This window comes from Myotis myotis, unplaced genomic scaffold, assembly GCF_014108235.1.
Source record: "Myotis myotis isolate mMyoMyo1 unplaced genomic scaffold, mMyoMyo1.p scaffold_m19_p_12, whole genome shotgun sequence".
NCBI lineage: Eukaryota > Metazoa > Chordata > Mammalia > Chiroptera > Vespertilionidae > Myotis > Myotis myotis.
In genome coordinates, this window is record NW_023416316.1 from 67,860,196 (window position 1) to 68,003,647 (window position 143,452).

At 41.0% G+C, this 143,452-nt stretch overlaps 1 protein-coding gene across 1 annotated transcript; it reads right to left on the reverse strand.

Annotated features, from left to right (window-relative positions):
* Positions 1-43,055: 43,055 nt before the first annotated feature.
* On the reverse strand, positions 43,056-87,211 carry LOC118666854 (39S ribosomal protein L16, mitochondrial-like). Its single transcript, XM_036329140.1, has 2 exons — positions 87,176-87,211; positions 43,056-43,818 (listed from the first exon to the last, which is right to left on the reverse strand). The coding sequence occupies exons 1-2, from the start codon at positions 87,209-87,211 to the stop codon at positions 43,225-43,227; spliced, it is 630 nt and encodes a 209-aa protein (XP_036185033.1). The 3' UTR covers positions 43,056-43,224.
* Between the last annotated feature and the right edge of the window lie 56,241 nt (positions 87,212-143,452).

The window sequence follows — 143,452 nt, forward strand, 5'->3', positions numbered from 1 at the left end:
CTAGAAGATGTTCCAGTGATGTCAATGGGATATTAAAGTCCCCTAGTATGATTGTATTGCTGTCAATCTCCTCCTTGAAATCCTCCATAAGTTTTTTTTTTTTTTAAATTGTATTTGGGTGTTCCTTGTATTGGGTGCATATATGTTTAATAGAGTTATATCCTCTTGTTCTATCTATCCCTTTAGTATTATGAAGTGGTCTTCCTTATCTCTCATTAGGCTTCATTTTTCACTTAAGGTCTACTTTGTCAGATATAAGTGTTGCTACCGTCAACTTTTTTTTTTTTTTTTTTTTTTTTTTTTTCATTTCCATTTGCCTGAAGAATATTTTTCCCATTACGTCACTTTCAGTCTTTATGAGTCCTTTCTTCTGAGATGGGTCTCTTGTAGACAACATATATATGGGTCATGTTTTCGTATCGATTTAGTTACCCTGCCTTTTGATTGGAGCATTTACATTTAAGGTTATTATTGATAGTTACTTGTTTGTTGCATTTTTTTAATTATAGTTTTGGTATTTTTTTTTTGTCTTAGGGTATTACAAATTAGAGTATTTACATAGGTCCTCCTTTTTTTTTGTTTTTTCCCCTGTGAACTTCCCCTGCCTCCCTTACCCCCCAGTGTCTTGTGTCGATTGGTTTATGCTTATATGCATGCATACAAGTCCTTTGGTTGATCTATTACACGCCACCCTCCCCAACCCTCCCTGGGCTGCCCACTATAGTTTGACAGTCCTGTTCGATGCTGCTCTGCCTCTGTATCTATTTTTGTCATCAGTTTATAATGGTCTTTATTATCCATAATGAGTGAGATCATGTGGTATTTATCATTCTCTGACTGGCTTATTTCGCTTACCATAATGCTTTCCAGTTCCATCCATGCTATTGGAAATAGTAGAATTCTTCTTTTTTACAGCAGCATAGTATTCCATTGTGTAGATATACCACAATTTTCTAATTCCACTCATCTGCTGATTGGGCACGTAGGCTGTTTCCAAATCTTCACTATGGTAAATGTGCTGCTATGAACATAGGGATGCATGTATCCTTTCTGATTGGTGTTTCTGGTTTCTTGGGATATATTCCTAGAAGTAGGATCACTGGGTCAAATGGGAGTTCCATTTTAACTTTTGAAGAAAATCCATACTGTCTTCCATAGTGGCTGCACCAGTCTGCATTCCCACCAGCAGTGCACGAGTGTTCCTTTTTCTCCACATCCTCTCCAGCACTTGTAGTCTGTTGATTTCATGATGATAGCCATTCTGACAGGTGTGAGATGGTACCTCATTGTTGTTTTGATTTGCATCTCTCAGATGATTAGTGACTTTGAGCATGTTTTCATATGTCTGTTGGCTTTCTGAATGTCCTTGTTAGAAAAGTGTCTCTTTAGGTCCTTGGCCCATTTTTTGATTGGATTGTTTATCTTCCTTTTGTTAAGTTGTATGAGCTCTTTATAAATTTTGGAGATTAGGCCCTTATCAAATATGACATTGGCAAATATGTTTTCCCACACAGTGGGTTTTCTTGTTGTTTTGTTGATGGTTTCTTTTGCTGTGCAGAAGCTTTTTATTTTGATGAAGTCCCATTTGTTCATTTTCTCTTTAGTTTCAAGTGCCCTAGGAGCTGTATCAGTGAAGAAATTGCTTCGGCATAGGTCTGAGATTTTGTTGCCTTTGGATTCTTCTAGAATTTTTATGGTTTCCCGTCGTACATTTTAGTCCTTTATCCATTTGGAGTTTATTTTTGTGTATGGTGTAAGTTGGTGGTCTAGTTTCATTTTCTTCCATGTACCTGTCCAATTATCCCAACACCATTTATTGAAGAGACTACCTTGACTCCATTGTATGTTCTTGCCTCCTTTGTCAAATATTAATTGAGCATATTGGTTCAGGCTGATTTCCGGGCTCTCTATTCTATTGCATTGATCCATATGTCTGTTCTTGTGCCAATATCAGGCAATTTTGAGAACAGTGGCTTTGTAATACATCTTGATATATGGTATTGAGATCCCACCTACTTTGTTCTTTCTCAGGATCGCTGCAGCTATTTGGGGTCTTTTTTTATTCCAGATGAGTATTTAGAGAGTTCGTTCTAGATCTGTGAAATATGCCATTGGTATTTTAATCGGAAGTGCATTGAATTTATAGATTGCTTTGGGTAGTATGGACATTTTGATGATGTTGATTCTACCAATCTATGAACATGGTATGTTCTTCCATCTGTTTTTATCTTCCTCCATCTCTTTTTTCAACGTCCTGTGGTTTTCTGAGTAGAGGTCTTTTACCTCTTTAGTTAAGTTTATTTCTAGGTAGCTTAACTTTTTTGGTGCGATAGTAAATGGGATTGTTTTGTTAGTCTCTCTTTCTGAAAGTTCACTATTGGTGTATAGAAATGCCTTAGATTTCTTGGGGTTAATTTTGTATCCTGCTACATTGCCAAATTCATGTATTAAGTCTAGTAGTTTTTTGATGGAGACTTTAGGGTTTGTATGTATACTATGTTGTCTGCAAATAAGGACAGTTTTACTTCCTCTTTTCCAATTTGGATGCCTTTTATTTCTTCTTCTTGTCTAATTGCAATGGCTAATACTTCCAGTACTATGTTGAACAGGAGTGGTGAGAATGGGCATCCCTGTCTTGTTCCTGTTCTTAGGGTAAATGTTGGTAGTTTTCGTCCATTGAGTATGATGTTGGCTGTGGGCCTGTCATATATGGCTTTTATTATGTTGAGGTATGATCCTTCTATTCTCACCTTGCTGAGAGTTTTTATCAAAAATGGGTGTTGGAATTTGTCAAATTCTTTTTCTGCATCAATTGATATGACTATGTGGTTTTTTTTTTCAATTTGTTTATGTGATATATCACATTTATTGTTTTTCAGATATTGTACCATCCTTGATCCCTGGGATAAATCCTACTTGGTCGTGGTGTATGATCTTTCTGATGTACTGCTGGATCCGATTTGCTAAGATTTTGTTGAGGATTTTGGCATCTATGCTCATGAGGGATATTAGCCTGTAATTCTCTTTCATTGTGTTGTCTTTATCTGGTTTTGGTATTAGGGTGATGCTGGCTTCATAGAATGAGCTTGGAAGTGTTCCTTCCTCTTGAATTTTTTGGAATAGTCTGAGGAGGATAGGTTTTAGTTCTTCCTTGAATGTTTGGTAAAACTCCCCTGTGAAGCTGTCTGGTCCCGGGCTTTTGTTTGCTGGGAGCTTTTTGGTGACTGCTTCAATTTCTTCCATAGTTATTGGACTATTGAGATTTTTAGATTCTTCCTGATTGACTTTTGGAATGTTGTATTTTTCTAGGAATTTGTCCATTTCCTCCAGGTTGTCTAGTTTGTTGGAGTAGAGTTGTCCATAGTAATTTTTAACAATCATTTGTATTTCTGTGGGGTCTGTTGTTATTTCGCCTCTATCATTTCTGATTTTGTTTATTTGGGTCCTCTCTCTTTGCTTCTTGGTGAGCCTGGCTAGAGGTTTGTAGATCTTGTTTATCCTTTCAAAGAACCAGCTCTTGGTTTCATTGATTTTCTGTATTGTTTTTTTGGTCTCTATGTCATTTATTTCTGCTCTAATCTTTATTATCTCCTTCCTTCTGCTCACTCTGGGGTTTTCTTGTTGCTCTCTTTGTAATTCTTTGAGATGTAGAGTTAGATGATTTACTACCATTTTTTCTTGTTTTTTGAGATAGGCCTGTAGAGCTATAAACTTCCCTCTCAGGACTGCTTTCATTGTGTCCCATAGGTTTTTGGATTGTTGTGTTTTCATTGTCATTAGTTTCCAGGATGTTTTTAATTTTTTCTTTGATCTCATTGGTAACCCAATCAATATTTAATAACATGCTATTCAGCTTCCAAGTGTTTGAGTATTTTGGGTTGTTTTTATTATAGTTTATTTCTAATATTATGCCATTGTGGTCTGAGAAGATGCTTGGTATGAATTCAATCTTCTTGAATTTGGGGAGACTTTGTTTGTGACCCAATATGTGGTCTATTTTTGAAGATGTCCAATGAGCACTTGAGAAGAATGTATATTCCCTGGCTTTGGGGTGAAGTGTTCTGAAGATGTCAATTAAGTCCATCTGAACTAGTGAGCCATTTAGGATTGCTGTTTCTTTGCTGATTATTTGTCTAGAGCAGCCGTGGGCAAACTATGGCCTGGGGGCCGGATCCGGCCTGTTTGAAATGAATAAAACTAAAAAAAAAAAAAAAGACCGTACCCTTTTATGTAATGATGTTTACTTTGAATTTATATTAGTTCAGACAAACACTCCATCCATGCTTTTGTTCTGGCCCTCTGGTCCAGTTTAAGAACCCATTGTGGCCCTCGAGTCAAAAAGTTTGCCCACCCCTGGTCTAGAGTATCTATCCAGTGATGTCAGTGGTGTATTAAAGTCCCCTACTATGATTGTATTGTTGTCAATATCTCCTTTGATATCTTCCAGGAGTTTTTTTATGTATTTGGGTGCTCCTGCATTGGGTGCATATATGATTACCAGGGTTATATCTTCTTGTTGTATTGATCCCTTTAGTATTATGAAGTGGCCTTCCTTATCGCTTGTTATGGCCTTCACTTTGAGGTCTATTTTGTCCGATATAAGTATTGCTACCCCAGCTTTCTTTTCATTTCCATTTGCCTGAAAGATATTTTTCCATCCCTTCACTTTCAGTCTGTGTGAGTCCCTTCTACTGAGGTGGGTCTCTTGTAGACAGCAGATGTATGGGTCATGTTTTTTTATCCATTCAGCCACTCGATGTCTTTGGTTGGAGCATTTAGTCCATTTACGTTTAAAGTTATTATTGAAAGGTATTTGTTCGTAGCCATTTCTTTTTTTGTGTGGCTGTTTTCTTTCTGAGCTTTTCATTTCTTCTTTTTACACCAGTCTCTTTAGCATTTCTTGCATTGCTGGCTTGGTGGTGATAAACCCCCTTAGTCATTTTTTGTCTGTGAAGCTTCTTATTTCGTTTATCAGTGTCCTGTAGTTTTCCACATTTAGGTTTTTTACCTCCTTAGTTAAGTTTATACCTAGATATCTTAATTTTTTTGGTGCGATGGTAAATGTGATTGCTTTTTTAGTCTCTCTTTCTGTAAGTTCTCTATTGATGTATAGAAATGCCATAGATTTCTTGGCGTTAATTTTGTATCCTGCTACATTGCCGGGCGGTCCCTTCCCCTCTCCATGGACCTCAGTACTTTTTCAAATTTCTGCCTGTTTCATCAATGTTCTGACAAGGAGTCTCAACAATACATCTCTGAACAATTGTGCAACAATTTCTGTGGGGGAACCTCGCAGGGGGAGCCCTGCCAGTGCAGGTGTGCCCTGGGGGGCTTTGGCAGGTCCTGCACACTGTTCTCCCAGAGGAGGGGCTTTCCCCTTCCTCCCCAGGGCACCTGCTGGGGTCTCTGCTGCCTCACTTTGTCCCCAGGACTGGTCCCCACCAACCCAGAAGCCTGATCTGGGTGGTGGGGCATCTCTGGCATGTAGAGGCCTGTGCACTGCCTCTCATGTTGGAAGTGCATGTGTTTGCCCTTTATCCCTTTAGAAAACACCAATCTTTGAGAGTTTTCTGCACCACAGGGCTGACACCTGGGCCTAGCGTTGTGTGGAATGCTTTCCAGCTTGTGGTTTTTCTTTCCAGATTTCTGCATTTTTCTAGTTATTTTGGGCACAGGAAGAGACAGCCATTGCCTGACTGGCTTCTGGCGCTGGGATCACACTTAGCACAGTGGTCTCTACCCTGAGACTATGCGCATGCTTACTGAAAGGGCTTTCTTTCCTCCATCTAATCTCTAACCCATCTACAAATTTTCTTTGTAATAGCAAAAATGTTATTTCAGATACGAACAGATAAACATGTGGGCTGACACAAAAAGCACTTATTGTGAGATTCCTTTTCTAGGGAACAGGTAAGGGGCAGAGACAGGAATCAGATCAGGGGCAGGAGGAGTGGGGAGTGAGTTCTGTTGCTGCAGGGTCTCCTTTTGGGATGATGGGACATCCTGCAACTAGGCAGTGGTGATGTACACAGAGCATCATGACTGTCCTGCCTGCCCAGGAATTTAAAATATTAACAATAACAATTAAAATATGAACAGTAACCATTTAAAGTATCTTTATTTATTACTTACAATGGATTATACAATGGAAAAATGAAGACTACAGAGAGAAATAAGAAATTAAGAAGACCGCAAATAAGAAAAATAAAAACATAACCCAAATCACACGATGGAGAACATATAAACTAAATAAATAAAAAATAAAAAGGAAATTATTAAGAAACCGTGAGGGTGAAACACGGTTTTCCCTTGGGACAGGGTGAGCACATTTAAAAAGCGGCCCTTGACCTGGGCCTCCACAGGCAGCTGCGCCTCCGAGGCTGCAACCAGCATGGGCTCCAGGGAGGCTTCTTCACCCCCGGGTGGTGGGTTCTCGGTTTCTTCTGGGGCCGACCCTGACTTGCCTGACTGGGCCGGTGCTGGAGTGCGGAGAGGAGAGAAGATCACCCACGTGCCTGTATTTCCATCTGTCGCCCAAAGACAGACACTGGGCACATTTCAGGACCCACCACAGGATGTGCTCCCACCCGCAGTCCAACAGACATGTGGTCTGAGGCCGGTCTTTGCTACTGGCCAGGCTCTGGGGGTGCTCTGGAAACAGTCCCTCCCCAGAAACTCGCCTGCACTCCCCCACCCATTTCTTCCCTACCCCCCCGCCCCCACCTCCTCACCCTTGGGCTCTGCCTCGATGGGCTCCAGCTCTCCCCTCCTGGTGTTGAGTATTGTCACCCTGGTTTGGAGACTGAGCGGCTTCGAGGTTAGAGGTTTGTGCAGCCTGGGCGGCTTCGGTGGAGGAAGCCTCCTCGATCCACCTACGGGCCCTGGGTCCCCAGGCCCCCCGGTGGCCACACTCTCTTCAGGCCTCTCCTGGCCCTCGGCGGTGTGGCCCACCGTCCAGTCAAGGGGCCAGGGGTCTTCCTCCACCACCAGATGCTGCACATCGACCTGGGTGGAGCTCTGCAATGACAGTGACCAGCAGCTGGTCAGGAGGCCTCAAGCCTGGCCCCAGTCCCTGCTGCTGCTTCTGCCCCCTGGACCTTCTGCTCCCGCATCAGGCCCAGCCCTGTGTCTGCACAGACCTCCACCCAGGGGAAATGAGAGTCACCTCCAGGGCTCAGGATAGACCTCGGCAGAGGGCGCCGCTCACACTCCACGTCCACCCAGCCAGCCTTGACCTGGGCTGCAAACATGACTTGTCCTGACCCCCAACCCAACCTGTTCCTATTCCAGGCAGGCCCTCCCCACGTGAACCGCCCTTCTACTGCCATCCACCAACACACACACATACACACACACACACACACACACACACACACACACACACGGAGGGGACAGGGCTGCTCAGGTGGGATCAGAGTGGTATCCTGGCCTGAAAAATGCCCTAAGCCTCCCGATGTTACCACCGCATCCCGCCGGGCAAAGGGCCACAGGCGTCGTCTGGGCTGGGCCCGGATCCAGCGGCGGGCACGTCTAAACACACTCTCATCGCTTCCTCCTTTGAGGGCTCGGCCTCGGCACACTGGGAGACAACACGAAAACATGGTGTCCTCTCCACTGTCTCTGTCCGAGTGAGAGGGGAAGGGGCAGTTATAGAATGTGGTGTGTGGTTACCATTGTTCTGTTTGGCCCCATCGTCAGGAAGTGAGGTCACTGCTCATGTCTGAGGAGATGCTCAGTGTAGGGGGCCCACAGGTGACCTCACTTCCTGGCGATGGGGCCAAACAGAACAATGGTAACCACGCACCACATTCTATAACTGCCCCTTCCCGCCTCACTCGGACAGAGACAGTGGAGAGGACACCATGTTTTCGTGTTGTCTCCCAGTGTGCCGAGGCCGAGCCCTCAAAGGAGGAAGCGATGAGAGTGTGTTTAGACGTGCCCGCCGCTGGATCTGGGCCCAGCCCAGACAACGCCTGTGGCCCTTTGCCCGGCGGGATGCGGTGGTAACATCGGGAGGCTTAGGGCATTTTTCAGGCCAGGCCACCACTCTGATCCCACCTGAGCAGCCCTGTCCCCTCCGGGGGTGTGTATGTGTGTGTGTGTGTGTGTGTGTGTGTGTTGGTGGATGGCAGTAGAAGGGCGGTTCACGTGGGGAGGGCCTGCCTGGAATAGGAACAGGTTGGGCTGGGGGGTCAGGACCAGTCATGTTTGCAGCCCAGGTCAAGGCTGGCTGTGTGGACGTGGAGTGTGAGCAGCGCCCTCTGCCGAGGTCTATCCTGAGCCCTGGAGGTGACTCTCATTTCCCCTGGGTGGAGGTCTGTGCAGACACAGGGCTGGGCCTGATGCGGGAGCAGAAGGTCCAGGGGGCAGAAGCAGCAGCAGGGACTGGGGCCAGGCTTGAGGCCTCCTGACCAGCTGCTGGTCACTGTCATTGCAGAGCTCCACCCAGGTCGATGTGCAGCATCTGGTGGTGGAGGAAGACCCCTGGCCCCTTGACTGGACGGTGGGCCACACCGCCGAGGGCCAGGAGAGGCCTGAAGAGAGTGTGGCCACTGGGGGGCCTGGGGACCCAGGGCCCGTAGGTGGATCGAGGAGGCTTCCTCCACCGAAGCCGCCCAGGCTGCACAAACCTCTAACCTCGAAGCCGCTCAGTCTCCAAACCAGGGTGGCAATACTCAACACCAGGAGGGGAGAGCTGGAGCCCATCGAGGCAGAGCCCAAGGGTGAGGAGGTGGGGGTGGGTGGTGTAGGGAAGAAATGGGTGGGGGAGTGCAGGCGAGTTTCTGGGGAGGGACTGTTTCCAGAGCACCCCCAGAGCCTGGCCAGTAGCAAAGACCGGCCTCAGACCACATGTCTGTTGGACTGCGGGTGGGAGCACATCCTGTGGTGGGTCCTGAAATGTGCCCAGTGTCTGTCTTTGGGCGACAGATGGAAATACAGGCACGTGGGTGATCTTCTCTCCTCTCCGCACTCCAGCACCGGCCCAGTCAGGCAAGTCAGGGTCGGCCCCAGAAGAAACCGAGAACCCACCACCCGGGGGTGAAGAAGCCTCCCTGGAGCCCATGCTGGTTGCAGCCTCGGAGGCGCAGCTGCCTGTGGAGGCCCAGGTCAAGGGCCGCTTTTTAAATGTGCTCACCCTGTCCCAAGGGAAAACCGTGTTTCACCCTCACGGTTTCTTAATAATTTCCTTTTTATTTTTTATTTATTTAGTTTATATGTTCTCCATCGTGTGATTTGGGTTATGTTTTTATTTTTCTTATTTGCGGTCTTCTTAATTTCTTATTTCTCTCTGTAGTCTTCATTTTTCCATTGTATAATCCATTGTAAGTAATAAATAAAGATACTTTAAATGGTTACTGTTCATATTTTAATTGTTATTGTTAATATTTTAAATTCCTGGGCAGGCAGGACAGTCATGATGCTCTGTGTACATCACCACTGCCTAGTTGCAGGATGTCCCATCATCCCAAAAGGAGACCCTGCAGCAACAGAACTCACTCCCCACTCCTCCTGCCCCTGATCTGATTCCTGTCTCTGCCCCTTACCTGTTCCCTAGAAAAGGAATCTCACAATAAGTGCTTTTTGTGTCAGCCCACATGTTTATCTGTTCGTATCTGAAATAACATTTTTGCTATTACAAGGAAAATTTGTAGATGGGTTAGAGATTAGATGGAGGAAAGAAAGCCCTTTCAGTAAGCATGCGCATAGTCTCAGGGTAGAGACCACTGTGCTAAGTGTGATCCCAGCGCCAGAAGCCAGTCAGGCAATGGCTGTCTCTTCCTGTGCCCAAAATAACTAGAAAAATGCAGAAATCTGGAAAGAAAAACCACAAGCTGGAAAGCATTCCACACAACGCTAGGCCCAGGTGTCAGCCCTGTGGTGCAGAAAACTCTCAAAGATTGGTGTTTTCTAAAGGGATAAAGGGCAAACACATGCACTTCCAACATGAGAGGCAGTGCACAGGCCTCTACATGCCAGAGATGCCCCACCACCCAGATCAGGCTTCTGGGTTGGTGGGGACCAGTCCTGGGGACAAAGTGAGGCAGCAGAGACCCCAGCAGATGCCCTGGGGAGGAAGGGGAAAGCCCCTCCTCTGGGAGAACAGTGTGCAGGACCTGCCAAAGCCCCACAGTGCACAGCTGCACTGGCTGGGCTCCCCCTAGGAGGTCCCCCCACAGACACAATTGTTCAGAGGTGTATTTTTGAGACTCCCTGTCAGAGCACTGATGAAATAGGTGGGAACTAGAAAAAGCACTGAGGTCCATGGAGAGGGGATGGGACCACCAATCTTGGTCCACGTGGACAAGGGAAGCTGAGCAGGTGCTCAATTCAGTGCAGGGGTCTCTACGTGTCAACATATGAAGACTTCAGGGGTCCTCTCACATGAGACACATGGACCAACCATCTGCATTGAGATCCCACTCACTAAACCATTTATATCTAACTAGAGGCCCGGTGCACAAAAATTTGTGCACTCAGGGGGGAGGAGAGGGTCCCTCAGCCCGGCCTGTGCCCTCTCACAGTCTGGGACCCCTCTGGAGATAACGACCTGCTGGTTTAGGCCTGCTCCCAGGTGGCAGAGGGCAGGCCCAATCCCTAGGTGCAGCCCCTGTTCAGGCTCAGAGCAGGGCTGATTGGGGAGTTGGGGCACCGCCCCCTGTTATGCACAGAGCAGGGTGGATCAGGAGATTGCAATGCCACCCTCAGTCATGCTCAGGGTAGGGCTGATTGGGGGGTTGGGGCACCGCCCCCTGTCACACTCAAGGCAGGTTCAATGGGGAGGTTGCGGCACCACCCCCTGTCACGCACAGAGCAGGGCCAATCAGGGGGTTGGGCGCTGACCCCTGTCACTCACAGAGCAGGGCCCATCAGGGGGGTTGGGGCTCTGTACCCCGTCACGTACAGAGCAGGGCCCATCAGGGGATTGGGGAGCTCCCCCCTATCATGCAGAGAGCAGGGCCGATCAGGGGGTTGAGGATCTCCCCCTGTCACTCACAGAGTAGGGCAGATAGGGGAGTTGGGGCACTGCCCCCTGTCACACACAGAGCAGGGCGGATCAGGGGCTTGGGGCCCTGCACCCTGTCACACTCAGGGCAGGGCCGATGGGGAGGTTATGGCTCTACCCCGTCACACACAGATCAGGGCCCATGTGGGGTGGGGCGGTTGGGGCGCTGCCCTCTATCACCCACAAATCAGGGCAGATCAGGGGGTTGAGGCGCCGCCACTGTCACACTCAGGGCAGGGCCGATAGGGAGGTTATGGCTCTACCCTGTCACACACAGACCAGGGCCCGTGGGGGGGGGGGGGGTTGGGGCACCGCACCCTGTCACACACAGAGCCGCAGGGCGATCAGGGGGTTTGGGCGCTGCCCCCTGTCACGCTGATCCCGGTGCCTGGAGGCCTCGTGGCTCCACTGATCCCGGTGCTGGAAGGCATATTACTCTTTTACTCTATAGGATAGAGGCCTGGTGCATGGGTGGGGGCCGGCAGGGTTACCCTGAAGGGTGTCCTGGATTAGGGTGGGGTCCCCACTGGGGTGCCTGGCCAGCCTGGGTGAGGGGATGATGGCTGTTTGCAGCTGGTCACACACCCTTCAGGGTGGGGGTCCCCACTGGGGTGCCTTGCCAGTCTGGGTGAGTGGCTGATGGGTGTTTTCAGGCTGGCGGGTGACTGAAGCTCCCAAATGCTCCTTTTTTTCTTTTCTTTTTTTTTTTCTGGGCCAGCTTTAGCTCTGGCTCCAGCTCTGAGGCCTCCGCTGCTGAAAGCAGGTATCTGGTTTGTTTGGGTTCTATAATGGAAACACTGTATCAACTCCAGCTCTGAGTTCCTGGCTGGCTAAAGGCAGGTTTCTGGGGTTTTGTTTAGCTTCTATATTTGTAACATGTTTCAAACTGCAAGCTCAGCGGCCGGCAGCAGCAGGCGGGGAACGTTGGAGTCCTCCATCACTGAAGCAAACAAGCCTCATGTTAACTTCAAGCTGCCTGGCTGCCAGCCGCCATCTTGGCTGGAAGTTAATTTGCATATCGCCCTGATTAGCCAATGGGAAGGGTAGCGGACCTACGGCTAATTACCATGTTTCTCTTTTATTAGATAGGATTTCAACAGACAGACATGCATATGTGTATATGACTCTGCCTCTGACAGACATGAGAGAGGCAGAAGTGAGAGGTACCCACCAGGCCACAAGTGATTGTCAAGTTACCTCTGGGGTGGGACTTCCAAATCTATCTACTTCTTGAGTAGATTGTTTTGTGTAATGCATGTATGAGATTGATAGTTATAATATCACTGTCATATGTTCAATGTCGTCCATGTATCACTCATCAATGGAATAAAGTAGACTATTTAGTTTTTAAAATTTTAAAGTCTCTGATGATGGGGAAACAGTAGAAAGTTCAGAGGAGGACATTTTCATGGTCATCAGTCTTCTCACCGATTTGCACATGATCCACAGATTCTGGGAAAGTGTTCTCAAGACAGGAAATGGCAAAGAACTGGTATCCAAATATATTTTTTAAAAAAACAACTCTTAATTCTCAACAATTAGGAAATAAAAAAATTTTAAATGGGCATAAAATCTGGACAGTCACCTCACGACAGAAGATACACAGATGGTAGGGGATGCATGATGGCTAGGAGTAGATGGAAGGTATACTCATCTCCTCCCAGGACCAAAGGTGAATTACAGTTAAATGATAGAACAAGCAACATGAACAATCAAATGAAGACTAGTTGGACATAAGCCTTATAACCAAGGGTTAAGACAAAGCCAAACCGAGGGTGGTAGGAAAGAGACCTGAAATGGACTGGCCTCACACCCTTGTGTGGCAGTAGAGGACCTTCAGGAATATTTCAGTTGCAAAGGTAGCCCCTGAGGAATGAGGTGTCTCAATCCCTCACTGGGCTCCTCATTCCAGAGCACCAGACCTGGGAAGAGGCAGCGGCATAACAACTGCCTGTAAGAATCAGTGGTGATTTCTTATTTGTATCTTCTTCCATTTCTTACTTGTTTTTCTTATAATTACCCAAGTATGGGTCTTTTTTTTAAAAAAAAATTATTTTATTTCTTAAAGTATTACAAAGAGTATTACATATGTCTCCTCCCTCGATCCCTGATATTCCCCCAGCCTCCCCTACCCCCCAGTGTCTTGTGTCCATTGGTTATGCTTATATGCATGCATACAAATCCTTTGGTTGATCTCTTACCCCCCACCCCCCTTACCCTCCCTGGCCTTCTGCTGTAGTTTGACAGTCTGTTTGATGCTGTTCTGCCTCTGTATCTATTTTTGTTCATCAGTTTATAATGGTCTTTATTATCCATAAATAACTGAGATCATGTGGTATTTATCTTTCTCTGACTGGCTTACTTCACTTACCATAATGCTCTCTAGTTCCATCCCAGCTGTTGCAAATGGTAAGAATTCCTTCTTTTTTACCGCAGCATAGTATTCCATTGTGTAGATATACCACAATTTTCTAATCCACTCATCTGCTGATGGGCACGTAGGCTATTTCCAAATCTTTGCTAAGATAAATTGTGCTGCTATGAATGTAGGGATGCACATATCCTTTCTGATTGGTGTTTCTGGTTTCTTGGGATATAGTCCTATAAGTGGGATCACTGGGTCAAATGGGAGTTCCATTTTTAACTTTTTGAGGAAACTCCATACTGTCTTCCATAGTGGCAGCATCTGTCTGCTTTCCCACCAGCAGTGCACGAATGTTCCGTTTTCTACACATCCTCTCCAGCACTTGTCGTTTGTTGATTTCATGATGATAGACATTCTGACAGGTGTGAGATGGTACTTCATTGTTTTGATTTGTTTCTCTTGGATGATTAGTGACTTTGAGCATGTTTTCATATGTCTCTTGGCTATCTGAATGTCCTCATTTGAAAAGTGTCTCTTTAGGTTCTTTGCCCATTTTTTGATTGGATTGTTTATCTTCCATTTATTAAGTTGTATGAGTTCCCTATAAATGTTGGAGATTAAACTCTTATTGGTGATAACATTGGAAAATAGGTTCTCCCATGTAGTGGGATTTCTTGTTGTTTTGTTGATGGTTTCTTTTGCTGTGCAGAAGCTTTTTATTTTGATGAAGTGCCATTGGTTTATTTTCTCTTTAGTTTACAATGCCCTAGGACAGGGGTCCTCAAACTACGGCCCGTGGGCCACATGCAAATACAAATATTGTATTTGTTACCATTTTGTTTTTTTACTTGAAAATATGATATTTGCAGTGTGCATAGGAATTTATTCATAGTTTTTTTTAAACTATAGTCTGGCCCGCCAATGGTCTGAGGGACAGTGAACTGGCCCCCTGTTTAAAAAGTTTGAGGACCCCTGTACTAGGAGCTGTATTGGTGATGAAACTGCTCTGGCATATGTCTGAGATTTTGTTGACTTTGGATTCCTCTAGTATTTCTATGGTTTCCAGTCTTACATTTAAGTCATTTATCCATTTTGAGTTTATATTGTGTTTGGTGTAAGTTGGTGGTCTAGTTACATTTTTCTTGCATGTACCTGTCCAATTTTCCCAACACCATTTATTGAAGAGACTGTCTTGACTCCATTGTAGGCTCTTGCCTCCTTTGTCAAATATTAATTGAGCATATTGGTTCGGGTTGATTTCTGTGTTCTCTATTCTATTCCATTGATCTATATGTCTGTTCTAGTGCCAGTGCCAGGCAGTTTTGAGAACAGTGGCTTTGTAATACAACTTGACATCTGGTATTGAGATCCCACCTACTTTGTTCTTCTTTCTCAGGATCACTGCAGTTATTCGGGGTCGATTTTTATTCCAGATGAATTTTTGGAGAGTTCATTCTAGGTCTGTGAAATATGCCATTGGTATTTTAATGGGAAGTGCATTGAATTTATAGATTGCTTTGGGTAGTATGGACATTTTAATGATGTTGATTCAACCAATCCATGAACATAGTATGTTCTTCCATCTGTTTATGCCTTCCTTTATTTCTTTTTTCAGTGTCCTCTAGTTTTCTGAGTAGAAGTCTTTTACCTCTTTAGTTAAGTTTATTCCTAGTTATCTTAATTTTTTTGTGTGTGATAGAAAATGTGATTATTTTTTAGTCTCTCTTTCAGTAAGTTCTCTATTGGTGTATAGAAATGCCATAGATATCTTCGAATTAATTTTGTATCCTGCTGCATTGCCAAATTCATTTATTAAGTCTAATAGTTTTTTGATGGAGTCTCTAGGGTTTTTTTTTTACGTATAATATCATGTCATCTGCGAATAAGGATAGTTTACTTCTTCTTTTCCAATTTGGATGCTTTTTATTTCTTCTTCTTGTCTAATCACAATGGCCAATACTTCCAGTACTATATCGAACAGCAGTGGTGAGAGTGGGCATCCCTGTCTTGTTCCTTTTCTTAAGGGAAATGGTTTTAGTTTTTGCCCATTGAGTGTGATGTTGGCTGTGGCTTTGTCATATATGGCTTTTTATTATGTTGAGTTATGATCCTTCTATTACCACCTTGCTGAGTGTTTTTATCAAAAATGGGTGTTGGAATTTGTCAAATGCTTTTTCTGCATCAATTGATATGACTATGTGGTGTTTTTTTTTTCAATTTGTTTATGTGATATATCACATTTATTGTTTTTCAGATATTGTACCATCCTTGATCCCTGGGATAAATCCTACTTGGTCGTGGTGTATGATCTTTCTGATGTACTACTGGATCCAATTTGCTAAGATTTTGTTGAGGATTTTGGCATCTATGCTCATGAGGGATATTGGCCTGTAATTCTCTTTCATTGTGTTGTCTTTATCTGGTTTTGGTATTAGGGTGATGCTGGCTTCATAGAATGAGCTTGGAAGTGTTCCTTCCTCTTGAATTTTTTGGAATAGTCTGAGGAGGATAGGTTTTAGTTCTTCCTTGAATGTTTGGTAAAACTCCCCTGTGAAGCCGTATGGTCCCGGGCTTTTGTTTGCTGGGAGCTTTTTGGTGACTGCTTCAATTTCTTCCATAGTTATTGGACTATTGAGATTTTTAGATTCTTCCTGATTGACTTTTTGAATGTTGTATTTTTCTAGGAATTTGTCCATTTCCTCCAGGTTGTCCAGTTTGTTGGAGTAATGTTGTCCATAGTAATTTTTAACAATCATTTGTATTTCTGTGGGGTCGGTTGTTATTTCGCCTCTATCATTTCTGATTTTGTTTTTTTGGGTCCTCTCTCTTTGCTTCTTGGTGAGCCTGGCTAGAGGTTTGTCGATCTTGTTTATCCTTTCAAAGAACCAGCTCTTGGTTTCATTGATCTTTTGTATTTTTTTTTTATCTCTATGTCATTTATTTCTGCTCTAATCTTTATTATCTCCTTCCTTCTGCTCACTCTGGGGTTTTCTTGTTGCTCTTTTTCTAATACTTTAAGTTGTAGAGTTAGCTGATTTACTTCCATTTTTTCTTGTTTTTTGAGGTAGTCCTGTAGAGCTATAAACTTCCCCCTCAGGACTGCTTTCATTGTGTCCCATAGGTTTTTGGATTGTTGTGTTTTCATTGTCATTAGTTTCCAGGATGTTTTTAATTTCTTCTTTGATCTCATTGGTAACCCAATCAATATTTAATAACATGCTATTCAGCTTCCAAGTGTTTGAGTATTTTGGGTTGTTTTTATTGTAGTTTATTTCTAATATTATGCCATTGTGGTCTGAGAAGATGCTTGGTATGAATTCAATCTTCTTGAATTTGGGGAGACTTTGTTTGTGACCCAATATGTGGTCTATTTTTGAAAATGTCCCATGTGCACTTGAGAAGAACATATGTTCCACAGCGTTGGGGTGAAATGTTCTGAAGATGTCAATTAACACATTGTATACGGGAATCGTATTTATGTGTTTTATGTATTTATACGTTCTACCAGTGTAGTAGAACGCGGGACATGTATTAATACATTTTTTATAGACTAGCAGTAGAATGCGGGTAACGTATAAATACGTAAACTAAAGTTATCATAATTTTATTGAACGTTGCCATTTGCCCAAAAAATTAGCAAAAATGGCCCATGCCACCTGTTAGCGTGTGATAAAAACTACCCACAAACAATATGTTAAGTCCATCTGATTTAGTGAGTCAGTTAGGATTGCTATTTCTTTGTTGATTTTTTGTCTAGTGGATTTATCCAGTGATGTCAGTGGTGTATTAAAGTCCCCTATTATGATTGTATTGTTGTCAATCTCTCCCTTAATATTTTCCAGAAGTTTTTTTTTATGTATTTGGGTGCTCCTGCATTGGGTGCATATATGTTTATCAGGGTTATATCCTCTTATTGTATCGATCCCTTTATTATTATGAAGTGGTCTTCCTTATCTCTTGTTATGGCCTTCATTTTGATGTCTATTTTGTCTGATATAAGTATTGCTACTCCAGCCGTTTTTTTTTTGTTGTTGTTGTTTTTTTCATTTCCTTTTGCCTGAAAGATATTTTTCCATCCCTTCACTTTCAGTCTGTGTGAGTCCCTTGTTCTGAGGTGGCTCTCTTGTAGACAGCATATATATGGATCATGTTTTTTATCCATTCAGCCACTTGATACTTTTGATTGAGCATTTAGTCCATTTACGTTTAAAGTTATTATTGAAAGGTACTTGTTTGTAGCCATTTTTATTTTATTGTGCCTGTTTTCCTTCTTACCTTTTTATTTCATTTTTTTACAGCATTCCCTTTAGCATTTCTTGCATTGCTGGATTGGTAGTGATAAACTCCCTTAGCCTTTTTTTGGTCTGCGAATCTCCTGTTTTCCCCTTCAATTTTGATTGATAGTCCTGCTGTATAGAGTATTCTTGGATTCAGTCCCTTGATTTGCAATCACTTTGTATATCTCCTTCCATTCCCTTCTAGCTTGATGTGTTTTTGTTGAGAAATCATTTGATAAACTGATGGGGGATCCTTTGTAGGTAACTCTCTGTCTCTCTCTTGCAGCCTTTAAGATTCTCTCCTTGTCGTTAACATTTGCCATTGTAATTATGGCATGTCTTGGTGTGGGTCTTTTGGGATTCACCTTGCTTGGGACTCTCTGTACTTGTATAACTTTTTTCTTCCCCATATCAGGGAAGTTTGCTGTCATTATTTCTTCAAATAAATTTTCTAATCCTTGCTTCTCTTCTTGTCCTTCTGGCAGCCCTATTATACATATTTTATTTTGTTTTTCATTGTCCCAAAGCTCCCTTAGGCTCTCCTCCTTATTTTTAATTTTTTTTTCTCTAGTTGCTGTTCAGATTGGGCTTGTTTCTGTACTTTACCTTCTAACTCACTAATTCGGTCCTCTGCTTCTTCTAGTCTACTGTTGAAGTTCCCATGGTGTTTTTGATTTTAGCTATATCATTTTTCATTTCTTTCTGATTTTTGCATAGGTTGTTGATTTTCTCGTCCATCCGTTGTATGAACTGTATGACCATTACTCTGAATTCTTTTTCTGTCATATTGCGTGCTTCTATTTCACTTATTTCCTTTCTTGGTGATTCCTCCTTTTCTTTCCTCTTGGGATTGTTTCATTGTCTCCCCATTCTGACTATCACCAGAAAGTTCAAATGTCAAGTTGCAGGAGCCTGGGCCATATGCAATGGGAGTTTTTCACCCCCAAGTGTCACTGAAGAACTCTGACATCAAGATGTGCAGCTTCTGTGGGTTGGTAGGAGCCATGCTCACCCCGGGTCAGAGTCTCAGGCACTTAGTGTGGCCACGTGTGCTCACCTAGAATCAGGGACCCTGCCTGCACCACGCTGAAACAGAGAACATGGTGGGGTGTGCCACCAATCAAAGTTTCCTAGTGCATGTCAGGAGTCAGAGGCTCCCTATGTCCACGCCAAGAATCGAGTATCAGAATCTCGGTTGATTGGTGTTATCTCACACAGAGAATCAGGTTCCCTATGTGTGCATGCGCCAAGAATTGGAGTCGCTGGCTCCTAGTGTGAATGTATTAGAATCAGGGATCCCAGGTGCATGCAGTGAGAAACAGAGTCTAGTCACTGGTGCTCATTGCTGCCTCTTGTGTGGAGATTCAGGGTCCCTGATCTACTTTGGAGACCAGGTTGCACAGTTGCACTGTGTTGGCAGGAGGTCCACTCCTGCCCTGTGGAAAACAGCCTTCTGTGTGTGCTTGCCCTGAATCAAAGTCAGGTCGCACTGCCGCTCAGTGTGGATGTGGGGACTGTTCACTCGGGAGTGCACTGCAGGAAGCAGACTCCCCGTGTCCATGCACCCAGGTCAAATTCAGTGCTTCCCCCCTGCGTGGGCACAGTGTCTGGTTGCAGGGAACACACTCCCTGAGTTCACACGTTCAGGTTCAAATTCAGTACAGTCTCCCTGTTTGGGTTCCAGGTCTGGTCCTGAGAAGCAAACTCACTGCGTTCGTGCCCCCAGGCTCAAATTCAGCACACTCTCCCTGCCTGGGCGTGGAGTCTGGGTGAGGGCAACAAACTCCCTGGGTTCGCACGTCCAAGTTCAAATTCAGCGCAGCTTCTCTGCTAGGGTGCAGGGTCTGGTCATGGGAAACAAACTCCCTGGGTCTGCACCCCCAGGCCCAAAATTAGCACTGTTTCCACACGTGGGCACAGGACCCAGTCGTAGAAATCAGCCTCCCCACAAATGCACAGCCCAGGCCCAAACTCAGCACAGTCTCCCCACCTGGGCACAGAGCCCAGTTGCAGGAAATAAATTCCCCGAGTTCACACATCCAGACTCAAACTCAGCACTGTCTCCCTGCCCTGCATGGGCGCAGGTTCTGGTCCCAGAAAACAGTCTCCCCAAGGCTGCCCACCCAGGCTCAAGTTCAGAACAGTCTCCCCACCCGTGAAGCCTGGTCGTGGGAAACAAACTTCCTGTGTCGAACACCAAGACTCAAAATCAGGCAGAGCTGTTGTTGCTGAATGTGTGCAGAAAACCCTATTTGCAGCCTGGGTCTGGCAGTTCCTATGCTACTGCTGCTGGGGCGGTGGGGGAGGGGGATTGGCTTTGTGACTCACAGAAATCTGCAGCCAGGTTGCCTGGAGTCTTGGTGTTCCTGGGTCTGCAGCTGTGGTCACAGGTCTTCTACCAGAGCAGCTGGTAGGGTTCAGGTTTGTTACCAAGACTAGACTGGGTGGTGGTGAGGTTGAGACGGCCCCGGTGAGCTTGCAACGGCCCTGGTGAGGTTGAAACGGTCCCTGTGAGGTTGAGGCAGCTCCTATGAGGCTGAGGGGGTCCCTGTGAGGCTGGAACAGCTCCTGTGATGCTGAGATGGCCCCTGTGAAACTTAGACGGCCCCTGGGAAGCTGAGAAAAATACCACACAAACTCACTCATTTATGGATAATAAGGATCATTATAGACTGATGAACAGAAATGGATACAGAGGCAGAGCAGCATTGAGCAGAATGTCAAACTACAGTGGGAACCCTGGCGAGGGTTGGGGGGGGGGTAGGAGATCAACCAAAGGATTTATATGCATGCATATGAGAATAACTAATGGACACAAGACACTGGGGGGAAGCTCGGGGAATGTCAAGGGGTGGGGGGAAGAAGACATGTGTAATACTCTTTGTAATACTTTAAGAAATAAAAAAAAATAGGTTTTCTATTCTTTGCTCCTTCTTGTCCTTCTGAAACCCCTATTACATGGATGTTGCTTTGTTTCAGCTTGTCCCCAAACTCCCTTAAACTCTCCTCCTGTTTTTAATTTTTTTTTTTTTGTAATTGCTGATTGTGTTGGGTGTTATATTTGACCCTGTCTTCTCACTGATTGCTCCTCTCTTCTAGTCTACTGTTGAAACCTTCCATTGTGTCCTTTATTGCAACTATGTTATTCTTCATTTCCTTTTCAGTCCTACATGGTGAATTTCTAATCCAGATGGTTGAGCATCTTTATAACCATTATTCTGAATTATTTCTCTGATATATTGCTTGCCTCTATTTCATTTAGTTCCTTTTCTGATGATTCCTCCTTTTCTTTCCTTTGGTGATTGTTTTTTTGTCGCCCCAATTTTTCTCTCTATTTCTGGCCTTAGTCACTGCTTGGGTCCCAAGAGGTTGAAGCCCCTACTGGTCCAATGGTCCTGGACTATTAGCCCAGAGGCTGGGTCTGTATTGAATTTCATGCCTTTAATGTCTATGCTTTGAGTTGTACCCACTTCTCCCACAGATTTGGTCCCTCAGTGGTCCACTTCAGATGCTCGGGGTGGAGGTGGTGTGTGCACAGTTCCTCACAGAAATATAAATATTGAATAATTTCATTTATACATTGAATCTGAAAAGCACTCAAACTCATTGAAACAGAGATCAGATTTGTATTTTCCATGGGTGGAGATTGGGGGTAAGAGAATCAGGAAAAGGTGGTCAAATGGTACAAACTTCTAATTATAAGATAAATATTTAAAAGTTGTTAGATATTAGATATTAATAATTTTCATTACCAGGAAGAGAAAAATATGATTATGTGAGGTGATGGATGTTAACTAATCCTATTGTGGTAATACTTTTACTATATATATATATATATATATATATATATATATATATATATACACTTTAAACTTTTATATTATATGTCAACTCTATCTCAAAACTGAAGAAACTATCATAAAATAAAGTTTCATAGTTTTCTTTAATAAAGATGTCTCATATTTTTAAACTAATTTTCATTGAGGTAATACTGATTTTTAACATTATACAGTCTTGTGCCACTTAATGACTAGGATAAATTCTGAGAAATGAGTTGTCATTGTGAGAACATCATAGAGTGCATTTACACACAAACCTAGATCATGCAGCCTACTACACACCTGGGATACAGGGTATAGCCCATTGCTCCTGGGCCATGAGCCTGTATAGCATGTTCCTATACAAACAACAGAAGAGTAAATCAAGCCTAAGAATGTGATATCATCAAGATATGTAGTAAACAGGAGATGTATGAGGCTGCTGCCTGTGTAACAAGGTGTGGGAGAGGAAAAATACTTTTCCTTCTACCCTTATAAGTTCTTCTGGCCTAATAATTTGGTTTTCTCCTGCATATATGTCTCATGTCAATTTAATTAACTTTACTAACATGTATACCTCCTATATACATGGAAAAGACCTAAGAAAACTGAGCAACTCTCCAATAAGTTGGAAGCTATTACCTTGAACACATTCAGGTAGATACAAAGACTTCATTGGAGATGGAGAGTCAGTAATGAAGGTTACCTGTAAAAGCACAGCAAAGGAGGGTGATTGTTATGCAGATTAAAGCCCAAGATTTCTCTTTATAATAATCTCTAGAGAGTCATCCTCCTCTTCCTAGTACAGTGAGGATAACACATTTAAAAATGAAAATTTCCATTATAAATGTAAATGTCCTTTACCAAGAATAACTTCTACTTGGTTTTCAGATGTCCTTTATTTATCCCAAAATAATACCCCCAAAGAGGTATATTTTCAGGTGGCAAACTATTCCCCCTGTTATTGAATATTTTTATAGTTTTCTACCTCTCAGTCAAGATATCAGGTTTTCTCTTCACTCATTGACTCATTTAAAGAAACAAAATATATTGAACTTGTAATCACTGATTCATTCACTTATTCAAGTAGGAACTTTTGAGTGTCTATTATACTTTATACACTGCTCCTTTTAGCTAGTTGCTTGGAATACAAAATGAATAACTTGTTTCATCATAGAGATATTAGTCACAGCAGTTGGCCTAATTCTGACTTGAGTGATTCCATTTTCATATGCTAAATCTTTCATCTCAGTCAAGAAACTGATTACACATGACAAATTCATTTTTGCTGTTTGCAGCTAAGCTTCTGTTTTGCACCACCTTAGAGATGTATCTACTTCAGAGAAGATAAACTGATGTGAGCTCTTTGTAGGTGTTCAAATATTAAACAACTCCTAAGTTAACTCGTGATTTAATATGGTGACTTGTAGGTCCCTTGGGTTTTCAGGACTTTGTTGTTAAAATGAAATATTTTGCATATTAAAGCAAATGCAAAATTCCAACTTCTTTCACCTTCCAGAGGACATCAAAATCTAAATTTATTTGTGATTATGCAGAAGGTATTTAAGTAAGTTCATCAGCCTGTTATACTTAACATTTAGTTGAATCCTTTATTATTATAATAAGAATAGTCTTATCAAAATATGTGGAGAATTGCATTTTATACTTACAAAAAAAGGTAGCTTCAATCATCTCATGAATTCTTCTTGGCTATTTTTAAGAAAAGGAGGTTACACAGGACCTATGATTATACTTATAAACATAAAACACCAGACTGTGAAAGTTAAATACTGAGTTGTTGCAGTTTTGTTGAATATATTTATTCAATAAAAGGATCATGACATGTATCTTCAGAGAAACAAAAACCCTGATATTTCATTTCAATTGTGATCAACCTTCAATGAAAGAATAAAATAAGTGTCATGAATATTTTTCATTAGAATTTCAGGCAAGAAGATGATGCAGTGGAAGCAGACTTTTTAGATTTTTACAAATACCCATATAAAAACAAACAGAACAATTGGATAGGAAAAAAAAATGTGTGGTCAGTATTTACAATAAAAATAGGTGCCAAAGATCCACCCAAGCCCCAAAATACAAGCAGGTGTAAATAAATTATTAAGACCTAGATGGTCTGGTTGTTATTTAGGCTTGTGTGGAAAACATCAGAGGGAAGTAACAAGACTTTTAAAAAACTTGAGAACAGAAGAATCTCAAAAATCCAACAGGTTTTTCTTGGAAAGCGCAGCAGCAAAAAAGCACAAGATTTATATGGGAAAGTAAAATAGATTATTATGATATATCTAAGACGTATACATCTTATGCAACAGTGAAATGGAGTAACATTAAAGTACTCAGGAAAAGATGTGAACTGAGCTTTCCCTTTTCAGCACAATTGATGACTGCTAAACCCTGTATGGTTTTTGCCTACTTACTGCATTCTTCAGTGCACACCAGATGCCTATGTAAATCCCAATTGCACTGAAAAGTCCAGGTACCTAAAAATGCTAATTAATATCATAAAAACATATGAAGGTAGAGTAAAATGCACTGGTAATGTTAAATACATGGTTAAAGTCAGATTTTCTAAGATGGTAACTGTGGTGCATAATTCATTTATAATTCTAGTATAAAAGTTAAAAACAAAACATTTACTTATATAAAAACCATGGGTGGTGTTCATCACAAGCACAACCGCAGCTACCAAGCAGAAGGAAGTCAGTCCTGCAGGGGTTGCTTGGCAATGGCTGTGCCCTTCACTAAGCTCTTTCCCAGAGCTGTTTCCTGTAAGGGCGGGGTTTGAGGCAGGAACCTGCCCTGGGAGCGTGGAGGCATATCTTTCTAAAGCAGTGGTTGGCAAACTCATTAGTCAACAGAGCCAAATATCAACAGTACAACGATTGACATTTCTTTTGAGAGCCAAAATTTTTAAACTTATAGGTAGGTACATTGTTATTAACTTAATTAGGGTACTCCTAAAGCTTAGGAAGAGCCACACTAAGGGGCCAATGAGCCGCATGTGGCTCGCGAGCCGCAGTTTGCCAACCACGGTTCTAAAGTGTGCCACACCAGCACAGCCAGGGGTGAACCTGAGTGGGGGAGGCTGAAAGGCTTAGAAAATACAGACAATAGAATGGAAGCCAGGTCTTGGTGGGACACTGCTTTTCTGAGAGACAGCGACCACACCCACAGCCATGCCTTTTTTTTTAATAGCAGATGCTACGAGGCAAAGTAAGGGTGTGACCAAGATGTTTACAACATTCTCCTGGGTTTCAATCCTACTCAACTACATGCACCTGAACTCTATCAAGCCTACATCACTCAGGCACATGGGGCCACATGTTCAGACCATAGGTTCAAGCTTACAACTACAGCTGTTGGCTATAATTGTGCTGGGAGGGCCCTGCCCTCCAAGCTGGGACTTGCACGTGGCAATGAGAGGACTGTGCCCTCTCATCAGTCCAAGGCTTTAACCTGTCCAAAACACTGTAGTGGCTCCCCACAATAAAGTTTTAATTCTGTTTCTTTGTTACTGATGTTGTGGCCCTACCCCATGACAAAGAAACAATTTCTGGAGGATGAGGCCCAGGAATCAGGATTTTAAAAAGATTCCCAGGTGATTCTAATGTGCAGCCAAGGTTGAGAACCACTGCTTTAGATAATATTAAAAATATATCTAAACGTGCAATTCTTTGTCCAAAACATGAGCATATTCAAAAAGTAAATGAAGAAAATTTGGATATACTCATAGGAAATTTTCACACATATTTGAGTGATGATTCCATTGATTTCACAGATGATGCTGAAAGGGGAAATTTTCCCATCAAATTTCTTAATAGTATTACTCCTTCAGGAATGCCGTATCATAAATTAAAATTGAAAGTGGGTGCAATCATCATGCTATTGAGAAATCGCAATAGTAAATAGGGTCTTTGTAATGTTACCAGATTTATTATCAAAATATTACCACTTAACATTATCGAAGCTGAAGTATTAACAGGATCTGCAGAGGGAGAGGTTGTTCTGATTCCAAGAATTAATTTGTCCCCATCTGACACTGGCCTCCCATTTAAATTGATTTGATGACAGTTTCCCTCAATGCCAGCATTTGTCATGACTATTGATAAATCACAAGGACAAACTCTAGACAAAGTAAGCATATTCCTACCTGAACCTGTTTTTGCACATGGTCAGTTATATGTTACTTTATCTCGAGTTTGAAGAGCATGTGATGTTACAGTTAAAGTTCTAAGTACTTCATCACAAAGGAAATTAGTCAAGCACTCTGAAAGTGTTTTCACTCTTACTGTGGTATACAGGGAGATAATAGAATATGTTTAATCACTTTATCAGTCATTGTTTGCATCACTGTTTTTATATCATGTTTTTATTGTTTTCATATCATTTTTTGTTTTTATATGATGCCTCTGTTGTTATATCCTTTTGTAACTGTTTATTAATAAATTTATATATTATTTTTATATACATTTTACTAATTTCCTTTAATCTCTCACACTTCTATTATAGAGAAAGGGCAAATAGCAATATTAAAATATCTCTGCTAATTAATTCCCTTTATTTTTAAAATATATTTTATTGATTTTTTACAGAGAGGAAGGGATAGGCATAGAGAATTAGAAACATCAATCAGCTGCCTTCTGCACACTCCCCACTGGGGATGTGCCCGCAACCAAGATACATGCCCTTGACAGGAATCGAACCCGGGACCCTTGAGTCTGCAGGCCGATGCTCTATCTACTGAGCCAAACCGGTTAGGGCAATTAATTCCCTTTTAATGTGCATGAAATTTGTGCACTGGGCTACTAGTTAAAATCATAACTACAATAATGTGTTATGTTATACATTATATAAAAAATAGATAAACTGTAACAAAAATAACCTAAAATGGTATTGAAAAGAAAAGCAAAAATGTAAGATTTAGGAATGCTATCAAACCTAAATTGTTATCAGTTTAAAATCATATGTTAAGTCCTGGCCGGTTTGGCTCAGGATTGCAATGTCAGCCTGCAGACTGAATGGGCATGGGTTCCATTTTGGTCAAGGGCACATACCTGGGTTGAAGGTTCAATCCTGAGGCCCAGTCGGGGAGTATGCGGGAGGCAACCAATCAATGTCTCTCTCACACATAGATGTTTCTCTTTCTGTGTCTCTTTCGCTACCTTCCACTTTCTCTAAAACTCAATGGGGAAAAAAATTCATGGGTCAGGATTAACAAAATAAAATAGGAGGCTAAAATGAAGATACTTTTTGTAATCCTCATCCTACATAATAAAGAGGGAATATGCAAATTGACCATCACAAAGATGGCTGCACCCACAGTGGAGGCTGAGTTCCCATAACTAGCAATCAGCAGGGACCTGAGGCTGGGCCCCATACCCTCCCACCCAGCAGGGCTTACAGGGGACCTGAAGCCATGCCCCTCCCTCCCGACAGAGCTTGATGGGGGACCTCAAGGTGTATCCCCTGCCCCGGTGCTGGGCCAGGGGACCTCAGGCCATGCCCCCATCCCTGGCACTGGGCTGGGGGACCTGAGTTTGCGTCCCCCGCCCAGTGGGGCTTAACGGAGTATCTCAGAACATGCCCCACGTCTCCAGCCCAGCAGGGCTTGACACTGGATCTCAGGCTACGTCCCCACCCAGCACGGTTTGTCGGGGGACCTCAAGGTGCACCCCCCACCCCGGCCCAGGCTGGTTGACCTCATGCCACACCCCTTGCCCTGGCGCCAAGCCAGGGGATCTCAGACTGTGCCCCCCACCCGGCGGGGCTTGACAGGGGACCTCCAGCCATGCCCCTGCCTGGTGGGGCTTGATGGGAGGACCTCAGGCTGCACCCCCACCCGGTGGGGCTTGACCAAAGTGGGACCGCCATGTCTGAATCTAGCCCAATGGGGGTGAGGCTGGCTGGGTCTGGGTCTTGCACGATTTTGAGGCACATGTGGGTGGGTGAGGACTTGACTCTGGGTTCCGTGGTGCGCCCCAGACTCTGACAGGAGGAAGATTTTCATATATATTTTACTAATTTTCTTTCATCTCTGATACTTCTATTATAGAGAAAGAGCAAATAGCAGTATTAAAATATTTCCTCTAATTAATCCTTTTTAATGTGCATGATTTTTTTGCACTGGGGTGCTAGTTATAAATACAAAGAAAAAACACATATAAATTATACAAAGGAATATGATGAGGTAGCAAAAGTACACTGAGGTCAAAAGTCATCAAATCACAAAAGAGAACAGAAAGATAAGACAAGGAATGATTCCATGTAAAAGTCAGAACACAATTAACAAAATGGCAGTAGTAAGCCCTTATCTGTCAATAATTACTTCAAAGGTAAACAGATTAGAAAGTGAAGAAATAGTGAAAAATATTTAAATAGTAACAACAAAAAGAAAGCTGGGTAGCTATACTTACATCAGAAAAAATAGATGTTAAACTAAAAATGATAAAAAAGTGACAAAGAAAGTCATTATATAATGATAAAGGAGTTACATTAATTATAAACATTTATGCACTCAATATCAGAGCACCTAAATATATAAAGCAAATACTACCAGAACTAACAGGAAGCATAAACAGCAATACAGTAGTAGCTGGGGAATTTAATAACCCACCCTCAACAATGTGTAGATAATCCACACTGAAAACCAATGAAAAGCACCAAATTTGAACACTATAAAGTGAGTGAAACTAATAATCATATACAGAAATTTCAACCTCACAGTAGCAGAATACACATTCTTCTCAAGCCCATATGGATAAGTCATGTATTAGGCTGCCCCAAAGAGGTCTTCAGAAATTCAGGAAGATTGAAGTCATACCAAGTTTTTTCTCTAACAACAATGGTATAAATTAGGAATCAATAACAGGAGAAAACTCATGAATATTTAAGAAATAAACTACTCTCTCCTAAACAACAAATGAATCAAAGAAGAAATTAAGCGGAAATTAAAAATAATAGTATCTGAAGACAAATGAAGATAGGAACAGAGCATACCAAAATTTATGTGATGCAGCAAAAGAAGTTATAATAGAGGTGTATGTTTATAGTAGTAAAAGCATACATCAAGAAAATAAATATCAAACAATGCAACATTCCACCTCAACAAGAAGAAACTAAGTCCAAAATTACCAGATGAAAGGAAATAATTAAGATTACAGCAAAGAAAATAAAATAGAGAACAGGATAACATTAAAAATGACTAACAAAACCAAGGGTTGATGCTTAAAAAGTTAAACCAAATTGACAAACCTATATTTAGCAAGAGTAAGCAAGGAAAAAAAAAAGAAGAGGACCAAAATAAAAAAAATTGTAAATGAATGAGGTGATATTACAAGTGATACCACAAAAATTCATAAGAGTCAATAAACTGAAAAAACTAGAAAATATGGACAAATACTCAGAAACATAAAACCAACCAAAACTATATTGAGAAGAATAGAAAATCTAAATAGACCAACACCAAGTAAGAAGATTGAAATAATAATCACACACACAAAATAGAAATAAACAACAATAACAAAAAACATAGAGAACTCCAGGAGCAGATGATTTTACGAGTGAAATCTACCAAACCTTTAAAGAAGAATCAATACCTGTCTTTTTTAAACTCTTAAAAAAAATAATCAGAGAAGAGAAAATCCTCCCAAAGTCATTTTTTGAGGCCAGTATTATCCTGACATCAATGCCAGGTAAGATATGATAAGAAAAGGGAAAACTACAGGTAACAGAGCTCATGAATATAGATGGAGAAATTCTCAAGAAAATGCTAGCAAACTGAATGTAGCAACACAGTAGAAGGATTATATACCATGATCAAAAGGCCTTCATCCTTGGAATGAAAGATGTTTAATATAAACAAATCAATAAAGGTGATATACCATATTGATAGAATGAAAATAAAACATTATATGATCATCTCTATAGATCCAGAAAAACATTTAACAAAATTCAAAATTAATTTATGATAAATAACTCAACCGATTAGGTATAAAATGAACATATCTCAATATATTAAAGGCCAAATAGGACAAGTCTACAGCTAACACATTATTCAATGGTGAAAGGTTGAAAGTCTTTTCTCTAAGATCAGAAACAAGATAAGAGAGCCCATTCTCAGCAGACTTATTCAATATAGTACAGGAAGTTCTAGCCAGAGAAATCAGGCAAGAAAAAGGAAGAAAAGACTTCAAAATTGAAAAAAAGTAAAATTATTTTCATTTATATTTTATATAGAGAAAATTCTAAAGACTCCACTAAAAACAAACAAACAAACAAAAGAAAAACTGCTAGAACTAATCAACAAGTCAGTAAATTTGCAGGATACAAAATTAATGAATGTTTCTATGCATAATGAAGAATTATGTGAAAAAGAAATAAAGAAAATGATCTCAGTTACAATATCATCAAAAGAATAAAGTAGCATTAAGTCTTCTATTTTATCATTATTGACATGACATATCAATCATTTGGAGAAAGACCTCTACACTGAAACGACAGTATATTGATTAAAGAAATTGAAGTGCCAAAACTGGTTTGGCTCGGTGGATAGAGCGTCGGCCTATGGACTGAAAGTTCCCAGGTTCGATTCCGGTCAAGGGCATGTACCTGGGTTGCGGGCACATCCCCAGTGGGGGATGTGAAGGAGGCGGCTGATCGATGTTTCTCTCTCGTCGATGTTTCTAACTCTCTATCTCTCTCCCTTCCTCTCTGTAAAAAATCAATAAAATATATATATAAAAAAGAAATTGAAGAATACACATATAAATATGAAGAATTAATATTATTAAGAAGTTCATACTAATCAAATACATCCATAGATTCAATGCAATCCCTATTAAGATTCCAATGGTACTTTTTTAGAAAAGTTTAAAAATCACTAAGATTTATATAAACTACATAAGTACCCAAACTGCCAAAATAATCTCAGGAAAGAGGGACAAAGTCAAACATTATACTTCTAATTTCAAACTATATTATCTATCTATAGTAATAAAAACAATATGGTACTGGCATAAAAACAGATACATAGATCAATGGAACAGAAATAAGAGCACAGAAATAAAACCATGCATATGTGATCAACTAATATTTAACAAGGAAACCAGGAATGCTCAATGGAGAAAACATAGTCTCTTCAATAAATGGTGCTGGTCAAATGAGATATTCACATATAAAAAAAATGAAACTACTTCTATGTTTTATAATTCACAAAAATTGGCTTAAAGTATACTAAAGGCTTAAATGCAATATATGAAACCATAAAGCTCCCAGAATAAAATATAGGGGAAAAGCTCCTTGAAATGGGTCTTGGACAAGATATTTTGGATACAACACCTGAAGCATAAACAACATAACCTAAAATCAGTGATTGTGATACATCAAGCTCAAAAGCCTCTGCCCAGCAAAAGAAGGAATCGACAAAATGAAAAAGCAATCTATGGAGTAGGAGGAAATATCTGCAAATTATGTTTTTGATAGGGGTTAATATCCAGTAATAAAAAAATAAATCAATTAAAAAGTGGCAGATAATCTAATAGTTTTCCAAATAAAATATTAAAAAATGGCCAATAGCTACCTAAAAAAGTGCTCACATCACTAACAGTGAGAAATCCAAATCACATCACTTCATGGGTGTTAGAATGACTAGGATAAAAAAGATTAAAAAGATAACAAATGATGGTGAGGACATGGAGAAAAGGAACCCCTTGAGAATTATCAGTGAAAATGTAATTTGGTGTAGCCACTATGTGAAACAGTATAAAGGTTTCTCAAAATATTAAAAATAGAATTACCATATGATCTGGCAATTCTACTTCTGGGCATATATCTGAAAGAAATCAAATCATCGTCCCAAAGAGATATATGCATATTTACTATACTAAAACATAGAAACAACAAAATTTGATGGATCAGTAGATGAAGAATGTGGTAGAAATAAACAATGAAATACTATTCAACCATAAAAAAGAAGAAAACCCTGCCATTTGCAACAACTGCATGGACCTTGAGGGCATTTTGATAAATGAACTAAGAGAAAGACAAAGTAAGGATCTCATGTATATGTGGAATCTACAAACAAAACATTTGATAGTAAAATAGATCAGATTTGTGGTGGCCAGAGATGGGGTGGAGGAATTAGGTGAAGGTAGTTAGAAGGTACAAACTTCCAGTTCTAAGATAAGTAAGTACTTGGGTTATAATGCACAATATGATGACCATAGTTAATACTGCTTTAAGGTACATTTGCAAGTTACTAAGAGAGTGAATTCTAGAAATTATCATTACAAGGAAAAAATTTTATCTATATAAGGTTATGAATGTTACCTCATTGTGATAATCCTATCTAATAAAAGAGAAACATGGTAATTAGCGTACGACCGCTACCCTTCCCATTGGCTAATCAGGGCGATATGCAAATTAACTGCCAACCAAGATGGCAGCCAGCAGCCAGGCAGCTTGAAACTAAAATGAGGCTTGTTTGCTTCAGTGACGGAGGAAACAAACGTTCCCCGCCTGCCTTGCCGGCCTCTGAGCCTGCAGTTTGAAACATTGTAACAAATATAGAAGCTAAACAAAACCCCAGAAATCTGCTTTCAGCAGCAGAGGCCTCAGAGCTGGAGCCAGAGCTAAAGCTGGCCCAGAATAAAAAAAAAAGAGAGAAAGGGGCAGTTGGGAGTTTCAGCCCTCAGCCCCTCACCCAGACTGGCCAGGCACCCCAGTGGGAACCCCCACCCTGAAGCGTGTGTGACCAGCTGCAAACAGACATCATCCCCTCACCCAGGCTGGCCAGGCACCCCACTGGGGACCCCCACCCTGATCCAGGACACCCTTCAGGGCAAACCAGCCAGCCCCACGCATGCACCAGGCCTCTATCCTATATAGTAAAAGGGTAATATGCCTCCCAGCACTGGGATCAGCGGAGCTGTGCGGCCTCCCCGCACCGGGATCAGTGGAGCCCAGAGGCCTCCCCGCACCGCGATCAGCGTGACCGGGGGCAGCGCCCAAACCCCCTGATCACCCTGCAGCTCTGTGTGTGATGGGGCGGGGCCACAACCTCCCTATCCGCCCTGCTCTGTTCGTGACAGGGGAAGGCACCCCAACCTCCTGATCAGTCCTGCTCCACGCCTGATATGGGGGAGCTCCCCAACCCCCTGATCGCCCTGCGGCTCTGTGTGTGACAGGGTGTGGCAACCCAACCCCCTCCCCCCCCACAGGCTCTGCTCTGTGTGTGACAAGGTAGAGCCATAACCTCCCCATCGACCCTGCCCTGAGTGTGAGAGTGGTGGCGCCCCAACCCCCTGATCCGCCCTGCTCTGTGACAGGGGGCAGTGCCCCAACTCCCCTATCGGCCCTACTCTGTGAGTGACAGGGGGGAGCTCCTCAACCCCCTGATGGGCCCTGCACTGTGCGTGACAGGGGGCGGCGCCCCAACCCCCGGATTGGCCCTGCTCTGTGCGTGAGAGTGGGTGGTGCTGCAACCTCCCCATCGATCCTGTCTTGAGTGTGACAGGGGGTGGTGCCCCAACCCCCCAATTGGCCCTACCCTGAGCATGACTGAGGGTGGCATCGCAACCTCCCAATCCGCCCTGCTCTGTGCAATATAGGGGGAGGCACCCCAACTCCACAATCGGCCCTGCTCTGAGCCCGACCAGGGGCTGCACCTAGGGATTGGGCCTGCCCTCTGCCACCAGGGAGCAGGCCTAAGCCAGCAGGGCGTTATCTCCCGAGGGGTCCCAGACTGTGAGCAGGCACAGACCAGGCTGAGGGACCCCCCCTTCCCCTCGAGTGCACAAATTTTTGTTCACCGGGCCTCTAGTCCTATATAATAAAAGGCTAATATGCAAATCAACTAAATGGCAGAATGACAGATCGCTATACATGCCCTGACCACCAGGGGGCAGATGCTTAATGCAGGAGCTGCCCCTTGATGGTCAGTGCACTCCCACAGGGGGAGCGCTGCTCAGCCAGAAGCCTCTCCCACCTCCGCAGCAGCACTAAGGATGTCTGACTGCCAGCTTAGGCCCTGTTGGGAGCGGGCCTAAGCCAGCAGTTGGACATCTCCAGAGAGCTCCCAGACTGCGAGAGGTCACAGGCTGGGCTGAGGGACTCCCCTGAGTGCACAAATCTCATGTACTGGGCCTCTAGTGTGTGTGTATGTGTGTGTGTGTGTATACACACACACACACACACACACACAGTCATTATGTAGCACACCTTAAGATTAAAGCTAGTGGCCTGGTGCACAAAATTTGTGCACGTTAAAAGGGAATTAGAGAAAATATTTTAATATTGCTATTTTCCCTTTTTCTATAATAGAAATGTCAGAGATGAAAGAAAATTAGTAAAATGTATATGAAAATCTCCCTCCTGTCAGAGTCTGGGATGTGCCATGGGACCTAGAGTCAAGTCCCCACCCACCACTCACAGGAGCTTCAAAAACGCAGGAGACCCAGAGCGGGCCAGTCCCACCCCCATTGGGTGAGACCCAGACCCAACCGGCCCCACCCCTGTCAAACCACTCCAGACAGGGGGCACAGCCTCAGGCCCCCACCAGGCCCACTGGGTGGGGGGGTGCAGCCTCAGGGCCCTGGCTCAGCGCTGGGGTGGGGGCGTGGCCTGAGGTCCCCTGGCCCAGAGCTGGGGCTTGAGGGCATGGCCTGGGGGCTCCCTGCCTGGAGCCAGGGCGGGGGGCACAGCCTGAAGTCCCCTGTCAAGCCCAGCGAGGCTGGGGGTGTGGCCTGAGGTCCCCCATCAAGCCCTGCCGGGCGGGGGGTATGGCCTCAGTTCCCTCGCCCCAGACAGACACCATGCAGCTTCAGGTCCCTGCTGTTTGGTCATGATGTTACAGCATCTTGGCTAATTTGCATATTCCTCTATTATATAGATAGATGTGCTGGGGAGGGGTCTATAGATGCATGTACACCTTAGCTTTAATGTCATTTCCTACAAAATGAGGTAAAATTATTTTCTTTCCTTAATGCTGTCTTCCTGATATGCACATATTTTTAACTCATACGCTATAGTACTGTTAACATGGTGAAGGTACAATTTTATAAATGAAATGGATATTTATTTCTCAGGGTTAAAACCTGCTTGAAACAGAATTCACCACCTAGTAAAGGCAATGCCCTTAAAATGATTCTTCGTAATGCACTGTAAGGGTTATCTGAGGTCTTCCAAATGTCTGACTCTCTCAGGGCCTCCTAACCCATCTGTGTATGAGTAACTGTCTTAGGCAATCTGCAGAAAACAGCCTGGAATATTTTCATATTGACGACAGTTGTAGAATGCCTAAGCACTCGGAGGTATAGCTTCCCACGGGTTTTGGAAGTTAAAGAGTACTGAAAAGAAAATGTATCACTTATCTTACCAGGTGGCATATTTCACGCAGGAATGAGAAGAGGCCTTTGGGGAAGTGGGCACTGATGGACTAGGCTCATCGGAAACCACTTGTGGCTGCAGATGTTGCTGTGAAACACTGTGATGTCAGCCCTGGCATTCTGGAGGTGCTCCAGTTCTGTCATTACGTGTGCTTACCTACTTTCCTCCCTGAAGTTTCAACGGAGTTCGTTTTCTTTGTTATCCTGGAAAGAAAAATAAAAAAGCTAATAAAGCCATGTCCAGTTAAAGAAACACAACAATGATGTAATGCATATTTAATGAAATTTTAAGTAAGTAATAAAGTGACTATACAATTCCTTATAAAAAGTTTAATCATGTGCTTCAACTAAATCTTGACTCATGTAAAGATAATTGCAAACAGACATTCTAACCAACATTAAGTATACATGGAAATTAAACAAAAATCAGAACTGTACTATTTGCGATATAATTTGGGGGGAGGAGAAATCAGGAGACAACATTATCTCAACTTCATTTTCTTCAGCTAGCAAGCCTTTCTTCTAAATAGATTACCATGTTTAATTAGCACTCATGACTTTGAGGAATGTGGATGGGCACACTCTTTGACTTGTTTACCCATCTCTAAAAAAATTTCTGATGCTAGTTACAAGGTTACAGCAGTCTGAAGGTGAATTAACAAAATTTTAAAAATGTTATATGGTAATTGATTTTATTTCTAGATATGGAAAAATCCCTAAGATTTCAAAGAGAATTTTGATATTCTAAGGAATTGAAAATTTTCTTAATAGTGGAATTACAAAGACAGTAGGGGGGAAAAAAGAAGGAACAGATGTTCAGGCATAAATTTTTAAAATATTTTGAGTTGTTAATTTAGAAGATAGAAATCCATTGTAATTTAGTAAAATTCTACTTACTATATATTTTTATTAATCTTTTTATTTGTGACATCAATGAAAACAGCAAGATTTCTATCACAGTAACATTTTGCAAAAAATCATTTTTTCCTTCATGTTAACAGAAATGTGACCATCTAGAGATGGGTCTGTTGTCTATCATTCTGCTAGTATCTTATTCTTTACTATTCTGAAAAACAAATTCCTTGCTACCAAACTTCTCAGCAATGTGACAAGTGAACCCAGAAATCATGAGTTGGGGAATAATTTGGGAAGTGCTGTAACAGGATTGCCTGGAGATGATTTGAGGGGGTTTCGGAGGAAAGGTCATAGCTACAGAAGATTGGCTTTGGACCAGAGGCAGCGTTTATCATTATTGGGTTAGTAATTAGGATGTTTGGAGGCTGAGTGAATGTAATTACTATTCTTCCACCATTGTTAGCATAGCCAGATAGTATAAAGGGGATGCTTACTTTTTAAAACACCTTTTCTCATAGGAAACTTTAAATATTCTGTAAAAAAGTAACAGTCGTCCATGAAGTAGGTAAACACAAATGAATGAAAGATGGATTGTAGCATGAATGAGCCAAAGGCCCAAGAGAGTAATACCTTAATCTGAGCTAGTATGTTTTAATCAGTCCTTGTCTGGTGGATGGTTTGGTTGCATCCTCGGTTGGAAATTTTGTTCCTAATGCAGACAACCCAAATAGCATTAGCTCTTTATTAGTTTCTTGCATGGCAAACCTGACATAGATAGTAAAAACATTTCAGGATAACTGCTGGCCTCACTCAACTTGATCATATCCATCCATTCTTCTACTGGGTCAGGCATTCCTGAATTCCTGAGCCAGAGTTGCTGGGTCTTCAGTGCGTCCATGTGTTGACATGCTGACTGACTGCCCATCCATTGCTTTCACATATCTAATAGGTACCACAGAATTTAATATTTACGGCCTTGATATATCTAAGGTGTAATATCTAAAGCTTCCATTTTCCGAAATGGATATTAAGACTCCTGCTAAAATTATTTGGTCATATTCACAGAGCTAGACAGAGTCTGTCAAAGCACATTGAGCAAATCTGTCAGAATTTTAAGGTAAAATAAACTTCATTAGTATGGTGATGTGGGAGATGATGCAATATCCACATTATGGCAGAAGATCAAAACATTAGATTTCCATTACATGTTAACAGTATATATATATATATATATATATATATATATATATATATAATTTACATTACGATTCATAACAGTAGCAAAATTACAGTTATGAAGTAGCAACGAAAATAATTTTATGGTTGGGCGTCACCACAACATGAGGAACTGTATTAAAGGGTTGTGGCATTAGGAAGGTTGAGAACCACTGAATAGATTGCGTTTTAATCCCATAAAATCCTCTTGACATCCCTGGGCTTCAGGAGGGAGTTAAACTAGAGCATTCTTTTCAGCCCTGAGATATTATAAGTCTCTAGAAAACAAAATTTCAGTTATTTTAAATACGTATACATTTTAGACACAGAGGCCAGCTTAATACACTTATTATGTCAGCTTACCAACTACAAATGATTTGAAGCAGTTTATGCTTTATAAGTGCTCCTCTAAGTTTACATTTTATATTTTACTTTGCATGTGCCTGGGTTATTATATGCACATTATGTACAGTTGAGCTTATTAATTTTAAAAAATAAATGAAACACTTCTATTTGTTTATATCAAAATTCAAAGCACCTAGAAGATCCAAACATTTTTGTAAAAGATGAACAAAGCAGGAGGTTGACACTGCCTGAGTTCAAGGCTTATTAGAATGGCAGAGAGATTAAGGCTGTATGCACTGACATTCAGACTGGTAAATAGATCAGTAGAACACAACAGAAGAAATCTTTCAGTTTCATTCTTACCCATATACAGGCACTTGATTCTTTGACAAAACTAGTTTAAAGGTATTTCAGTAGCTGGAAAAATTGATGTTCACATATAAAAAACTTAGGTCAGTATTTCACACCATGTACAAAAATTAACTCAAAATAACTCAAAGAGAGAGTGATGTTCAGAGGACTGATGACATGAGAGTTCCCCTTGGCCTCTTGAAGTTTCAATAATGTGAACAGCTATCATTCAACAAAGGATTCCCTCTTCAATGCACAAACACATCTGAGAGATCTGCACATTGAAACATCTAAAGGTGGGCAAGTGGGAATGAACTGGGAAGGTGATAAGGGAGAAGAACCCAACAAGCCAGGGATGCAGCTGAGTTCACTGAGGGGCTCATCCCTGAGAGGGGAGGAATCAGGTGGCTGGTATGCTCTTCAGCTGGGAGGAGCAAGGAGATGCAGTGAGCATCCCTGGGGAGTGGGCAGTACTAGCTGCATCTGGGCCCAGTGACCTAGGCAGGGACTACGCACAGAGGTACAGCCAGAGTTGTCTGGCAATCAGCATTCCCTTAACATCTCACCCATCCTGTCGAGTTGCAGAGCACATCATCTGCAACCCAAGAACTGGTACCACACAAACACTTTTTCTCTGAGCAAGGAGCTCACCCTGTGATTAATCCCAGGGTTGGGTGGAGGTGCAGGGGGGACGCTGTGGAGGTCTGCTGGTCGCCATTGGTGGGAGGGCAAAGCAACAAAAGAGGCATTGGGTTCCCCCAGCTCACCCCACCTCCACACACTGGTGGCTGCACTGCTGGCAGGGTCTGGCTGCCGCCGGGCACAGCTTCCACAGTGAATTCTACCAAACATTCAAAAGAGATTTGATACCTATTATTCTCAAACCCTTTCAAAGAATTGAAAAAGAAGCAATACTTCCTCACACATTTTATGAGGCCAACATAACTCTGATATCCAAAACTGGCAAGGATAACACAAAAAAAGAAAACTTTTTATTACAGATGCAAAAACCCTAAACAAAATACTAGCAAATCAAATACAACAATACGTTAAAAAATGGTATATCGCCATAAGCTGGGGTTCATCCCAGGGGTACAGGGATGGTTCAACATATGCAAATCAATCAATATATCTCATTAACAAAACAAAGGATAAAATCATATGACCTTTTCAATAGATGCAGAAAAGGAATTTGATACCATACAACATCCATTTATAACTCAAACACTCAACAAAATGGGTATAGAAGGCAAGTACCTCACATAATAAAGGCCATATATGGACAAACCCTCAGTTAATATCATACCCCCAATGGTGAGAAACTGAAAGCTTTTCCTCTAAGATCAGGATGCCCCCTGGCACCACTCTCATTCAGAGTAGTGCTGGGAGTCTTAGCCAGAGCACAGTGGCAAGCAAAAGAAAGAAAAGCCATCCAAATTGGGAATTAAGAAGTAAAAGGGTCACTTTTTGCAGATGACATGATTCTTTATATAGAAAACCCTAAGGACTCCTCTAAAAAACTGTTAGGAATAATGAATATTCACAGTAAAGTCAGAGGACACAAAATCAATGTACAAAAATCCACTGCATTCCTATCCCATGGTAGGCAAACTGCGGCTCGCGAGCCCCATGCGGCTCTTTGGCCCCTTGAGTGTGGCTCTTCCTAAGCCTTAGGAGTACCCTGATTAAGTTAATAACAATGTACCTACCTATATAGTTTAAGTTTAAAAAATTGGGCTCTCAAAAGAAATTTCAATGGTTGTACTGTTGATATTTAGCTCTGCTGATAATGAGTTTGCTGACCACTGCATATACTAACAAAAAAAATTTCAGAAAAAACAAATGAAAAAACATTTTTGTTTGCAATTGCAACCAAAAGAGTCAAATACATAGGCATAAACTTATCAAAGGATGTGAAAAGCCTATGTACTTCATTCCTGCATTCAAGGTTCTTAAAATATTGTTAGTGAAACGTACACACTGGTGAAACACCAGTGAAAAGAATAAGTATTATATAGAAACAAACACGTACATACACACATAAGGAAATCAGTAATGCAAAGTTAATGAAAAAAATTTGGGTCAAGCTTTAAAGGACAATGTAATGTAGGGCAAAATGGAGATAGAATGGGAGAGAGAAAGAAATAGAAATAAACATTAAATTAGCACTATATTTTATTGTGAATTTAAAAGAAGCAAAGCAATTTCATTAACTTCTTATTTGTTTTATTGCAGTTTGGTTGGTGAATATTGTAACTACAGCCCCCACAAGGTCAGCTAATACCGCCTATGGTCTCTAGAGTTCCGGCTGCTATAATTGCACATCGGAAAACAAATGTTTATGCTTCGCAGTGTATGTGGTTTTTAAATGGAGGAAAACAGAACATCTGGGGCATCAGTGAGAAGCAAAAATCAACTGCCATTTTTCTTGATCAACATGCTGAGTGACTTTCCAAGGAGCCACAGATCAGTACATATGTGGACGCTGACATGAAATGTGTTAGGTACATTACAGCATCACTGACAATAAAACTTTGCCTAATTGGAAAAAAATACAAATATTGTATTGTGAAAAACATACTGAGAGGGCCAGTCAGAATGGCCAGATACCAGTTGGTAAGCCTCAATTTTCTTCTGCCAGGGAATGTTTTATTTTAGTTGGGGCAACTAAAGGTTTAAAATGCATACATACATACATATATACATGAATAAATTAAAAGGTTTTCCAGAATATTCCACGTAGAATATTCTGTTTGTAGTAGTTTCTCCTTCCTTCCCTTCCTTCCTTTTTTTTTTTTTTTTTTTTTTTTTTTTTTTTTTTTCCTGCCAGCCCTTTTTGCAAGTTTAATTCCTATTCACTCTCTCACACTCTACCATTCATTATCTCTTCCTAGAAGAGTCCCAAATCCCCAGGCTGGCTGTAGTTTTCTTTTGTTGTTTAAGTATGTTATCTCATGTTTACCACTTGATAGCATTTAGTCCACTGCATTGATTATCTGTTATGTCTTCTGTCTCCTCCACTGGGACAACCAGGACCAGTAACTATGAATTCTTCCTCATGTCCATGTATAAATCCTCCTAAACACCCAACACATACTTGATTTAAAGTATGGGGTAAAATGCCTTTTTTTCCTCAAATATCACTAAAAATATACATAGAAAATAAAATTTAAATAAATATGTAGCACACTAAATAATTAAAAAAGAAATATCAACCAGTTTCATTGGAGAATGTATGGCAATTAAAGAGCTCTTTTGTTCAAATCAATCACAGAACTAAATGCAGCCACAGAAATCAGCAAGCTGCTGAAGAAATGGGTATTGATTTAACCAAAATCGCCCAGGCCCCTCCCAGAAGCCATTAGCCAGAGTCTGCTGTAAGGTGTTCTAAAGGTAACTCGCTGGGCCAATCCTCTGCCCTCCGTACAAAAACAGCTCTATTTGTGGTTTGCTCACAGGTTAAGAATAGCTAGGGAGACCAGCTCTCTACGCAAAATAAAGAATGTGTGTATGGAGTCTAGAAAGTGGGATAAAGCTACAAAGAGAAGCAAGTTGCTGTTTGAGTCACCTGTCCCTCCACATGATGAATACAGCTCTCACTTACCCATGAGTCATGGCCAGGGCTTTGCAAATTGCACAGCATTTCCTACTATAGAAGCAGGGATCTCTAAAAAATACCCATCAGTTTTTAATACTGATACTTTATTATTGCCAATCTCTCTATTATTTATGTAAATGTTATAAACTATTACTAGATATGTGAGGAAAAGGAAAACAGATAATACATCAAATAAATCGACTTTTAAGAAAACAGAATATAAAAAATTAGATGTAGTAAATATAGTCAGAAATTCAAGAAAAGTTCATATCCATAGAACAAGAATAGTCTGGTTAAAAAAATTTATTCTTCCTTTTCACCTGTCATCTTTGCTAGATCTTGCCAATTATTCTGTGACTATAACAGTGCCTAACAATGCACACACTAAGTTTCTCTGCACATCTGTGCTCTTAAATTCAAGCTAGCTAAAAGGATTCAGAAATATCACACTAAAATTTTCAATTGATAAAAGGAGGTGAAATCTAAGTCCTTATTATTAAAAAAGTAATCCATTTATTAACTAGTCATTAAGCATAAATCATGTGTCAAATACTTTTCTAGATTCTGAGGATGCATCAGTGGGAGAAAAAAATAAATTCTTTCCTTCATGAAACTCATATCCTAGTGATAAAAAAATAGAAATTACCAGATGATGATAAGTTCAAAGAAGAAAAATATGGTAGGTAAGAAAAGGAAGAAAGATGGTATCTTTTCAATTGTGTTGTTGGAAAATACTTTTCTGATAAAATCAGATTAAACATTGATTTGGAGGCAAAGAGTTTGTTCTGAGTTGTATAAGGTCTTTATATATTTTGGAAATTAACCCCTTATCAGATGTATCATATGTTCTCCCATAGGCGGTTTCCTTTTCATGTTGATGATGGCTTCTTTTGCTGCGCAGCAGCTTTTTAGTTTGATGTAGTCCCATTTGTTTATTTTTTTCCCCCTTTTTTTCCCTTGCCTTAGGAGATGCATTGGCAAAAATATTGCTACGTGAGATGTCTGAGATTTTACTGCCTATGTTTCCCTCTGGGATTTTTATTGGTTTCAGGTCTAACATTTAAGTTTTTATCCATTTTGAGTTTTTTCTTGTGTGTGGTGTAAGTTGGTGGTCTAGTTTCATTATTTTTTTGCACGTACCTTTCCAATTTTCCCAACACCATTTATTGAAGAGACTGTTTTTATATGAGTAAAGAGGTTTTCATACAGAACAAAGAGTGAATACAAACCTGGTGACAAAAATCATGTTTTTTGGATTTCAAAGACAAAGGAGCTGAGACAGGCAATGTGGAGTGAAGGTAAGAGCTGAGTCAATGGGGCCACCTGGGAAGGACTGTGCAGGACCTCCTGGCCGCTGCCTTTGAGAATCCATCGTGGTGACTCAAGAGTGGAAGCAGGGAAGCAGTCAGAAGGTTATTGCAATAACCGTGGTTTTGAAACAGGATACTCATATTCCGGTATATTCTGAAAGTAGAGCTGACGGATGGGATGGGAGTGTGAAAGAAAGCAGGTGAGAAGTCTTGCTATTTGCTTGCCATTCCTTGAAGTACGTTTCTAATTGCGTACTTAATAGTTTGACTGCATCGGATAAAAGGAGGGGTAAGAAGGTAGGGTCAAGGAAATAGCACCAAGGATAGTTAAAAATTATTGAACATGCACTTGAACACGCAATGCTAGCAAACTTCTAAATGCTTTTTATGCATCACAATATTAGATATTCACAAGAATTCTTTGCGCTAGATACTATTAATAACCAGTGTCAAGTAAGCAAACTTGACCTTAGAGATGGTATATCCAAGCCCTAAGATTTTTTTTTTTTTTTTAACCAGAGGTGATACTGAAACTTTATTTAATATAAATATAATGCACTTTCATCTATAGCACTCGTATGCGGCTCCTTGGTTATGACATCAGAGCTACCCAGACTTTCAAGGTAACTGAGGGGCACAAATATGTAGATTCCTTCTCTCTGTACATTTATTTCTCATATTCTCACTACACACGTTCAGGCAGGTAGAATTTGCCCCAGTATCGCCCCTTCTGGGTCAGGTCATATGGGCTCAGTACTTTCCGTATCCCTAGCATGTTGGCAGTGGCTATGCGCTCAAAGGTCCAGGGGTTTTGGTTGTTATGCTCTCGTTCCTCTTGATCTTTCCGCATCTTCTCTAGGGTTTCACGGCTCACAGCCTTTGCTGGGAAGGGCAATTTGTGGGCAACCTGGTTGAGGAAACCTTGTACCTCTTTGAATTCACAGCGTCCACCCATCTCTACTATGAGGCGGCCAGTGTTCACAGGAGTCACATAGTGGTCAATGGCGCCTTTGCCGCCCCCCATACGCTGTCCCATACCCTTGCGGGTGATAGGCTTGAAAGGGGCTGGTACTCGCCATAAAGCAAACATGTTCTTGGGGTCCATAGAGCGGTTGATCGTCAGGCGCATCATTTCAAAATGGCCCCAGTGGAGGTAACCACCACCCAGTGCCAAGATTGCAAAATTGCCTTCTGTGAACTCAGTATCTTCAGTTGAAGGTCCCCGTATGTCACGCAAGTTTTTAGGCTCTCTTCGCACTTTTGGCACAAGTGACAAGCCCTAAGATATTATACCTCGTAAATGGAGGTAGATGAATGCACCAGGCCTCCTGACTTCAGGTCCTGAACTTGGAAACAAAATGGTATCATTGGACCAAGTACATTGTCACTAGACACTTTACAAAGACCCTCCTGTTTAGCCATCACTGCAAGGTGAATATGAAGAAACCAATACTCAGTGAGGGTATTAAACTTACCCAAAATCAGAGAGATTGAGACTTCAAATATTAATGATTGGTTTCTGGTTTAAAGAAATATGTGTGACATTACTTGCTGCTACAAGGACCAAAAGGAGACATTATATTCAGAAGTTTCAGCTAATGCTAGATTATTCCTATAATATTTTATAGCTTCACACATATTGTTTTTAATCAAATAGAAGTTTTAGCACGAAACGTTTCCTGGACTTATTTGACTAGACTTGTTTTTGGAAATTCTGGTATAAAATATTTTCTACCACACTGAGAATAATAGCTACTCCCAGCAACCAGAGAAACCAAATTTCTAGGGACTTTTGTTCTTTCTTGAAAGATAACTCATAGAACTGTGAATGGCTTCACAGGGATCCTGTGGGAGAATTTGAACCACATCTTCCTCCTTGGAAAGAAATAGAAAGTGCTCTAAGTTGATAAAGAGTGGAGAGGGAAAAGAAATGTGCCATAATCCCCACCACTGGGAGCCAGTGCACAACATGATCAAATATACACATCACTTCCTCCACGGGATGACATCTAGGTGTGTGCACTGAATGATCTGGCTTGTTATTCATCAAGCGAATCACTCACTGCAAATATATATTCATTGTTTTCATGGACTCAAATATTCCCTGGGAACTCTCGCAAGCTCTGAAAGATGAGCCAATTGATAGACATTGAGTCAATGACATAGTTAACAAACTGTCATTTTGAGTTTAGAGGCCACAACAGACCTCTGTATATGTTTGTGCCTAGGTTTCTGAGATAGGAAGAATTCCATAGGCTGATGAGTGAGATATAGGATTGTTCAACTATTGAAAGCAGTGTACTAATTTATATTTAAGACAAACTGATGGTAAAAGCTGCCACAAAATGCATCAGGCTTTGCTACTTATTTGCTGAGTGACATTAGACAAATGACTAATAATAGTGTTTGCCTCATAGAGCTGTCATGAAGATGATTAACAATGATGATGATGGTGGTGGAATAAGAGGAGCAGGAAGAAGAATAACAGAAACTACTACTACTTAGAATAGTCCATGTTATGCCGAAACCGGTTTGGCTCAGTGGATAGAGCATCGGCCTGTGGACTGAAAGGTCCCAGGTTCGATTCCGGTCAAGGGCATGTGCCTGGGTTGCTGGCATATCCCCGGTAGATGTGCAGGAGGCAGCTGATCGATGTTTCTAACTCTCTATCTCTCCCCCTTCCTCTCTGTAAAAAATCAATAAAATATATATTTTTTAAAAAAAGAATAGTCCATGTTATATTGTAAGTGGTAAGAGTCCTAGTTAAATATAAAAAATAAATTAATATATCATAATGCTATACTATATTTAGACAAGCTGTAAATATTTAAAGTAATTTTCTTCAAGATATCTTTTTTAAATTCTAGAAACTTCTATAAGGTGAAGTAAACATTGACCTTCACAAATAACAAAAGTATAATCTATTGAATACCTTTTTAAACAACAATTTATTGGGAGGAAACAGAAGTAGATGCTGTGAGAGAAGTGGATAACTTTGGATGATGGCTCTGCTTGTAACTTACCCCTACATACTGCCATTAGTTGAGATTTTTAAATTGTTGTTCCAGAATTTACAAAAATCTCTGCATTTGGAATATTTATGTATCTATTATCTAAATTAGAGAGTCTTTGAGGTAGTAGCCCTTATTAACCTTGTATATTAATTTACAAAAAAATACATTGTACATTTTTATTTAAAAATAGATTACAGCCCTATCTGGTTTGGCTCAGTGGACAGAGCATCGGCCCATAGACTGAAGGATCCTAGTTTGATTCTGGTCAAGGGCACGTACCTCTGTTGCAGATGCAATCCCAGGCTAGCCCTGTTCCGGGCAGGTGTGGAAGACAACCAACTGATGTGTCTCTCACACCCATGTTCATCTCTCCCTGTCTCTTCCCCTCCCTTCCACCCTCTCTAAAAATCAATGGAAAAATATCCTTGGGTGAGGATTAACAAAAAGAAAAATTAATAAAAATAGAATACAGTGTTGGGATACAGGAATGATAAAATTGCTCCTTAGTTAAAATCCTGCTTATACCTCAAATCTAACAGAAAGCCTAGTTCTGAATCTTATGGCCTGCGATTGATTATGAGACTAGCAGTGCCCTCGCATGGGGCTAGTCACTTTTAAACAAAGTACGAGCTGGAGCCCCTTTCAGGAATAAGCTAGAAATGCAATCAGCAATTCTATCACACACGTGTCCTGATACCTGGTACCAACATGAACGCATGAAAGCAGGTCCTGACTTGACTTATTTTTTTTTAATTGTTTTTTGTTATTTTTAAAAAAATATATTTTATTGACTTTTTGCAGAGAGGAAGGGAGAGGGTTAGAGAGTTTGAAATATCGATAGAGAGAAACATTGATCAGCTGCCTCCTGCACAGTCCCTACTGGGGATGTGCCCAAAACCAAGGTACATGCCCTTGACTGGAATCGAACCTGGGACCCTTGAGTCCGCAGGCTGACGCTCTATCCACTGAGCCAAACCGGCCAGGGCCTGACTTGACTTCTTACGTGTTTTTGATTCTTTCTATTTTGAAGTGAAGGGATAAAATTTCTGTGTTTACAAACACATCAATTAAGAAATAAACAGCCTGGTGAGCATGTTCAGTGGTTGAGCATGGAGCTATGAACCAGGAGGTGATGGTTCAAATCCCAGTCAGGGCACATGCCCAGGTTGCAGGTTCGATCCCCAGTGTGGGGAGTGCAGGGGACAGCCCATCAATGACTCTCTCTCACCATTGATGTTTTGATCTCTCTCTCCCTGTCCCTTCCTCTCTGAAATCAATAAAAATATATTTTTAAAAAAGAAATAAATGGCCCTTACCAGTTTGGCTCAGTGGATAGAGCATCAGCCTGTGGACTGAAGGGTCCCAGGTTTGATTCCAGTCAAGGGCATGTACCTTGTTTGCGGGCACATCCACAATAGGAGTTGTGCAGGAAGCAGCTGATCAATGTTTCTCTCTCATCGATGTTTCTAACTATCCCTCTCTCTTCCTCTCTGTAAAAAAATCAATAAAATATATTTTAAAAAGAGAAATAAATGGTAAAATAAGTTTTTTTAATTCATCCATATCTTTATTTCTTTTTAAGTATGAGAATTTAATATATCAAAATAAATATATGATAACAATATAATAGCTTAGAAATTGAAATTAGATAATGTTCTACTTGAAAAAATAATGTATCTATTGGGTGTTTTTAGTACATAGTATTTTAAAATGCACTCAGAATTTTCTCAAACTTTATGCATATAATTCTCTCCATATGGTTGGTAGATAGATGACAGACACACACACAATCGACTGACTGACTTTCAGTAATGGTGATGGTTTCCACTCTTTCTACATGTTTTTTTTAAGATTGATAAGCTGAACATGACTAATATATACATAATTCTTTATGACACAGAAGCTTATAGCTGTATTTTTATCTAAAATCCCAAACATTACTCTTTACTATGGAATTCTGAGAGCATCACAGCAGTATTTTTCAAACTGTGAATTGACCCATTTATGGGTCTTGATGAAGTAAAGGGTCATGAGATCAAGTTAGAGGGGTAGGCAACAATTTTTAAAAATAAAATATATCAGGATCAAACACAATAGCAAAGTCAGACTGCACAGCATATGTAAGTACAAGTGTTGTTTCAGGGACATTTTCTTTCCTTTATTGGCACAAGTGTGTGCTTATACACAGAGTGGCCAAACCATATTTATAGTATGTATAGTTATTTCAAACTTCAATAGTCACCACATGAGATTTTATGATTCTACTTCAAAGGTTTCTTGTGCCCTAAAAATGGTTTTCAAAATTCTCAGTTTATGCATATTTTTGGGTAAAAGTGTTATGGCCTTCATATGATGCTTATAAAAAATCTTTTTAAAAAACTTGAGACAAACTAATGCTAAAGCAATTATATTTGTAGTTTTGGAATAATATACTTTCAAATATAAAAATAGCAAATATATTAATGTATATTTATATGTCTCTGTTTTACAACTAGATGTCCCATAACTAATTGCTTACATATTCCCAATTTAAATGTAGGTTCTAATCAGGTTACATACAGAATTTAGGTTTAAAGTTAAGAATCTTGAGATGGGAGATTATTTTGCATTTTCTTGAGGGACCCGGCCTAATCAGATGAGATCTTAAAATAACTTTGCTGACTGAAGTCAGGGTCAGAGGGCAATATGGCTTCAGATGATTGGTCAGAGACATGTAACATGCTACCTTGGAAGACGGAGAAAGGGGGCCCAGAGCCAAGAAATGTATGTGGCCACTAGAAGCAGAAACAGAGATGGAGATGGATTATCCCCCAGAGCCTCCCAAAAAGCACAGCCTGCTGACACATTAATTTGAGCCCAGTGAAATCTGTGTTGAACTTCTCACCTACAGAACTATAAATACATTTGTAATAAAATATAAATTTTGTGTAATTTTTACAGCAGCACCTGAAATACAATACAGCCTCTTCACACTCTCACTATAGTATTTGAGAAACCAGAGAGAGGAGTTAAGGGCTTAAGTATGGCAATAGAAAGTGTAGTGATAAATAAGGGATAGGAATCAATATGTTCTTTCCTTTAAGACCATATTATATCTTCCCTATAAATTTGGAATAGAAAAAAAATCCAGATTTATGAAAATTTGAGTTTAGGTGTACATATAGTTAAACATAAATTCAGAGCTGTAGATATATATGTTATAAAATGCTGTCGAAATTTGGGGTGCTCCTTTGTATGGACAAAGTTATATTCACTTTCATTACTTTACTAGAGGCCCGGTGCACAAATTTGTGCACGAGTGGGGTCCGGCCATCCTGCCCCGATTGGAGCTGATTAGGCTGGGCCAGCCGGGGGGAGGGGTCATGACCATCCAGGGGGAGGGGCTGCAGGTGGTTGGCCGGCCGGCCCTCCCCTCTTTCCCCCTCCCATGGTCAAACTCCAGGTCGAGGAGATAATTTGCATATTATCCTTTTATTATATAGGATATTTGTCTTTGTATATGGAATATGAGTGGGTTTATCTTGTCCTTTTCATAGTAACAGCTATTTCCTTGACTGTAATTATAAAGATTTTCTTCTTTTTAAAACATTATTTTTTCACTAAATTCAAAAGAAATTGCTTCTTTTATCTCATCTGATTTGACTGAAACACTTATATTGTGAAAAGGCTGCCAGACCAGTTCTCTAGAAAGAACAATGACACACTTTGCTTTTTCTCTTTTGGGAAAAATGCTTATGGAAAGAGGAGGTCCACTGTAGCAAAATTAATTGCCTCAACGTACTGAGTAGACAGAATGAACAGCAAGTTGGGAACTTTATATATGAAATTTATATATGAATTGTATATATATGTAATTATGAAATTATGTATATGAAATTTATATATAATTCAGGTTGTTGGAAATGGTTCATGCAGACACCGAGTTTGTAAGAGTGTTAATGCATTGTATAAATATAAATGCAGAATGAACAATGTTTGCAAAAAAGTAAGTAACGTGCTGTTTGAAGGAGAATATTCCAGTCTTTAAGATGAAGTGACATTTCCTTTAATTTCTTGCATGATTTATTGATGCTTCATGGGTCATACTGAACTGCATTTTTTTCTGTGATATTTATGTTGACCTTATCCCCTGTTTTTCTTTTCTAGTCTTTTGCTGTAAGATCTTCACTAATTTCTTTTCACATATAAAAAATATATAGGGATTCGTTTCACTAAACATGCACACATACAACACGGTTTTTTGATTGCTAGTTTGGTTGGCTATACATTTTTTAACATTTTCACAACATTTTAAAGAAAATTTAACATCATTTTCTATCCTCACATGTTGGTGATTGCAAGTCATGCCAATGACTTGTATTCATTTGCAGGTAATCAGTTTCATCTTCCTAGAAGTAATATCATTGTCAATGGAGTTCTGAAATATGTAGGTGGATATTATTTTTCATTCCTTCTGTTTATAATGAAGTAGATTTGTTCAGTTTGAAAGCATACATTGCTAAAATGTTTCAGATTAGGAAAATACTTTCTGTCACATTGCTGATAATTGTCTCGTTCTCTTCTTCCAGACCTCCTGTGGATGAATGCTCCATATCTCTTCATTTTATTCATTGTTTTCCTGTCTTGAATTTTGGGAATTTTCTCAATAAACTTTGTGATTAATAATTAGATATATAGCTGTGTTTATCCCATTATTTTGCCCGTCTATTAAAGTTCGGTTCTGTAACTTTATCTTTACCAATAAATCTTTGTCGTGCTTTACTCCTTGTTTCATAGAGATAATGACTTTTCACATCTTCCTGACCATACTAAGGTTTTCAAGTCATTTTATATCTCCTGATTCAGTTTTTCATTTTGCACATCTTGCTCCTTTTTTCCAAATAGGTCATTTTTCCCTACATTGTTAGATGATCAGTTGTTTGACACATTCTTGAATGAAGAGTCAGGCAGAAGAGGTACTTGGTATGTATTTTCTTTGCAGCTATGCAGTCCTATTTTCCCAGGAGTTTCCCTCCCTAGATGAGCATAAGCAGCCCTGTCTATTAAAGAGCATATGTGAGAATAACCAGGGAACTTACATGCACAGCCCATGGACACAGACAATGGTGTGACAAAGGCTTGGCAGGGGCAGATGCAGGGAAGAGGGGGTTGATGGGGAAAAACAACAATAAGAATCACAAAACAAAGTGGACAACTGTAATACTTTCAACAATAAAGACAAGTTAAAAGAAGAACTTATGTGTAAGTTAGCAGTACATGCCAACTAATTGGTTTTGCTCTAGGGCAGCCGTGGGCAAACTACGGCCCGCGGGCCGGATCCAGCCCATTTGAAATGAATAAAACTAAAAAAAAAAAAAAAAAAAAAAAAAAAAAAAAAAGACCGTACCCTTTTATGTAATGATGTTCACTTTGAATTTATATTAGTTCACACAAACACTCCATCCATGCTTTTGTTCTGGCCCTCCGGTTCAGTTTAAGAACCCATTGTGGCCCTTGAGTCAAAAAGTTTGCCCACCCCTGTTCTAGTGTGTTATGTCGCAGACATACAAGGCACCCACCCATTTCCAAATGAAGAAGGTGTAGTATGTCAGCAAATTTCTTTTATGGATAGAAAGCTCTCTTTTTTCTATTTGTGTTTACAGTGGGGGCTTGACTTACGAATTTAATTCATTCCGTGATGGAGCTCGTAGCTCAAATTACTCATATGTCAAATCAAAAAGTGAAGGAGTGAGACACGTGATGCTGGGCTGATGTTGTGGCGTTCACTGTGACGTTCGCTGCGCCAACTAGCAGTGGGGTATCTGAAGCTGGCTCATAACCTGAATTTTAGCTCACAACTCAAAGCAAAAAATCGGCCGAGAGATGGCTCGTATTTCAAAAAACTCGTTAGTCGGGACACTCGTAAGTCAAGGCCCCTCTGTACTTGGAAAGTCTAGATATGCTCTCTTATTCTTCAGATCCTAATACCAACACATGCGAACTTTTTTACAGAGAAAATGTTAATAGAAGAGTAAAGTAGACACAGATAAGATATTTTTAAAAGGTAAAACTTGGGGCATCATAAGAACTTATTTTCCTTTTTGGCTTGTGTTCCAGCTTATGTTGTGTGTTTTGCTTTGATGATTTTGCTTTCCTATCAATCTAATCTCATTTGTATTCTATATTCCAGAAATTCTTTAATATTCTGGCTCACTGCTGGTACCTAGTCACATCATGAAGACATTCTATCATAGGAAAAGTTTAGTAAACTATTATTTAATCTTTCCAGAATCTCCCTAAGGAAATTTTTAAAATTATTTTTATTTAGTAATGAAACTGAGGACCAGATAAATGCCTATGGCTTATAGTTTTTGATGGATTGAGTTATGATTTGACCCAGTATTCTCCATCTCCATAAGCAGATCTCTCATCTATAACCAGGGATAACCTGGCATTCCATTCTATTCCAATCAGTTCCAGTAAGTTTAGCAAAAGGTATTTTAAATGCTTATAATGTGACAGCGCTATACAAGCTCTAAAAAAATAGAAATGACTAAGATGAGGAGCCCACCTTCAATCAATTACAGTTTTGTTTGTGGAATTAATAGAGATGGAGAATAAGGGAAGCAAAGATCAAACTTACTAAACAATTTTGCCTAAGATTGTTCTGGTATAGGCCAATTAAAAAGCAAATGTAAATTAAGGGCTATTCCCTGTACATGCTTTCATTTCATGATAAAATTTATAAAATACTGACTATTTGAAGGAATATGCAAATAATATAAACATATATATGTACACACATTATAAGGATTAAAATGTTAACCTATTTTCTCCTTGTTGGAGTCAATTTCCAAAATGGAGGCAAGTGAAATAATAAGGAGTGTTATTCATAAGTAAAATTCATAAAAATGTATCTAGGAAAGCAGTGCTGCTGCCTAATGTTTAATTTGTATCTTGCCTATATCAGTTTGAGTGAAAATATTTTCAAATTCCATGATATGTGAGAGATTAGAGCACATATCTGCCTGTCTTTACTTTTGGCACAACTGAAATAGAAGAAGACTTGTCCCAAGACACATAAATATAGAGGCATGGCCAAGCCTCCGCCATAAATTACTTCTCCTAATCTCTGCTGTTAATGGAGGGGGAAGATGGGAAATCTGTTAGTGACTAATTTCCCACAATTTTCCTGGAGAGAAACTTTTCTTTGATGCTATGGGGATGCAATATCTCTATCTATTATTATGATTCCTTCAAAAAACCACTTAGGATAATGTGGGTGAGACAAGAATGCAGCAAATGGAACCTGAAGAGATTTTTTCTTACATGTAACCAAATTTGATTCATTAAAGCCCAAATAGGAGGATATTTAATGAAATTAATGAGGTTATTTTGGTTGTTGACAGTTGAAAGAATACTACTGATATTTTCCCCTACCATCAGAATTTATGCAGGAAACAGACTTCTATAATGCTTGAAGAAGTCTCATTTTCCCCTTATTCCACTCTAGTTCCAAAGTTAATTAGGTGGCTGAGAAAAGTGAGATACCATTACTGACCAAAGTAGCATTTTTAATGGAATCTAATGCTGATTAAGGGACAGAACAATACTAAGAGATGTATTTACATTCCCTATAAATAATGAGGACCTTAGGAAGAAAAAAAATTGTCTTCTGCAATGTATGTGCACAAATTACACTTCAGGAGAAAATCAGTATCAGTATATTCGGCAAACACCATACACATAATGGTTACAGACAGGATTCACCAAGGATGCTAAGAGCAGAAGGTAAAAATTTGAGCAGAAAGACGACATTGTCATAGTTTCTAAGTACCTACCATAAGATATTTATTAACTAGAAATGGAAAGGTAGTAACCCAGCAAACATCATTTCAACCAAGTGATCAAAGTTAATGTCACCAGTAAGAACACATATTGGCATCATTTTGGGTAAGTTCTATTGTTACTTCTGTGGTATTTATGACAAACATTCATAAACTCAGTCCAATTATGAGGAAACATTAGACAAACCCAAATTAACAACCTTAAAAATAATTATTAGTACTAGTCATAAGTGTCAAGGTCATAAAAAAAATAAGGAAAGACTAAGGAACTGTTGCATATTGTAAGAGACCAAGAAAGAAAACAAACAAAGAACAACAACAAAAAGCAATATTTGGTCCCTGATTGGATTCCAAAATGAAAAGAGGACATTAGTGGGAAAATGGGTGAAATTTGAATGTGATCTGTACTTTAATAATATTGAATCAATGTCAATTTTTTGGTATTGATCACTTTACTATGGAATCTCAGATGTTAACCTTAGCAGAAGCTGATAAGAGATGTACAGGAACCTCTGCACTATTTGTGCATCTTGTAAGTCTAACATTATTTCAAAATTAAAGGTAAAAAGTCACTTCAGAGAACCTATTTTCTCTATCCAACTTCTAAAATTTCACTGATAGAAAGAAAAAAACTAGGTTTAGGGGCTGCTGTGTAGTTCTACCAGGAAATATAAATTTAGGAAGAGAATGAAGTCTACACAGAAAGAGGGCAAGGAAAACCTGGGGAGGTGTGAAGGTTTTTACATTCAGGGATATGTCAGCAGTAATGGAAGGTGACATCCTGGAAAATCACATAGAGCTCCCAGGCATGGAGATAGCATGAGATGATGTAGAACATGGTGAAAGCATATATAGAGATGGTGAGTTTCAGCCCTAGCTGGTTTTGCTCAGTGGATTGAGCGTCGGCCTGCAGAGTAAAGGGTCCTGGGGTTGATTCCGATCAACAGCACATGCTCAGGTTGTGAGCTCCATCTCCATGTAGGGGGCATGCAGGAGGCAGTTGATCAATGATTCTCTCTCATCACTGATGTTTCTATCTCTCTCTCCCTTTTCCTTCCTCTCTGAAATCAATAAAAATAAAATAAAAAATAAAGAGGCAGACCAATCACTTTTTAAATCCTTGATCTTCTAACTGGTAACTATCTGACCAATGTAACTCCCCCCCCCCCTCTCTCTCTCTCTCTCTCTCGATAACAATATAGATCTTGCAGGTTTCCCAGATATTACTGAAATAAATTAAATTATATAAAAATAAGAGCGAATAACCACATGTCTATTTAAAGCCATAGCACAGTATTACATTCAGAGGCTCACCCTTGATAAGCCAGGTGAAGAATTTTAAAAGAAGGGAAAACTCATATTTTCATCTACCAACATGTATGTGTTCAGTTTCTTTAGGTTTTATGGTTATATATTTTGACATTTGTGATTTTAGTGTATCATTTTGTATCTTGCATTTTTCATATTGCTATATATGAATTTTTTCATGTTATTACATTATATTTAAAATGAGAATTAAATTGCTACTATTGAGCATTTGAGTGGATTTCTATTTTTTTTTACTATTGTAAACCATGAATATTGCCTTTACTGTCATTCATTTACTTGGAGTATTCCTTTTAAAAGGACTGTGCATTGACATTTGTAGTTTTATAAATTGAATCGTTAAAAACGACCTTTTCAGAAGTTTTTCTTATTTTACCTCTTATTTTATAAATATTTGAACACTTGAATCTTAAATCACTGAATTTCCTTAACAGCAGTATTAGAAGTACTTATCATTCAGTGTCAAAGCAAGTACATTGGCATGATCTCTGCTTCTAATATAGGACTACAACCCTGGAGCAGAAAAATGGATAATCACACTGTTTAGATATAAGAAACATGGCTAGTGCTATGCCCGTGCTACTTCTCAGTATTATTCATCGTGGCATGATGCCTTAGGGAAAAATAACTGCCAGTGATTCTTACTATTGTTCTATTAGCACGCTTTAGTGCAGGTTGCCAGTACTGAGGGTAGGCCAGAATGCAGAGTAGATGAGGCCTTTTAAATACTATGCAGCAGCCCACTACAGTGTGTCCACTTCCCAGTGTCTGTACGAGGCAAATTTTCTATCAGTTCTTTGGATTTTGAGCAGTGACAGCTGTGCTTGGCTGTACTTCTTGATCCTTAAGTTCTGAAGATTTCTGGCTTATAATTATTCACAAAGATGTCCCACCATAGCCTGCATTCCAATTTTATGTTCTACAGATTGTGCTTACTTTTGTAATTTCTGATTTATGATGATCCTATTAGTATCTTTCTTTTGTAGTCTGTTCTCATGCTCTGCTTCCTTGTTCAGATGTTATAACATGATGCTATCCTCGATCCAGTATAAAAATATAAATTATATGGGTATAATGAGGATTGGTTACTTTAATTGTATGCACATACCACCTTTCTTATCCATCCACACCTGGGCACTTGAGTTGCTTTCACCTTTTAGCTATTGTGAATAATGCTGCTGTGAACCTTCATTTACAAATATCTGAGCCCCTGCTTTCAATTTTTTGGATATATCCCCAGAAGTAGAATTACTGGATCATATGGTAATTCTACTTACAATTTTTGAGGGATCACCACACTGCGCTGTGTTTCTGAGCTACTACACAATTTGACATTTCCACAAATAGCATACAAGGATTCAAAATTCTCCATAAAGTTGCCAATAACCAACACTATTTACTTTTTAAAAATATCAGCCATTCTAATGGGAGTGAGGTAGTATTTCATTAGAGTTTTTATTTCATTTCCCTAATTATTTATGTTGTTAAGGATTTTTCCATGTAGTTATTGGGCATTTGTATATCTTCTTTGGAAAAATGTCTATTCAAGTTATTTACCCATTTTTAATTTGGTTGTTTATTGTTTTCTTCTCAACTCTAGTTTTAATAATGGCAGTTTAAACTATGAATCAAAAGATGATGATGAGAAGAGGTAAGAGATCTGTGATAAAGAACTTTGGTCTCAATTCAATACCTTAGGCTATATCTAGATATTGTACATGTGTTCATAGAGAGGATAATGTAAACCAGATGTTATTCCATAGGGATTATTATATCATAATTAAAATAATGGGTTACAAAGACTCCACAGGTTGTGGGGAAATGAAAGCATCTGCAAGCCCCAACCCCTAATCGGAGCAGATGTCTCTTGCCCAAGGGGTATGAAGTAACGACTTCACTTATGCCACCTGTCTGTATAAGCATTTCAACCAATTAATAGAGAAGGCATTTGAAGGGCTGAGACATTTGTTAATTCTAAAAACAGGAATGAGACTGTGATGTGTCCAATTATAAAATGACACCGATCCCAGTCATCGATGGTGAACATGGGGTGGGATCCACTTCTGCTGCCCTTTCTGACACCTTCCATGGAGCTAGATAAAGTGGAAAAAAGCAAATCGATACATAAACTAGGTCTGTGGTGACAAATTTTACTTCCTTGACAGCACTGTATATTTTCATTGATCACCAAGATCAGAGCAAGTCACATCCTCTATGGTAAAATAAAGCTCTAATTCATGGTGTTAGATTGGTGTTGAATTCAGAAAGCCAGGTAAGTAGTATATCTTTGATTTCTTATTGTAATACTAGAGGCCTGGTGCACAAAATTTGTGCACTGGGGGGGGGCGGTGGTCCCTCAGCCTGGCCTGCACCCTCTTGAAGTCCAGGAACCCTCAGGGGATGTCTGACTGACGGCTAGGGCCCACTCCCTGTCAGTTGGATATCCTTAGTGCTGCCCCAGAGGCAGCAGAGGCTCCTGCCACCACCTCTGTGGTCACCAGCTGTGAGAACAACTCAGGGCTTCAGTGGGAGCGCACTGACCACCAGGGCACAGCTCCTGTGTTGAGCATCTTCCCCCTGGTGGTCAGTGTGCATCATAGCAACTGGTGCCATTTGGTTGATTTGCATATTAGCCTTTTACTATATAGGATTGGTACACCTCTTCGTACTGCTCACTAGCCCTCTCCTGCACTCTGTTCGCTGCAGGATTGGTACACCTCTTCGTACTGCTCACTAGCCCTCTCCTGCACTCTGTTCGCTGCAGGCATATGGAAACACAGCTCCCCTGCCTGTGCTGTTTCACACCAGGCCCATGTACGGGCTGGTGTTCACCTCAAATGACTTCTACTTTGAAAAACTGACAGACCTTTATCCTTCAGGTACCAGCTCAAGGCTCTTCTTCTCAGTAACGTATTACTTTATCACCTAGGAGAGGTGATAATGCCATCTTAGCATCCTCGCGCTTCCTAATATGCGTCAATAGTGCAGCATTTTTCTCACCAACTTGTTCACTGTAAAATGTTGACTCCCATATCAGAGTGTGATTTCCTGAGGAAACAGATTGGATGATACTCACATTTGTAGGCCTAGTTTCAGAAAGTAAAACTTTTTTAAAAGTCTGTGTTAATGAATAAGAACGTATGTTGGAAATTCTATTGACAAAATGAGAGTTTGCTCCAAAATCCGATTTATTGCCTTGGATGGTTGCTCAGTGGTTAGAGCCTGGGCCTTGCACACTGAAGAGTCACCAGTTTGATTCCCAGTCAAAGGCATGTACCTGAGTTGCAGCTTTGATCCCCAGCCCTGGTCAGGGCACATGCAGGAGGCAACCAATTAATGTGTTTCTTCCACATCAATTCTCTCTCTCTCTCTCTCTCTCTCCACCCCAGCCCCTATCCCTTCCACTTTCTCTAAAAATCAATGCAAAAAAAATATGCTCAGGTCAGGATTAACAACAACAAAAATAAATTGATTTATTGATTACTGTAAGATTTTAATTCCTTTTTGCTTCAATGAAAAGTTAAGGATAAGTTTATTCTGATTTGTTAAGCACATGGCAAAAATAAAATTCAATTTTAAAAAAATTAACAGAGATGTTAAGATTGTTAATCTGATTCTTTGCGTTTTGGATTGGTGTTTATTAAATAGGATTCCTGGAATCTGTAATTTAACTTTGAACCTGGAAATGTGTGAGATTAAGAAACGTTTTCCTATCCATCCCCATATCTCTGGGTCTAAAAGTGGTAAAAATAAATAAATGAATAAATAAATAATAAATAAATAAATGCATCCTAGTAATAAAGGTGCTAATCTAATTTCTTAATGTCATTAACTAGTCTCAATCATACAAAGTGGAAAAATCTAACATCCTTTGCCATGTCTGCTTGCTGTGCACCTACAGGCTTATACTGTTTCTCTCTCAGCCCCACTCAGACTTCCTGGAATGGAAACACAGGATGGAATGACATGCTATAAGGAGAGCTTGCACATCACCGTGAAGGTCAATGATATACAGCAGAACCTCACACTTTCCCCCCCAAAACAATAGAACCAGTTCCTTACATAGTGATCTGTTTGAACCGAGATCGGCTTGATTTACGAAAGGCGGCTCAGGGAAACATGGATGTGGTTTTGTTAGAGATCTATCTCTCTCTCTCCATCATCTATCTAGTGTGTGTTTCGGTGTAGAGCTATATATAATGTATGCATATATTACCAATCTGTTTACATATCTATTTATTATTGCACTTTGACACCTACCTTTGCCAAAACAGCGAAGAGTGCCTTTCACTTTTTTTTATATTATCCCAAACATTTGCCCATCCATCTTTTTATATCTCCTTGCTGCCTCCCCCCACTGCCTCCTCCCCCTCTTCCTTGCCCCAGTAATTCTCTGATCAGTGAGTCTTTGCTCATGGCAGCCCTAATGATGCCACTTATGGGAAGAAGTGCTTGGGGGGAATTGTCCGCCGGCTTGCTTACCCAAGAAGAACGGTGCTTTTGCATCCTCTTTGCTGCCGGGCCCCTTAGTGCATCCATCCTAGCCCCGCTGATGGATGGTTTCCTGTCTGTAATCACTAACACAGTGTCTTTCAGTCTGGGTTCTTGCATTTTAACTCACTTTGTCTCACTGCCCTGTCCTCTTAATGTAAATGCTTGTCTCCTTGCCTCTCAGTCTAATAGCTCATTTCTCCTTCTCCCCTATTACCCAGCATTGTTTCTCTATCATATCACTTGCAATTTCTTGGATGACATATTTTACTTTAGATCATAGCTCATTTAGTCTTTTCTCCTGCTGGTATGCTAATAGCAACTCAAGCTAATCATTAATTTCCACCCTGTGGTTTCAGGAATTCCTTCCATGCTAAATCTTGCATAGAAAAATTATTTTAGAGTTGGCACCTTCACTTAGTCTAAGGGAAAAAGTGAGCCAGAAGATGCCTAGATATAAAAACTCAAGCCTCACAAGACAGGGACATGTATAAAATGTTAATGCCTGAAGAATCTTCAGAGATCAAATTCAAGTTCCTCATTTTTAATGATGGAAAACAACAACAACACAAAACTGAGGCCCATGGAGTTTAAAAGACTTGCAGGTCACACTTCCTGTTACATGAGATTTCTTAGTTCGAGAAGCAGGCCTGTGGATAGCTTCTACTTGCAGTGCCTCAGGCAAGAGGACTAGCAATTGGCTCCAGGCCGAGTTCTTAGCCAGACCCTTCTCTCTTCCCATCCTGGGCTCATCACGGGTTTCTCCCTAGATGTGCATCTTCAGACAGTAAAGCCTGTTCAGTCCCCTAGACACAGTACCTCCCCACCCCAAGCAGCTGCTCCTCCTGTGCTGTGACCTAGTTTGAGAGAAAAATGGGGGAAAAAAGCATCAGACCTGGAAGCTGTCCAGGTGAGTAGGCCAGGAGGTCCCAGAGCACTGGGTCACGAGAACGTGTTCTAGCAGGAGACACAGACGTAGCTCTGGGCACTGAGTTTTTCACTCTACACACACACACACACACACACACACACACCCTGATATTTTATGTTATCTTTCATATTTAAGTTCAGGTCACTAAAATACTGATAAGAGTTCTATGTTGGTTGAAGTAAAACTGTCAGCTAATGATAAGAAAATGGGCAGTAAGGACTAATCCATTTAGTTGGGGGTCTTCTAAATATTAGTATCTATAAATCTATTTTATCGGGTTATTGTGTCTATAGAAGGATCCACCAACCTCATGCCTGGGGTATAGATATGTGTCTACTAGTGTTCTAGAAGTTCAACCATATACAAGAGGCCTCAAAATCGCACCATTCCTGAATTTCCCTGAACACTGGTTTTTGGAAGCAGCTCTCCTGCAGTGCCCAGTGTCCCTGAGAATGACTCTCTAGTTCAATGTTTCCAGTTTTCTGGTAAAAACCACAGTCTTGGACAAGTAGTCACCAGGACACGTGAGTAGTCACCTAGTGGTATACCTGCTCCTTAGAGTGCTTTTTACAGCTCTCTCTGATTTTAACTCCCACATAATACACAATCCTCACCTCCACTCTTACGCCTCACCCCATAACATCAGTACCTCTCACTCCTAAGTCTGGTCAGGGTTCTGCACTAACTTGCTTTTCATTATCCTTGGCAGGCACCTTTGACAATCAACTTCCAGAATTTACTAATGCCTCACCCACATTCCATCATTAAAAATTTGTTAACATCTTTTATCAACTGGAGTCTCCACTCCTGTTCTCCATGTAATTGTAAATTTACAATCAACAATCTTTTCCTTTAATTTTACTTCAGGGCCAGAAGGAAATGAGTCTGGGTTCAGCTGTTGACTGTAGGATGTTCAGAGGGGTGGTAAGATGCAGAGGACTTATTATCTGTGACCCATTATTACGTGGCTTACAAAAACACTGAAAAACTAGCTAAGCAGCTCTCCCTTAATTCCCCAAACACCACTGCTGAACTAGACCACTGAGGTTGATGCTGACTCTGTGATGTGTGGAATGCTAGCTAATTAATTAATTAATTACATCATGATTGCTGACCCCAGACTGTGTTTGCCATAAACTGGATCAACACAGTGTTCGCTCCACCTCGTATTGGCCAAGAAACTAGGTTCCTGACATTGGATTTCTGATGCAGCTCACCCAGAAAAAAAAAATATATATATATGTTTATGGTCATGCCTGCCAGTAATGTGGTTTGGTTTAATGTAGATAATATGCAGAATATGAACTAACAGAAACTTGGAAGTACAGCTTTCAGCTTTCTGTCCATTGATATGCAGTAAAGAACATTGCAAATAAATTGTAGTGGAGTTGAGTGAGTGTATAAAAGTATCTTCTGCCCTAGCCGGTTTGGCTCAGTGGATAGAGTGTCGGCCTGTGGACTGAAGGGTCCAGGATTCGAGGGTTCAATTCTGGTCAAGGGCACATGCCTGGATTGTGGGCTCCATCCCCAGTAGGAGGTGAGCAGAAGGCAGCCAATCAATGAGTCTGTCTCATCACTAATGTATCTATCTCTCTCCTTTCCTCTCTGAAATCAATAAAAATATATTTAAAAAAAATAAAAATATCTTCCACATCTATGTTTAACTGAAATTCCCTTACCATACACTTCTGATGGATTAATATGTGTATACGTCAGTTCTTCTCAGTTGGGAGCAATTTGCCCTTTGGGGGCATTTGCATACACATAATTTTTGAGTGGCACAGCCGGGGTTTTGTACTGGCATCTAAGAGGCAGAGGCAAACAATGCTGCTAACTATCCTACAATGCACAGGAGAGCCTTCCAACAAAAAAGATCATTCCATTCAAAATAGTAATAGTTAGGAAACCCTAATATATGTGAATAAATAAAAGTAAATAACTCATAAGTACAATTATCTCCGAGGAAGAGAAGCAAGGGCTAAATTTAAGAATGGTGCTTAAGGGGACTTTAGTAATTATTTTATTCATCTTTAGAAAGAGAATGCATAATGGTATTAAAACCAATGAAATAATAATCAAATGAAAATATGGGAGAAGGATATAAGGGACTTGGAAACAAAAGAAATATTCAAAACAGAATATTTGTTTTTTTCTTTAAAGGTATATCTAATCTAATAAATGAGAAAGATGCAAATTGACTGTACCTATGCTACATCCACAAGCCATGCCCACAAGCCATGCCCACCAGCCAATAAGGAGCAAATTAACCCAACTAAGATGGTGGTGGCCATGAAGCTGGAGCCAGCAGATGCTTGGGTTGCCCCCGGCAATGGAGGAAGCCAAGCTTTCTGCCTGCCCTGCCGGCCCTGAGCTCTACTCAAGGCTACAAAGTTTCAATTATAGAAAATAAATAAATCCCAGATACCTGCTTCCAGGCCAAAAATGGCCATCAGCCCCTCACCCAGGCTGGCCAAACCCCCATGGGGTGAGGGTCCCTGCTGGTGGCCTTGGCCAGCCTTAAAACAGCCCTCAGCCCCTCACCCAGGAACCCCAGAAGGACCCCCACCCTGATCCAGGACAGCCGGCCCCTACCCGTACACCATACCTCTATACAAAATAATAAAAGGATAATATGCAAATTGACCCTAACAGCAGAATGACTGGGAATGACTGGTCACTATGACACACACATCAGTGTGCTCAATGCAAGAGCTTCCCCCGGTAGTCAGTGCAGTCCCACAGCGGGAGCTCTGCTCAGCCACAAGCCAAGCTGATGGCTGCCAGCACAGTGGTGGTGTCAGGAGCCTCCCCTGCCTCCTCAGCAGCACTAAGGATGTCCGACTGCAGCTTAGGCCTGTTCCCTGCTGGCAAGTGGACATCCCCCAAGGGCTCCTGGGCTGCCATAGGGATGTCTGACTGCCAGATTAGGCCTGATCCCTCAGGGAGCAGGCCTAAGCCATCAGGTAGACATCCCCCAAGGGGTTCCAGACTGCGAGAGGGCACAGGCTGGGCTGAAGGACGCCCCCCCCCCCAAGTGCACACATTTTTGTGCCTTGGGCCTTTAATATATATATATATATATATATATATATATATATATATATATATATATATATATATATATATTTCTTTTTTTAAAATAGGAAGAGAGAGGGATAGAGAGTTAGAAACATCAATGAGAGAGAAACATTGATCAGCTGCCTCCTGCACACTCCCTACTGGGTATGTGCCTGCAACCAAGGCACATGCCCTTGACCAGAATTGAACCTGGGACCCTTGAGTCCACAGGCTGTTGCTCTATCCATTGAGCCAAACCAGTTAGGGCAAATATATATATATATTATATATATATACTTATTTATTTCAATCACTATAAGTCCACACTATCATTTTAGCAATAAATCAAAGTGCCTTCTTTAACTCCTATTTCTTCCTCATCCTCCACATTCCTCCACATCTAATCAATGATGAAATCCAATGTATTCTAATGGCAACAATGTTTTCTAAACCATCATTCCCTCCTCATCTCACTGGTAATTTTAATTTTTGTGTGTTTTTTTTTTTTGCCTGGATCATGTCAACAGTTTCATTGCTATCTCCCTACCTTCAAAATTCTCACTCTCCATGTAATTTTTAGGTCATTTACAATTTCATTCTTTGGTGTCATCATTCACAATCTATCCTAACAATATAGAGATTCAACATAATTCCCATTAAGATACCAATGTCATACCTCATAGAACTAGAATAAATATTCCAAAAAAATATATAACCTCAAATGACCCCAAATAGCCAAGGCAACCTTTATAGAAAAAAAATTGGAGATATTACACTTCCTGATATCAAATAATACTATAACTGTGGGAAACTGATATAGGGTTAAGCCTCGGACTGACCTGTTGGCAAAGTCACAAACAAGTCCCAGCTTAGAGGGCACAGTCCTCTTAGCATAATTAGGCTTGACCTTATAACACTCCCTAGTTCTTATCTGGGAAGCTAATGGCTGAGGGAAGTGCAGGAAGTGTAACTATGGTCAAAACAAGTGAAACTCACAAGAACTATGTAACTATGGTAACCACTACCTTGTTTACCTCTGACTATAAAAGGTTGGTACGGCCTGAGCACTGGTGGAAGTCTTTCCTCTTGAGTTGGACTTACCTGCCTGGCCCCCAATATTCCCAAATTCTCTCGTGTCTTTTCTCTTTCATTTGTGAGGCTCCTCTTCCAGATACGGAACTCTGAACCACACGGGACGTGGAGGGAAACATTTACAATATATAACCCTACATTAATTAAAATGGCATGGTGCTGACATACAGATCAATGGAATGGAATAAAGATCTCAGAAATAAACCTACACATATATGGTAAATTAATCTATGATAAAGAAACCAAGAACATAAAATAGTCTATTCAATAAATGGTGTTGGGAAAATTAGAATGGTGTTGGGAAAATCAGAGTTCCGTATCTGGAAGAGGAGCCTCACACAAATGCAAATGAAGCTAGGCCACTTTCTTATAGCATACATAAAAATAAACTCAAAATTAATTAAAGGTCTAGCCTTAGCTGGTTTGGCTCAATGCATAGAGTTTTGGCCTGCAGAACAAAGGGTCCCAGGTTCAATTCTGGTCAAGGCACGTACCTTCTTTGCAGGCTCCTTCCTGGCTTGGACCCTGATGTAGGCTCCTTGCAGGAGGCAACCAATCAATGTGTTTCTCTCACATCGATGTTTCTGTCTTTCACTCTCTCGTCCACTCTCTAAAAACCAATAGAAAAATATCCTCGGGTGAGGATTAACAACAACAACAATAAATTAATTAAAGGTCTAAATGTACAACCTGAAATTGTAAAAATCCTAGAAGAAAATACAGGCAGTAAAATCTTTGACACTGCTATTAGTGATATTTTAAAATATATCTGCTCAGGCAAGGGAATCAAAAGGACGAATAAACAAATGAGACTACATCAAACTAAAAATGTTTTTGCACAGCAAAAAGAAAAAAAATCAACAAAACAAAAAGACAACCTACTGAATGGAAGGTCTTCGCTAATGATGCATTTGATAAGGTGTTAGTATCCAAAATTTATATTAAAAAATACCTCATATAACTTAACACCAAAAACCCGTAAACAATTTATCTTAAATATGGACAAAAGACCTCAAAAGACATTTCACATTTCATACAGATGTATGAAAATATATCCAATGTCACTAATCATCCAATAAATGCCAATTAAAACCACAATGAGATATCACCTTAAACCTGTCAGAATGGCTATCAATAAATCAACAAACAACAGTGCATGAGGGTTCCCTTTTCCCTACATCATTGCCAACCCTTACTGTATTTTAAAAATGGAACTACCTTATAACCAGAAATTCCACTTCTGGGTATTTATCTGAAGAAATCCAAAGCACTAATCTGAATATATATATGCACCCCTATATCCATTGCCCTGTTATTTATAACTAGAGGCCCAGTGTATGAAAATTCATGCACTCAGGGGCGGGGTTCCTCAGCCTGGCCTGCACCCTCTCGCAGTCCAGAAGCCCTCAGGGGATGTCTGACTGAAGGCTTAGGCCCACTCCCACAGGGAGTGGGCTTAAGCCGCAGTCTGGCCTTCCTCTGCGGGAGGTGAACGGGCGGGCTGATCAGGTGATGGCCAGCCGGCCCTGCCCCCTTCTTTGCCCCCTCCCACCCTCCTGATCGCCCCTCTGCCGCTGCTGGTTGACGCTGCCCCCCCGATCACCATCCCCTCCCTCTGCCTGCTGGCCTGCGCCTTGTCTGGCCTGGTGCTGCCTGCTCAACAGCCCCACCCCCCACTGACCATTCATTCCCCCATTTGGTCTATTTGCATATTATGCTTTTATTATATAGGATAGCCAGTATATAGAAACAACCTAAGTGTCCACCAATAGATGATGGGATAAAGAAGAAGTAGTACACACTACAATAGATTATTCCTCAGCCTTAAAAAAAGAATTCTTACCATTTGTTAAAACTTGGTTGGACCTAGAGAGTATTATGCTAAGTGAGCTAAGTCTGACAGAGAAAAAAATTATTAAACAAAACAGAAACAGACTCACAGATACAGAGAACAAACTGAGGGTTGCCAGATGTGAGGGGAGTTGGGGGGGCTGGGTGAAAAGGTGAAGGGATTAAGAAGTACAAATTGGTAGCTACAAAAGAGTCACAAGTTGGTGAAGTGCAGCATAGGGAACATAGTCAATAATATTGTAATAATTACATATGGTACCAGGTGGTGCTAGACTTATTGGGGGAATCACCTCGTAAACTGTATGGCTGTCTAGTCACTGTGCTGTACAACTGAGACTAATATAACGTTGAATGTCAATTGCAATTATATTTTTTTAAAAGAGAAAAACAAATTTCACATAAGCTTTTTAAAAGGAAAAGTAGTTCTAAGAATAAAGTTCATAGGTTCATAGTGATACATGCCTATGAAAAAAAAAAAATCTCAAATAAACACCTTAACTTACACCTAAATGATCTAGGGGGAAAAAAGGAAGCTAAAAGTTAGTAGGAGAAATGATGATAATGATGAAATTTGTAACAAATGAAATAGAGACTAGTAACAATATATAATATCAATTGAACTAGGAGTTTGGTTTTTGAAAATATAAATAGAATAGACAAATTTTTAGACAGATTAACTAAGAAAAGGAGAGGACTTGAAATCACAAATGAAAGAGAAGATGTTACAACTGACACCATAGAAATACAAAGAATCATAAGAGTTACTATGAACAACTGTATGGCAACAAATTAGGTAACCTAGAAGAAATATACAACCAACCAACCCTGAATCATGAATAGAAAATCTGATAGACCTATTACTAATAAATATATTGAATCAGTAATAAAAATACCACCCTACAAAGAAAAATTAAGAATGAGAAATTTCACTGGTTGAATTCTACCAAATATTTAAAGAAGAATTAATCCTTATCCTTCTCAAACACTTGCAAAATGTATAAAAGGAGGGAATACTTCCAAATGTATTTTATGAGGGCAGCATTACTAATACCACAGTCAGACATGGACAGTACAAGAAAATTACAGGCCAATATTCTTGATGAACATAAGTGCAAAAATCCTCAGCAAAGTAACAGCAAACTGAATTTAACAATGCATGAAAAGGATCATACATCATGACTAAGTGGGATTTATCCCAGTGATGCAAGATGATTCAACATCCTTAATTCAATGTGATGTACCTCGTTAATTAAATAAAACATAAATCTGCCTGGCTGAAGTGGCTCAGTGGTAGAGCGTCAACCTGTGAACCAGGAGGTCATGGTTCAATTCCAGGTCAGGGCTCATGCTCAGGTTGTGGGCTTGATCCCTAGTATAGAGCATGCAGGAGACAGCTGATCAATAATCTGACTCATGATTGATGTTTCTCTCTCTCTCCCTTTCCTTTCTTCTCTGAAGTGTGTGTGTGTGTGTGTGTGTGTGTGTGTGTGTGTGTGTGTGTGTATTAATCTCAATTAATCTCAACAGTTATAGTTGTCATTTGACAAAATTCAACTTCCACTTAAGATAAAAACACTGGAAAAAAGTTCATGTGGAGGGAATTTACTTCAACATAAGAAATGACATATAGGACAAGCACACCATGACCATCATGCTCAATGGTGAAAAACTGAAATCTTTGATCAGGAACAAGAAAGGTTTGCCCAATCTCACCACTTTTATTTAACGCTAGAGGCCCGGTGCACAAATATTTGTGCACTCGGCGGTGAGGGGGGTACCTCAGCCCGGCCTGTGCCCTCTCACAGTCTGGGACCCCTCGGGAGATAATGACCTGCTGGCTTAGGCCTGCTCCCGGGTGGCAGAGGGCAGGCCCAAGCCCTAGGTGCAGCCCCTGGTCGGGCTCAGAGCAGGGCCAATTTGGGAGTTGGGGTGCCGCCCCCTGTCATACACAGAGCAGGGTGGATCGGGAGGTTGTGATGCCACCCCTAGTCACGCTCAAGGTAGGGCCGATAAGGGGGTTGGGGCGCCGCCCCCTGTCACACTCAAGGCAGGGTTGATGGGAGGTTGCAGCGCCACCCCCATCACTCACAGAGAAGGGCCAATCAGGGGGGTTTGTGCTCCGTACCCTGTCATGCACAGAGCAGGGCCCATCAGGGGGTTGAGGAGCTCCTCCCTGTCACGCACAGAGCAGGGGCGATCTTGGGGTTGAAGAGCTCCCCCCTGTCACTCACAGAGTAGGGCCGATAGGGGAGTTTTGGCACCGCCCCCTGTCACAGACAGAGCAGAGCGGATCAGGGTGTTGGGGCACAATACCCTGTCACACTCAGGGCAGGGCCGCTGAGGGGTTATGGCTCTACCCCGTCACACACAGAGCAGGGCCCATGGGGGAGGGGGGGTTGGGGCGCCGCCCTCTATCACCCACAGAGCAGGGCCGATCAGGGGGTTGGCTCGCTACCACTGTCACACACAGAGCAGGGCCTGGGGGGGGGGGGGTTTGGGGCGCCGCACCCTGTCACACACAGAGCCGCAGGGCGATCAGGGAGTTGGGGAGCTCCCTCCATCAGGCACAAAGCAGGGCTGATCAGGGGGTTGGGGCGTCTTCCACTGTCCCGAACAGAGCAGGGCAGATAGGGAGGTTGGGGCACCGACCCCTGTCACACACAGAGCCGCAGGGAGATCAGGGGGTTTGGGCGCTGCCCCCTGTCACGCTGATCCCGGTGCCGGGAGACCTCGAGGCTCCGCTGATCCCGGTGCTGGGAGGCATATTACCCTTTTACTATATAGGATAGAGGCCTGGTTCATGGGTGGGGGCCGGCTGGTTTGCCCTGCAGGGTGTCCTGGATAAGGGTGGGTGTCCCCACTGGGGTGCCTGGCCAGCCTGGATGAGGGGATGATGGCTGTTTGCAACTGGTCACACACCCTTCAGGGTGGGGGTCCCCACGGGGGTGCCTGGCCAGTCTGGGTGAGGGGCTATGGGCTGTTTTCAGGCTGGCAGTTTACTGAAGCTCCCAACCGCTCCTTTTTTTCTTTTTTTCTTTTTTATTCTAGGCCAGCTTTAGCTCTGAGGCTTGGCTCCAGCTCTTAGGCCTCCGCTGCTGAAAGCAGGTATCTGGTTTGTTTGGGTTCCATAATAGAAACACTGTTTCAACTCCAGCTCTGAGATCCCGGCTGGCTGAAAGCAGGTTTCTGGGGTTTTGTTTAGCTTCTATATTTGTAACAATGTTTCAAACTGCAAGCTCAGAGGCTGGCAACGGCAGGCGAGGAACGTTAGCTTCCTCCATCACAGCAGCAAGCAAGCCTCATGTTCGCTTCAAGCTGCCTGGCTCCCGGCCCCCTTCTTGGCTGGCAGTTAATTTGCATATCGCCCTGATTAGCCATGGGAAGGGTAGCAGAGGTATGGATAATTACCATGTTTCTCTTTTATTAGATAGGATAATGTAGGAATTTCTAACCAGCATGATTATGCAAGTATATGAGGGCATCCAAATCAAAAGGAAGAAGTGAAACTGTTTCTATTTGCAGATGGCATTATCTTATATATGGGAAACCCTAAAGATTCTACCCAAAACTGTTAGAACTAACTCAGTAATCTTGCAGGATACAAAATGAATACAACAAAATCAGCAGTGTTTCTATACACTAACAATAATCTATCAAAAACAGATATAAAGAAAGCAACTCCATTTATAATTACATTAAAATGAATAAAACACCTAGTAATAAATTTAACCAGAGATAAAATATCTATACACTAAACACTTCAAGACTTTGAGAAAGAAAATGAAGGCACAAATAATTAAAAAGATATTTTGTGCTCATCGGTTAGAATAATTACTATTGTTACAATGTTCAGACTACCCAAAGCAATATACAGAATTAATGCAATCCCTATAAAAATTACAACAGCATTTTTCACAAAATTAGAAAAAATCATAAAATTTATATGTGACCACAGAAAATCCTGAATTGCTAAAGCAATATTAAGAGATGAGAACAGGGGGAGAAGGAAGATGGCTGTGAAGGGAAGGCAGACTACAAGATAGTGTGTGAGTGAGAGAATGAAGGGAGAGTGTGTGGTCACAGGGGGAGTGTTTGTTTTAAATTGAGGGACAGCTATACTCTAGGGGACTGTGGGGGAGTGCCGGACGGGATTCCCCTGACCAGGCAGCCTCCACTGCTACTGGGATCTCTCCTGGAGCAACCAGCTCTGATGCAGAGACCATGCCATCTTGAAGGGGTAGAGTAGATGTTGTTGGAAGCCTGAAAATCCCAGGAATCTACAACAGTGGCACCCAGCGAACAGCTGCAAACCCTGGAACACCGGTCCCCAAGAAGCGTGAGCACGCGGATTCGGAGGAGCTCTGCAGCCCTCACGGAAAGGTCAGATTTTGCCTAGGATAAGGTGAGGTCTGTGGTCTGGGCAGGACAAAAAAATGCACACATCGGGAGCTGGAGAAAAAGTCCATGGCCGCTGGGGCTGGTGTGATCTGCGAATGTGGAAAGGGATCTGCAGGGCTGCTAACAGATGGGAACACTAAAAAAAAACAACCCATAGCTGAACTGGGCGCAAAAGGGCAGCCTAAAAATTTTAACAGTGTGCCGGCTGCTTAGACACAAGGGGAAAAAAGGGTGCACAGACTTGCTCCAGAGCGCTGGAGTTCACACAATTACTCTGGCTCATATTCATTCATTCATTCTCTCTCTCTCTCTCTCTCCTCTCTCTCTCTCTCTTTTTTCTCCTGCTCTTTAATTCCTTGCTTTTGATTACTAAGCCCAATACATAGGATCACCCAATTTGGGACACTCTAAGAAACTGCAGGGGAAAGTTGTTTTTGTGGAACCTGGGGGTCAGAGCAGGGAATAACAATCAGAGAACCAGCTCTGGGGCAGCCCATTCCCCCAAACCAGTATTAAGTGCCACAGGGAAAACAAAATATAAACACTAGCTAGAGAGGACCTATAGACACGGAGGTAAATCCAGAAACACTGCCACCCAGGGGTTGAATCACAAATTGACTCTTGTGTAAACACAAATAAAGGAGCATAAGAAACAAGGAAGAACTGCCTGCTTGAAAATCAGGACTGTGGCCTACAACACTGAGGAGCAGTGGAACACAGGGAACTTCAATACTGTCCTGACTAGGAAACAGATGTGCCAAACAGAACAGTACAGGAAGTGAATGACCTTCACTACTGCACATTTTTTTTTTTCATCTTTTACTTAAGAAACTAAATATTTTTCTTCTTTCCTCACTTGATTTTACTTTTTAACTATTACATTTTTCTTTTTAATCAGTATTATTACCACTACTATTTTACCTTTTTTTAAACGTGTCATTTTATTTTCTCTTCATTTTATTTTGGAATTAGTGTTCTACATTCTATTTTCATCTTTCCTTTAGCATCATTTTACTCTGCCTCAATTTTACCTTTATGCCAACACTCTCTTTCTCATTTTCCCCTTTTGTTGTCCTGTTTCTCTTACCCTATTCCTGCTTTGGATTTTCCCTATTGCTTCTTTTTACCTGCTGTTAAAATTTCACCCTACTTATATATCTAATTTCCAATCCCCTGCTCTAAGTCCATACACACCTCTCTCTTTTATTTCTTCACTATCCAATTTTTTTTCTCTCTATTGTTTTGCTGTTGTTTGCTTGACTGTTGATTATATTGATTTTTTTAATGCTTGTTGGTGAAATTGTTTCACTTTTCCTTTTTTTTTTGGTTATTTTTTGCTTCTGTTTTCCCTTGCCTTGTTGATATTAGTTGTTGTTTGTAGTTTGAATTCATCTCTAGGTATTTGTTGCTGGCTTTTGTTGGGATTAGTGGCTGTTCTATTGGAGTTTTCTCCCCATATAAATAGTTCTTTTTCCCTCTTCTATTTCATTTTCTTTCTTTTATCTCTTACTTTTTATTCCTTTTCCCAATTTCATTTTTGCACTCCTTTTTTCCCCTCTTTTTTCTTTCCTTCTTTTTCTCTTCCCCTTTCTTTTTTATCCCATAATTCTCTTTTCTCTGATGGTCACCTTTATTTGGGGTTATTAGTATCGTGAAAACATTTGTGCTCAGTGCCTCATGCGTTGTGCCTTGTTGTGTTGTATTTTGTGCCTTTAAATCAACACAGGAGGAAGATAACTACATAACCAGACACCTGGAGAAGAGAGATCATGGAGAGACAAAGAAACAGCCCGCATATGAAAGAAAAATAGGCATCACCAGAAAAGGAAGTAAACGAAATGGAGGCAAGCAACCTGTCAGAGAAAGAATTCAGAGAAATGGTCATAAGGTGGATGAAAAGAATGGAAGACAAACTCAACAATATGTGTAAAAACCAAGAGAAAATGAAGAAGAACCAAGAAGAAATGAAAAATGACAAAGATGCTATAAAGAAGTCAATAGAAAGCATCAACAATCCACTAGAAGAAGCAGAGGACAGCATCAGTGAACTAGAAGACAAGGTAGGAAAAAATACCCAAGCAGAGCAGCTTCTAGAAAAAAAAAATATTAAAAAGCAGGAGGAGAGCCTAAGAGAACTTTAGGACAACACGAAATGAAACAACATCTGCATAGTAGGGGTGGATGCCAGAAGGAGGGGAAACTGAGCAAAGAATAGAAAACCTGTTTGAAGGAATAATGACAGAAAACTTTCCTGATATAGGCAAGAAAAACTCACACAAACCCAAGAAGCGCAGAGTCCCAAACAAAATGAACCCCAAAAGACCGACGCCAAAGCACATTATAACTAAATTGGCAAACACCAACAACAAAGTAAGAATCTTAAAAGTGGCCAGAGAGAGACAGAAAGTTACCTACAAAGGATCCCTCATCAGACTAGTGACTGATTTCTCAACAGAAACACACCAGGCAATAGGGAATGGAATGAAATATATAAAGTCATGCAAAGGAAGGGTCTGAATCCAAGAATACTATACCCAGCAAGGCTATCAATCAAAATTAAGGGTGAAATCAGGAGCTTCACAGACAAAAAAGGACTACGAGAGTTTATTACCACCAAACCAGCAATGCAAGAAATGCTAAAGGTTCTGCTGTAAAAAAAGAAGAAATAGGAAATGAAGAAGGAAATTGGGTAAAGAATAAAAATGGCGACAAACAAGTACCTATCAATAATAACTTTAAATGTTAATGGATTAAATGCCCCAATCAAAAGACATAGGGTAACTGAGTGGATAAAAAAACATGACCCATATATCTGCTGTCTACAGGAAACCACTTCAGAAAAAAAGACGCACACAGACTGATGGTGAAGGGATGAAAAATGTTTTTCAGGCGAATGGAAATGGAAAAAAAAAAAAAGCTGGGGTGGAAATACTTATATCTGAAAAATTAGATTTCAAAGTGAAGGACATGAAAAGAGATAAGGAAGGCCACTTCATAATACTAAATGGAGCAATACAACAAGAAGAAATAACTCTGGTAAACATATATGCACCCAATACAGGAGCACCCAAATACATATAAAATATTCTGGAGGATATCAAGGGAGAGATTGATAGCAATACAGTCATAGTAGGGGACTTTAATACCCCACTATCACCATTGGACAAATCCTCTAAACAAAAAATGAGCAAAGAAATATCAATCCTAAAGAACTCACTAGATCAGATGGAATTAATTGACATCTTCAGAACATTTCACCCCAATGCCACAGAATATACATTGTTCTCAAGTGCACATGGGTCATTTTCAAAGATAGACCATATAGGGTCACAGACAAAGTCTCTTCAAATTCAAAAAGATAGAAATCATATCAAGCATCTTCTCAGATCACAATGGCATAAAACTAAAATTCAACTACAATAAAAACAATTAAAAAAATCAAACACCTGGAGACTGAATAGCATGCTATTAAACAATGACTGGGTTACCAGAGAGATCAAAGAAGAAATAAAAAAGCATCATGGCAACAAACAACAATGAAAACACAACAATCCAAAATCTATGGGACACAAAGAAAGCAGTCTTAAGAGTAAAGTTCATAGCTCTACAAGCCTACAGCAAAAAAAACAAGAAAAAATGGTAATAAATTACCTAACCCTACAACTCAAAGAGTTAGAAACAGAGCAACAAGAAAAGCCCAGCATAAGCAGAAGGAAGGAAATAATAAAGAGCAGAACAGAGATAAATAAAATAGAGACCAAAACAGTAATACAAAAGATCAACAAAACCAAGAGCTTGTTCTTTGAAAGGATAAATAAGATTGATGAACCTCTAGCCAGGCCCACCAAGAAGCAAAGAGAGAGGACCCAAATAAATAAAATCAGAAATGAAAGAGGTGAAATAACAACTGATCCCACAGAAATACAAATGATTGTGAAAAAATGCTATGAACAACTCTATTCCAACAAAATGGACAACCTAGATGAAATGGACATATTCCTAGAAAAATACAAGCTCCCAAAACTCAACCAAGAAGAATAAAAAATCCTGAATAGGCTGATAACTACCGAAGAAATTGAAACAGCGATCAAAAATCTTCCAGCACGCCAAAACCAGTTTGGCTCAGTGGATAGAGCGTCGGTCTGCGGACTGAAAGGTCCCAGGTTCGATTCCAGTCAAAGGCATGTACCTGGGTTGCGGGCACATCCCCAGTAAGAGATGTGCAGGAGGCAGCTGATCGATGTTTCTCTCTCATCGATGTTTCTAACTCTCTATCTCTCTCCCTTCCTCTCTGTAAAAAATCAATAAAATATATTAAAAAAAAAAATCTTCCAGCAAACCAAAGTTCTAGTCTGGACAGCTTTATAGGGGAGTTCTACCAAGCATTCAAAGAACTAAAATCTATCCTCCTCAGACTATTCCAAAAAATTCAAGAGGAAGGCACATTACAAGGTCTTTCTATGAAGCCACCATCACCCTAATCCCCAAAACAGATAAAGATATCACAATAAAAGAGAACTACAGGACAATATCCCTGATGAACATAGATGCTAAAATCCTGAACAAAATTCTAGCAAATCTGATTCAGCAATACATTAGAAAGATCATACACCATCACCAAGTGGGAGTTATTCCAGGGATGCAAGGATGGTACAATATCTTCAAATTAATAAATGTGATACATCACATAAACTGAGAGACAAAAATCACATAATCATATCAATTGATGCAGAAAAAGCATTTGACAAAATCCAACACCCTTTCTTGATAAAAACTCTCAGCAAAGTGGTAATAGAGGGATCATACCTCAACATAATATATGCCCTACATGACAAACTCACAGCCAACATCATACTCCATGGGCAAAAACTAAAACCATTTCCCTTAAGAACAGGAACAAGACAAGGATACCCACTTTCACCACTCCCGTTTGACATAATATTAGAAGTAGCGATCAGACAAGAAGAAGTAATAAAAGGCAACCAAATTGGAAAAGAAGTAAAACTGTCCTTATTCGCAGATGACATGATACTATACATAGAAAACCCCAAAGACTCCATCAAAAACCTACTAGACCTAATAAATGAATTTGGAAATGTAGCAGGATACAAAATTAACACCCATAAATTTACGGTCTTTTTATACACCAACAATGAACTCACAGAAAGATAAATGAAAAGAACAATCCCATTTACCATTTCACCAAAAAAATTAAGATACCTAGGAATAAACTTAAACAAGGACATAAAAGACCTGTACTCAGAAAACTACAGGACATTGAAAAAAAGAGATAGAACAGTGGTTCTCAACCTTCCTAATACCGCGACCCTTTAATATAGTTCCTCATGTTGTGGTGACCCCCAACCATAAAATTATTTTCGTTGCTACTTCATAACTGTGATTTTGCTACTGTTATGAATCATAATGTAAATATCTGATATGCAGGATGTATTTAGGTGAAAGTCATACAAATGGCCAACAGGTACATGAAAAGCATTACTAATCATCAGGGAAATGTAAATTAAAACCACAATCAGATATCACCTTATTCAAGTGATATTTATCAAAAAGCCTAGAAAAGCTCTCCTTAATTGGCACATAGCAGTGAATTATTGCTTATGAACAATAACAAAATGAATCATCATCTTAAACTCATTCTTTTTTTCTAAATATCTAGTCATTTATTATGATATGTAATACCTGAAAGTGACTTTCAAATCTTCCTTTACATTGACCAAAGGAATCCATTTCATTCAATGCCTTGCTGAGTCCCCCTCACTTTTGTTTTTGCTTTGATCAAGATAAAGGAACTAAGTGTTTTAATAGCAAGGAAATTGATAACAGCCTCAGGAATTTTGCATAGGAAGCAAGTTTGTATTTGGGCTATAGTTTTATTTCCCAAGTAGACAAGTGAGTTTATTTTTATTATATTAAAGGAGATATGTTCATAAAAACATTATATAAATCTTGGTATTACATGAAGCAAACAAAAAAATAGGAATCTATATTATTAGTGAATTAGAAATGATCAAACAACTTCTTTTAGCTCACTTTATTGATTTATTTTGGCTAAAGTGCTTTGTAAATGGAATTTTAGCTTATATCTGATATAGTATGAGAAATAGTTTAGAAAATCCTGGACTCCCTTTCTGACTGACATTTACTAGTTCTATGACTTTAGCCTCTCAATGCCTCAGTTTACTCATTTATAAAATGTGATTTTACTAAATTGTTAATATAGATATTATATTTAACAGGATAAGTGCTGGAAGCAAATTCCAGCAGGGGATTATAAAATGCTAGAAGTTCATCAAAAGGTTGATGAATCTTGGGGCTTCAGCAGGGCTGAAGATCTGCATGTTATTGCCTGCTGCCAGACAGCTGAGGGCAGTTCCCCCAAACTGATAATATTTTACTGTTTACCAAACCTTACCTTCGATATGTATATCTGCTTTGCTATAGGGAAAAATCTATACTAATAAAAGCCTAGGTGGCCCTTGCGCATGACGTTGTCACAAGATGGCCGCGTGCACAACGGAGGCGGGGAGGGCAGTTGTGGGTGATCCGGCCGGCAGGGGAGGGCAGTTGGGGGTGATCCGGCTGGCAGGGGAGCAGTTAGGCATCAATCAGGCCAGCAGGGGAGAGGTTAGGGGAGCGATCAGGTTGGCAGGCAGAAGAGGTTAGGGGAGCGATCAGGCTGGCAGGCAGGTGAGCAGTTAGTCCTGTGGGATTGGGCCTAAACTGGCAGTCAGACATCCCCCAGGGGTCCCAGATTGGAAAGGGTGCAGGACAGACTGAGGGACACCCCACCTCCAGTGCATGAATTTTATGCACTGGGCCACTAGTGTGTTAATAAAAACCTAGGGTCTGGAGATTCGGGGAGCTTAGTTACTAAAGCTAAGCCTCCCCTGGCTCCCCCAAAATGCCTCCCAAATGTATATTTTATGTCTAGTCTCTTTATTAATTTGCATTTCAGCACTTTCTCCAGATTCCTGAACCCTAATAGATGCGGATAAGACCCCAGCAGATAAGAAAGATAGAGAGGACCAGCTGCTAAATAAATACATTTCATTATTTTACATGTGGGCATGTATTAGGGTTTCTAAGCCATGGAATGTGGGTGAAGGGATAGCATACTCTTCCAGGCTCAGCTCATTAGAAGACATTTCCAGCATAATTCTCTATTCTTTATTTTCCCTTCTCCTGGTGCTGGGAATCTTACTGCAAATGGCAAATCTCCTATCAGGTTGGGTGCCTGAATGACTTTCTTATGCAAAGCTCAAGATTGGAACTGTACTGGGAGAGAAATAAATTCAATTTCTTTTAAACTACTGACATATCAAAGTTTATTTGTTGTGTTATTAGTATTACCTTAACTTACATAGGATCTAAATAATAGGTGTTAATGATCATTCTCCAATTGGAAAGGAACAAAAAAAACCTGAATTTGTGTATTCAGACAGTGTATGCAAAGTATAGGCAAGGCATTTGCTATAAATAGGAACTTATTCATTGTGTTGGCACTTTTTTGTATTAACACCACTGAAACATTACCCAGTAGAAAAGATTACCCACTGACTTGTGTCACACATGCCCATGCTCAGAGCCCAAGGGCATTGCATTTATATGACATTTCCCCAAATTATAGGATCAAAGTCTTGCTGTCAACACTTTAACTTCAAAAGACCTTTGGTTCCCAAAGACATTGAAGTGTAAAGAGCAAGGAATATTTGGCCAGAGAGCAGTTATGTCAAAAATGAAAATGACTGAGACTTAGAATTTCATTAGCTGAGAGTATGCATTTTTAAATAGTGCATGTTGTCAGAAATGCAATTATTTAACTCCTCAAATTAATTGCAATTATAACAAATTTTGTTAGGAAAATAATAGTTACCAAACCAAGGACCGGATAACAAGGAAATATGTCTGACTTTTTTATTGTGATAAAATACACAGAATATAAAAGTTACTATCTTAAACATTTTTAAGTGCAGAGTTCTGTGGTATTGAGGACATTCATGTTGTGTAACTATCACCTACATCCTCCCCCGGAAATATTTTCATCTGGCAAAACTGAAACTCTGCACCCGATATACAACTATTTCCATGACCTCCTCCAGGCCCTGGAAAACACCACTCTACTTTCTTTCTTTTGTTTTTTAATCTCCTTCTTCCTTCTACAGTTCAGCATCTGATAACCACTATTTTGTTCTCTGTTATTATGAGTTTCACTTTATTTTACTTAATTTTTAAAATGTTCCCCATATAAGAGTGATTATGTGATGTTTGTCTTTGTCTATCTTATTTTTCTTAGTATAATCATCTCCAGGTCCATTTATGTTGTCTCAAATGAGAGAATTTTCTTCTTTTTTAAGGCTAAATAATGTTCATATATGTGTATGAATAAAAATATTATTTAGCTTTTAAATAATTAAATCATGATATGTATGATTTAATAATAAAAATTTAATATGTATCTATAATAATAAAAGCATAATATGCTAATTAGACTGGGCGTCCTTCCATATGACCTTCTGGACAAAGCTCAGACTGCGAGGGTATCCAGGGTCCCAGGTGCCTGCTTGTGGCCAGAGGGAAACCTGGGTGCCAGCAGCCAGGGGATGGAAGGCTTACACTTGCACGAATTTCATGCATCAGGCCTCTAGCATATTTATATTTATTTATTCTTTAGTTGTCGATGACAGTACGTTGTTTCTCTATCTTAGCTATTGTGAATAAATCAATAATGAAAATTGTGGTTAGTGCTTTTGTTTTCTTTGAAGAAATACCAGAAGTGAAATTGCTGGGTCATATGGGTTTAATTTCTAAAATATATGGAGAACTCATTCAACTTCACAAAAGGGAGACAAGCAATCCAATTAAAAAATGGGCAAGGATCTAAATAGACACTTCTCCAAAGTGGACATACAGATAGTCCAGAGACACATGGAAAAATGCTCAAAGTCACTAATCATCGGAGAGATGTAAATTAGCACAACAATGAGGTATCACCTCTCACCTGTCAGTAGGGCTACCATCAACAAAGGACAAGTGTTTGGGATGATGTGGAGAAAAGGGAACCCCACTACACTGCCGGTGGGAATGCAGAATGGTGCAGCCACTGTGGAAAACAGTAGTTTCCTCAAAAAATTAAAAATGGAGCTCCCACTTGACCCAAAGATATCAGTTCTAGGAATATATTCTAAGAAATCAGAAACACCATTCAAAAAGAATATATGCTCCCCTATGTTCATAGTAATAGTATGTACAATAGCTAAGATCTGGAAACAGCCCAAGTGCCCATCAGTAGATGAGTTAATAAAAAAGCCTTGTTATATTTACACAATGGAATACTATATAGGAGTAAAAAAGAAGGATATATTATACTTTGAGACATCTTGGAGGGATCTGGAGAGTAATATGCTAAGCAAAATAAGCCAGTCAGAGAAAGATAAGTATCACACTATCTATCTCACTCATATGTGGAATCTAATGAACAAAACAAACTGATGAATAAAATAGAACCAGAGACATGGAAGCATGGAACAGAATAACGGATTTCAGAGAGAAGGTGGAGGTGGGGGAGGGGAGTGATTATCCCTTAACCGGGGAACTTATATGCATAACCCATGGACACAGACAATAGAGTAGTGAAGGTCTGGGAGGGTGGGTACAGGGTGAAGAAGGTCAATGAAAAAAAACCAAAAAAAAACCCCACAAACAAAGGGGACATCTGTAATACTTCCAAAAATAAAGATAATTTTTTAAAAAATTTGCATCTATAATAAATAGGGTTATTGTTCTACATTTCATTTTTTATAAGTTCTTTGTGTGATTTTTATATGGGTAAATATTAACTCAAAAATTAATTGGAAAGTGTTTCATGTGTCCATTGGCCATTTGTATGTCCTCTTTGGAGAAGTGTCTATTTAGGCCTTTTGTCCATTTTTTTTTTATTGAATTGTTTGACTTACTTTTGTTAAGTTGTATGAGTTCCCTATATCTTTTGGAAATTAACCCTTTATCAGATGTATTCTTGGCAAATATGTTCTTTCTTAATCCATATTCCTGACAGGAGTTTGCACTTTCCTCGATCAAGCAGAACTCTGTAGATCAAAAGCTTTGTAAAACGCTGCCTTGTGATAAAGAAACACATTTATGATAACATGGATGAAGTGAAATTTAGGTGACCTTCTCAAGTAAGGCAAAAATGCCAAAAGATAAATAAAAGTAAAAAGTTTATTTTAGGATGGCACTCTCCTGATTCTGAGATATATGGGCCATGTTTCTCACTTCTATTTAAAGACACATAACTCATGTGCTCTAAGGTGATATCAATATGCGCTCAAAATTGGAACATTTGCCTTGTGCTTTAAGTTTGTTTTTATCTATCTTTCAAGGGTAGAGAATTCATAATTATTACCCTGATAATAATCTTTAATATTTATATATGTTGATTTCAGAGAGGAAGGGAAAGGGAGAGATAGAAACATCAAAGATGAGTGAGAGAGAGCCATTGATTGGCTGCCTCCCGCACACTCCACACTAGGGATTGATCCCCTAACCTGGGCATGTGCCCTGGCGGTGAATCAAAACATAGGTTGATGGTCAATCCCTGAGCCAGGCAGGGCAGGCACCCAGATAATAATCTTAACCAGAATGTTGACCAAAGATAAAATCTCTCACTGGTTCTAATACTGGATTACACTGAGGTTATTCATAGATAAAGACGGTCCCTGGAAATCCACATATTGTTTAGAATGGCTATGCACTTTGTAGCAGAGAACTTGCAGAAAAATACTTAGAGCTGCATTGCTATGGTCCGGTGATCTAAGAGCTAGAATGTGCCTAGTCTAAGCCTGACATTGTACTTGGCCATGTGACACTGATTCTGGCCTGTCAGAATCCTGTGATAAAAATATTATCCTGTGTTCAATGACTATCATGAGTGATTTGCCCTCAGACAAAATTAATAAGTAGCAGTTCCAGCTGAAACCAAGGCGTGCTTTCTGCCCTTGAACCTGATGCCATCTCTCCCTGTGAAGTTTTTCTCCTATGAAGGCAATTTTCTTTATGAGAATACTTGTTATAGAAATATTTTCCCTCAAACTTATAAAGCCTATATATATAGGTTAAGGATGCTATTTCATTTTATTTAACAGCTATGTATTAATTTACTAATCATCAGACATTGTGTTGGTTTTTGGAGGTAAGACATTGAACAAGATGATCGCAGTCTCTATGAAATGGGTCACCTATTGGAGAAAATTAGATACACAGATATATAAAAGTGTGACGAATGGTATGAAAGGCAATATTCTTGGTATTATGCTCATATGTAGCTTTATACATATTCCCTTCTCTTGTAAACTGGAAATGGTTTTAAAGTCTTTATGTGCCCATATATTAAATGTAGCTAAAATATCTCGTAAGTGCTAATGTGTAAGGAGAGCTTTTAGAATTAAAACTGCATCACAGCATGAGACATGAATATCTGATCAGTCATTCATTAATGCAGCTGAAATAGGTCACTGTCTTATGATTAGCACATACTAACCCCTCTATTAGTTTTATTTTATAACTTATAAATGAAAGATAATTTCTGTAATATGTATAATATTATCTGGGTATCATATAAATGTCTTGCTATTAACACCACTTGATAACCTTTGCCTGAACCAATATATTTAATTGGTGTTGACGATCAATAATTTTCTATTTGAATCAATTATTTTATAGCAAACTCGAACCACTTTCTTCTACTCTATTAAAAATATATATAATATATATTTTCCCTTTCCAAGTTTAAAACATAATGTTTCAATTGGTTTCCCTAATGCTTACAAAAAAAATTTGGATTTCTTTTTAAATAAATATATTATGTACACTTTCATTTTTATTGATTACATGTGTTTCAATTGTTATTCCAATTACTTCTTTTACAGTGTTCACATCAGCACAGTTTGGTCAATAGGCATAAATTCAGGCTGACTCCTGGGCCTATTACTTTTAATGCTTCCCTCTTTCTGTTTTTGAGACTTACAGCAGACTCCTTTTCATTTCCCCTTCTTAAGAATTAGAATCAGGCCTTTCTGAAAATTCCAGGTTCTGTTCAGTGGGTAACTCTCTTAGAGACAAGTATGGTACTAGAAGTGTTTATTACTGATGTATTCCTTTAAGAGTATATTTTAAGTCGATAGATAACAATATTTCATAATATTGTCAGTTTAATTTTAACATTATTATATTTTCACTATTTGATTTTATAATTGCATCTCTTTGAATATATTTATTCATAACATAATTAGCATAACTGCGTATTCTTCCTTATAAAAACGGTTTCAAAAATAAAAACACTGACATTACTACAAACAACAGAATCACTGAGTGAAGTAAAACTTTGTTTTCTTCTAATTCCTATAAGTTGAAATCCAACAGCAGTGTGGTGGGAATGGTCAAATCTGGGTGTAGGCAACAAACGAATGCTTTTTCTATAGAGGAATGTTAATCAATAATAACATTTATTAGCACTTGGTCTGCTTTTAATTATCATTAGGAGTCAGCAAATTCAATACTGCCTGTAAAAAATAATTACCCCTAAATCTTTTCTTCATCTAATTTGTAAACAATTACTTGTATTGCTGAGTTTTAATTACACACAAAAATATGTTTCATATCACCACATATACATTAATTATCTTTAATAAACATTTTTTGTACTTGGAGGTTAGAGAACTCTGTTGAACATCTAGCCTAGAATAGGCAGACTCAGCTATACATGACGCTTTCAAGAGGAAATTTGTAATGGTTCAAAATTGGCTAGCTTTCTTCTGGTTCAGATTGTGTCTCTAATCCTAGTGGTACCACATATCCTTGTTCATAAACAACAAATTCAGATGAACAATGAATACAGCTATTGTAAAGCCAAAGATGCAGAACTTGGGTTCCTCCAGTTCTGTTCCTTCTGCCATGTGACCATGCTGCAGAATACTGGTCTAAATGCATAAAGATTTCCCCACAAAAGCTGCTCATTGTTGAGCTGTGTGCACAGCAAAGAGAAACTTTGGGAAGTTAATTGTAGCCTGTGATGTGTTATGTTATCCAAAAGATAATGTGAATACCAAAGATTCTGCCTAGATTTTGTGATTTGCTTTATGTGATTTTTCATTTCTGAGTTATTATTCTTTTCCCCCCTGGGATAAAGAGGCCTGGTGCATGAAATTCCTGCATGGGGGAAGGGGTCCCCGCAGCCTGGCCTGCACCCTCTTGCAATCCAGGACCTTTCGGAGGATGTCCGATTGCTGGCTTAGGCCTGCTCTCACAGGGTTCCCTGTGGATTGTGCCTAAACCGGCAGTCAGACATCCCTCTCACAATCTGGGACCACTGGCACCTAACTGCTTGCCTGCCTGCCTGATCACCCCTAACCACTCACCTGCCTGTCTGCCTCACCACCCCTAACCACTTGCCTGCCTGATTACCCCTAACCACTCTGCCTGCCTGCTTGATCCCCCCTAACCGCTCTCTGGGGGGCGGGGCCAGCCAGGACAAGGGGCCATTGTCGTTCTGGTCATTACACTGTTTTGGTTGCTGGGCTTTTATTATATAGGATATTAAGCTTTAAAACTGCTTCTGAAGATTGATAGCAGATATTGTGTAGAAGACCATTAATTTTTCAATGTCAGTAACAACAACACATAAGAAAGTGGAATTTCCATATACAAATTAAGAATCACATTTCAAATAAGGATACAAAAAAAATGAACACACTTGTCTCCAAACAGACTTGTTTCCAAAACTATATATTTATTCCAAAGCAACAATTCAAGTGATATCAAAGTTTTCTATCATTTAGCCATTTTCTCCAGCTTTTGTTGTTTTTTTCAGAATAAGAATATTTCAAACTTTTTTTTTAATTGCCAGGTTATATATATTAAACTGTGGAAATATAGAAAAGCCAATGGAATCGATCCAGAAGAAGCAAGGTCATTGACAGATAAAGACACTGCTCTACTAGCAATTTCTGGAATTTATCATGAAATGGGAATTTTAGGAATCTCTGCTAAACTCATTTTATAAGATTTTCCTATTAATTTGCATATATGTTGCTTTGTGGTAAAAACAATTCAATATTATAATTGTCAGAAAATCTTCTTTGACCAGTTATGAGTAAAGACAGAATAAAATTTGAAGTAAATTTTCTAATGAGCATAAATATGTGAAGATCACTGAACCATTTAAGGAAGGCATGAGCACAAGAAATATTATAATGTCACATTACTGTGACAGCAACTTGTAAGTTTTCGCTTTTTATTTTCATCAAGACAAGGTGATTAATATGTTTTGGAACTATTAATCCATTAATTTTATCTTTAATGTTTACTTGATATAAGTTTATATTTTACCAGTATGATTATATGTTCAAAGTTCAAAATATTATCATTGTCTGAATTTCTTTGCTGGTCATTCCTGTTTTTCTTGCTGAAAATCTGATATTATCTTCAATCATTAAAAATATTTTATATAATCAGAAATCTTTTTAGCTCAGTATAATATTTAGATAATTCATATTTACATTTTTAAGATTTTCCTGGGTCCCTTGAGGAGAAGGGGATACATTTAAACAGCTCAAGAACTTTTTTCATTGCTCCCAGGATGTGCAATTTCTTTAACATAAGGCCCTCTCACATTACCTTTTCTGCACCTTATCATGTCTTTCCCCTTAGCCCTTTCTGGCATTACTTTGGTGTCCTTCTGTACTCAGAATTTATTAAATCGTTTTTTTCTGTGGGTGGAAGTGGGATGCTCTCATTTGGGGGTAAGGGGGTGCTAGTCCTAGTTGTGGGGTTATCTGACCACAGCTAATCTCCTTCTGTTTGAATTCCTCAATTTCCTGCTCCCCCAGCTCCTGCCACACTGTCACAGTTATCCTATATAATAAAGAGGTAATATGCAAATTGACCCTCACACCATCACAAAGATGGCTGCCCCACATCATCACAAGATGGCTGCCACAAGATGGCTGCCCCATGTTGTCACATGATGGCTGGCAGGGGAGAGCAATGGGGGTGATCAGGCTGACAGGGGAGGGCAGTTGGGGACAATCAGGCCAGCAGGAGAGGGCATTGAGGGCAATCCGGCTGGCAGGAGAACAGTTAGGTGTCAATCAGGCTGGCAGGGGAGTGATTAGAAGGTGATCAGGCTGTCAGGTTAGGGGCAATCAGGCAGGCAGGCAGGTGAGTGGTTAGGAGCCAGCAGTCCCAGATTATGAGAGAGATGTCTGACTGCCGGTTTAGGCCCGATCCTGTGTGGGATCGGGCCTAAACCAGCAGTCGGACATCCCCCGAGGATTCCTAGATTGGAGAGGGTGCAGGCTGGGCTGAGGGATACCCTCACCCAGTGCATGAATTTCATGCACTGGTCCTCTAGCTTGCAATAATTATGTTAGATTTGGAGATCCCTCTCCTTCCTTCTCGCTTACATCTTAGTGGGAATTTTCTGGAATTCCCTGATTCTGTCTCACTCATGGGGTAAACCGTAGGGGTCTGTTTTCATTCCCATTGTTGTTATCTAATGTTTTAGATGAAGGAGTAGAGAATTAGCTCAAGGCCACTTCCTTGTTTCTGTGGAAAACAGAAATGCTAACAATATTTTTTAAAAGAAAATTATAGTCAACAGTATGACTCAGAAAATAGCTATAGTTGAAGGAAGACAAATGGCCGAAGAACCAGGTAGTCAAATTTTGACTTATTTTAAACTAGGAAGGAGATAGTTAATGTCTAAAATTTAAAAATATTTAGAAACCTGGAGGTAAGGGTCAGAAAAATTAAAAATTCAACTTGATAAAAGTGAGTACCTGTGGGAAGCAGGCAGGATGGTAGAGGAAAGGTGGAATAGGGCTCTTTAATTTCTTTATAGGCTACTAGGGACCCAGTGCACAAATTATTGCACCTTGAAAGGAACTGTGGGCCACGAGGCTGTGGTGGGCACAGGGGCAGGTCTCTGGCCATCTTCTATGTCCCCGCCCAGCCCCTTCCACCACAGCCCCTGGTCCCGTCTGCCAGGCAGCCCTACTCCCACTGCCACCACTCCCATGTGCTGACTGCGCCAGCTCCTCTTGCACCCGCTGACAGCATGGAGTGATTGGGGCCAGTGCCAGCAGCAGGTGTGAGTGGGGCCAGCGCTATCAGCGGGTGCAAGCTGTGGCTGCCAGCCCTGATTGCCCCTGAGGGCTTCTCCACCTCCCCCTGCTCCTGAGGGGTGATCGGGGCAGCAGCTGCTGCTCGCACCCACTAATGGTGCCGAGTGATCCGGACTGGCCCTGGGCACTGGCTGCAGGTGCGAGCGGGGCCGGTGCCAGCAATGGATGTGAGTGGGGCTGTCATTGGCAGTGGGTGCGAGTGGTGGCTTCCAGCCCCAATCGCCCCTCAGGAGCAGGAGGAGGTGGAGAAGCGGGTGCAAGCAGCGGCTCCAGTGCCAGCTGCAGGCGTGAGCAGGCCTGGTGTCGGCTTCGGGTGTGAGTGTGGTCGGCAGCAGGTGCGAGCACTGGGCGGGACCACATTGCGTGGGAGCAAAGAATTTTTAGTAACCATCAGAGGCTCGCCCTGATTACAGCAACCAGAGCTCTGCCTTGGTCTGGCACCCCTGCTCACCTGCTCCATCATCCCACCGCGGCCAATGCACACCATGTTCCGCACTCTGCCTCCTGCTGCCAACACCCACCATGTTCTGCACGTGCCCCCTGGTGGTCAGCACAATAATTTGTGACTGGTTGTTCAGTTGTTCCACCATTTGGTCTATTTGCATATTAGCCTTTTATTATATAGGATTCTTTATTACTTATGTTAGACTATGTGCACATGTTGCTATATTCTTTCTGTTACCCCATTGCTCTGTCTCCTTTTGCCTCTGTCTCTGTCTCTCTTTCCTTTTTCAAGCCATCTATCTCAGACCTGCTTTGGAGTGCTCTGGCCCTGGAATAAGAAAATAGGGAGACTGGTCTCACATGTAGCTGATGAGAGGATTTTACGGCTGTCATGACACCCTCCTGGCCACCAGGAGAACTAAGGCCACGGACAGGCGTTCATTTAAATGTAAATGAACTTTACTTTACTTCAAAGACATTATGAATTATTTAAAAACATCTGAAAAAGGCTTTTCTTGTGATTTCTAATAATTTAAGTTACTTTAGAATATTTTCAGTTTAGAAAATCCCATGATCAGTTCTGAGACTTTCTCTAAACATATTTAATTACCACTTACATATACACCCACATCAATGCACATTATAATTGGGATATGTGTTTTAAACATTTAGTTACTGACTAAATTCATTGATCTCCTCAGTAGTCAATCATTCTGGAGGCAGATTCGTGTACTTCCGTGTAGCTTTGTCATTACTATCCCAGGCAGACTTAACTTTTTGCAGATGACAGCTGGACTATGACCATTTAAGGATTTTTTAGTAAATGAACTTCTGCAATCATTTTTAGAGAATTGCTTTGGATCTTTTTTTCTCTCACTCATATTAAAACAGTACATCTCATATTAATAAGGTTTGATAAGTTCTGTGAAATTTCATTCACTAATATTTGGAACATTCAAAATCTATGATATTTTGTCTAGTAGGTCTGAGAATTAAGCCCAGTTCAAGGCATAATACGTTGGCATTTATAAGAGATATGGTCATTTACAATGAATGATAAAATATTAATTGAAGGGACTTTTTCTTAATACTTTCTCTCAATACTAGAATACAGTTCTACTTTACTTTAATCATAGCCTGGAAGCCATGCTACGGTTTCTCCTTTTGCAAAAATATGTAGGTGATGTGGTTTAGTGCATTTCCAAATACATGCAAAAACTTATAAACAAATACGGATTTTTCAGCAGATCTTTTAGTCCCTGAGGTATATTGCCAAATCAGCTTTTGGCACTGCTAATTCTTGATTTTATTTTCTCGCTGTCAACTCCAGTCTTGGGAGGGCATACAACTGATATGTCTTCATCAGCCCTGAGTTTCCCTCACGGCTGCCTTCTGATGCTGATTCCTAGCCTATGGTACAGATCCCTCGACTTCTGGAATTCTACTATAGATGCCAAACTGCATTCTGTACTCTTCCTTTGGTTTCTGCAGTGGATGATTTTAGAGTTATAATCTTTCCTACATTTTCAGTATTATCTCTCACTTTTGCATTTTATAATATTTTAAAACATAAGAATTCAACTCCATTTGTATTTTCCAAGAGACCAATAAACAAATGACTTTGTTTTTATTTAAAATTTAAGAGATAGTTTTTAAAATATATAATCTATAGTCACAGGAATTACTAGTAAACATGGTCTCCATAGGAAATACTTTATTCCTACAATTATCCACTTTCTATACCCATTCATGTAAGTCTGTCTACTAAGCTGCCTCCAATGTCCCACAGCTGGGCAGTAGCAGGACCCAAAGTCAAGCTTGGTTTTTCTGATTACAGTGCCCAGTCAAGATACTGAATCATCATAATCCTATTTAGACCATGACCTTGTCTTCCTATAGCAAATTGTGTCTTGTGAGCCTATTCTTCCCAAAACACCATATAATCTGCCACTACCTATCTGCTCAAATGCACACTACCTACTTTTATTTTGTATTCTATACTTCTTTCAGGTCTTCAAATACTTCATGCAGTGTTATTCTTCTTGGCTAACTGTTTTCTCTTCCATAGTGCTCTATTTTTCTCTCCTGGCCACATATGCATTGCCAAGCCAACTCATATCCAGGTCTAGTAAAATAATTTTATCAGATTCCATGCTTGTCTTTTATTTCTATAATAGGTTAGAATATAGATAGGTATGTATATCTCATAATCTCCATATAATTAAATCTCTACTTCTTTAAAGTCTGTTTTTCCCATTTAATACAAGTTCTTATGTATAAATCATAGTGCAAGAAAATAACCAAAGTTGAAGATTAAATGTATTTTAATATAAGCTCCTTAAGAATAGACATTTTTTTCTCCTATTACCTTTTTTTATTGTTTAAGGTATTACAAATAGTAGTACATATATCTCTCTTTTTTCCCCCACTGACCTCCCCCCGGCCTTCCCTACCCCCCGGGACTTGCCCTTGTCCCCTCACCCCTAATACTCTTTATATACACAAATTCTAGACATTGTTTAGTATGTAATAACAATACATACTTGTTCAATAAGGAAATGTCTTTTATAAATCTCCTACTAAAATTTAAGCATTTGTAATTAAAATAGCTCAAATATATCTGCTACAGTTTTAAGAAACTTTCCCAACCTAAATCTTAAAACTACTCTTACACTGAAATGTTTTTGAAATATGTATTTATTTTTTAGCATTTCTGTCAATTATCTGGTGATCAAATATATTAGTAATAATTTTTCTCTCACCATTAAAAGTTTCATAAAAGCATGTAAATCTAACATTTATTAACTGCAGATCTCCATGCAGTTGTTCGTGTACTCATCTGGAGTAAAATGATGATTACTAGTCATAATGCTAATTCAAGATTACAAGATTCTGTAGTAACTCCTAGGAATCATAGACAGGTTTAAATTGTGCTTATCAATTCTAATGGCAATAATAATAATAGCTGTTATAAGCGGTTCACGCACAGATACAGATACCATTTCATTCCCTCGTCACCATAACTCTGAGAAACAGGCATTGCTATCCCCCTTTGACAAACTAAGCTGCCTCCAATGTCACACAGCTGGGCAGTAGCAGGAACAAAAGTCAAGCTGGGCTTTTCTGATTACAATGTCCAGTCTCTTAAGAACTACTTACAGTCAGTTCACAGGGGTCAGAATTAGATGGACTAAGGTTCTTAGACCAAGCCTCTCAGAGAATCTATGGCATACGGGGGTGCAGGACTTGGGTTCAGCTTTTTAGGATTAGGGGGAAAAACACATGTACCTATCAAGATAACTCCCTCAGGGGCAACTTGATCAGACTCACAAGAGATTTGCTTACAGACCAGGATGGCAATTTCTTATTTTACCCTGAGAATTATTACTATTAAGCTGGCTCCAATACTCATGCTTGGATGTTTGTATACTTTTTATGAGAAATTCTACGCTAGGCTCTAAAGTCCGAATCCTTTGAGAACTGAATCGATTAGCTTGAGTGACTAGGCGAAACTGGCATACAGCTAGTGGCTTTATGAGGGCTTTCTCTGGATGGTGCTGATAACTAATATCTCCTAAGACATATTCCTCTAAGCTAGTTCTTTCACATGGTTCTTAGCTAATTGTAGAGAATATTGTCTTTCTATTCACCCTTTCCTTCCAATATTTAAATTGAAAAAGAGATTTGCTCTCTATAATAAAATGGTTGCCATTCAGTCTTACAGGTTGAAAAATACAATTTCCTCAGATTTTTCAAAGCAGCTCTTCCCTACAGGGCCAGATAACCGTTAACCAAACTCACAGGACTGACACATACATTTGGAATATTATTCTACGCAGTATTTTAAAATGCAGACACAAGACCTACAGGAGTAGCATACCCTTAGAATGTACCATCTAGTGCATTCTTCTAAAGGTAGAATAACAAAAAGAAAACAAATCAAACTCATAAAGCTGCTGGATGAGCATATAATATGAATATTATCATATATATATATATATATATATATATATATATATATATATATATATACACACTAAATGTTTAGTGGCACCAGAATAAAGGATGCTTCATTTGTCCTATACATTTGGAATGCCCTTAACAATGAGTCTCCATGAACTGAAATATAGGGGAACTTTTGGGTACACAGACACTACATTAGATTGCCTGGATTCAGACCCTTATTACATAATTTATTAAGAGAAGTTGGATGTTGATCTATTTGTACTTACGTTTCCTCATCTGTATTATGGAGTAATATATTATAGAAGCAAAAAACAGATGGTTCAGTTAAAGAAGCATTAATGGAGGGACTATATAGAGAGGTCTGTTTGGGTTTCAAAGGAAAAAACAACAACCAAGGAATGATGAGGTACAAAAAAAACTAACCATAGAGATAAGCTCTCACCATTACTATGATTGAAGGCATGAAGGAGACAAATAAAGTAGTTGGCAACCAGTAGTAATGGAACTATAAATTCGGGCCACATAGCAGAAGCTGATTTCAAGGAAGGGTGCATCTAAGTAAGAAATGCAATGGCTAAGCAGGAACACTATTGGAAAAATATCCTGACTGCTCTCTCTTTTCTCCCACACACCTCATACCATTGCCTCCCTTTGGCTAACAGAGCATAACTAGAGGTAAAGAATGGGTTAGGTAAAGTCAGGAATAATCTAAATATCCTGTATGTGTAGGGACTTAAGAGGTTGGTAGAGAAACGTGTGGAAAAAATGTGTATGAAATTGTCCACAAGCTTTCTATTTGGGAAGAGAAAACCGAAACTAGAATGTTTGTGCAAGTGAAGCTGATATAATATAATTTGTAGCACATGAGGCAAATCAGGTAAGGGGACATACTGATCTTATCAGCTCCTCAACTCCTAGGCCTCTCTGCTCAGTCATAGAGCATGCTTCCAACATCAACCCCTCTACAATTTCATTTTGTCTCCTGGTGCTATAGACTTGATGAGGAATGCTAGGAATTTCTTCCCGAACACCATATTTCCAGGAGGCAATAAGACCTAAAGGATATATCTATTTATATCTATATGTCTAAATACATATCTATATTTTTATCTATAATGCCCCCCCCCACACACACACACACAAAATAAAGAGTCCTAATGAGTATTCCAAGTCAGTGGATACCCCTCCTCCCTTAGGTCATTGAGGCCCTCAAGTTCCTTCCATCTAATTTCTCTGTTATCCCCTGAAGAGTTGTATTTGTCTGCATGACCAAAGGTATATTGTAGGCACCTGCCTGTATTAGCTTCTTGGAAGGGGAAAGTGTAGGGGAGCATGCTCACTGCTTCACAGTGCAGGCATAAAATTAATACCTATCACTTCTGTTCATATTCTACTGCCAACAACTTTATCACTTAATCTTATCGCCAAACCTAATGACAAGGGAAGCTAGGCCTTACAGCACAGCTAAATAGGTGATATACCTAAATATTCTGAAAGTTATTATTACAGAAAGAATAAGGGAGTGAATGCTGTTTGACAGCCATCCTTGCTGCTCTTTGAAGGAATAATTAATGCTGAGATGTGACCTTACATGTTTCAGTTTATATAAAGAATGTATTTCAAATGTTTCTTAGCTATGCATTATTTAGCTCAAGGTAATGAAGCTTAAATGGGCTATAAAGGATATGATGAAAGTGTATAGGAGGGTGTATTGAATGTACATTTAAGGATTTAATAGCTCCCCCCAAAAAAATATTACCCCTTCATCTCCCTTCCTCTTGGCAACGGGTGTTTTTCTTCCCTTTCATTGTTCCTGTATGTTATATTCATTCTTTTTCTCTCTGAAGATCACTTATGTGTGCTCCACTTGAGTGTACAGATTCCTGGTTGGCTCAATTGAATAAATATTCTATTTCAATTCTCATCACTTACGTCAGCACTTACTAGCACAGGCTAGTACCATGTGCTCCACTACCCATTAATTGGTTATGGGAGGGAAATGATATGAGAGGATTATATGATGAAACTGTCCCATTGACACATTTCCTATGATAAGTCTTTCTAATTTATTATTGTGCATCCCTTGCTGGGGTCACATCTCTAAGCATTAATTGTTTAATTAGAGGAAAAATGCACTGACATATCTTGTAAGTGTTAAATGAAAGGCCTCAAATCAGAGCCATCCATTTAGAGCACAGGCACACCACTGTGGTTCCCATGGGCTGTGATGGCTTTGGGCAGGAGTACAAGCTAGGGTGCACTCTTGCAGATGAGTTGAGATTTGAACAGGTTAAAATGGAAGGAATAGGTACTCAGAGAGTAGTGAGTAGAAGAGGTAAAGACACATAGATGAGCAAATCCTTAGGCACAGAAAAACCAGATCTTGTGACAGCAAAAGAGATCATATAGGTAAACAATAAATGAACGACAGAAACATTCCCACGACATTAAATACTTTGCCTGTAGTATTCTGATGCTTTCACAGATATTTTAAAATATCATTTTACTTAATCTTTAAACAGCCTTGTAGTTGATTGCATATGACTCATTTTTTTATATATATATGCTGAAAGAACAGTCAAATAGCTGGCAAGTGACAAAAGCAGAATTTGAAGTCCATTATTTTGACTCACATGCAGTGGATCATAGCATTTACCCAACATGAAAAACCCTGTTTACTTTGTCTGGCTTGGATTCATTCAATCAAGGCTGTCTAAATGTTCTAGGACATCTAACTGTAATGTAGACGGGTATACTATGTTCCCAGTGGCTTCCTCAAGTTGCACCTTGATTATGGCAGCCATGGCAAGCCATTTTATGGCAGGTACTTGCCAAAAATATTCAAAGAAGAGTTCACCATTGCCCTACCCAGTTTGGTTCAGTGGATAGAGTGTCAGCTTATGGACTGAAGGGTCTAGGGTTCGACTCCGGTCAAGGGCACATGCCTGGGCTGCAGGCTTGATCCCCAGTAGAGGGCATTCAGGAGGCAGCCGATCAATGATTTTCTCTCATCATTGATATTTCTATCTCTCCTTCTCCCTTCCTCTCTGAAATCAATAAAAATACATTAATAAAAAGTTCACCATTATAGTCAACACTGCATGGATATTTATGGAAAGCACTGACGCATAAATAAAGCAGCTTTCCAACTTTAAGTATTACTTATTGTTTTGACTTTCTGTAGCAGTGTTGACCTCCTTTTGTAAGGAATTTTTTTAGATGAGGATTAATCTCCATTTCTAAGACTCCATACACTCTGTGCAGGGATGTTTTTCTTTTTCTTTTTTTAAATATATTTTATTGATTTTTTACAGAGAGGAAGTGAGAGAGATAGTTAGAAACATCGATGAGAGAGGAACATCGATCAGCTGCCTCCTGCACATCTCCTACTGGGGATGTGCCCGCAACCCAGGTACATGCCCTTGACCGGAATCGAACCTGGGACCTTTCAGTCCACAAGCCGACGCTCTATCCACTGAGCCAAACCGGTTTTGGCAACAGGGATGTTTTTCGATAAGGATGTCCCCCCCACCCCCTTTAAAGACTCCATACTTAATTTAAATTTAACTGCTTCATTTAACATATAAATTAAACAAATTTATAATTATTAATAATAAATTATTATTTCAAAGCCTATAAAATTTAAACTTTCACCAGACAGTTTTAGAAAGAGTGGAAGTCATCGTGTAAAAAAAATCTTAGCATTTAAAAAACTAAATTTATTTCATGCATTTGCTTCATTCTGTTTGGGTTGTTTTTCCTATTGGGAAGATAGTGGCTGCTGAAAGTTAACGTGTTGTTTTAAAAAATTAAAAGGAATATCCATGTTTATAAGAGCATTAAAATGAACTGTGTGCTGTACCTTGCTTTTAATGGTTTGTTAATACATATTTCAGAGAGCAGATACAAAAGAGCATGAATTACTCTTCTTGTGTGTTTATTATATTGTATTCCTTAACATATATTAGGAATACCCAAGTGTGCATAGTGCCATATAGAGTGAATAAAGCTAGGTTGACAATTAGCCTATGTCCCGGGGCGGAATTCACAGTGTGTACCCAGTGCATAAGTGTGAGTTGGCCTCTGCACTTTCTGCTAATGATTAAAGGGAGGCCAGTAACAGTTGAGCAGGATTGCAGAAGGAAACTAGGTTTATTGTGGAGACAATTACATAGTATGATTCACAGATTATATGACATAACTCCCTTCATCCTCAAAGCACTAAAAACAGTACAACAGACTCTAAATTCACATCTCCAAGCTGCTTCATACAAATTTTGACTCTGGTTCCTCTCCTCATAAATGCAAGACCCAGCTGGCTCATGTAAAACACACAGCGCTTTCTCAGCAGAGCACCGTGGAGCCCACCTTCTTTGTAACATCAGATTCCACGTGGGCGAAGAGGTGGTAGACTTACCACTGTTCTTGGAATTAACCACTTGCCAGCTTTGAATGAGGTGTCTGTGTATGGGTCTCTTATTTACAGTGAGCACTCAGTTTTTCCATTTGTATTTATAAGGGATAATGACTAACTCTGGGAGAGAATGCAATCATCCAATGATATAATGTATGGGTAGTATCTCACAGAATAGGCGTTTAATAAATATTTGCTCAGTATGAGAAAAACATTTCTATAATGAAGAATCTAGTTTTCAGGGACAGAAAGTTTTCAGATGAGTGACTATGGGAACACCCTCACTTCTGATGAAAAAGAACCAGTCTTCATTACTCTCACTTTATTTTTTCTCCACATGTTTTTAATCCAGGTATCATTTAGCAATATATTCATCTATTTTGTATTTTTACGACTTTTAAAATAATCATGTAATCATGCTAAAAACCTTACTCAACGATGCAATCATTAGGCCATATGTTTAAATTTTTAAGAAGCTGTCAAATGATTTTCCTAAGTGGTCCTGACATTTCCATCAGGAACTTATGTAAGTTTCAGTTGCTACATATCCTCACTAGCACTTTGTATGGCTCAATATTTTATTTTATTTTATTTTTTATGTCTCAATATTTTAAATGCAATGAACTGATATCTCGTGGTTTAAATCTGCCTGTTCCTAATGGTTAATGATGTTATGCATCACTCATTTGCATATTATTGGCCATTCAAATATCTTAATTTGTGAAAATATAGTTCAAATCATTTATCCTATTTTAATGAATTGCATTGAGTTATAAGTGTTATTGATATTGTATTCAGGATATATATAAGTCTTCTGTGGCTTGCATCTTCTTAATTGTATCTTTTGAATAGAAGATTTCAAAGTGATCTACATACAGACTCAGTGCAATCACTACTAAAATCCTATGGAATTTTTCACAGAAATAAAAAAAAAACAATCCTAAAATTTGTATGGACCCAAATATTACAAAACAACTCTGAGGAAGAATAGAACTGGAGACATTACCCATTCTGATTCCAAAGCTGTAGTAATCAAACAGTATGGTATTGCCAGAAATAAACCTTTGCATATATCTGGTATGATAAATTAATTTTTAATAAAAGAGCCAAGAATATACAATGGAGAAAGGATAATCTATTTATAAATGGTGTTGGTAAAATGAGACAGCCACTTGGAAAAAAAGAAAAAGAAAAGAGAGAAAGAAAATGAAATGGCCCCCATCTTACACCACTCACAAACATTGACTTGAAAGGGATTAAAGATAAACATAAGGCATAGAAATATAAAAACTTAGAAGAACCAAGAAGAAGCTCCATGACATTGATCTTGGCAATGAGTTTTAGGTAAGATATTAAATGCACTGATTCTGACAGGACTTTAGGTCGGGGTGGTGCTGTATCGTTTTCTGGGACTGACTGGCCATAGAAGTTTTGAACAGACCATCCAACCTCAGAGGGAAAGCAGGGGAGGGGATGGGGAGTAAGAGATCAACCAAAGGACTTGTATGCATACATATAAGCATAATCCATGGACACAGAGAGTAGGGCTGAGGACATGTGCTGGAGGGTGGGAATGGTTGGGGAGAGGTCAATGGGGAAAAAGGAGCCATATGTAATACTTTAAACAATACAGAATTTTTTAAAAAAGAAATTAAATGCACAAGCAGCAAAGACAAATATCAGTGACACCACATCAAACAAAATAGCTTCCACACAGGGGAAAAAAAAGAAAGGAAGGAAGGAAGGAAGGAAGGAAGGAAGGAAGGAAGGAAGGAAGGAAGGAAGGAAGGAAGGAAGGAAAGGAGGAAGGAAAGTCAGTCTACAGAATGGGAGAGAATATTTGCAAACCATACACTGTATAAGAGGTTAATACCCAAGGTACATAATTATTAAACTCATACAACTCAACAACAACAAGCTGAATTTTTATAAAATGGGAAAACATACAAATGGCCAAGAAGTGCATGAGAAGATGCCCAACATCACTAATAATCAGGAAAATGCTTATCAAAACCACAAATATATCTCACCACATACTTGTTAGAGAGCCTATTATCAAGAGGACAAGAGATAAGTATTGGAAAGACGTGAAGGAAAGGCAACTTGTGCTCTGTTGGTGGGAATGTAAATTGGAGCAGCCACAATTTTGAGGTTTCACAAAAATTAAAGTATCATATGATCTAGCAATCCCTCTTCTGTGTATATATCCAAAGGAAATGAGGAAATAAAATTATCTCAATAAAATATCTGTATTATCATATTTATTGCAGCATTTTTTACAACAATCAAGAAAAGGAGACAATCTAGGTCTCCATATCAATAAATGAGTGGATAAAAATGTGGTACATATATATACACACACAGAGACACAGAAATATTATTCGTACACGAGAAAGAAGGCAATCCTGCCAATTGCAACATCATGGCTGGAACTTGAAGGCATTATGCTAAGTGAAGAAAGTCAAACAGAGAATGATAAATACTGTATAACAGGACATATGTGGATTATTAAAAGGAAAAAAAAGTCTAACACATAGAAACAGATAGTAGAGAAGTGGTGGCCACGGGCTGGGAGTAGGGTGGGAAAATAGGAAGAGGCTGATGAAAGGGTACAAACTTTCAGTCTAAGGGCAACAAGGTCTGAGGATCTAATGTATAACATAGTGAGCATAATTGATAACACTGTACTGTATAACTGAAATTTGTTAAGAGAGAACTTATTTGTTCTCACCAAACAACATTGGTAAAACTATACACACACACACACACACACACATGAAATGATGGTTGTTTTAATTAACTAGAATAGGAGGAATCCTTTCAAATGTATACGTATATAAGATAATCATGATATGCATTTTAATATCTTACAATTTGATTTGTCAATTAGACATCAATAAAGTTTAAAAGATAAAGATAAAAACCACAGTGAGATATATTTTTATTAAATTTATTCATATATATTTACTCATATATTTCTTTTTTTTTAATATATTTTATTGATTTTTTACAGAGCGGAAGGGAGAGAGATAGTTAGAAACATCGATGAGAGAGAAACATCGATCAGCTGCCTCCTGCACATCTCCCACTGGGGATGTGCCCGCAACCCAGGTACATGCCCTTGACCGGAATTGAACCTGGGACCCTTCAGTCCACAGGCCGACGCTCTATCCACTGAGCCAAACCAGTTTCGGCTACTCATATATTTCTTGTCATTGTATTCTTGATTTCAGTTTTGAATTATCATTGTTCATATACAAAATCACAATTTATTTTTCATATGTTGATGTTTTATCCTGTTACCTTACTCTCTTGTTTGCATTAATGTATTTATGTGTGTATGTATGTGTGTATTCCGTAGAATTCTATGCAAGTAACATTTTATTGGCTATGAATATGGGCAGTTTTACCTCTTTCTTTACAATTTTGTTATATTTGTTTTCTTGCTTAATTGTAGGGGTAGAATTTCCAGTACTATGTTGAACTGAAGAGGTGAGAGCAGACTTTTTCTCTTTTCTGAACTTAAAGGGAAAGCATTCAGTCTTGCATTACTGAGTAGATTTGTCATAGATACCCTTTTCTAGTTTAGAAAAAATATTTCTATTTCATGTTAGTTAAGAGGTTTTATCACAATGGGTGCTGAACATTGTTGAACCTTTTACTGCATCTGTTGTTGTATATGATTCATACTTATATAACTCATTATCTAAATGATGAATTACATTGATTCTGGATTGGATTTAAACAAAAGCTCACCTGAATTTAGTGAATATTTTCAATATGTTGCTAGGTTGGGGTTTCTAATATTTTGTTGATGACTTTGCATCTATATTTACTAGGGGTATTGATTTGTGGTTTACTTTGCTTGTGTTATCTGTACTTGGCTTTGATACAGGGCAACAGTGGCCTCATAGAATGACTTGGGAAATATTCCTTCCTGCTGTATTTTGTGAAAGACTTTTGGCAAGATTGGTATTATTTCTCCTTTAAATGGTTATTTTTTTAATGTGTTTTTATTGATTTTAGCAAGAGAGGAAGGTGGAGGGAGAGAAAGACAAACATCAATTAGAGAGAAACATCAACATTGATTGGCTGCCTTCTGCACTCCCCCTACTGGGGATGGTGCTTGCAACCTGGGCATGTATCCCAATGGGGAATCAAACCTGCAACCCTTGTGTGTATGAGAGGATGCTCAACTAAGCCACACCAGCCAGGGCTCTCCTTTAAATGTTTAATAAAATTTACCAGTAAAGACATCTGGGTCTGGACTTTTTAAAATTTAATTAAATTTATTTTGGTGGCCTTAATAAAATTATATATGGCAGTTGCATAAATAGATTTTACAGTTATAAGCAGGGAAACACAATTTTTTCTTGCATTATTATTTATTCTTGTATTAATTTTTTTCCCATACAAACAACTGTAAACCTACTTTTTCTCATCCCTGTTAATTTCAAGTGTACAATCCTATGAGGCATCATCAGTCTATTGCATTGTGTTCTCACCAAAGTCAAATCTTCCACCACCATGGCTTTTTTATGGAAGGTTTTCATTATAGATTTAATGTTTTCATTTGTTAGATCTATTTAACTTTTATATTTCTTCTTGAGTCAGTTTTGGTAATATGAGACATAATGGAATTTCGCCATTTCATCTCACTTACTACATTTGTTGGCAAATACTTTGCTTAGTATTTTCTTATACTCCGTATAAGTATTGCTTATAATAGCACTGGGTGGTTCATTAATTTTTCTCTACTGCTTTTCTATTTTATGTTACAAAAAATTCGACTCTAAAATTATGATTGTCTTCTATTTGTTTATCTTCCATTTGATTACCATTATTCTTATGTTTTAAAGGTAAATTCTTAGATTTAAAATTTTTCTTTTTCACAAAGATAGGCAATTCAATCTAGAAGTTTCCTCTGATCACCAATTTAGCTACATCCCATAAACATTGCTATGTTTTATTTTTCATAAAAGAACATATCTAATTTCCCTGTTTAAAGGTTTCTTTGGACCATGGTTTTTGACATGATTAAATTTCTAAGTGCTAAATCTTAAAATATAACTTTTTAAAATTTCCAAATATCTGTGTGTTTACCAAATTTTCTTCTGTTGATGTTTCTAATTTAACTCTATTTGATAAGAGAATAATTATTTTATGTTTTTAATAGTTTAAATTTTTGAATACTTGCTTTATGGCTTAGATAATTGTCTATTTTGGAAAATATTCTATGTAAAGAGGATAGAATTCTATATTTTTTGGTCTCTGGAGCCAACATAAAAGATTCTCTTAAGATTGCTCACTATGTCTATTTTACCCAGAGTGTCTGTGAGAATTATCAAGACTATTAAAAATTACTTCATACCAGCATATCAGTCAGAGTTCAGTAATCTAACACTCATAAATAAAAGTAAAACCATTGAGGCATTACTTTTTCTTTTTTATGTCCGCACCTTAGAACCTGTTTGAAACATAATAACAGAAGGATTTCCTAGCTAAGGGATATTATTATCTTATAATTTGAATTATCAGTGGCACGTATTTATATCACATGTAAAAAAAATTTATGTGCTCATTGAGCTAAAAGAAGTTGCCAGGGAATAACATTTTATCACCAAATGTTTTTAAATTAAAAGAACACTTTGTCTACACAGATTGTCCTTAATATGTATAAATGAAAACATGGCCTGATCAATAGAAAATAAATCCTGCTAACCCAGAAAAAAATAATAATTTCAAGCAATTTTTTTCTAGAGCTTAAGTATTCAGTTTGCTAGTATTGCCTGTGTTTAATACCAACTTTCAAACCCTAAAATGTTTGGCAGTAATACAGATTAGTAATTTCTTAATCTCTTCTATTCTCAATCAAATGGGAATTATGATAGTTCCTACCTGAGATTTCTATGGAAGTGAACATAGATGTTTGAATCAGTAACTCTACCCCCTAAATCAGTTGCTTCCATTATTGTTGTGATATTATGCTATTGTGATACTCTTACTGGGAGGGATATTATCTTCCTGTCTCTGACTTTAGCAATAGATAATACTTAAATGATCTGTTTGCAGACTCAAATCCATAAGAAGAAGAAATAGCCATCTTCAAAGGGGGTTTTCATCACTTCTTTCAGAATGAAGTATGGAGTCTGGCATCATAGTTAATTCAAATGGGAATGTATCTTATTTATTATATTGTAACTGTGACATATTTAGATATACTTCTCACTGGCCATCATTATAGTTAAAAGATTAAGTCTGGTTGCAGAACATCCATAATAAATAATCTTCTCTCTCAATTTCTTCAACTTTGAGACAAATATATATCTTTCAAGTTTATTGTGACCAATAAACTTGAAAATGTTGGAAAATGAGCACTTGAGAGAGAGAACAGTTTCTTGGTGTTGACCTTTTTTTTTTACCATTGATTTAAGTATAACACATTCATTTTACTTTGACTATAAATACTATTTTTTTAAACTAAGCAAATGAAGCAAGTGTTTACAGAAGTCATTCTAGGTTTGAGTACTTAAAGCAAAAATGTTCTTTGAAAAGTGGCATTTTCATTTGTCTTTAGCAATTCTGACTGTACTAAGGACACAATAAAATGTCTTATGACAGAAAGAATGCATGTAGCGTCTTAAAAATATCAAAACACTCCAACCGCTTTTTAAGTGCTTGGCAGTATGCTAAGTGGAAGAAATGCATTAACGAAAACTTAGTGTAGAAAACTGGTAAGTTATGTTATTGCAGAGTCAGAGGTAGAATGTGGTAGGCTCCATGACAGCCCCCAAAGATGTCCATGTTCTACTCATCATAACCTATGAATGTTACATTTTATGGCAAAAGAGAGTTTGTAGTCTGATTAAGATCATGAAAAGGGAAGATTATTTTTTTAACCTGGTGGGTCCAATGCAATCACAAGGGTCCTAACAAGAGGCAGGCAGAAGGCGATTTGGCACAGAAGATGATGTGACTAGCGAAGCAAGAAGCTATGTTGCTGGCTTTCAGTATTGGAGGATGAGACCATGAGCCAAAGGATGTAGGGAACGCAGTTTTAAAAGCTGGAAAGAAAAGTAAGGAAACAGACTCTCCCCCAGATCCTGCAGAGGGAGCCAGACCTTCTGACATCTTGATTTCAACCCAGTAAAAATTATTTTGGACCTTTGACTTCTAAAACTATAATAGAATAAATGTATGTCGTATTAAACATCAATTTTGTACTAACTTAATATGGTAGTCGTAGGAAACTAATACGGTAATGTACTGCTTAACAACAGGGCGTGTTCTGAGAAATAAGTCATTAGGCGATTCCATAGTAGTACAAATATCACAGAATGTACTCACACAAATCTAGGTGGTATAGCCCACTACGGTAATTGTATGTACTTTCTACACTAATAAAGAGCTAATATGCTAACGGTTGGGATGCCGTAACGTGTAACGACCGGACCATTAGCATATTAGCTGGGGCGTTGTTCCAGAGAGGCTACCAGAGGAGGTGGGACCATCCTGTGCTGGGGCGGGCAAGGGTGAGAGCCCATAGCACCCCCTCACCAATCCTTCGCCACCCCGCTCACACTCAGAGCGCCCTGCTGCCCACCTGCCAGGGGAAGGAGCACAGTGTAGCAGGCGAGAGGCTTCCACGCTCTCCTCCGGCGCCATGAAGGGGTGGAACGGCCGGGTTGCTCCCAAGACAGGGCAGAAGCAGGGAGGTGCCCTGAGAAGGTGGGACCAGCCCGAGGCAACTTGAGGGAGGGGCTTGAAGCGGCCAGAGAAGGCCAGAGGGTTTGGGGGCTGGCCAGGCACGCTGGAGCTCTGCGTGGAGAGGTTCAGGTGTCAAGGCAGGGCTGCAGGTGGGTGGACGGCGCCAAGCAATTTCACGTGCTGGGCTCCTAGCACTTTTATATGAGTGGCAGTGCAGTGGGTTTCTTAAAGCTGTATCATCACAAACACATGAGTAATGCATTGTGCTTTGATGGTACAACTATCTCAAAGGCAGAACGTAATAGGAATTTCCTAGCTCCTCTGTGATATTATGGGACCACTGTCATGTAAGTAGTCCATCGCTGACCAAAGCATCATTATGCTGTACTTGACTGTACTCAAGACTAGAACAAACAGTATTTTTGAATCTCTGTTCAAATGTTATTTTACTCTACGTTAAAAGGCTACTTCTACGTTTAGACAAGTGTAGGAAAGTAAAGGTGTTGGCCATCTGACTCACCAAGAACTTTATTGCTTTACAAAGTGCTGGCAAAGGGATCGGTCAGTTCAGTGGACCCCCACAATCATAGGAAAGCAGCATGACACAGTGGAAAGGGAATTTGGAAACAGGAAGTTTGATTTGCAAGCAGAGACTGTTCTATGGAATGATCGTGCTACCTTGGTTGGTCTCTCTGACATATTCGTAAAATGGGAATAATACCTATAAGATCAGGCAATTCTCAGCATTACGGCAAGTCATATTTGTAAGTTTTATCTATGTAAATGCTTTACACCTGTTAGACTTTCAACAATCTATAGCGACATGTAAGGTAAATGGGAAATGTGTTCATGACAGGCTCCTTTAATGATTGGGGAGCCTGGAGTGCAGACACTAATTTATGGCCTGGGTAGCTGGTAGCAGAGCTGGGCTGGAACCATTAACAATCAGAACTCCTATTTAAAAGAGGCCCTCATTGTTAAGGAAAAGAGTTCAGATGAAGGAACCACATACTCGCTGTCAACTCAAGGTGAAATCCACAGAGCCAGGAGCTACAGAAAGGCAAGCGTTTTATTCTGGTTCAGGTCGCTTGTGTTTTTTATGGTAGGACACCTACACTGCTTTACTGAGTAAAATATTAAGATTCTTAAAAATAAAATTGAATTGTTAGAAGTTATTTCAATTGCTCTTTTTTAACTGGAATGCCATATTATCCAAAGGAGATATAAATTTTGACAGAACGTTTTTTGTGAGAATGTTTTTGTGCAAGTTCTTTGGTTGAACTTTATGAGGATCTGCATATTTCTCTGCTACAGAGTTGGAGTAAAGTCATTGATGCTGTGAGCTGTATCGATAAATTCTGAGCAATACCAGCTCTATCTCTTCTGGTGTACTGCAAATCCCCTACATAAGGACAATATTCCCCCTGGAAAGCCGCTCAGTGATAGCTCCTTATCACATAAAATTACATATACACGTGCTGTCCATAAGTTCTAAGTAAAATACAAATATGAGAGTTCATTTTAAGACATTCAACTTGGGCATGTTTTATTTAGGACACTTTCCAAGGTGAACTAATTTAAAGTACCTAATTTTGTTTTTGTATTTCCTAAAATCATGGCAGTGTAAGATAGAATTGTATCTGAAATTTAAAAAAAATTGATTACTATGCTAATATTACCCCTTGACACAATATTGGGTACTTAGAAGGCACAACATTAAAAATTGTTGAATTAAAGACAAAAACATACTAGTGCACGGTTCATATATGTAATAGACATGTTCATTGTCAGTCTTTGCCAACTGCGCATTCATTATGATTCTGTTTGCCAGTATATTTGAAAATGTTGGAGAATTTGTTCCCAAAGGGAAATTAAATGCACAGAGTTGAAGCACTGAGACATGAACCAGCTTCAAATTATCTCACACATTGGCATACAGTAGTCCCCTTTATCCATGGGGGATACATTCCAAGGCCCTTCCCCCAAGTGGATGCTTGAAATCACAGATAGCACAAAACTTTTTCCTGTACATACGTAACTAAGTTAAAGTTTAATTTATAAATTAGGCAAAATAAGAATATAAAACCAATAACTAATAATAAATAAAATAACAGTGCACTGTAACAAAAGGGATGTGAATGTGGTCCCTCATTTCAGGAGATCCCTTGCTGAAGTGTTTCTATAGCCTCAGTGCTTTCTGGTGCAACATACGGCTGTCGATCTAACGTGTTGTCATATCTTTCACCCACAAATTTAATGCCTTTCCCATCTTAACTAAGCATTTATCAGGCACTGTGGAATGACTTTTGCAGTTTGAAGTGTGGCAGCAAAACTAGCACACATTTCTTTTTCCTTCTTCGGTATTTCACAGATAGATTTGTTCGCCCATAGATCTTAGCAACCTCAGCACACTTTTTATTTCTTTCCTTATTACCTCAAGAACTTTCACCTTTTCACTTAAAGGAAGCACTTTCTGGTTTCTCTTTGACATATCTGAATTACCAGTATCATGACTCATGCCCTTTGGGGCCATTATTAAGTAAAATAAGGTTCCATGAACACAAGTGCTGTGATGCAATGAACAGTCCCTCTGACAGCCCAGCCAGCTAGCTACTAAGTGACTAACGGCAGGGAGCCTCTACAGCGGGCGCACTGGTCACAGGGATGATTCACATGGGGGCGGGCCCTAGTGGTTGGAGTGAGATTCCCTCATGCTTCTCAGAATGGTGCACAATTTAAAATGTTTGCATTGTTTATTCCTAGAATTTTCCATTTATTATTTCCAGACTTTGCTTGATGTTGGGTAACTGAAACCACAGAAAGCATAACCGGGGAAAGGAGGAAACTACTGCATTTTTTTCCCCACAAAGTTCCATAGCTATTATCAATACAACATATAAATTTTGTTATTTTATTAAATAAAGTTCTATAATTATTTGAATGAAATAGTTCTGTTTTTGTTTAACATTTGTTTAAATTAAAGTTAAAGAGTTTAGCCTTGGCAGGTGTGGCTCAGCTGCTTGGAGCATCCCTCTCTGCACTGAAAGGAGGTGGGTTCGAAACCTCTCAGGGCATGTATCCGGGTTGTGGCTTCAGTACCTTGTTGGGGCACATCCAAGAGGCAACAGATAGATGTTCCTCTCACACATCAATGTTTCTCTCTCACACACACACACCCTCCTCCTCTCTCTCTTAAAAAAAATCAATACAAAAACATATCCTCAGGTGAGGATTTAAAAAAAAAAGGTTTCAGTATTTTAAAATATAATAAGTTAATTAAATAAGAGTTTAGGTGTATCTTTATACAAAATATTTTTTTTAAGTATTGGGGTTTGCAGGTAATATAGCATTTTTTCAGTGTTGATTGCAGATGGGGTTGCAGTGGGTGCTGTGATTAAGAGAACTGACTATTATCAGGCTATTGGTTTCAAATCCATGTTCAAACACTGAGCCAGTCTGCGTGAGCCTTCTAATTTGGGGGAGGAGAGGAGAGTTTTGTATAGGGCTTTAGAAGGAGGGGTTCAGCCAGTTTCAGGAGTAACTGGTCAAGGTCAGTTCTCAGAATGGGGAGAATATTTTTCTTGTGAATTATCAGACATTGTTTGGGCATTTCCTTTTTTAACCTATTTTTATTGATTTCAGAGAGGAAAGGTGAGGGAGAGAGAGACAGAAACATCAATGATGAGAGAGAATCATTGATTGACTGCCTCCTGCAGGCCTCCTCCTCCTCCAGGGGATCAAGCCTGCAACCTGGTCATGTGCCCTGACCAGGAATTGAATCATGACCTCCAGGTTCATAAGCCAACATTCAACCGGCTGGGCATTTAAATTTTATCAACACAGAATGGAAGAAAAATCAGTTACTGAAGACACATGCATGAGTGGATGGAGATACACAGGCCACAAAAGCAAAAATAGATAAACTGGACTGCATCAAATTTAAAAACTCCTGTGCATCAAAAGACACAACCAAGAGAGTAAAAAGGAAACCTATGAAATGGGGGAGGGTGCCTAAATATTTACAAATCATGTATCTGATGGAAAATTAATGATTTGAATATATAAAGAACTTCTACAATTCAACAACAACCAACAACCTGATTGTAAATATAAATAGGCAAAGGGCTTGGGAAGATATTTTTTCCAATAAACACCTGGAAAGATGCTCAACATCACTTATCAGGGAATTGGAAATCATAACTACAATGAAATACCAGCTCACACCATTGTGGATGCCTGATATAAAAATAAAAATAAAACAGAAAACAGGAGTATTGGTCAAGATATGGAGAAACTGAAACTCTTGTCTACTGTCAAGTAATGTAAAATGGTACAGCTGCTGTGGGAAAAAAGTTGGTGGCTCCTCAAAAAAAATAAATTACCGTATGATCCAGCAAATACAACTCCTGGGTATATGCTAAAAGAATTGGAAAGCAGGTCTCAGAAGAGAAGTATACACCCATGTTCTCAGCAGCATTATTCACAGTAGTTAAAAGGAAGATGCAGTTCAAGTACCCATTTCTGAATGAAAGGATAGATAAAATGTGGTATATACATACATTGGAATAGGATTCAGCCTTAAAAAGGAAAGAAAGTCTCACACATACTACATAGATAAACCTTGAGGATATTATGCTAATTTAAATAAGCCAGTCACAAAAACTACTCTTGGATTTCAATTAAATAGTGTACCTAGAGTAGTCAAGTTCATAAACACAGAAAGGAGAATGGTGGTTACCAGGGGCTAGGGAGGAAGGAAAGGGGAGCTTTTGCTTACTGGGTATAGAATTTGAGTCTCATAACACAGAAGATTTCTGGAGATCGGTTCACAACAATGTAACTGTACTTAACACTACTGAACTGAACCATTAAAAATCGTTAAGATGTTAATGTTAATGTTTGTGTCCAGTTTACTGCAATCTATATATATAAAAGCCTAAGCAACCATTACAACTGAACAACTGGAACGACCGGTTGACCAGTCACTATGATGCGCACTGACCACTAGGGGCAGAGGTTCAATGCAGGAGCTGCCCCCTGGTGGTCAGTGTGTTCCCATAGCCAACATCCCATGGCCCCTCCCTCTGGCTGGCAAACCTCCCACAGTCCCTCCCCCCGGCTGGCCAGCACCTCCCCCCGCCCCATAGGCCTCCATCGCTGCCAGGTTGAAGCGCCAGGTCGAGGGACCCCACCCGTGCACAAATTCAGTGCACCAGGCCTCTAGTTAAAAAAATAAAGAGTGGAGAAGAAAAGTGTTGGGGACATGAACATGCAAGGGCTACAGTGAAATTTCCTCAGAACTTCTGTCTCTCTCACAGTGATATCAGGCAAGTTATTTAGCCCTCTGCCTCAGTTTTCTCATATTTGAAATAATAGCACCTAACTTGTTGTGAAGATTAATGAGTTGATACATGTAACACCTTCAGAACAATTTCTGGAACACAATAGCACTAGAAAACTGTTTGTAGTTATTATTATTAACTAAATGAAATTATTTTTTGCAGTAGAAGACAGCTGGGGGGAAAACTGCCTATGGCTGCAAGTACAGTGAGAACCATTAAAAGTTGGATCATCATCTCAGTAGTACTCAAAAAAATTATATCTTAATGTAGCCTTTATCAATTTATAATAAGCTTTTTTTCTAAAAAAGTAATCTGCTTAGCTTTCAAAATACAAGTTAAAAATATGCTGAGCAGTGCTTCATTTCAACCTTCAAAGTTACGTTTTAAAGTTCACTCTTTCAAGAGAACTTTACAACAGAATTTGATTTTTATTTAATCCCCTCTGGATAAGTGTTTCAATTAGTCTTTTTGGAATGTCAGTTTGTCATCTTGAGAGAGAAAAAAAAATAGTGCCAATAACATTTTCAGAGATGCCAAGCTTAGAAAAATATTACTTCCTATTATAGAAATTCAGTAAACAGTAATTGGTTACAGAAGCTGAAAGCCCATAGCTGACACTGTATCAGTACTGGAGGGCATCATTTGTAGGAGACACTGCTGTGGGTCTAGACATGGCCAAAAGTTCTTACAATGTTAACAGTCACTGTAGTGAACTAAAGATCGAACAGGTGACAGATGTATAGTGTCTGCATCACTTTAGAAAAAGTTACATTAATGTAGGCTTAAACTCTTTTTCATTTTCTAAGTAGCAATGCCACTAATAATACCTGAGCTTGTTCAGACTCTAATTAATACGATTGCTTTTATAACATAGTGCGCTTAAACATACCTTTTCCTCATAATCTTTCTTCCAATATTAAAAAAAAATCCACTCAATAGAGTTTAAAGAAACTGATTTTTGAAAAACCACCATTTACTTTTATTCAACCATTTCATTTTACCCTATAAAATTCAACAACCTCTTTAATTAAACATGTTTATGAGTCCGTAATAAGGACTGAACTGGACTGTTTCATCTTCCTTTATTTCCTGCGTTTACCCTTTGACAGAGGTGCTAATGAGCAACAAATTGGTGCTAAAGACCAGCCTCAGGAGGGAGGAAGCTGCAGTCAGACTGGCTTGGAACTTGATCAACAGAGCGATCTGTCCCTGAATAAAAGATGCTGTTTACTTCAAGTCCCTCAAATTTTTACTATGTGGAATTAAATTTACGTAGAATTAGGTGGCCAGGGTCATATTTTTTAGAATGTTTTAGAGGTTGGCCATCACTAAGACAATATCTCAAGAGTTAACATGGCAAATTATTGCTACTGCTTCCCCAGGGTATTGTCCAGGAGAGGGGCGATGGCAGTATTTGCTAGTAACATATACCAAAATGTCTCATATAGTTTGGGGCTATAAGCTTTTTGTTATATTAAAATTGGAATATATAATCAACATGGAGGTGTGTTTTTTTGTGTGTGTTTTTTTAAACAATTGAGCCTAGGCCAACTCTGGGGAAGTTTGAGCATAAGTTCTATTTACTACTCCTATCTCTCATTTCTGTGTTCTCTCTGTCATTTTATACCTTAATATCAATTTTCTCTCCTCCCAGGGGTTTAGAATCCTGGTTTTAACTTCTCCCACATTTTTCCTTTCCCTATACATATTATCATATCTTAAACTATGAAACCAAAATTGTGGGATGTGGAGCCACTGTTGAGTTCTTGTGTCATGAAAATGAAGAATGAAATTCGTGTACTGGGGGAGTGTCCCTCAGTTCAGCCTGCACCCTCTCCAATCTGGGACCCTTCAGGGGATGCATGACTGCCAGGCCTATACCGGCAGTCAGACATCCCTCTCACAATCGGGGACTGCTGGCTCCCAACCGCTATTGCCTGCCAGCCCGGTCTCCCTTCACTGCCCTCCCCTGCCAGTCTGATCAATGTGTAACTGCTCCCCTGCTGGCCCAATTGCCCCCAACTGCCCTCTCCTGCTGGCCTGGTTGCCCCTAACTGCCCTCCTCTGCTGGCCTGATCACCCACAACTGCCCTCCCCTGCCGGCCATCTTGTGGCTGAGGGCACCGCCATCTTTGAGGGTGGGGCAGTCAATTAGCATATTCCCTACTTATTGGCTGTGGACACCACCATCTTTGCAACAGTGTAAGGGTCAATTAACATATTCTCTCTTTATTAGATAGGACTAGAGGCCCGCTGCAGGAAGATTCCTGCAAGAATAGGGCTTCCAGCAGCTGGAGCGAAGCAGAGAGGGGGCGAAACCGGGTGAGGCAGGCTTCACTCCCACTCCGAGCCGCTCCTGCTGGGTTTCCCCTCCCGCTCCCAGCCCCTCCTGCTGGGTTTCCCCTCCCGCTCCCACCCACTCGTGCTGGGTTTCCCCTCCCGCTCCCACCCACTCCTGCTTGGTTTTCCCTCCCGCTCCCAGCCCCTCCTGCTGGGTTTCCCCTCCCATTCCCACTCACTCCTGCTGGGTTTCCCCTCCCGCTCCCACCCACTCCTGCTGGGTTTCCCCTCCCGCTCCCAGCCCCTCCTGCTGGGTTTCCCCTCCCGCTCCCACCCACTCCTGCTGGGTTTCCCCTCCCGCTCCCACCCACTCCTGCTGGGTTTCCCCTCCCGCTCCCACCCCCTCCTGCTGGGTTTCCCCTCCCGCTCCCACCCACTCCTGCTTGGTTTCCCCTCCCGCTCCCAGCCCCTCCTGCTGGGTTTCCCCTCCCATTCCCACTCACTCCTGCTGGGTTTCCCCTCCCGCTCCCAGCCCCTCCTGCTGGGTTTCCCCTCCCGCTCCCAGCCACTCCTGCTGGGTTTCCCCTCCCGCTCCCACCCACTCCTGCTGGGTTTCCCCTCCCATTCCCACCCCCTCCTGCTGGGTTTCCCCTCCTGCTCCCACCCCCTCCTGCTGGGTTTCCCCTCCCGCTCCCAGGTTCTGCCCCTTCCCCGCCAAGCCGCTGCCCCTCCAGCTCGCAGCCACTGTGGCTGGGTTTGCCCTCCCACCTCCCGCCTCCCACCTCCGCAGCCTTGGTTCCGTTTCTGTCCTTGAGGCCTCTACTTAGCTCCCTTCTGTACCACTCGGCCTCCATTTTGTCCTCAGTCTTCCCTTGCAACTGGTATATGCAAATTAACCACCATCTTTTAGCTTCTATAATTGAAACATTGTATCTTTTGGAGCTGTTGCTTCAGGAGCTCAGAGGCCGGCAGCGGCAGGCGGGGAACATTGGAGCCCTCCATCACTGAAGCAAGCAATCCTCATGTTCCGCCTCAGCTGCCTGGCTGCCGGCCGCCATCTTGACTGCAGTTAATTTGCATATCGCCCTGATTAGCCAATGGGAAGGGTAGCAGATGTACGGCTAATTACCATGTTTCTCTTTTATTAGATAGGATCATTAAGGTGGCCCTAATCCAATAGAACTGATTTCCTATAGGAAGAAGAAGATTATGTGGAGACACAGGGAGAAGATCATAATCTATTAGCTAAGGACAGAGGCCAGGAAGAGACCCTGTCCTCATGGTTCTCAGAAGAAACCAACCCTGCTGACACCTTGACCTTGGACTTCTAGCCTCCAGAACTGAGACAATTAATTTCTGCTGTTTAACCTACCCAGTCTATAGTACTTTGTGATGGCAGCCCTAGCAAAGTAATAAAAATGCCTACATCAATATTACTAAACACATACTCCAAAGTTCACTGCCCAGTGTGTCTAGAAGTAAAGCGAAACCTCCTCAGGGAGGCAGTCTCCTGCCTGTGGGGTGTAAAACCCCAACAAATGTAAGTACATAAATAAATATTTATTTAGTGTCCACTATGTATGAACCTTTGAACTACACCATGAGTACACAAAGTCCCTGCTTTTGAGGAACAAACCCAAATGAAGAAGAAAAACATATAACTTATTCATTTATTCCTAAATCTGTAAATTTTAAAACTATGTAGATGGCAATATATTTACTGTAAGGCAGATAAAAACTCCTCTTAGAAGTGCAGTTAGGGTAAAAAGACGGGGGAAAAGAAATTTCAATCGGGTATATTGGGATATTCTCTCTAGATAGAAGGAATATCTAAATTTAACGTTATAAATATTTTTTCACTCTCCCACTGAGTTCTATATATATAAAAGCATAATATGCAAATCAACTGGACAGCAGAACAACCAGTTGGCTATGATGCACACTGACCACCAGGGGTAAGATGCTCAACGCATGAGCTGCCCCAGCCTGCAGGCCCTGATCGCCAGGGGTGGGTGGTGGCAGACACAGGCAGCACCAGGGCCCCGATCATCCTGCCTGTTGCCCCACACACAGAAGGCCGGCAGGAGCAGTGGCGGCGGCAGGATGGGGCCGACTGCCGGCAGCCAGGGAAGTTTGGCCCTGATCATAGGCCAGGCCTAGGGACCCTACCCGTGCACAAAGTTCATGCGCCGGGCCTCTAGTCATAGATAAAAAGAATGGGCTATAATAAATTGCAGGTATTAGATTAAGCAGGGTATGTTCGAGGAACAAAAGAGGAATAGTCTTATAGGGAAATGATACAAGAAATGAAAATAACAATTTAGGATAATTAAACTTATTAGAAATAAGGCATGGTATAAAACAGTAAATAACATACTAAATAGATGAAATACTATTCATTATTAAGTACTGTTAACCGGAAGAAATATTCAAACTTGTAAATAATTTTTGTTTGTTTGAGCCAAACTGTAGACAACTGCCAGGAACCAGAATCTCAGCCCATTGAGACAATGCTCCAGAGAACAGTGGTTTTTCACCTATTTTTATAAATTACCATCAAAGGAGGAGACATACGTGGTTTACATGAAATCTGGCAATAGATTAGGGAGGTGGGAGAAAGCAAATCAGGGGAAGCCTATGGTATTGGATAAAAAATAAAATGATAGACACATGCTTCTTTTACATACATGGGCATAGGATAGTTAATAGTCAACAATTAACATGTTAACAATAACAATAAGGGAATTTGTGGTCTCTGCCCTGGTGCACTGGTTGTGCCCTGAGGGGTCCAGAAAAAGGGAAGTTACAAGTTACCTTGACATTCCACAAGAATGTTATCTTAGATGGGAAAAGACAATAGGCTCAGTAAAGATGGAAGTTAATCTTTGTCAGGGAAGAACATGACTACCCACCATAGACTGCTTTTTAATTAAAAAGGTTGTAATTTCAGACCACCATTTGTGGCTACTTTAGGTCTGAGTTTGCAAGGTCCCCATGCAGGTCATCCCTTAGTTAGATAAGCATGTGGCTGATCCCTTTTCACCCATGGTACTAAGCAATACTATTTTTATAGACAATGTTTTTTAAATCTTATGTAAGTTTTTTACAAAAGTAGCTTCATACTTTTCACATATATATAAAAAAAAATCTAAGTAAAAGCCATCTAATTGCTTTGTAACACAGTATTAAGGCAAGTTTTGTATGCCAAGATTGGAAGTTTTCTACGTACAAATTCTGATTCTGCTATCTGATGATACAAGAATATTTAGGGTAGCTCAGCAGGCATGGCTCAGTGAGTGAGCGTGAACCTATGAACCAGGAAATCACAATTTAATTCTGGTCAGGGCACAAGCCCAGGTTGCAGGCTCAGGCGTGCAGGGGGCAGCCGATTGATGGCTCTCTCTCATCTTTGGATGTTTCTATCTCTCTCTCCCTTTATATTCCTCTCTGAAATTATATATATATATATATATATATATATCTCCTATCTAATAAAAGAGAAACCTGGTAATTAGCATACGACCGCTACCCTTCCCATTGGCTAATCAGGGCGATATGCAAATTAACTGCCAGCCAAGATGGCGGTCGGCAGCCAGGCAGCTGGAAGCTAATATGAGGCTTGCTTGCTTCAGTGAAGGAGGACTCCAACGTTCCCCGCCTGCCTTGCTGGCCTCTAAGCTTGCAGTTTGAAACATTGTAACAAATATAGAAGCTAAACAAAACCCCAGAAACGTGCTTTCAGCCAGCAGGAATCTCAGAGCTAGAGTTATACATTGTTTCAATTATAGAACACAAACAAACCAGATACCTGCTTTCAGCAGCAGAGGCCTCAGAGCTGGACCAGAGCTAAACCTGGCCCAGAATAAAAAAAAAAAAAAAAAAAGAAAAAACGGAGCATTTGGGAGCTTCAGTCATCAGCCAGCCTGAAAACAGCCCTCAGCCCCTCACCCGGACTGGCGAGGCACCCCAGTGGGGACCCCCAGTGGGGACCCCCACCCTGAAGGTTGTGTGACCAGCTACAAACATCCATCATCACATCACCCAGGCTGGCCAGGGACCCCAGTGGGGACCCACACCCTGATCCAGGACACCCTTCAGGGCAAACCAGCCAGCTCCACCCACGCACCTGACTCTATCCTATATAGTAAAAGGGTAATATGCCGCCCAGCACTGGGATCAGTGGAGCCAGGAGGCCTCCCAGCACCGGGATCTGCAGAGCCTAGAGGCTTCCCAGCACCGGGATCAGTGGAGCCGAGAGGCCTCCAGGCACCAGGATCAGCGTGACAGGGGGCAGCGCCCAAACCCCCTGATTGCCCTGCAGCTCTGTGTGTGACAGGGTGTGGCGCCCCAACCCCCTGGTTGGCGCTGCTGTGTGTGTGACAGGTTGCGGCGCCCAACCCCCCCCCCCCCCCCACGGGCCCTGCTCTGTTTGTGATGGGGTAGAGCCATAACCTCCCCATCGGCCCTGCCCTGAGTGTGACAGGTGCAGCGCCCCAACCCCCTTATCCGCCCTGCTCTGTGTGTGACAGGGGGCGGTGCCCAAACTCCCCTATCTGCACTACTCTGTGAGTGACAGGGGGGAGCTCCCCAACCCTCTGATCGACCCTGCTTTGTGCGTGACAGTGGGTGGCGCCGCAACCTGCCCATCGACCCTGCCTTGAGTGTGACAAGGAGCAGTGCCCCAACCCCCCAACGGCCCTAACCTGAGCGAGACTGAGGGTGGCATCACAACCTCCCAATCAGCCCTGCTCTGTGCATGACAGGGGGTGGCGCCCCAACTCCCCAATCGGCCCTGCTCTGAGCCTGACCAGGGGCTGCACCTAGGGATTGGGCCTGCCCTCTGCCACCCGGGAGCTGGCCTAAGCCAGCAGGGCATTATCTCCTGAGGGGTCCCAGACTGTGAGAGGACACAGGCCGGGCTGAGGGACCCCCCCTTCCCCCCGAGTGCACAAATTTTTGTGCACCGGGCCTCTAATATATATATATTTAAGAGTATTTAGGGTAAAACTAGCATGTTTATGGAATGGTGATCTAATGTGCCAGAAATTTATTTTTTTTTCTTACTATCTTTTTATGTATTCTGTCATTGTAGAATCAATAACTTAAATAATCAAAGATACTGCCCTAGTGGATTTGGCTCAGTGGATAGAGCATTGGCCTGCAGACTGAAGGGTCCCAGGTTCAATTCCGGCCAAGGGCACATGCCCCGGTTGTGGGCTCGATTCCTAGTGCGGGGAGTGCAAGAGGCAGTCAATCAATGATTCTCTCTCATCATTGATGTTTCTAAGCCAGCAGGTCGTTATCTCCCAAGGGGTCCCAGACTGCGAGAGGGCACAGGCCGGGATGAGGGACCCGCCTTTCCCCCCTGAGTGCACAAATTTTTGGGCACCGGGCCTCTAATTCAATTATAACTTACTAAAACAAAATTTCTATTTAACATTCAGAAAACTATGGAAGTCTAAAAAACCTTCAAGTCCTTTACCCAAAATTACGTAAGTTGGATTTGAGGACATATATGATCCTCAGTGTAAACGTCTGGGCTCAAGCAAAATTTCCAGGGAGTATTTCAGACTTGTAAGGTAGTGGACCTGGTGAGACCAAAGGCAAAGTGTCCAACATGAAAGGAGACCCAGCTAATATCTGGGTTACAGATGAAACACGGAGAGCATTCATTACGGTAAATAAATGTATGATATGTTAAAAGGCAAATTGGAAAACAGGCTAGGAGAGTAGGGCAGAAGGACCTAGAGGCCCAGAAGAGATGGAGGGAATCTGCTGGGCTGGTTGGGGGGCGGCGCTGTGGACAGACCCTCTTGAAGGTGGACCCACCCCCACTCTCAGAAACCCTCTGTGACTCCACAGTGCTCTGTGATGCAGGCCTGGCTATAAAGCCAAGAGTCGGAGCTCTCAGAGCTCAGTTGCTTTGAGCAGCGTTGTTGTTCGGAAAATGGGACTCACTCTATTTCTGAATAGCCTTCTAGAGTTTTATCTGAGCTTCTTCTGCTCAGAACGTTTATATGGTAACCTCAACATCATTTCCATCTCGGTGTTGAGCTTGTTCCTCTTCTTCTTCATTTTTTCCGTGGGAATTCCATCCATCCCAGCTTTCTGGAAAAATGAACATACCCCAAAGGTAAGGAACCCTGAGTGAGTGAGCCCCCAAAGAGTTCTTCATTGTTGTTGCCATTTCAATTCCCACATTTCTCAATGAGTTTGGATGAGTCAGAGACACACTGAAGATGGGACATCTGAGGAGAGAACAGAACATCGCTTCTCTAGGGGAAGAGACCAGGCAGGGCTAGGGGTTCAGGGAGGACTCAGGCTTCCATCTGAATCTCACAGACCATCGGGGTGTGGTGACAGGTTTCTGGCTCCAAACACAGGGATTCCCTAGTCCTGGATCCAGTTATTTAGAGACATGGGAGTCTCTGTAGGACATCAGAGTTAACCAGCACTTCATCCTGAGTCATGCTGCCCTGGCAGGCATCACTTAACTAGCCTTTGTGTTGGGCTGCTAAGAAGGGAGGGCTGAGCCTCTGAGAGCCGCTGAGTGAGCAGAGGCTGCAGCCTGAGCACCATCAGGTGACTGGGTCCTATCTGAGGGGACAGAGATGGACTGTAGGCCTCAGATTATATGCCGACCTTGAGCAGAGGACCTCTGAGTATACCAAGTGTGGACCCCATAAACAAAGTCCTTCTTTTGAGTTTTTACAAAAGGAAAAATTAAAAACATTTTAAAGCTTTAAAAATGGTAAAAGGAACACAAAGTTCTATTAGTTAAAATGTATTTGGTTGGCTCAGGGAGACATTATTCTTAGATAGTAAATGCCTGAGTTTCCTAGGGGGAGGAGGAGAGAAATGAGGCCTAATCACCCATTCATTCCTTTTTGTTCTCAGCATCGGGTCAGAGCCAAGAGGAGAAGGAAAGGTGGGACACGGAAAGGTAAGGTTCTGCCTATTCCACCTGAGCTCCCCATGGGTGACCCTTCTCTCTCCTTCCCATGAGGTACCAGGTCCACGGTCTCTGTCACTTGGTAAATACAGCCCCTCGCATGAAACAGAGCCCTCAGAGGAGAGGCTCATGGAAAGACTGGACCTGAGATACTGCTCAGATTCCCTGCTCTGCTGTCCCTGGGTAAGAAGCAGTGAGGGACCTGGGCCATGGGTGTTGCCCAGTAGATGTCGAGAGTCAGAAGTTCTGTCCCCTGACTTTGAGAAAGTACTCTGGCTTCAGGATGATCAGAATCTTCTTTGTTGTGACCTTGGCCCCTCCGCTTCAGAGTGGTTTTGAGCACCAAACGCAATCCTATCTAATAATAGAGAAACATGGTAATTAACCATAACTTCGCTACCCTTCCCATTGGGCTAATCAGCGAGATATGCAAATTAACTTCCAATCAAGATGGCGTCCGGCAGCCAGGCAGCTGAAGGGAACAGGAAGGAGTCTTGCTTGCTCCAGTGATGGAGGAAGCCAAGGTTCCCCGCCTGCTGGTGCGGGCCTCTGAACTGCTCTCTAAGAGATGTTACAATTATAGAAGCTAAACAAACTCAAGAAACCGGCAATCAGACAGCTGGGCCTCAGAGCTGGAGCTGAAACAGTGTTTTAATTATAGAACCCAAGAAAACCCAGAGACCTGCTTTCTGCAGCCGAGGTCTCAGAGCTGGAGCCGAGCCTCAGAGCTACAGCCGGCTCTCAGCTCCAGTGACAGCCATAGAAGCTAAATAAATCCCAGAATAAAAAAAAGAAAGAAAGAAAAAGAGGAGAGGTTGGGAGCTTCAGTCGCCCGCCAGCCTCAAAACGGGACTCAGCCCCCAACCCAGACTGGCCAGGCACCCCAGTGGGGACCCCCCACCCTGAAGGGGGTGTGACCAGCTACAAACAGCTATCATCGCCTCATCCAGGCTGGCCAGGCACCCAAGGGGGTCCCCGACCTTGATCCAGGACACCTTTCAGGGCAAATCAGCCGGCCCATAACCGTGCACCAGGCCCCTATCCTATATAGTAAAAGGGTAATATGCCTCAGAGCACCAGGATCAGCGGTGCAGCAAGGCCTCCCGAACCCGGAATCAGCAGAGCCAGGAAGCCTCTTGGCCCCTGGAGCAGCATGACAGGGGGCAGCGCCCAAACCCGCTGATCTGCCCTGCTCTTTGTGTGACAGGGGGCGGTGCCCAAACATCCCTATTGGCCCTACTATGTGCATGATAGGGGGGAGCTCCCCAACCCCGATTGGCCCTGCTCTGTTCGTGACGGGGCGGCGCCCCAAGCCCCAATCGACCCTACGCAGAGCATGACTGGGGGTGGCATCGCAACCTCCCGATCCGCCCTGCTCTGTGCATGACAGTGGTTGCGCCACAATTCCCCAATCGGCCCTGCTCTTAGCCCGACCAGGGGCTGCACTTAGGGATTGGGCCTGCCCTTTGCCGCCAGGTCATTATCTCCTGAGGGGTCCCAGACAGTGACAGAGCACAAGTGGGGCTGAGGAACACCCCCCCTCCCACGCCAGTGCACAAATTTCTGTGTACCGGGCCTCTAGTAATACATATAAAAGTACTTTATCAATAAAGCAATATACACATGGGGGGGGGACTTATTAATATTATCATTGACCATTTGATTTCATTTACTAATTCTTGAGGGTTTCACAGTCTATTATCCCAATGGTCTCCCATAAAGGGACCCCTGTGTAATGCCTATGTGTGTACCTTCATTACATGTAACTCACTCCCCTGGTTCCCAGGTTCGAGATATCACAGAGAGGATGACGACAGGGAGCGGATTTCTTTCCTGAAAAGGTGACTAGTCTTTCCCCATTTTCCCTGGTCTCTCTATAACATGTTCTGTGCAATTCCAGGGATTCAGTGGAGCCTTCCCTAGTCATGGGAAAGGTTGCCATAGGAGGGGGAATGTGAGTGCATGCTTGGAATGAGTGCAACTGAGTGCATGATGAAGTCATAGATATGGAGTAAGAAGGGGCAGCAGGCTTCAGGCAGCCCCACCCTCACCAGGACCTCCTTTCCTTGTTCTGGTCCTGGCTGCATCTTTTTACCTCCTGTCTCCTGCAGCACCCTGGGACAGAATTATGACATCACCCGCTGTCGTCAACTTTTATGTCCAGACTCCTCCTGTGAGGTGTGTAACAATGCAGCCAGTGCAATCAATGGGCTTTGCTTAAAGGCTTTGGAAGCTTCTACTCCATCTGGGTCTCCTGTGGCTTCCACAGCTCCTGTGACAGCTTCTCTGACTGAGCCATCTTTCAATCAGTCCTCTGCTTTCTCAGGAGTCCCTCCAGGAGAACTCATACCAACTCCACTGCCTGAACCTTCCCAACCATCTCCCTCCATTCTCCCCTCTTACCCAATGACAACCTTGGGTAATTTTCTGTCACCCTCACCACCGGGTCATACTGTGCCTACACAGCCAGTGCACCATTTCTCATCTCAACCCAAAGACTTGTGCTCTTCGACCTTGACCCAATATGATTCACATCAAGGGTTTCTTGCCCCCCGTTCTACAAAGATCTCTTTTGGGGCAGATCCTGAAGCCAAACTTATAGATCCTAGTCAACTCTTATTTCTCAGCCCTGATGAGCATGACTCAGCACAGGAGTACATATATCCTAAGACCTGGGAAGACAACATAAAGAAAAATCTTGCCCAGCTATTCTGGGGTCTCCCAACTCTGCATAGCGAGTCCTTGTCCTCTGCTATCCATGCCTCAGGTGAATATTCCATCTTCTTCAACAGCATCTCAAATTCCTTCACAGACCAAGAAGCCCCAGGACTTTCTGATTTACAATCTCCATCCTTGGCAGAGGTCCAACCTCAACCCTTGCCTCAAAACCTGCCTCCGTCCCGGCACTTACATCTCACTCAGATCCAAACCCAGGCCCACCTTCAGTCCCCACTCCCAATCCTACCATCCAGTCCCATTACCCAGAATAAGGTCTGTGAAATGAATGTCCACATACCCAATAATGAATCAGAATGTCACACCTCATCTGAAACGGAACACCTGCAATGCAATGTGTTGCTGAAAGAACAGGAAAGTTTGTGGGGTTTAACCTCTGTGGCTCAAAGTACTAAGGCCTATGTTGCAATCACCATCAATCCTGTCGAGTTTCCTCTTAGCAGTGAATTTCGAGATAAATTTGAGCATCACCTTAGAAAGAGGCTCATCCAACACCACCAGGGCCAGCCCTGCATGCTCAATGGGTCTCTGTCACTAATGAGGCCTCTGAGCAATTGCTCAGGCATACTTGAGTCAAAGAGCAGTTCTGGCCTCTCACGGATCTCTGTGGAGAAGGACCAGAGTAGTGAAAATCCAAATGTTGGATTGAGCCAACCAGGAAGCTTCTATGAGAGGAGCTCAGAAATGTTTGAAATAGAGGAGAATGAGGGGAAGGAGGAGGGACACAGCCAAGAGAATGATCCAAAAGTTCATCTGCTGAGTGATTCAAAGACCTCCTCACATAAACACGTTGATATCCAAGGCATACCCATAGAGGAAATCCAAAAAATTTTGAAAGCCAAACTGCCTCTTACAAACGCCATTAGTGGCAAAAAAAGTCAGATACGTTCTCTGATAGCCAACATTCAACCCCCGAAGCTGCCTGCAAGGCGAGCAGGGACCCCACAGGAGATAAATAATAACGGTGTGAATTCTAATGAGAGAGCAGACATAGGACAGGGCGCAAATAGGGAGAAATCAGAACTTGCTTCCAGGCCCAGCATGTCTAGGGAGATAGTCAGGGCTGAGAGGCTCAAAGCTCTTCAACCCAAAACTAGTGGCGTCTTGACAACCAGCAAGCCAGGAATCTCCCAAAAGATAGAGAGAGACACCACTGTGACCACTGAAAAACCACCATCTAAAATATCAGATCTAGCTCCTACCTTGTCAGAACTTAGAAAGCAACTAATTGCTGAGATGAACTTGAATTTGGAGAGCAGGAAGCAGAGCCAGGCCCAAGGCCAACCCCTGGACATGTCCAGTGACTCAGACATCTTGACTTACAAAGCCCCCCTGACTCCTGATAAGTGTGTGTCCAGTGTGGACACGGAGGTTCACCAGGTGCTGCATGTCCAATCGGAGGACAGCGGAGTCAGTCTGGAGAAGCAGCAGGAACCATGGCTTCCTAAGCAGGCATTAAGGTCCTGCCAGGATCAGAATTCCCCACCAGCTGTAAAGAAAAATATCGTGTGCCCTCCCCCAGAGCCTACAGGCCCCAAATATGAGGAGCATGGTGCAGGAGATGCACGACTGAGAATTTCCCGCCCTGGAGGGAGGAGATTTCTACCTCGGGACCCGGCTTTAGAGGACATGCTTGGGAGCAAGACTTTCCACAGCCTAACACAGACGGCTCCTTCTGATAGCCTTGTGCTACATCAAATGAAGAGACTTTTTCAAAGGCTTTGTACTTCAACCAAATGTAAAATGGAAGAAACCACCCAGGAAATGGGAAGGCACATATCATCTGCACAGAGTAGAGGACCACTTCAAAACAGAGCTCCCTTTACTGGAACTACCCAAGTTGATAGACGCCGGCCTGCAGAAGTTACCACCTGCCCCCAAGAGCCCATTTCCTCTGCAGTGCAGTCGGGGAAGCCCGTGCAGAAGGGAGCAGTGCAGGCCCAGGCAAAGCCAGTGCAGAGGCGTCATTTCCAGCGCAGGGCTCCCTCCTATGACCTGACAAATGCCGTGTCCGGCCTCCACACAGCTATCTTGGATGGCCAGGGCTCTACCAATACTAGACATACCAGAAACGAGGACAGACCCCCCCAAAATGCTGTGGCATCAAACGGTCCACAAATATGCCAGAAGCACCCTCAATCTGTGCCCCTCAGGGGGACTCTGCCCCATCCAAGCCCCAACTGCAGGCCTCAACCTGCCAACGGGACTCCTGCTGTTCTCACCACTGCTGGAGGCACTGCCTTCAGAGATCAGCCTCCACGATTTAGACACACAATGCTTCTCTATAATTTCCAGGGGCAAACATTTCCCACCCCCAAGTAATTCCCTCCTTGTGGGGAATATTGACTTTCCTAATAAATGTGTCTGTAATAACAGTGATGTCTTCTCCGTGTCCTGAGTTGGGGGCAAGGGCTTCTCAGGGCTTGTGCTTAAGGGAAGAAAGGAGTAAGTTCAGCTCCTACTGATTGCTTCCTTTGCTTTCCAAAAGTGACCTTTTCCTGCAGCTCTTGTTGAGAACTAGATACCATGTGCCCTCCCTCTAAGCCCGCTTCCTCCCTGATGAGGTTTGAGGAGATGGGCTCTGTCTCCTTCCTCATAGCTTCACCTGAAGGAACATGGATAGCAGCGCACACCTTTCCCTTCAGGGAATGCTGCGTGTCCTTGAAGGCAGCCGGGAAGACAGGCCTTCCACATCTGAAGAAGATCAAGCACGGGTATATTTTTCAGAAAGTGTTAGTGAAGAAGAGACAGTGGCTTAATCATTATTTAGAAGTCAGTGATCAGAGGAGCCCACAGGTGGGTGAACCCTGAATAGGAGTGTTTGGGCGGTATTGTTTTTCCCCTGACAAATGTGCACACACACCCACCCTTTCTACAGTGGTCTAGAGGGAAGGCAAAGCCACTTGTACAGACTGAAACACAAAAATGGAATGAGCATCCCCATGAGCACTTCAGGTAGCTTTCCCTGTAAACCTTGTGAATCCTGAGTGTAAATAGAAAAAAACCAAACCACACAGAAACCAAACAGAGGCCCCTTTTCACTATCACACTGGCATCTTCTTGTCTAGAGTTATGCCATTGGCCATGCAATGTCTGAAGCTAGAGACCAGAGAAAAAATGCAGAACAAAAAGGAACTAAAGGTGGAATGGGGCCCAAGGCAGGGGCCATGAAGAGGTGAGCAGGCAGCGGAGGGTTGTAACATCCATGTGGACAAGCGGCCAATAACGCAGCCTCCCAGTTCCTGCACCATCTCATCTTGGGGTCCTGTACTGCCGCTCCAGTGCAGTCACTGCAACACTGCAGACCTTATTACCAGGAACATCTCTGCCTCAGGAATAATATAGTCTGACCTTTGACCCTTTGGGCTTATCCCCTATCCTTCCAGCACAGATGCCCATAGTTCACATTTTTCAATTCCAGGTCATTCATTTATCCACGCACTCCCTGTCAATCCACAAGCTCTTGGCTTCCTCCCTTACTAAGGTAGACTTGATGGTCCATCTAGTGACTAACATTTAAAAAGCTCTATGACAATGGGCCCCCCTTCCAGTTCCATTTAATCCTTCCTATCAATTTCAACTCTGTGTTCTTCTAGAAATGGCTTCCTATAAGTCACTGACCACTACTGGATTAGATCTAACAGTGGGTTCTACTGGTTCCATGGAACTATCTGGAACTCATTCGTTCCACAGATAATGCACCCATGCTTGCTAACATGTGAACAAAACAAATGGAGCTCAGTTCCCTGTTTCCTTTGTCCATTCTCTCTACAAAGCGCCTCACATCCATGGCAAATCTCACTTTCCTCAAACTGAGGGCATCACCACTTGTTCAACAGATGTGCTGGGCCACTGTTCAGAGAGGAGCAAGAAGCCATGAGATGGGGACTTTTCAGCAAAATATTAAAAACAACAACACTGTGTTTTCAAATATTTAGAAGATTTTTTTTTGTTATGCATGCAAATGACTTAAATGCAGATCAGATACACTTGGTTATCTCTTTCTTTCCAAAAATGCCATTAAAAGTAAAATATTAGATGAAAAGATGCGCAATATCACTAGCCATCAGAAAAAAATGCAAATCACAAGCGCTGCGAGATAACAACAGACACACACACAAAAAGGCTAGAAGCAGTCTAGCTGAGAATGTCGAGAAGGCGGAACCCTCACACATAGCTGGCGGGAATGAAAAATGGTACAGCCACTTTGACAAAGAGTCTGGCCCGTCCTCAAAATGTCACACAGAGTTTCCATATGACCCAGCAACTCCACCTCTAAGTACACACTCATGAGAAATGAAAACACATGTCCACACCAAACTTGTAAACAAATGCTCACAGCAGTAGCATCCAGTATTCATAATACTCAAAAGGTGGAAACAACCCACATGTCCATCAGCTGAGGAATGGTAAATAAAATGCGGTATATCCATGCAATGTCATATCTTTTGGCAATAAAAACTATTAATACATGCTATAACATGGATGAACCCTGAAAGCATTTGCTAAGTGAATAAAGCCAGTCACAAAGAATCACATGTGATTCCATTCATATGAAATGTTCAAAACAGACAAAACTAGAGAAATATAAACTACATTAGTGCTTGCTTAGGGCTGGGGGTGGGGGAAGAAAAGGGAGGAGAGATGACAACTAAAGATTGTAAGTTTTCTTTCTGAAGTCATGAAAATGTTTTAAAATTGACTGTGGGGATATACATATCTGAAAATACTAAAATCATAAAATTAGACACTCTAAATGGGTGACTTGTATGGTATGCGAACTATATGTAAACAAAGGATGGGAAGAGAGTAAGTACTTGATAAGGACATATAGGGGAAAGGATAAGACAAAAGATGTCAACACATTTCCTGACTCAGAGAGGGATGCAGGCAAGAAATATAAGGAAATGACACGGCTTCATTTCAGCAGTTTATAATCTAAAAACAGGAGCTGTAGTGGTTGTAACTATTCAAGGATTAGCTGGCATGGGGAGAGGAAGTATATACATATACAACATCAACACAAACTACATTATTTAAAAAACTATAGAGATGCCAATAGGAACTTCAGTAAAAACTTGGTCGGTTTTGGAAAACAATCATTAATGTTTCATAGAAGGAAACATCAGTGTGAGTAAAAAAAAACAAACAAACAAAAAACCACACACACACACAGCCCAAAATGTACTGCTAAATATAATCACAATCGTGCTCAGAAGTTATGCTAAAGAGAAGCCCACTCCCAAATCAAAATGTGTTTGGTCCTGTGTTGTGGACTGTGTTGTGACAATTGCTATGTAAACTAAAGAATTAAAAATGTGGTGGAAAGAGAAGGAAGTTGGCAGAAGAAAGAGGGATCAGCAGGGCTAGATACTGTATTGGTGAAGGGAACTGGATGTGGTGGTTCTCAACCTGTGGGTCGCAACCATGGGAAAACACATATAGCACACCAGATACTTACATTATGATTCATACCAGTAGCAAAAGTACAGTGATGAAGTAGCAACGAAAATATTTTTATGGTTGGGGGTCACCACAACATGAGGCACTGTTTTAAAGGGTTGCGGCGTTAGAAAAGTTGAGAACCACTGATAGAGGCTAGCTAGGGTATTAGGGGCCTATAGCCTTAAAGGGATCTTGCCAGTAAAAAGATTACTAAAGGATTTAGAAATGTTTGCCATTGGTGCATGGGTGTGCCATGGCCTCATTGCCCACTCTGTCTTGCTTTCTGTTCATTGGTACAGTCTGATCTGCTCCCCCATGCTTTTGTAAAATTTCACTTTTCAAACTGAGGCCATCTTCACTTGCAGATGAGAACTGCTGGGACTCTCATGACGAAAAAATTTGTGCTCAGATAAGACAACATTTCCCATCCTCCTGGTAACTTTGCAGGGCACTTTGTTCTTCTATTAGTTTTCTTTTTTTTTTCTTCTGAGGAAAAGTATCTGTGACCATGAATTGGAAGAATTACCATCAACATCATTAAAATGTCTATAAAACCCAAAGAAGTCTATAGAATCAACACAATCCCTTTTAAAATACCAATGGCATATTTCATAAATCTAGAAAAAATATTCCAAAAATTGTATGGCAACAGAAAAGACCCCAAATAGCCTCAGCAATCTTTAAAAAGAAGAAAAAAGTTGGAGGGAGCACAATACTGGATATTAGACTATACCACAAAGCCATTCTAGTCAAAACAGCCTGGTACTGGCATAGAAACAGACATATAGATCAATGGAACAGAACAGAGGGCCCAAAACTTCTCAAAACCGCAATCACTGCAACTGTGATTGGTGATGGATTATTGCAGATCAATTAATTTTGTACACTGTTGGACAGAATAGTTAAGAACATAAAGAAATGAGAAAATATTTCCTTTAAAGACCTTTGCATGGTTAAAATGTAACCCATCTATAAATAAAGATCTCCAGAAAACACATTTTGGTAGAGTATTACCACCTCCCACTCTGCATATATCATGTGCTTTTTCCCCTTCTTCTACCCCAGCTGATACATTAGCTGAACACATGATCTCTTAGCTAAAGACCCCAGTCTGAGGTTCCCAACCTCCTTTCCATTTAAATATTACACATGCTGTAAGGTCTTGAAAACAAGATGAGCGATCGATGTAAGTTAATAGAATGGTCCTTAAAAGAAATGGACATAGGCATACATTCTCTTTTCCGTGTTCCACTGGCCAGAATAAAGATGTGTGGTAAGCCATCTGATTCTCCACTTTTGGCTGAAGGTAACACCTTGGGAGGGCACAACTGTAAGAGAGAAGGACGGTGCCTCACAAACTCCATTGTCACCAAATATGCTGTTCTGAAGGAGAGAAAAATGAAGTAAATAAAACTCTCTCTTATTTAAGCCAATTTTTTAAAGCAGTCTAGACTGAATTCTAAATAATATATTAAAACTAATCCTTACAACTCTAAAAGAAATAAAAGTCCCAATAATGAAGTCTGGGACAGTTTCTCAGTGGTTAGAGTGTCGGTCAGTGCACTGAAGGGCATGTCCCTGGTTTGCAGGTTCCACCACAGGACCCTGTCAAGGAGTGTGCGGGAGGCAACCAATGAATGTGTCTCTTTCACATCTCTCTCTCTCTCTCTCTCTCTCTATATATATATATATATACATACATACACACACACAAATATATAGTTATATATATATTTACATATTGTTTTCACATATTCATCTCATTGTATACTCTCACGCGGCCCACACCAGGACAGTCTGCAGAAACTGTGAGGCTCATGGAAAAAATCCTCTCACCTCCCACTTGTAACAAAAAACCATTTTAAAATTTAAAAAAACAATAAATTTCTTCCAGGTATTTTTGTTTTTCACTGTTGAGAACATTAGAGTCCAGTAACCACTGAAATAAGTCATTGGAGTACTGAGGGCGTGGGGTGTCCTTTGTAACTCTGGAGAACTTAATATCTGGAAGCAGGCCTCAGAAGTTGTTGAAAACTTGCACTGCAGGGCCTCTGTGAGGCTTGCCCCATCACAGTCCCCTCCAGGTGTAGGAGACAACAGTCAGGCCAATTATGAGGACATTGATGTAAATCCTCAAAACTGTCTTCCTCCAGCAGTTAGGATAGAATGCTTTGTGTAAAAATCAACACGCCAAAGAAAGAGACCCACATGCTAAGAAGAAAACACTTCTCCCTTCCCCCACCCCCAATATGCTGACTTTCAGGAAGGGTAGGGAATATCTGATTTAGATACAAGCAAGATTAAAAATAGTTCCTGTATTAAATAAGAGGAGCCCAAAGTAACAAGAGGGTAACAACACTAAGTCACAGTAACAGAAGACTCTGGGATGAAAGCATATATAACCTGAGATGAATGAAGACGTGAAGGGGATGAAATGAAAGAGCACATTCAGTGGCAGATGATATTAATGCAGATTGATAAAGGGAAAGACAATCTACAAGGAATAGGCATTCTGCTTAGAAAGGGAGCAATAATGAAAATCGAAGAAAGAAAACTCTCAATTTGAGGAAAACACTTCAAATTCAAAACTGAGAGGGATCACACTAGCTAAGAAAGATCAGTGAGTAGAGATGAATTCCAACATGATGTAATGAAATTTTACATTTTGAAGATTAAGAATACATACCCAGCCCTGGCTGAGTAGCTTAGTATGTTAGAGTGTCGTTGTCCCAATACACCAAGGTCGTGGGTTCAATCCCTGGTCAGGGCACATACAAGAATCAATCAATGAATGTATAAATATATGGAACAACAAACCGATGTTTCTCCCTCTCTAAATAAATGAATAAAAAGAGTTTTCAAGAATACATACTGAAGTCACAACATTTTATAAATCGGATATATACAGAGGGACATTCAAAATGATACGACAGTTTTTCCTTAACAGATAAAAAAATATATTCAAGCAAACATAGATAGTTATCAAAGTAAAATTAGAGCAAAAATGTCTAAACCAAGGTAAAAGTGTTGTTTTATATTGATAAACTCAGAATTAATAGTATAGTGATACTGAAACTTTAAGCAAGGGGAAATAAACAGAAATACAAGAGAAAGTAAAATTTTAAAATAACATCAGCTCATGGTAAGTCATATAGATAAATATATATAGAATATCAGGATACTTAAATAATGTAGTATATCAAATTGTTTACTTGGAGAGAACATTTGCGGACATATTCACGCATCATCCACAAAATGATTATTTAAGATTCCATAAAGTATATTTAAAAACTTATCCTCAAATAGTTTATCCATATTCTCATATCACAAGCAATGAAGATCTAGGTTAGGGTTTTTTTGGTGGTTGTTGTTAATCCTCACACAAGGATACTTTTTCTTTTGATGTTTAGAGAGTGCGGATGGGAGGGAGGAAAAGAGGGAGGGGAGTCCAGAACGTAAACTGAGGCGAGAAAGAAAGCTGCAGAGCAGGTCAAGGATGACAACCTGTGCTGTCACTCAGGGGACACTCAGGAGCACACAGTGCTGGGTTTAATGCTCCATTGTCACCATTTTGTCATTCTTAATAAAAAATTTTACCTTAAAACTCAGCTTTGTAAGTAAAGTTTATGGAGACAATGGAGCATGCGCATGAGGGGATGTGCGCAATATGAGTACCTGCTTTTCCCTTCACAAACAGCACTGGGGAAGCCCCATGGCACAGAATTTCCATGGACCCATGATGGTGGGAGTTCAGTGAGACTCAACATGAGTACAAGTAAGCTTGCTCTGTCTCCCACTAAGTAAGGGGGGTGCTGACAGCCCTGAGAGGCTACATCCTTTACATTTGAACCAGTTGCCTTTTGGGGACCCTGAAAAAAGCTGTCCGCTGTCTAGAGTTATGCCATTGGCCATGCAATGTCTGAAGCAAGAGATCAGAAAAAAAATGCAGAACAAAAAGGAACTAAAGGTGGAATGGGGCCCAAGGCAGGGGCCGTGAAGAGGTGAGCAGGTAGCAGAGGGTTATAACATCCATGTGGACAAGCGGCCAATAACGCAGCCTCCCAGTTCCTGCACCATCTCATCTTGGGGTCCTGTCCTGCCGCTCCAGTGCAGTCACTGCCACACTGCAGACCTTATGACCAGGAACATCTCTGCCTCAGGAATAATACAGTCTGACCTTTGACCCTTTGGCCTCATCCCCTATCCTTCCAGCACAGATGCCCATAGTTCACATTTTTCAATTCCAGGTCATTCCTTTATCCACTCACTCCCTGTCAATCCACAAAGCTCTTGGCTTCCTCCCTTACTAAGGTAGACTTGATGGTCCATCTAGTGACTAACATTTCAAAACCTCCACGACAATGGGCCCCCCTTCCAGTTCCCTTTAATCCTTCCTATCAATTTCAACTCTGTGTTCTTCTAGAAATGGCTTCCTATAAGTCACTGACCACTACTGGATTAGATCTAACAATGGGTTCTACTGGTTCCATGGAACTACCTGGAACTCATTCGTTCCACAGATAATGCTCCGATGCTTGCTAACATGTGAACAAAACAAATGGAGCTCAGTTCCCTCTTTCCTTTGTCCATTCTCTCTACAAAGCCCCTCACATCCATGGCAAATCTCACTTTCCTCAAACTGAGGGCATCACCACTTGCTCAACAGATGTGCTGGGCCACTGTTCAGAGAGGAGCAAGAAGCCATGAGATGGGGACTTTTCAACAAAATATTAAAAGCAACAACACTGTGTTTTCAAATATTTAGAAGAATTTTTCCTGTTATGCATGCAAATGACTTATATGCAGATCAGATACACTTGGTTATCTCTTTCTTTCCAAAAATACCATTAAAAGTAAAAAATTAGATGAAAAGATGCGCAATATCACTAGCCATCAGAAAAAAATGCAAATCACAAGCGCTGCGAGATAACAACAGACACACACACAAAAAGGCTAGAAGCAGTCTCGCTGAGAATGTCGAGAAGGCGGAACCCTCACACATAGCGGGCGGGAATGAAAAATGGTAAAGGCACTTTGACAAAGAGTCTGGCCCGTCCTCAAAATGTCACACAGAGTTTCCATATGACCCAGCAACTCCACCTCTAAGTACACACTCATGAGAAATGAAAACACATGTCCACACCAAACTTGTAAACAAATGCTCACAGCAGTAGCATCCAGTACTCATAATACTCAAAAGGTGGAAACAACCCACATGTCCATCAGCTGAGGAATGGTAAATAAAATGCGGTATATCCATGCAATGTCATATCTTTTGGCAATAAAAACTGTTAGTACATGCTATAACATGGATGAACCCTGAAAGCATTTGCTAAGTGAATAAAGCCAGTCACAAAGAATCACATGTGATTCCATTCATATGAAATGTTCAAAACAGACAAAACTAGAGAAATATAAACTACAGTAGTGCTTGCTTAGCGCTGGGGGTGGGGGAAGAAAATGGAGGAGAGATGACAACTAAAGATTGTAAGTTTTCTTTCTGAAGTCATGAAAATGTTTTAAAATTGACTGTGGGGCCCTAACTGGTTTGGCTCAGTGGATAGAGCGTCGGCCTGTGGACTCTAGGGTCCCAGGTTCGATTCCGGTCAAGGTCATGTACCTTGGTTGCGGACACATCCCCAGTAGGGGGTGTGCGGGTGGCAGCTGATCGATGTTTCTTTCTCATCGATGTTTCTGGCTCCCTATTCCTCTCCTTTCCTCTCTGTAAAAAGTCAATAAAATACATTTAAAAAAAATAAAATAAAATTGACTGTGGGGATGTACATATCTGAAAATACTAAAATCATAAAATTATACACTTTAAATGGGTGAATTGTATGGTATGCGAACTATATGTAAACAAAGGATGGAAAGAGAGTAAGTACTTGAGAAGGACAAATAGGGGAAAGGATAAGACAAAAGATGTCAACCCATTTCCTGACTCAGAGAGGGATGCAGGCAAGAAATATAAGGAAATGACACGGCTTCATTTCAGCAGTTTATAATCTAAAAACAGGAGCTGTAGTGGTTGTAACTATTCAAGGATTAGCTGGCATGGGGAGAGGAAGTCTATACATATACAACATCAACACAAACTACATTATTTAAAAAACTATAGAGATGTCAATAGGAACTTCAGTAAAAACTTGGTCGGTTTTGGAAAACAATCATTAATGTTTCATAGAAGGAAACATCAGTGTGAGTAAAACAAACAAACAAAAAACCACACACACACACAGCCCAAAATGTACTGCTAAATATAATCACAATCGTGCTCAGAAGTTATGCTAAAGAGAAGCCCACTCCCGAATCAAAATGTGTTTGGTCCTGTGTTGTGGACTGTGTTGTGACAATTGCTATGTAAACTAAAGAATTAAGAATGTTGTGGAAAGAGAAGGAAGTTGGCAGAAGAAAGAGGGATCAGCAGGGCTAGATACTGTATTGGTGAAGGGAACTGGATGCGGTGGTTCTCAACCTGTGGGTGGCAACCATGGGAAAACACATGTAGCACACCAGATACTTACATTATGATTCATACCAGTAGCAAAAGTACAGTTATGAAGTAGCAACGAAAATAATTTTATGGTTGGGGGTCACCACAACATGAGGATCTGTATTAAAGGGTTGTGGCATTAGAAAAGTTGAGAACCACTGATAGAGGCTAGCTAGGCTATTAGGGGCCTATAGCCTTAAAGGGATCTTGCCAGTGAAAAGATTACTAAAGAATTAAGAGATGTTTGCCATTGGTGCATGGGTGTGCCTTGGCCTCATCGCCCTCTCTGTCTTGCTTTCTGTTCATTGGTACAGTCTGATCTGCTCCCCCATGCTTTTGTAAAATTTCACTTTTCAAACTGAGGCCATCTCCACTTGCAGATGAGAACTGCTGGGACTCTCATGACGAAAAAATTTGTGCTCAGATAAGACAACACATCCCATCCTCCTGGTGACTTTGCAGGGCACTTTGTTGTTCTATTAGTTTTTTTTTTTTTATTCTGAGGAAAAGTATCTGTGACCATGAATTGGAAGAATTACCATCAACATCATTAAAATGTCTATAAAACCCAAAGAAGTCTATAGAATCAACACAATCCCTTTTAAAATACCAATGGCATATTTCATAAATCTAGAAAAAATATTCCAAAAATTATATGGCAACAGAAAAGACCCCAAATAGCCTCAGCAATCTTTAAAAAGAAGAAAAAAGTTGGAGGGAGCACAATACTGGATATTAGACTATACCACAAAGCCATTCTAGTCAAAACAGCCTGGTACTGGCATAGAAACAGACATATAGATCAATGGAACAGAACAGAGGGCCCAAAACTTCTCAAAACCACCATCACTGCAACTGTGTTTGGTGATGGATTATTGCAGATCAATTAATTTTGTGCACTGTTGGACAGAATAGTTAAGAACATAAAGAAATGAGAAAATATTTCCTTTAAAGACCTTTGCATGGTTAAAATGTATCCCATCTATAAATAAAGATCTCCAGAAAACACATTTTGGTAGAGTATTACCACCTCCCACTCTGCATATATCATGTGCTTTTTCCCCTTCTTCTACCCCAGCAGATACGTTAGCTGAACACATGATCTCTTAGCTAAGGACCCCAGTCTGAGGTTCCCAACCTCCTTTCCATTTAAATATTACACATGCTGTAAGGTCTTGAAAACAAGATGAGTGAGCGAAGTAAGTTAATAGAATGGTCCTTAAAAGAAATGGACATAGGCATACATTCTCTTTTCCGTGTTCCACTGGCCAGAATAAAGATGTGTGGTAAGCCATCTGACTCTCCACTTTTGGCTGAGGATAACACCTTGGGTGAGCACAACTGTAAGAGAGAAGGACGGTGCCTCACCAACTCCATTGTCACCAAATATGCTGCTCTGAAGGAGAGAAAAATGAAGTAAATAAAACTCTCTCTTATTTAACCCAATTTTTTAAAGCAGTCTAGACTGAATTCTAAATAATATAATAAAGTAATCCTTACAACTCTGAAAGAAATAAAAGTCCCAATATTGAAGTTCGGGACAGTTTCTCAGTGGTTAGAGCGTCGGTCAGTGCACTGAAGGGCATGTCCCTGGGTTGCAGCTTACACCCCAGGACCCTGTCAAGGAGTGTGCGGGAGGCTACCAATTAATGTGTCTCTTTCACATCTCTCTCTCTGTCTTCTCTCTCTCTCTCTCTCTCTCTCTCTCTCTCTCTATATATATATATATATATATATATATATATATACACACACAAATATAGTTATATATGTTTATATATATACATATATATATATATGTATATATATATATATACACACACACATATTGTTTTCACATATTCATCTCATTATATACTCTCTCCCTGCCCACACCGGGACATTCTGCAGAAACTTGCGAGGCTCTTGGAAAAAATCCTCTCACCTCCCACTTGTAACAAAAAACCATTTTAAAATTTAAAAAAACAATAAATTTCTTCCAGGTATTCTTGTTTTTCACTGCTGAGAGCATTAGAGTCCAGTAACCACTGAAATAAGTCACTGGAGTACTGAGGGCGTGGGGTGTCCTTTGTAACTCTGGAGAACTTAATGTCTGGAACTAGCCCCAGAAGGTGCTGAAAACTTGCCATGAAGGGCCTCTGTGAGGCTTGCCCCATCACAGTCCAGCTCTAGACGTAGGAGACAACAGCCAGGCCAATTATGAGGACACTGATGTAAATCCTCAAAACTGTCTTCCTCAAGCAGTTAGAATAGAATGCTTTGTGTGTAAAAATCAACACGCCAAAGAAAGAGACCCACATGCTAAGAAGAAAACATTTCTCCCTTCCCCCACCCCCAATATGCTGACTTTCAGGAAAGGTAGGGAATATCTGATTTAGATACAAGCAAGATTATAAATAGTTCCTGGATTAAATAAGAGGAGCCCAAAGTAATAAGAGGGTAACAACACTAAGTCACAGTAACAGAAGACTCTGGGATGAAAGCATATATAACCTGAGATGAATGAAGACGTGAAGGGGATGAAATGAAAGAGCACATTCAGTGGCAGATGATATTAATGCAGATTGATAAAGGGAAAGACAATCTACAAGGAATAGGCATTCTGCTTAGAAAGGGAGCAATAATGAAAATCGAAGAAAGAAAACTCTCAATTTGAGGAAAACACTTCAAATTCAAAACTGAGAGGGATCACACTAGCTAAGAAAGATCAGTGAATAGAGATGAATTCCAACATGATGTAATGAAATTTTACATTTTGAAGATTAAGAATACATACCCAGCCCTGGCTGAGTAGCTTAGTATGTTAGAGCGTTGTTGTCCCAATACACCAAGGTCGTGGGTTCAATCCCTGGTCAGGGCACATACAAGACTCAACCAATGAATGCATAAATATATGGAAAAACAAACCGATGTTTCTCCCTCTCTAAATAAATGAATAAAAAGAGTTTTCAAGAATACATACTGAAGTCACAAAATTTGAAAATCGGATACATAACGAGGGACATTCAAAATGATACAAGACAGTTTTTCCTTAACAGATGAAAAACTATATTCAAGCAAACATAGATATATTGTTATCAAAGTAAAATTAGAGCAAAAATGTCTAAACCAAGGTAAAAGTGTTGTTTTATACTGATAAACTCAGAATTAATAGTATAGTGATACTGAAACTTTAAGCAAGGGGAAATAAATAGAAATAAAAGAGAAAGCAAAATTTTAAAATAACATCAGCTCATGGTAAGTCATATAGGTAAATATATATAGAATATCAGGATACTTAAATAATGTAGTATATCAAATTGTTTACTTGGAGAGAACATTTACGGACATATTCACGCATCATCCACAAAATGATTATTTAAGATTCCATAAAGTATATTTAAAAACTTATTCTCAAATAGTTTATCCATATTCTCATATCACAAGCAATGAAGATCTAGGTTAGGTCTTTTTTGGTTGTTGTTGTTGTTGTTAATTCCTCACCCAAGGATACCTTTTCTTTGATTTTTAGAGAGCGCAGATGGGAGGGAGGAAAGGAGGGAGGGGAGTCCAGAATGTAAACTGAGGCGAGAAAGAAAGCTGCAGAGCAGGTCGAGGACAACGGACAACCTGTGCTGTCACTCAGGGGACACTCAGGAGCACTCAGTGCTGGGGTTAATGCTCCATTGTCACCATTTTGTCATTCTTAACAATTTTACCTTAAAACTCAGCTTTGTAAGTAAAGTTTATGGAGACAATGGAGCATGCGCATGAGGGGATGTGCGCAATATGAGTACCTGCTTTTCCCTTCACAAGCAGCATTGGGGAAGCCCCATGGCACAGGATTTCCATGGACCCATGATGGTGAGAGTTCAGTGAGACTCAACATGAGTACAAGTAAGCTTGCTCTGTCTCCCACTAAGTAAGGGGGGTGCTGACAGCCCTGAGAGGCTACATCCTTTTCATTTGAACCAGTTGCCTTTTGGGGACCCTGAAAACAGCTGTCCGCATGCGGCACCGCCCAGGGATAGTAATAGGGCTGGGAGTGAGAGAGCACTGAGGATTGTCCCTAGGAAACTGAAAACTTAGGAGAGACCTAAACGAATGACTTATAGCCAATGATCCTCCTCAAATAGCAGCACGTTATTCTAGTCAAGATTCTGGAAAACACTCCTCCTTGTAGACAATATAACCAAGTGCAGTCTGATATGTGGACCCGGACTTCTGTGTGGGAATGTACCCCAACTAGGAACTTGTCGTGGGGTTGTATGGGGATCACACTCTGACACACACCAACTTGGCAACCTCCATGTCTGCTTGAAATGTCCTGTGGAGAGCTTTATTACAGAACTTAGGGGTTGGATATATGTAACATATGGGAAATGTATTCCTGGGGGGTGGGGGTGGGATGATATTTTAGACTTTATTATTCAATTACAACTTACTAAAATTTCTATTTAACATTCACAAAACTATGAAGTCTAAAAGACCTTCAAGTCCTTTACCCAAAATTATGTAAGTTGGATTTGAGGACATATATGATCCTCAGTGTAAACGTCTGGGCTCAAGCAAAATTTCCAGGAAGTATTTCAGACTTGTAAGGTAGTGGACCTGGTGAGACCAAAGGCAAAGTGTCCAACATGAAAGGAGACCCAGCTAATATCTGGGTTACGGATGAAACACGGAGAGCATTCATTACGGTAAATAAACGTACGATATGTTAAAAGGCAAATTGGAAAACTGGCTAGGAGAGTAGGGCAGAAGGACCTAGAGGCCCAGAAGAGATGGAGGGAATCTGCTGGGCTGGTTGGGGGGCGGCGCTGTGGACAGACCCTCTTGAAGGTGGACCCACCCCCACTCTCAGAAACCCTCTGTGACTCCACAGTGCTCTGTGATGCAGGCCTGGCTATAAAGCCAAGAGTCGGAGCTCTCAGAGCTCAGTTGCTTTAAGCAGCGTTGTTGTTCGGAAAATGGGAATCAGTCTATTTCTGAATAGCCTTCTAGAGTTTTTTCTGAGCTTCTTCTGCTCAGAACGTTTATATGGTAACCTCAACATCATTTCCATCTCGGTGTTGAGCTTGTTCCTCTTCTTCATTTTTTCCGTGGGAATTCCATCCATCCCAGCTTTCTGGAAAAATGAACATACCCCAAAGGTAAGGAACCCTGAGTGAGTGAGCCCCCAAAGAGTTCTTCATTGTTGTTGCCATTTCGATTCCCACATTTCTCAATGAGTTTGGATGAGTCAGAGACACACTGAAGATGGGACATCTGAGGAGAGAACAGAACATCGCTTCTCTAGGGGAAGAGACCAGGCAGGGCTAGGGGTTCAGGGAGGACTCAGGCTTCCATCTGAATCTCACACACCATCGGGGTGTGGTGACAGGTTTCTGGCTCCAAACACAGGGATTCCCTAGTCCTGGATCCAGTTATTCAGAGACGTGGGAGTCTCTGTAGGACATCAGATTTAACTCGCACTTCATCCTGAGTCATACTGCCCTGGCAGGCATCACTTAACCAAGCCTTTGTGTTGGGCTGCTCAGCAGGGAGGGCTGAGCCTCTGAGAGCCGCTGAGTGAGCAGAGGCTGCAGCCTGAGCACCATCAGGTGACTGGGTCCTATCTGAGGGGACAGAGATGGACTGTAGGCCTCAGATTATATGCCGACCTTGAGCAGAGGACCTCTGAGTATACCAAGTGTGGACCCCATAAACAAAGTCCTTCTTTTGAGTTTTTACAAAAGGAAAAATTAAAAACATTTTAAAGCTTTAAAAATGGTAAAAGGAACACAAAGTTCTATTAGTTAAAATGTATTTGGTTGGCTCAGGGAGACATTATTCTTAGATAGTAAATGCCTGAGTTTCCTAGGGGGAGGAGGAGAGAAATGAGGCCTAATCACCCATTCATTCCTTTTTGTTCTCAGCATCGGGTCAGAGCCAAGAGGAGAAGGAAAGGTGGGACACGGAAAGGTAAGGTTCTGCCTATTCCACCTGAGCTCCCCAAGGGTGACCCTTCTCTCTCCTTCCCATGAGGTACCAGGTCCACGGTCTCTGTCACTTGGTAGATACAGCCCCTCTCATGAAACAGAGCCCTCAAAGGAGAGGCTCATGGAAAGACTGGACCTGAGATACTGCTCAGATTCCCTGCTCTGCTGTCCCTGGGTAAGAAGCAGTGAGGGACCTGGGCCATGGGTGTTGCCCAGTAGATGTCGAGAGTCAGAAGTTCTGTCCCCTGACTTTGAGAAAGTGCTCTGGCTTCAGGATGATCAGAATCTTCTTTGTTGTGACCTTGGACCCTCTGCTTCAGAGTGGTTTTGAGCACCAAACACAATCCTATCTAATAATAGAGAAACATGGTAATTAACCATAACTTCGCTACCCTTCCCATTGGGCTAATCAGCGAGATATGCAAATTAACTTCCAATCAAGATGGCGGCCGGCAGCCAGGCAGCTGAAGGGAACAGGAAGGAGGCTTGCTTGCTCCAGTGATGGAGGAAGCCAAGGTTCCCCGCCTGCTGGTGCGGGCCTTTGAACTGCTCTCTAAGAAATGTTACAATTATAGAAGCTAAACAAACTCCAGAAACCGGCTTTCAGCCAGCTGGGCCTCGGAGCTGGAGCTGAAACAGTGTTTTAATTATAGAACCCAAAAAAACCCAGAGACCTGCTTTCAGCAGCCGAGATCTCAGAGCTGGAGCCCAGGCCCAGAGCTACAGCCGGCTCTCAGCTCCAGTGACAGCCATAGAAGCTAAATAAATCCCAGAATAAAAAAAAGAAAGAAAGAAAAAGAGGAGAGGTTGGGAGCTTCAGTCACCCGCCAGCCTCAAAACGGGCCTCAGTCCGCCACGCAGACTGGCCAGGCACCCCAGTGGGGACACCCACCCTGAAGGGGGTGTGACCAGCTGCAAACAGCCATCATCGCCTCATCCAGGCTGGCCAGGCACCCAAGGGGGTCCCCGACTTGATCCAGGACACCTTTCAGGGCAAATCAGCCGGCCCATAACCGTGCACCAGACCCCTATCCTATATAGTAAAAGGGTAATATGCCTCCCAGCACCAGGATCAGCGGTGCAGCGAGGCCTCCTGAACCCGGAATCAGCAGAGCCATGAGGCCTCTTGGCCCCTGGAGCAGCATGACAGGGGGCAGCGCCCAAACCCCCTGATCTGCCCTGCACTGTGTGTGACAGGGGGCGGTGCCCCAAAATCCCTATTGGCCCTACTGTGTGCATGATAGGGGGGAGCTCCCCAACCCCGATTGGCGCTGCTCTGTTCGTGACGGGGCGGCGCCCCAAGCCCCAATCGACCCTACACAGAGCATGACTGGGGGTGGCATCGCAACCTCCCGATCCGCCCTGCTCTGTGCATGACAGCAGTTCCGCCACAACTCCCCAATCGGCCCTGCTCTTAGCCCGACCAGAGGCTGCACTTGGGATTGGGCCTGCCCTTTGCCGCCAGGTCATTATCTCCTGAGGGGTCCCAGACAGTGACAGAGCACAAGTGGGGCTGAGGGACACCCCCCCTCCCACGCCAGTGCACAAATTTCTATGTACCGGGCCTCTAGTAATACATATAAAAGTACTTTATCAATAAAGCAATATACACATGGGGGGGGAACTTATTAATATTATCATTGACCATTTGATTTCATTTACTAATTCTTGAGGGTTTCACAGTCTATTATCCCAATGGTCTCCCATAAAGGGACCCCTGTGTAATGCCTATGTGTGTACCTTCATTACATGTAACTCACTCCCCTGGTTCCCAGGTTCGAGATATCACAGAGAGGATGACGACAGGGAGCGGATTTCTTTCCTGAAAAGGTGACTATTCTTTCCCCATTTTCCCTGGTCTCTCTATAACATGTTCCAGGGATTCAGTGGAGCCTTCCGTAGTCATGGGAAAGGTTGCCATAGGAGGGGGAATGTGAGTGCATGCTTGGAATGAGTGCAACTGAGTGCATGATGAAGTCATAGATGTGGAGTAAACAGGGGCAGCAGGCTTCAGGCAGCCCCACCCTCACCAGGACCTCCTTTCCTTGTTCTGGTCCTGGCTGCATCTTTTTACCTCCTGTCTCCTGCAGCACCCTGGGACAGAATTATGACATCACTCGCTGTCGTCAACTTTTATGTCCAGACTCCTCCTGTGAGGTGTGTAACAATGCAGCCAGTGCAATCAATGGGCTTTGCTTAAAGGCTTTGGAAGCTTCTACTCCATCTGGGTCTCCTGTGGCTTCCACAGCTCCTGTGACAGCTTCTCTGACTGAGCCATCTTTCAATCAGTCCTCTGCTTTCTCAGGAGTCCCTCCAGGAGAACTCATACCAACTCCACTGCCTGAACCTTCCCAACCATCTCCCTCCATTCTCCCCTCTAACCCAATGACAACTGTGGGTAATTTTCTGTCACCCTCACCACCGGGTCATACTGTGCCTACACAGCCAGTGCACCATTCCTCATCTCAACCCAAAGACTTGTGCTCTTCGACCTTGACCCAATATGATTTACATCAAGGGTTTCTTGCCCCCCGTTCTACAAAGATCTCTTTTGGGGCAGACCCTGAAGCCAAACTTATAGATCCTAGTCATCTCTTATTTCTCAGCCCTGATGAGCATGACTCAGCACAAGAGTACATATATCCTAAGACCTGGGAAGACAACATAAAGAAAAATCTTGCCCAGCTATTCTGGGGTCTCCCAACTCTGCATAGTGAGTCCTTGTCCTCTGCTATCCATGCCTCAGGTGAATATTCCATCTTCTTCAACAGCATCTCAAATTCCTTCACAGACCAAGAAGCCCCAGGACTTTCTGATTTACAATCTCCATCCTTGGCAGAGGTCCAACCTCAACCCTTGCCTCAAACCCTGCCTCCGTCCCGGCACTTACATCTCACTCAGATCCAAACCCAGGCCCGCCTTCAGTCCCCACTCCCAATCCTACCATCCAGTCCCATTACCCAGAATAAGGTCTGTGAAATGAATGTCCACATACCCAACAATGAATCAGAATGTCACACCTCATCTGAAACGGAAAACCTGCAATGCAATGTGTTGCTGAAAGAAAAGGAAAGTTTGTGGGGTTTAACCTCTGTGGCTCAAAGTACTAAGGCCCATGTTGCAATCACCATCAATCCTGTCGAGTTTCCTCTGAGCAGTGAATTTCGAGATAAATTTGAGCATCACCTCAGAAAGAGGCTCATCCAACACCACCAGGGCCAGCCCTGCATGCTCAATGGGTCTCTGTCACTAATGAGGCCTCTGAGCAATTGCTCAGGCATACTTGAGTCAAAGAGCAGTTCTGGCCTCTCACGGATCTCTGTGGAGAAGGACCAGAGGAGTGAAAATCCAAATGTTGGATTGAGCCAACCAGGAAGCTTCTATGAGAGGAGCTCAGAAATGTTTGAAGTAGAGGAGAATGAGGGGAAGGAGGAGGGACACAGCCAAGAGAATGATCCAAAAGTTCATCTGCTGAGTGATTCAAAGACCTCCTCACATAAACACGTTGATATCCAAGGCATACTCATAGAGGAAATCCAAAAAATTTTGAAAGCCAAACTGCCCCTTACAAACGCCATTAGTGGCAAAAAAAGTCAGATACGTTCTCTGATAGCCAACATTCAACCCCCGAAGCTGCCTGCAAGGCGAGCAGGGACCCCACAGGAGATAAATAATAACGGTGTGAATTCTAATGAGAGAGCAGACATAGGACAGGGCGCAAATAGGGAGAAATCAGAACCTGCTTCCAGGCCCAGCATGTCTATGGAGATAGTCAGGGCTGAGAGGCTCAAAGCTCTTCAACCCAAAACTAGTGGCGTCTTGACAACCAGCAAGCCAGGAATCTCCCAAAAGATAGAGAGAGACACCACTGTGACCACTGAAAAACCACCATCTAAAATATCAGATCTAGCTCCTACCTTGTCAGAACTTAGAAAGCAACTAATTGCTGAGATGAACTTGAAGTTGGAGAGCAGGAAGCAGAGCCAGGCCCAAGGCCAACCCCTGGACATGTCCAGTGACTCAGACATCTTGACTTACAAAGCCCCCCTGACTCCTGATAAGTGTGTGTCCAGTGTGGACACGGAGGTTCACCAGGTGCTGCATGTCCAATCGGAGGACAGCGGAGTCAGTCTGGAGAAGCAGCAGGAACCATGGCTTCCTAAGCAGGCATTAAGGTCCTGCCAGGATCAGAATTCCCCACCAGCTGTAAAGAAAAATATCGTGTGCCCTACCCCAGAGCCTACAGGCCCCAAATATGAGGAGCATGGTGCAGGAGATGCACGACTGAGAATTTCCCGCCCTGGAGGGAGGAGATTTCTACCTCGGGACCCAGCTTTAGAGGACATGCTTGGGAGCAAGACTTTCCACAGCCTAACACAGACGACTCCTTCTGATAGCCTTGTGCTACATCAAATGAAGAGACTTTTTCAAAGGCTTTGTACTTCAATCAAATGTAAAATGGAAGAAACCACCCAGGAAATGGGAAGGCACATATCATCTGCACAGAGTAGAGGACCACTTCAAAACAGAGCTCCCTTTACTGGAACTACCCAAGTTTATAGACACAGGCCTGCAGTAGTTACCACCTGCCCCGGAGAGCCCGTTTCCTCTGCAGCGCAGTCGGGGAAGCCCGTGCAGAAGGGAGCAGTGCAGGCCCAGGCAGAGCCAGTGCAGAGGCGTCATTTCCAGCGCAGGGCTCCCTCCTATGACCTGACAAATGCCGTGTCCGGCCTCCACACAGCTATCTTGGATGGCCAGGGCTCTACCAATACTAGACATACCAGAAACGAGGACAGACCCCCCCAAAATGCTGTGGCATCAAACGGTCCACAAATATGCCAGAAGCACCCTCAATCTGTGCCCCTCAGGGGGACTCTGCCCCATCCAAGCCCCAACTGCAGGCCTCAACCTGCCAACGGGACGCCTGCTGTTCTCACCACTGCTGGAGGCACTGCCTTCAGAGATCAGCCTCCACGATTTAGACACACA

What these genes read in the sequence shown, in the direction of transcription:
- LOC118666854 (XM_036329140.1), bottom strand. Translation starts at nt 87,211, where the DNA reads ATGGTGTGCATTGGCCGCGGTGGGATGATGGAGCAG. An exon ending in GCGGTGGGATGATGGAGCAG is followed by an intron (nt 43,819 to 87,175) that starts GTGAGCAGGGGT and finishes ATAATATCTTAG; the next exon opens with GGCTTGTCACTTGTGCCAAA.